Genomic DNA, 144,179 nt, shown 5'->3' with positions numbered 1-144,179 from the left:
AACAGAATTTTATGTGTGCAATAAGAAGGACTAATACCTTTTATGTCTGCTAAAGACCAACCTATAGCCCTCTTAAATTTTTTTAAAACAGTCAGCAACTGTTCTTCCTCTAGCACAGTGAGCAGATTGGACACTATGACAGGCAAGGTATCTTTTTCTCCTAGGTAAGCATACCTAAGATGATTAGGCAGAGGCTTGAGTTCTAGCACAGGGGGCTCTTCAATTGAGGGTTTAGGAATTTTTAACCCTCTCTTGGCCAATTCTAATGACTCAAAATTTTTATTTTTCCAAACCACATCAGTTCTAGAATTCAGCCACTTAACTACTTCCTCAGAATCAGTTTGACTGATTTCAAGATCCTCAAAACCAGAATTTTTCAAAGAGTCTAATGCAGACTCATGCAAAAATTTATCTTTGACCACACAGTCAATGATATCTAGCCTAGAGCACTCTTCCATGTCTCTTGGATATTTCATGGCCTTCAAAATATTAAATTTTACTTGCTCACCATTCACATTTATGGCCAACTCACCCTCCTTAACATCTATGACAGCCCCACCAGTGGCTAAGAAAGCCCTTCCCAATTTAATTGGAACCTCTCGGTCTTCCTCATAGTCTAAGATTATAAAATCAGCTGGTAGAATGAATTTATCTACTTTCACCAAAATATTCTCTACTTTCCCTTCCGGATAAACTAGAGACCTATCAGCCAACTGTAATGTGACAGTGGTGGGATTAGGCTCTCCTACTTTCAACTTTTTGTACACACTCAAAGGCATTAAGTTGATACTAGCACCTAAATCACACAATGCTCTGCCTATGTAGTGGTCTCCTATGGTACAAGAGATTGTAAAACTTCCTGGGTCTCCTAGTTTAGGAGGTATTTTACTAAGAAGATATTGACTGCTCTCTTGTGTAAGAGCAACAGTCTCAAACTCTTCTAGCCTCCTTTTTCTTGAAAGAATTTCTTTCATGAATTTTACATAAGTGGGCATTTGTTCTAATGCATCCACAAATGGAATGTTGACATGCAACTGTTTTAGGAGGTCTAAAAATTTCCTAAACTGATTATCTTGCTTCTGTTTTTGTAACCTTTGAGGAAAGGGTGGTGGAGGTCTTTTTGAGGCATCAGGTGTCTCACTATTTGGCTTAGGGGCCGAACCCTTTTGAGTGGGTTTTTCAATGGAATTATTCCCTAAAGGCTCATCTATAGAGGGCTGATTGTCTGGTTCAACCAGAATAGGTAAGGAGTTACTGTGCACAGCCCCTTGGGGGCTGTCATGAACAACAGAATTCTGAACAGGTTCAAAATTTGCATCCTTTTCTTTCTGCATGTTCTCCTCTTCTCTTTTTTTTAATGTGGAAGGTCTAACCACAGCTTCTGGCTGATTTACAGATCTGCCATTTCTAAGCTCTATCATATTGCATTGCTCTTTATTTCTCCTAGGCTCTTCAGTGTTACTAGGCAAGGTACCAGGAGGTTTGGTATTCATAGTGTTTGCTAAATGGCCTAGTTGGGATTCTATGTTCCTTAAGGATGCTGGAATACTTTGCACAACAGCTTCCAAGCTGTTTTGCTTGGTCTCATTCTTAACCAAATATTCCCTTAACAAAGCTTCTAAAGAAGAGGATGGAGCAATAGGCATCTCACTAGGTTGAACAACAGCTTGCTGCCTTGAAGTTTGTTAGTAATTCTGGGTAGGAAAAGGTATTTTTGTTTGGGCATTAGAAGGGCCAGCTTGCTGCACCTGCCCTTGAAAATATTGAGGCTGTTGGTTCTGCCTCCATCCCTGGTTAAAGTTATTGGGAAAATTATTTTGGTTTCTATTTTGGTTTCCCACATAAAACACAGATTCTGGGTTGGATGGGCAGCTATCATACAAATGGGGCCCACCACAGCAAACACAAGTTACACTTGTGTTTATTGCGTTAACTTGAGGTTGAGTCACAGGTGTTTGAGGTGTAGGTACAGGAACTTGGGGTTGGGACAATCTTGCCTCAATGGTTTGTCCTTGGGTTCTCACTAAATTTGACAATGCATCAAACTTGGCTGAAAGGGCTGTTACAGGGTCTATCTCATGTAAACCAGCCACTCTCCTAGGCTGATTTCTCTCTTCAGGCCATTGGGCATAATTTTGAGTCATTTGTTCTAACAACTCATGGGCTTGGTTAAAGGACATGTCATAAACATGCCATTAGCGGCAGAATCTGCCAAGGCCCTGTTTTGAGTATTCAGGCCATTGTACAAGGTTTGTAACACTGCCCAAGAGGGCAAACCATGGTTGGGGCATTGCTTAAGAAGGTTCTTGTACCTCTCCCACACATCCACTAGTGTCTCTCCATCCCTCTGCATGAAGTTAGCAATATCACCTCTAGTTTGCACTATCTTATTGGAGGGGAAAAATTTCATGATAAATTTCTCAGCAAGGGTGTGCCAATTGGTTATGGAGTTGGATGGAAGGGAGTTCAACCACTCTTTGGCTTTGTCAGCCAGTGAATGAGGGAATAACTTCAATCTTAGCACATCATCCGAGATGTTGGGATTCCTAAAAGTGTTGGCCACTTCTATGAAATTTCTAAGGTGCTTGTGTGGGTCTTCCATCAATAACCCATGGAACTGCCCCATGTTTTGGAGCATGGTGAACATCACCGGTTCTAGCTTAAAGGGCACTCCATTCACAGGTTGAGCTATGCTTGGATCTAACTCATCCAACACAGGTATGATGAAGTCCATCATGGACCTATCATTATCATCAATTACTGGTGGGTTCTGTATCCTTGCAAGTCCTCCTACCCCATCATTCCCATTTACACTTCCTAAATCCTCCATTTCTTCAACTTCTAGAAGTGGAATTTGCATATGTGCTCTCTAAGCTCTTCTTCTAACTCTAAAGGTCCTTTCAGGTTCAGGGTCAATTGAATCTATAAACGGGTGTGGAGTTGCACTCATACACCCTTTTTAACTAAAACAGGTAAACCTGACTTACCTAAAACACCTAGATTACTAACCAATTTTTTATGCAAAACAAGCAAAAATAAACAAACAAGAACCTGCAAACAGAAAAATCCCAAAGCAGTTCACAGCCTGATGGCTTTATAAGGCAGTAACAACTCACCCTCACACAGGGTGAAACTAATAATTAAAATAAAACTGAAACAACAAAAAAAAAATTACGAAACAAAATAACAACTATGAACTATGAGACTAAAAAAAAAATTAAATGACATAAAAGAAACAGAATATGAACAGAACAGATTTTAAACTACCAATATTCAAGATACTACAATAATAATAACTAAAACAAAACTGAAACAGAATTCAAATGAGCTACACTAAAAACAGCAAAAAGAAGCAGATCAAAAATAGTAATCACACAGAAATCTGATCATGTACGCCTCGATCCCCGGCAACGGCGCCAAAAACTTGTTGCCTTGCTAACAGTTGTGCAAGTAAGCGCGCAAGTATACGCGACAACAAGTAATATAGGGCTTTTGTGAGTCCCAGTTATCGTTCCCACAAGGATCGTTGGCGTTTTGAAATGACTAAAATTTGTAATTGCTTAAAACTAAGTTACTATTTGAAAATAAAAGAAATAAAATTGTAAAGTAAAAAATAATCTAAAATGGACCTAAAACACTACTATTCACTTTTCTTTTAAAATTTTCTGAATTACTTTCCTAAGTTATAAAATAAGAAGTAAGAATGAAGCAACTTAAATGACAGATGTGACAAAAATTTTGAAAACAGAATAGAGATTGAAATATGAAATAACAAAGGAAATTGGAAATCTGAGTTGATAAAGAAGTTTAAAAAGGTGGGTTGAGTTCTGGCTTTCCTTCCCCACAGTGCTTGAAAAATAATTTGATTAACAAAAAGCTCATCCTAAGAGTCTCAGTTAACAGAACTGTATTGTTAATTTTAATCTCTTAAAAATTATTTTATCCCAAAGTTGCCCACTTCCATATCTCTATGCCAAGTGAGATTAGGACTCTTGAGACTCAGGTCCAATATTACATGCGGACTCATTCATTTCTGAAATGAGATTCCTTAGATGATTTCTCATCTAAGTCCATGTGTCTAATGCAGAATCCAAAGTTAGTTGTTTCTCAACAACTAAATCCTAACCAAACCTCTGACATTCGGCCAAAATGCAGATAATTTTAAACATTAGAAAAAGCATTAAACAACTGAGATATAAAAATTAAAACCAGAAAACCAAACATTTAACAAGCACTGAGGTTTGGGTATCACCTAAACCCAACCTCTAAAAAGTTAGCCACTATCCATATGGATGAAGCTTACAAACAGTAACAGAGAACTACATAAATCACAAAATAAAAATTCTAAAAACTAAATTACAGCACTGGCCTAACAACCGGCAATCTCAGTGTTGTAAAGACATGCATCAAGTTCATCAAATGAACCAAAATATCATTACAAAACAGAACTTAAAAGAAAAAAAAATAAAATAAAATTGTTCAGAAAACAAAAACTAAAAACAGTAACTCAAAATCAGTGAAGGAAGAACCCCCCGCTTTGACTCACTCCTATTTCCCTTTTTATAGGGCTCCTTTCCTTCCTTTTTACGATTTTCCTCTCCAGCTCAGCAATATAATGCGCTGCAACTAAGTGGTCCCCACAGTGCTCCACTCCTCTGCTCAAACAATCCGGATGGAATTGTCGCTCCTTCAACCCGTACACTGACGTGTGCTCACAATCGCTCCAGCCTCCACTAAGTAACAGATTTTTGTTTGGCTTTTTCTGAACCCAAAAATAGTGGCTAGGGTTTTTGTGTTTTCTTCCTTAATGGACTGTGGGTGTGGGTTATGTTGGACGGATGAACCGCGGACAAAGGGTATTCTGACCTTATGGATCGATTTGAGGCAGGGATTAGAGATGGAGGGTGTGGGTTCGGATTGCACGATGTGAGCGCTAGGGTTTTTTTCTCTCTCCCTTTTTCTTCTTCTTTGCGTTTCTGCTTCAGACTTCTCTTTCTTTCTTTCTTTTTCTTTTGCTTCTTTCTTCCTTTCCTTTATGGGCTTTAGTATTTTAGGTCCGGCCCATCACTTCCTTTCAATTAAGAGACTTATCATCTTTCATAGATTTATGTGTGATTTTGCTTGTTTTGTAGAAGTATTGGCCAAAGGAAGTCCTTGATTTAAATCCAGTTGTCTTTTGTGCATAGCAATGATCTTTAATAATACTACTATACAATTAGAGTATTAATTACAACTATATGGACTTAATTGCTTTTATGAGTAAAACTTGTGAGACGCAGAGATTCATATGTAGAAAAGAATTATGATTAGCAGCACCGGCTGCTTCTTGTAACCTCTTCTTTACTGTTATTACTTTTATGCTGTCATATGCTCTTACTTCTCTCTAACAAACCTAACTACTTTTTCAATCCTCTTTATTTAATCCATGTACCACTAAACATTTTGGACTTTTGATCCTTCGGCAAAACGTTTTACTAAGAGGAAATAACGAGTCATTTCTTACTTGGCTAAGATTGTAAACCATTTTCTTGTTATGATTAGTCTTATTTTTTATTTGATACGGAAATGGATCCTCTCATGTATAATTTAATATGATCATGTCATGTGGGAGGATTTTAACCATTAATAATTAAATCAACGGTGATGATTGTGTAACTTCTTATCCTTATATTTTTTTCCTCTCCTCTCTTATCACCATTAACCTATTCATGTATGGTTATGATTGTCCCACATGACATGGTCATGTTAATTAGCACGTGAGAGGATCCACTCCCATTTGAAACACTGATCCATTGTTTTAACTAAACTAAAACGCCACTTGTCATACTGACTTATACTTGTGTTCTTTATTCCAAGTAGAGTGGCAATTTATATAAGAAAAACACTCGTTTCAACTTTCAACCACTGCTATTAACTGTTCTTCTCTTTTTTGTCCATTATTAAATAGCTATGATTGTGAATATATTAGAAAATTGTGTATTCCGTACTTATGATTGATCAACTGCTACCCTTTTTTTAGTTGTCCAATAAATTAGTAAAAAGAGGATTGAAAACAATATCAGTAATACTACTATAAAAATAAGTAGGTATTGAAGCTTTCAGAGTTCAGACTATGAGACTTCCTTTTTCATTTTACCTGAACAACTCATATATATTTCTTTTCTTTGAAAGACTACGAATGTTTCTACTTTCTAGGACACAAAATTATTGTGTTTTATATGTAATGTAATTGAAGATTTATCTTGTATGATTTCTTCTTGTGTTGGTACGAATACTCTAATAGTTAGTAGTTAATATTTTTTTGTTGAAATAGTAGTTAATATTTAATTATGTATTATACTTAAAAGATAAATAAAGTAAGTTAAAATCTAATTTAACAAAAGATGATATTATTTAACTAAATCTAAATGTTGTATCTTCTCTGTGATTTGACAGCCACATTTTGCCTTCCTCCGATGGATTGTTTTTCACTTCATTTAATTGATTGCTTTCCGTCATCAAATTGCTGACCAATGTTATTTTCTGTCATGTGTGCAAATAGAATAAATTGCTGTAGGTTAAAGTACAAATTAATTAGGTCACTACAGCCTTCTACATATTTAGCTATTAAAAAATAAAACAAGTTCATAAATTATAGAGTAAAGTCTTAAATCATATCAATGTTCATTTCATGTGTATTTATTATAATATTTTAATACATATATAGAAAATGATAGAATGGACAAAAATAAAACATTTAAGAACAAATTTTTTTCTTAATCTCACTTTTAAAAATTTAAATGAAGACAGCAATATATAAGTGATAATAAATTAAACATTTAAACGATCAATTAGGTCAAACTAAACTGGCTAAATATTCTACATAGATACACACAGAAAAATAACTTCAGATTAAGAAATGAAATGATGGTGGCTTAATGTGTACGCTAAGTATGTTAACAAGGGACGAAAATAAATGCTTCAAAGATACAGCACTTTGCTTCAAAGTATCAATGTTTCCAATCCCACTAATTGCTAGTGTCCCAATAGGCAGTAGTACCCAATGATTCATAATTAGATATCTGTATTAAAAATATACATGTTATGTGACCCTACATCATTATTGTTCTACAAATGCCTCCACCTACTACACCTTTTCATTTACTATATACTATGGAGAGATCACCCGTATCATATATATCAGTTACTTGGCAGAAGCATAATGAAGCAAAAAGATGGTTATTTTATGTATTTTTAATTAAATTTTGTAGAACAACAATTCTATGACCCATCAATAATATATACATACCTCGTACTGTGGATGTCACTAGATGCAATGGCGTGGTTATTACTTATTACTCTCTCTCTCTCTCTCTCTCTTGTACAGTTATTACAATCTTTTTAACCATCATTGCTTTGTTGATATATGGTGATATATTTATGACGTCTATGCAACCTAATTTGGAGCCTATATATAATAGAGTTTTTTTTTAATCCTTACTGAACCACCACCACCACCACCACTATTATTATTATTATTATTATTAGTATTATTATTATTATGTACATAAAATATGAGCTTAATATAAAAGTTCATTCACGTGAAATTCAAATTATAAATAATGAAAGGTATTTGTTCAAAATAAAAATTTATAATGTAAATGTGATTTAATAATATTATTAGGAGTTGTTTTTCACGAACTTATTTTAAAATGTAAGGTAATAAATTAATAATTTCTGAAATAAGACAAAAAAATAAGACAAAAAAGTTTCTTAAGTATTTATAATGTTATTGTTTAATAACATTATAATATGTATATTATTTTTTAAGAAAGGATCAAATTATGATTTTGACAGATTTATTTCTTATAAATTTTTTGTAAACTATAATTTTGTGATTAGAAAGCTAAACCAAGCTTGCAAAAATTTACCATACACATAAATTTAAAATTTTTCAAAGTTTATATCGTTTGATGAAATTTATAGTTAATGAATGCTTAAAATTTTAAATCAAATGATAATAAAAAACTTGACTATGCAGTTTAGATGTCCAATTATAGAATACAATTTTATTAGTATTGTAGTATATACTCTCGTAATAAAATTTAAAATATATAGACTCATGATATTAAAAGTAAAGAAATAAATGAAATAAATATAAGCAGATAAATTATAAGTTTTTAATTTTTTTGGAAACATATTTTTAATTTTTATAAATGTCCAAGTGAGTCCTCAATATTACAGTAGTGAAAATCTATGCACATAAGCAATTGAAGTGTCTACATAGCAAAATCCATTACTTTTTAGTCACCTCATCATCATCACTTTTTTTTAAAAAAAAAAATTCATAATTGAAGTGTTAAAAAAAATTATGTTTTTGTTAAAAAAAACAACACTATAAACACAACAAATATTTTATTTAAGTTTATTTCCTAGAAATATGCATTTTATAGCAGTTAAATGTGTTTTTTCCACTTCATCGTATGCATAAATAAATACATATACAGGCAAATAATGTAAAAAAAAGTATTCAAATCAATCAGCATTATTGCATCAAAAAGGTAAATTTTGCGTATGTTATTTTCCTATACTCACAAAAAATAATATTTCATTTCCTCAATTTCTATATAAGTTTAAAAGGGATACTTTTTTTGTAAAATTCTCAATCATAACGGCTTACTTATATAGCATTTCTAAATTTCTAACGATTTTTATAAATATTTTTGTAATAATATATTTGTAAAAAATCACATTTAATTATTATTTAAAATCTTATAAATACTACGGAAACTAATTTAAAATTAATTTCGGGTTTTTATTCCCCTCTATATTACCAAAAACAAAATTAATTTGGAAAATTGTTACCTGTAACAGGAACTAGTGCAAGACTGACTTTATCATAATCCTATTCCAAAATTATATTAAATATAAATATTTAAAAATTAAAATGTAAATCAAGAATCTAAATATATCTCATACACTTATTAAATCCTAAGCCTAGCTTGAAATATCCGAGACATTATTCTTACTGCTAGCCTCATTTTTTGCAACTGCTTCACTAAAAATTCTGCTCTCCTAAAGGATCGTTGCAACACATAAACAATCCGCAAAAGCTGTTAATCCTAATCTAACACTAGAAGAATAATCATAAATTAATCAATGATTATAATCAACTCAAACATCAATTAAGTCATTTTATTTAGAATAATTATAAAACAATCAATCAGCATGATCAACTAAATCAACGATCATATATTTTATGAAGGATAATCATAAATAAATCAATTAACATATCCAGCTCAACATCAATCACAATATTACATAAATAATAATCACAACTCAAATATTCATCGCAATCAAATCAAATATCAAATTCCATTATTAATTACATTTAAGTTCATTTAGTGGAAAAAAAAAACTATGATAGACTGGGAAAATCCTACAAGTCTACTTTGTGACCCAGGAAACCTGTGAGCCACATATAATCAAAATTTACCATAATTAAAATATCTCTTTTTAGTATGCACATCTCTTCTCAAAGTTGCTATTAGTACTCCAGAAAATCCTGCCAAATACCATTTTGAGAAGAACAGAAGGCTTTATGCCTAATGATTGTGTTCATCACTTTAGGAGATACAATCGGCTATCTTTCAACTATTAATTAATTACAATTACACATAATTTCAAATTCAATAACATATTTGGAAAGTTTTCTTAAAGAGACAATTTCAAATTCAATCATAAATCACATATTTGGAAAGTTCTTTAAAAGTATCATAATTTCAAATTCAATCATAAATCACATATTTGGAAAGTTTCCTTAAAAGTATCATAATTTCCACATTTATTCACACATAATTTAATCAAATATAATAAATTATTCATCATCTCTATTTATTCCCAAAATAATAATCCTATTATTTTTCCAATAAAATTTCCAAAAATACTTTAAATATCACATGTAGTAATTTGATTTGAAAATTACCTATTATATCATCAGGATCATGATATAAACTTTTTTCATACAAAACTAACCTAAGATCACAAATGGATTAGAATTATATCCGTGATTAATGACTTTTTTTTGGAAGAAGAACGATTTTTTTTTTTTTTTTTTTGATAACAGAAGAAGAAGAACGATTTAAGAAACACAGTTTGGTATCCAAAAATAATAATTAAAAATAAAATAAAATTTTAATTAAGAAGAAAGAGAAGAAGATGAGAGAAAAAATGGAGAGATAATGGGATTAGAAATGATTCGGTTTGATTAGACTAAACTCCTATTTATAGTTGAAGTTTTAAGCTTTGTTGCAAATGTTTCTTTAAAGAATTTGTTTCCCTTTTCTTCCTATAATTATTTTTTTCCTTTTTATTCTTAGGACTTCTTTCCTTTTCCTAGAATTTTTTGTTTCCTTTTTCTTAGGATTTATTTCCTTTTAGTTTTCTTACGAGCTCATGATAGAATATTGTTGACTCATGATTGACTCATGACTGACTTATAGGATGATGCTACCTCGTAGTCGACTCATTTTCGTTAAATAGGATATTGCTAAGATGATGCTGACTTATCCTAATTCAAAACATTTAATATTATAACACTCATAGGATAAATATAATTTTATTACTATTATTTTTCTTTGGGTTATCACAATTGATATAACTTATCATTACAAAATAATTATTTACAATACCAATTAAATAATAATCAATACTAATGATAATCAATATCTACCACTTTATGCTAGACCAATATATCTAACTTCGTAAAATACACATAAAGATATATATACTTAATTTATTGTACTATTTATTATTACTATTTTTCCTGGAATATTACAATTTATATATAACATAATAACAATATTTAGAAGGGATATGATCAACTTATACGGATATAAAAGTAATAAGTTTTACATCAAATCTTAATCGTTGATTTTTGTGAAACTAATAATTATAATTCATTGTGAAATAATAATTAATTAATATGATTCAAATAATTATAATCATTAGATAAAATAATATAAAATTTATTATTTTTACACTGACATTTTGTACCAAAACAAATGCACTACGAAACTGCGCTACATCTCTTTCTATTGGTTTCCAGTGTCATTGTAAGATTATATAGAATATACAAAAATCATAATAGAATTTAGAAAGAAGAATGAAGAAAATTCTTATAATAATTAATGGCAGAGATTATACTTTCTACCTCTTTTTCTTACTATCTCTTACTACTAAATTTTAATCGTTGATTTGCATCAATCTAACGGTTGTAATTTATGAAGTCATATTTATTAATTAATTATTAATTTCTAATAAATTATAACCGTTAGATTGACGAAAATCAATGATTAAAATTTGACAGTAGGAAGTAGTATAAAAAATAGGTAGTAAGTATAACTATTCCCATAATTAAAAAGATTTTATTAATCTTATGTTAAAGAAGATAAATTATCTCATCATAGAAATAAATTTGTGGGCTCCACCACCTGAAAAATTGAAAAATAAAATAAAAAAGTGATACAGTTATCAAAAAGATGTACAGGACAAAAAATTTATATAATGTAATATAAAAATAATTTTTCGCTAATTAAAATTAAAATGATAATAGCCGCATTTAGACTGATTGTATCTACTATATGTTTACATACAAACAAAAATACCAAGGTACGACTAAAGTAGGTATTAGGACATAGAAGGGAGGACGCAGACGCACGTCGTGTAGAAGTAAAAGCGAAGAAAGAGGCGTCAGAACTAAATAGAAAAGGAAAATGACTTATCTGTCTTTTATATTTAAATAGAAAATTATTTATTTATTACAAAGGAAAAAGCTAACACAACACTAACCATAACATCTGCGCTGAAAATTGCAGTTTCAGCACTTGCAATTTTCATTCACTTATCATTCATTCTTCATAATTCACATTCATATGCATTCAAAGAAGCACGAAGCACCACCTACTCTCAGATCTGAAACCTTCTAATTCAACCCTCCTTCAAACTCAACCTTCTCTCTCTACTGAGACTGTGAGCACTCTCTTTCTCTCTCTTGTTTGTGATTTGGGAGAGTTCCTTTGAATTTGAATTTTGATTTTGAGTCCCTTGCAAAGAAATGCTTCTTCTGCTTTTTGGTTATGCTGTTTTGCTCATAATGTCTGATTCCTTATTTATTTTACACTCGCTGTTTTTGGTAATTCTGCTGTTGATCTTATCACCGTTATTTAGGAAAATTGAAAATAAGGTGCCAAATATGGAATTAGGTTTTAGCTCTCTTTTTTTCTATTATAATAACTTGCTTTGCTTATAAACTACAAAATTCATGCTTACAACTCATTAATGCATTTTTCTGAAGCGTCATGTTCATTTGTATTTGGGAACTGAATGGATGTATAATTTTGAAGATTCTAAGGTTGAAAGTTAAGAATATTTTTTAGAGGCTCTTTTTTATGGTAATTAAATTGGACTTAGATTTGTACTTAAATATAAATATAATGGAATTGAAATTTGTAGAGTGAGAGATGCTTAGGAGATCAGTTGGTGTTGGTTATTATGCTTGAACTTGATTTATGGAAAACTTGATGTGCAGACTGCTTATTAGTTCATGGCAAAGTCAAGGCATAAATTATCTAATCAGGATTCTTCGTTGTCACCTAAAGCTGGGAGAGCAAGGGAGTCGGATGGCCCATCTAGATGGACAGATTACCTTGGTACTGAAACGACATCTCCATTGTCGTCTAGCAGTGCCAGGAATTTCTCTGATGATGGACAATCTCAGGGAAATACGCCATACCAATCCCACAAGGGTCTTAACATGCAGTGGGTCGTCCAACTCACTGAAGTTGCAGATGGTCTTATGGCTAAGATGTATAGGTTGAATCAACTTTTGGATTATCCAGATCCCATCAATCACGTATTTTCAGAAGGGTTTTGGAAAGCCGGTGTATTCCCCAACTGTCCTAGAATCTGTGTGTTGCTCTCTAAGAAATTTCCAGACCATTTCAGCAAATTGCAACTTGAACGTGTAAGAAGTGATGTCTTATATGCTTTACATTTTGAATGTTAATTAAGGCCTCCATGGATTTTATCATTTGTGAAGAAAATTGATGCAGATAGATAAGATTGCTTGGGATTCAATGCAAGGTCATGCAGAACATCATTTACAGAGCCTGGAACCATGGGTGCAGGTGCTGTTTTAACACCTTTTTTATTGGTTTTTCTATATGTTTCCCTTTCGCAACCTGCAAGCAATTAATTGAAGGTTTTCACATGCCAGCTGCATGCCCTCATCTTAGATATGAAACCATTCATGTGCATTCATGTGCAAGCAATTTTATTGGTTTATGACATGATATTAGAACATCTAAGACTATGTGTTCCAGAATTCGATCCTTATGCCCCTATTCTTCTTAATAAAAGTTAAATTTCAGAAAAAGGTAGGGTGTGCTTCTACATTGTCCATGCTTCAAGCTCAAAGGGCTCTTGCATATTAGATATAACATCATTCATGTATCTTCACATTCACATAATGATGGCTTAAGCTTTTGAGTTAGTTTGTTCGTGACACCTCGTTTTACTTGACTAGCTCAGTTAGTTTGAGTTATTAAAACTTGCCAAATTCTTCTTGTTAATATCTTTCTTTACTCAACTTATCTGCATGAGTAGATAGGAATCTGAAAATTTGTAATTCATTTCTATATTTATTTCGTTTTTTTAGGAGGGAAGGTTGGAAAGAGTGAAAGAGATGGCTGAAGCTTGTAAAATCTAAAAATTAATTTAGATTTAAAACTGACACAACACAAGGTACTGTAGTACACACACTGACAACTAGAATGGAGACCCAAGGGAATAATTTTAATCAATTGAAACATTACACTGTTAGGAAAAAAACTTTAAATAGACTACCCATGGATACACCTAAAGACACATTACTACTTATCCTAATCATTTTTTCCCCTATTGGTAGTTGCTTAATTTATAACAGGATGAAAAGGACAAAAAACTACTGCCAAGTGCTAACAACCATCCCTGTTCATTATTTGAATATTGTACAGTAATCCTAACATCCTAATTTCATGTAGCAATGCCACTCTAGTAAGTACCATGGGTTTGGCAGGCGCTATATGTATCCCTCATGCTATGGTTAAGTCTGCTGGTAATGGCAGCTACATATTGATTTTTGATAATAAACTAAAATAATTTGGTGCTTTTGCATGTGCAACCTAGTCTGTGACTAATCTCTTTGACTAGCTTGCTTATTAATACTTGCAATCTCCAAGGTATCAGACAAATTACATTAATTAACTACTGAGCTACAGGCATTTTAATTATTTTGAAGGGGAAATTAAACCTATTTCTTATTGACATTGAAAAAGAAAAATGTGTCATAAAAGGAGAGTTAGTCATGAGAAACTAAAGGTCTCTCTTTCTACTTGTGCCTGTTTTGGAATAAATGCGGAGACAAACCTTGGGTATTTTAGAAAGAATATGCAATTTCCCAGTAGTAACACTTCTATAGTCCAGATTTTTGTTGTCATTCTGCATCATCTTCTGTGTTTGTACTGAAAAGTGAAAACCATGGAAAAATCCCATTTCAAAGTTCGAGCTCTAACTGGACTAGATTTATAGCAGACGTCATTTATGAATGTTCTCTCTCTCTCTTTATTGATATATTCTTAATTCTTTCTTGGGTTTTAGCCCATAGTTGTTTCAAGATCTCTAATATGGAGTGAGATTTTGTCAACCTTGCTGCATTCTGAGTGTTCTTGTTTCTTTGTTTTTTGTATTTTATTAGAGGATACCTGATCCTTCCCCTGCTGTACTTCTCCTCTCTTCTCTCTTATGTTATTTTTATTTTAAAAAAATCCAAAAGAAAGTTCGAGTAGTTTGTTGTGATACATGACATGAACTTATCCCCGTATTTATACCAATGATCTAGATTGAGGTACAAGTATAATACAATTAGTGCAAGCCCAGCCCAGTGACAATCACAACTTACTAATACAATATAAACAACATTAACATACGATACGCTAATATTCTAACTGTTTAGGTTTCAAGAACGCAAGCAAGTTTTGTAATGTATCAAGACAATTTACATTGTCATTCGTAAATAATACAGCAAAAATTGATTGACAAAAGCTCCATTTTACTTTTTTGATTTGCATTTTTTGTTTTATTTGATTATTTTATGGTTTATTTTCTCTCTCATCATTCCCTTTATATGATGCACACACATCATCATGTAATATAAGTTTCATAAAACTGGACCTGTTTCTTCATTCTCCTGCTACCAGTGTTGATTGGCCTTAATGAGATAGCTTATAGGTTCCATTATCTTTGTAATTTATGATTTTGATCAATAAATGATCTCTATTAGTGTCATTTTATCTCAACTAAAACTTGCCTGTTTGTGCCTATCTTTTAGATTTTCAATCCAGCTGCATGTTACCTGAACTCAAATGGTAATGATTCTTTTGTGTGTACCAGCTACTTCTTGACTTGATGGTGTTTCGTGAACAAGCTCTGCGACTTATATTGGATCTAAGTAGTACAGTAATTACTTTGTTGGTGAGTCTCAGTATTGTTGCTCTCCTACAATGTGCGTTGCTTTGATGTAACAAGGATCTTGAAACTGGTTTGTATGTATAACATAATATGAGATGTGCCTAGCCTTCTTTCTCCACTTTAGTCTTTAGTTCAGCAGCTTTCATTAATGAACACCTGTGATAATAAGACAAAGAAGTGGGGTGTCTCATCAAATTTTACTGGAAAACTATCAAATTTTTATGAATTTTTCAGAAATACAAATGTTTGACCTATGAAATAAAGAATAGGAAATGGGGAATCATGAATTATCTCTTTCCCTTTTTAACCTGTTCATCTGGAGTTCTTCACTTAAGTGAAATAGTGTTAAATAGATATCCTAACATTTGAATTGAACTAATAAATACTTGCTTTATCTTTTTTGCGTATATCAAATAACTAGGCAAAGTGTTTTGCAGCCCCATCAGAATTCTCTTATACTACACGCATTTATGGATCTCTTCTGTTCCTTTGTGCGGGTTAACCTTTTCTCTGAGAAGGCAAGTTAACTTTCCTTCTTATTTTCTTCACTTTTTTTTTAATTATTAAAAACAATTCTTTTATGGTTGAAATCATTTTTTATTTTTATTTTTTTTTGTGAACTATATGAGTGTTAAATTTCCAAACCAATGCTTTCATAGCAGATGCCAAGGAAGATGTTACTACAGACCTATAACCTTCTGCATGCAATGTCAAGAAATGAGCGGGATTGTGATTTTTATCATCGGTAGGATATTTTGATAAGTTTGCTTAAATTATCGTCCGTTTCTACTAAACAATAAAAGGTAGATATGTATGTGTACACATACATACTGACATACGTTGTTGTATAATCAATGGTTTTAATAAAAAGTTTATTATTAAGAGAGTTGCATAAAAGATGGCTCAAACAAATGCTAAGGGGTGCATATGCAATTATGCATACATGGCTTATGGCTTATGGCCTATGTTACTGGAGAGGGGAGGGATAGATGGGAGATTCTAATATACTCTTAAGAGTATTCATCCCATACTGGTCACACTGTGACATGGCAGAGCTGTTAAACTTGTGTATCAGAGCATATAAGAACTGCATGGTATAGAGAGCAAGTTAGCTGTTTGAAAAATTTCAAAAACTAGTCTGCTATAAACATGTACTACCTGCAACCAATATTGGGTCAACATAATGTTTTTTAACCTTCTGTACACTGTCCTTGATGGAGAGCTGGTTCAATTGACATTCTTGAATAGACATTTGACTACAGTCTCATATTCGTTTAAGTCCTTGATGGATAGAAAGTAGGTAGACCACAATTTCTTCACAGAATTATGATTAAGAGGAGGAAAATATAGTATTGGAAAGCTCTTAAAGTATCAAAATATAGTATATGACGGATGAATACAAAATCTTAGGGGTTATTTATACTATGTTAATTATATATCCCTAAGCCCATCCCAAAATACAACTCCTATCTATACTAAGGCCATTATAGAATAAAAATTCACATGCTAGTCATATAAGCATTTTCCTTGAACAAAGTTATACCAAAATGGATGGAGCGATGAGATTGTTAGGGAGTTGAAGTTTGAGGGATTAAATTGGCTAAATTAATCCCTAATTGATGAAATTGGTAAAGGATGATGAAAAATGGATTTTATGCTGGCTTTACTATGAATTCTTTTATGGTACATATATTTTTTCTCTAACATGATGTAAATATTTTTTCTCTTTTTTTATTGTTTAGCAAATAGTTGTTCATTACTTTAGTGCTTATATGTTTCTTTCTCTACTTTACAGTTTGGTTCATTCCATTGACTCTTATGATCCACCACTGAAAGGCTTACATGAAGACCTAAATTTCGTGAGCCCTCGTATTGGAGAGGTTAATCTCATCCTTTTATGTATCAATATGATATGTTAGAGAATAATATAAACCATTAAAAAAGTTCTCATCCAACAGCTTAAGCTTTTAAGTTGAATTGGTTCTTTACATGGTATTAGAGCCTTGTGTCCCGGGTTCGATCCTTACCGCCCTCCACTTTCTCATGTGGAGTTTCTTAGCACAGGTAGGTGGGCATGTGCATTATCCACCCTCCAAGCTTAGTAAAATCTCGTGTGAGGGGGCGTGTTAGAGAATAATATAAACCATTAAAAAGGCCCTCATCCAACAACTTAAGCTTTTGGGTTAAGTTAGTTCTTTACATGATGTAAGTAATTGCCTAGTACCAATGATAAAGATGACGAGTATGTTTTCTAGTCTTCTAACTCATTATTTTTCTTCATGATTCTGTTTTATCATGATTAAGTTCAATTTGATTTCATTTGCCTCTCCACATTGTGGGAGTTAGTCTTAAATCTTGTGGAAGTAATTGAAAGGACATACTTTTTATGGAGATGGACTGTGTTTGTGGTACTTTGGTGCATATGCTTGAGGACGATACTATAATGTTGGATAATTAAGTTATATCACTTCATTTGCTTTGGGATAGTTGCTTACTAATAGCCTTCCATGAACTCTACTATTAATGTTATACATTAAAGCAATTCCTGTTCTTCCACCTAATGGTTTCTGCTTCCAGATGCATTACGATTTTTGTCCATGATAAACCAACATAACCTGTTACTCATATTTTTTTCAAATGAACAAAAAAATGTCCTTTTCTGCATCAAAAGAAGATTGAACTTCTTAGATCTGTTTTTAAATTACCCAATACACATGATATCCTTTTATGTAATAAATGTATTTCTTAGTTAATTTCCTTTATGGGTTAATGACTGTATTTGGCAACTTGTTAATATATTGCAATTGAAGGTTTGTTATCCTTTTTCAGGTATTAGAGGCTGTGGGCCCTATTATATTTCTATCAACAGACACAAGAAAACTTAGAAATGAAGGATTTTTAAGTCCATATCATCCTCGGTATCCAGACATACTCACAAACTCTGCTCATCCCCTGGTAATGTTAATTTTTGTTTATAACCATATTGATATATACTTCTTGAATAGGTAACTGTGCACTATAACTGCACTGAATTCCTTTCTTCATTCAACCCTGCAGAGAGCACAAGATCTTGCAAATGTAACTGCATATCGAGAATGGGTGTTATTTGGGTATCTTGTCTGCCCTGATGAGCTGCGTCGTGTCACTAGCATTGATATTGCTTTGGTATAATCCATGCTTGTATTACTGTAGTCATTTACCTATATTTCAAGTTTCTATTTGATTTTACCACATACGTGTACTGGAATTGTCTGGGTTCACTGATGCAAAAACACAAGCATGTTGATATAATTATTGAAACTTGAGACTTCAACTGGTGACCTTTTAAACAAGAAAGCTTTAATACAATTTTGGATGGCCTATTCTCTAAAATGTTTAAACCATAAAAAGATATGGCCAACCATTTATGTTACTCTTAGTAGCAGATAAAGATATGGAAAAGGGACCTATCTTTGGTCCTATTTCTTATGCGGTTATGTTCTCTTTATGCTTGCACTGAGGATACTGAAGGTTGAATAAAACAGTAAGGAGTATTGTTCTTTCTTGTCTCGGGTGTAAGTCAATATAATTAAATGCAAAACAAAAAAAAGAAAATAGTTGCCCAAGACAAGAAAATGGGGGAGAATCTGGAATTGGAAGCTCCACATCAGATGATATATCTTTTTGAGGCAGAAGCATGTTCATAGTTCCAAATGAAAGAATCATTAAAATGTTAATCTAATTCTTTAAAAGAGTGTAAGTTGAGCTTAATACTTCTGAGACAGAACGATGTTTGACTAGAATGCTGAAGAATAGCCGAGCGTGGCTTTATTAGGTAATATAAATGTAGTATTATTTGGTGTTGAGACAAGTGCCTGGGTAAGGCATTCAGGGGGTACGGAGGTTGACGTACACTATCAATTATGAAACAAGGTAAATAGTAGCATAAAGTTTTTGTTCTTGAGGTCTACTATTCTTCTACTAAGTGGTTCAATTGGAGCCTCTGAATTTGCAATTTTCTTTTATTTCAGACAAAAATGATACTCTTTCCTACTAGTCATCCAAGAGTTGTGATAATTAAAATAAGATTTTATACTGAAATTATGTGTGGATTATTAATTATACTAAGTTTACTTCCTAAATTATGTTTGCTCATGGCATTTCAGGTTGTATTGAAGGAGAATTTAATCCTCACGTTATTCAGAGATGAGGTAAATTTTGTCAACTTTGGAATATTGTCTTTTAACTGCAGTAGTTGACAATTTTCTAATCATCAACGTACAGTACATACTTTTGCACGAGGATTACCAGCTGTATGTTCTACCTCGAATATTAGAATCTAAGAAGATGGCCAAGTCAGGACGTACAAAGCAAAAAGATGCAGAGTTGGAGTATAATGTTGCCAAGCAGGTCGAGAAAATGATAAGGTATATTCAAAATTCCTGTTTAAATATTGCTATTGTTATGTATCAGAGAGAACAAATGAGGCCAAGATAGTCAAACTAGTGGTTTGTCCATGATTATTCAGGTTGCTACTTTCAGTGATTTGGTGTCTGATTTCTGAATTGTCTGGGAATAATTCTGAAAGCAGTTTTGCATTATAAACTTAGAAAAACTTAAACAAAATAATGGTATTACTTCTAAATTCCTGTCCAGGTATTGGACATTCCTTGATTATTTAGTGCACCTTCTTAAATTCTAATATGATAGAATTAAAGAAATAGCAAAATGTATAGTATCACTAAAGCCTAAAACCCATTTGGTAACTGGTGTGCATAAGAATTTGATGAAGTGTATCATTTTTCAGTTCTTGGAATGCTTTTTCATCAGGGTTAGGGTCTGAGAGGCTTTGGATTTGACAACATGGAATGTGTTATTGTGTGGCATTCAATGGTTTTCTTAGCCTCTTTATGGAGTTTGGTTATTTTTTATTTTCTTGGGGATGTTGCTAGGGCCTAGGGGTGTGACCGAGTGGTTCGAAAAACTAAGCTGAATTTGAATAAACTAGAAATTAGGTTTAGTTTTTGGTTTGGGATATAGGTATGAACCTTAAACGTTAATGAAAGTGTAAAGAACCTTAGGATACACCACCCCAAAAGCTAGCTCAAAGGGTGGGAGTGCCCAAGACCTTATAAATTCCAAATTAGTTGCTCATACAACCAATGTGGGACCATATATCTCAACACGCCCCCTCACGCAAGAGCCCTTTGGGCTAGAAGAGTGGATGATGCAACAGGCCCAGCCTACCTGTGCTAAGAAATTCCACAACAGAAAGTGGGGGGCGGCGAAGCTCTGATACCATGTAAAAAACCTTGGGATACACCATCCCAAAAGCGCTCAAAGGGTGGGAGTGCCAAGGCTTTATAAACTCCACATTAGTTGCTCATACAACTAATGTGATGCCGAAAGCGCATAGAAAAGTGGCTAAACAGAAAGTTAGGATTTTCTCAAAAAAGTAACCCTCCGGTTCTCAATTTCTAATTATCAAATAACAAAATTCAACTCCTAGAATAAGGGTCATAAGCACCCTTTTATAGACTAATTACAAATTGATTCAAAATTCAAAAATTCTAAAAATAATAAAACTTCCTAAAATAAATAAAAGTAATTAACATCTAAAAAATAAATAAAAAATTACAAATAAATAATTCAAAATACATCCCAAATCTTTAATCTCAAATCATTCCAAGTATGTTGTTTTCCTTTTCTTCCGAAACAAATCACAATCACATCTGCTGCTTTATTGGGACTTGGATTCGATTGTAATTTGTTGTATTTCAAATCACTGCCTCTTTCAACAATTGAGCCATATTTATTAGGCCACAACTCTAGTTGATTACGAGCTTCTTCAATCAATGGTTGGGCCATGTACAATGGGCTAACTGTAAGTGCATCACAATGTGGGATTATATATCTCAACAGAAAGAATAAACTGAACCAAAATACCCTATAATAACACCCAACATAGTAACAAGAAGGAAGGAAACAAAACTTGTTTTACTGATATTCGACACTGGTGTTCATCTGATTACAATCCATAACAATAAAATAAGAAGAGACTGATCCAAACAAAAATGGAAAATTAAGAAAGAAAAGGAAGTCAGGTGAATTTAAGAGCTCCTGATCTCTCCCAGCCAAAGCCCAGTTTCATCCTAATGTCACCAGCACCCTCTCTTGCCATATATCCTCACCTATGCCTTCTAGCAACACCCAGAACTAACCTCAATAGAAGAAGTGAACTTTCCACTCTCTTTGCTGACTCAACATTGGTCAGAATTGAATCCTCTACTCTCGTGCCTAGAAAATACTTGTATGCCTGGGGTTGTAAGATACTCCATTTTTAAGTTCAGTTCACTGGTTAACCGCTTTTGAATCATCCCAAAATTTCTACTTCCTGTGTATGAGTTCCTGTATTTATTGTAACCCAAGACCAAAAGTGGTGCTATAGCTGCACTCATTTCGCACCTCATGGGCCATGGGAACGCTACTTACCTGCACATGAATGTGGCTTCATGGAGAGATCCAAGCTAACCCATCTCCCAACCATCAATTTAGTCCCTTCTCATAAGTGTCTGCCTCCATGTTGGGCGATGGCCTTTCAAATTCAAAGAGGCAACTGTAAAGAATAAAATATTCATCTCTTTTGTTGAAGGAAAACTTGCTGTATTGTTTTAAAGAAATAGAGTAGAATAATTGGAGAGAAGCAAGGTTGAAGCTTGTTCTGTTTTTTCTCATATTTTGGACAGAAAACAAGAGTATACATATGGGGAAGAAGACATCATAATCGGTCATTCAATCCCAAAATTATTGCCTAATCACCGAAAATCAGGAAATGATAGGGATGATGATAAACACAAATTATTCTGATTGATCAATAATATAAACATTATTCTGATTGATCATAGAAATTAAAACTGAATTTAATTCATGAGATAAGGAAACAATCGTAGATCACGAGATTTCGATTTAGCTGGAATCTTGGGCTGAGATGAGATGAGATTCACGCAATATGGGCCTTGACTAACGACATGTTACATGAAAGTACTCTTGCAACTCTTCCACTTATATATATATATATATTCTTCTTTTACTGTGGTTTGTTTTCTTTTCTCATTTATTAAGGATATTTCATCCTCACTTTTTATATCTTGACCTTAGGTCTTCCTTATACTTTTCTTTTTTTGAAATTTTTTTCATGCTGTTATTACAATTGATAGTGCTAATCACAAAAGTGATTGAATTTTTCAGTGAAGTGCATGAGCAAGCAATATTATCTTGTGATGCTATACATCGTGAAAGGAGGATTTTGCTGAAACAAGAGATTGGGAGAATGGTGCTGTTTTTTACTGATCAGCCCAGTCTGTTGGCGCCTAACATTCAGGTGTCTTTCCTTTGGCATTTTTGAAGTGTGAATATATGATGTGTCTGACATTCGATGTTGAAACTTTTGTTGTCTTTTCACTTATAGATATTCTAGCTTCATTTATACACGAGTACATTTGATTACATCCCTTCCGTGGTTTCATATCAATAAGTAAAACTTGAAATATCTGGAAAATTTACAAGAAAAGAACTCTAGAAAAATACTTCTAGTTAAGTACAATAATCACTCAATTGGTTAATAATGTTCAAAGGGTGGTTAGTGAGCAACTGATAATTAACTTAATTAACCAAGTGGTTAATTGTTCCTAAACAAAAATATTTTACAAATAAATCTTTAGTTATGTAATGTTCAAATTTTTATTCGAATATTCTTGCTATAATGCTTAGGTAGTTTCTATTTGCAATTTGCTGCTGAAACTTTTGTTTGTCGTCTGATGATGGTGTCAATTCTCCTTCTGTTCATACCTTATCTCTGTTACTGGTTTTTAGATTTTATGGTTGTAAGGTGAAATTGAGCAAAAGTTATCATTCCTATTTTTTTATGAATAAAATAATAAAGTCCCTCTTTACCAGTGATGAAGAGCATGTATATAACTTACATTTTTTCAGTCAGTAGTTTGTTGAAGTCCCACATTTACTTGTGATGAGAAGCATAAATAAAAAAAAGTTTTTGCCCAAATCAATATAAATTCCATCCTCTCTTATATACATTTCAGTAATGATTGGTGTGAAATACAATATGAACCATAGAGTGCAATTATAATTGCTTATTCAATTTGTAATTGAAAATGACAAATAATCCACATATCTAATGAAAATATATGTATATACTAAATAATATATAAAAATAGATATTCTGTAAAGAATCAATTCAACCCAAAAGCTTAAGCTATTAAGTTGTTGAGATATATAAAACCATTAATGTAGCCTCACCCAATAGCTTAAGCTTTTGGGTTGAATTGGTTCTTTACATGGTATCTGTAAAGAACCTTGGGATACACCACCCCAAAAGCTAGCTCAAAAGGTGGGAGTGCCCAAGGCCTTATAAACTCCACATTAGTTGCACATACAACCAATGTGGGACTATATATCTCAACACGCCCCCTCACACGAGAGCCCTTTGGGCTTGAAGCGTGGACAGTGCAACAGGCCCAGCCTACCTGTGCTAAGAAACTCCACAAGAGAAAGTGGGGGACGGCGAGGCTCTGATACCATATAAAGAACCTTGGGATACACCACTCCAAAAGCTAGCTCAAAGGGTGGGAGTGTCCAAGGCCTTATAAACTCCACATTAGTTGCACATACAACCAATGTGGGACTATATATCTCAACAGTATCAGAGCCTCGTGTCCCGGGTTCGATCCTCGCCGCCCCCCACTTTCTTTCAAGTGGAATTTTTTTGTTCGCACAGGTAGGTAGGCATGTGCATTTTCCACTCTTCAAGCCCAGTAGGCTCTCGTGTGAGGGGGCGTGTTGTGATATATAAAACCATTAATGTAGCCTCACCTAATAGCTTAAGCTTTTGGGTTGAATTGGTTCTTTACATAAGTGAAGGCCCATCAATGGTTTATATATAAACTATTGATGGGCCTTCACTTAATAGCTTAAGCTTTTGGGTTGAATTGGTTATTTACATGGTATCAGAGAGGGCAAGTCTAAGTGGTCACGAGTTCGATCCTCAACGCCCCCTATTCTATTAATAGAAATTAAATATTGTGAAGTTTCTTAGCACGGGTAGGCTAGACCTGATGCATCATCCATCCTTCAAGCCCAATGGGCTCTCATAAGGGAGCGTGTTAGAGAATATAAAATCATTAATATAGCCTCATCCAACAACTTAAGTTTTTGGGTTGAATTGGTTCATTAGGTATTCCTTTATTCTTAACCAAGCTGTTTGAGAGCCAAACAAGCCTAATCTTATAGTCAAGCCCATTCATTTAATAAATGAAATGGAACCAAGCCCAAATAGTTTGTGAACAGTTCTGTTTTCTTACAGTTCAGCTTTTGCTGGTTGGGATGCATATGTAGATGTACATAAAAGGTAGTGTTTGTATTTTAAACTAATAAGCTTCATAAACATTCTTAATTTTTCTTCAGTGGGCTCAATGTGGTAAATAAAATTATTTTTCTATTTCCTGGGAATTTGAGCACAATACTATTCTTGTTTTATAGCTTTGGAATTGGTTGTATAATTTTTTTTTTTATGTTTTCATGTATCTTCAACTTTTTAAAATAACTTGCCTATGAGATGTGTAATCTTTCCTGCAGATGGTGTTTTCTGCCTTGGCTTTAGCACAATGTGAAGTGATCTGGTATTTCCAACATGTGGGATTTGCATCATCAAAATCCAAAACTGCTCGGGTGGTAGCAGTGGACGTAGTAAGCATTTATTTCTTTATTCTTTTATTAGCTTTTTTTCACCTAACGCTCTTTTCAAGCAAATTACCAAATTTGGTCTTTCAAAAACTATTTATGAATATGTTACCTTTTTAATTACATGATTAATTTTTCCATGTCGATTGTGGCATGTGGGCTGGCGCAATCAACATTGAATACATTGATAGCACTCAAGGGTGTAGAAAATGGCCGGGAATGTCCTAAATTGGCCAGAAAAGGAGGACCTGGGGACATAGGGGGTGTCAATGGTGAGAGAGTGAGAGAGAGGGAGGATGGACTACATGTGAGAGAGAAGGAGAAAGGGGGAATAATCAATTTTGTTATGGGAATTGCATCATATTGCAAAAAAATGTCATTTGGCAGTAATGAACGATTGTTGATAAATATTAAATAGCTAGAAAATTGCCTCATTTGGTAACTTGTTAGGTAAAGGGCTGCGTTGGATGAAGAACTCTTTTATAACATGTTTTCTAATTTTCTTTTAGACTATTGTTTGAATCAATTGATCAGGTGGTTAAGTTGACTTCAAATTTCATGATCATGTTTACAGGATCCAAATGACCCAACCATTGGATTTCTATTAGATGGAATGGACCATTTATGTTGTTTGGTGCGCAAATACATTGCAGGTTAGATTGAATTTATGCATACTAATTTCTCCTACGATGAAGAAATACGATATCGAATAAGTGCTTATCATTATTGTCAAAGTTAAAGTACTTCCTTCAATGAGGTATACATCAAGTTTGGGTTAAAGGTGATGTTGATATTGTATGAGGTATACATCGAGAAAAATATAAATTTAAATTTTAGACCGTTATATGTTCTGATATATTCCTTGAAATATGCACTTAAATTTCTTTATTCCGAATTTATTAATTTGAAACAGTGTTGACTGGTTTCTGTTAAGTGGCAGTGGACTCTGTTTAAGATGTGAGCATTCTTTTTACCAAAAAAAAAAGATGTGAGCATTCTGCTATAACCAGGTGCACAAAAGGATTGCATTGCATCTAAACACTGACATAAGGTTTTAGGCTTTTGGCCCCCTTGATTTTACCAAAACCTTTATAATGAACAAATAAAGGTTGTTCTAAAGTGGGGGAACACATCAATTTTCTTTAACCAAAAATACAGAGAACTATCGAGTGCATGCCAACTGCAGTGCATATCATTGCATGTTGCAAAATTATAAAAAAATTATGACTATTCTCTTTTGTGGAGCCTTTTGTTACTGCTCAAGAGTCATTAGTTCTGTATGCTAGAAATTGGGATAAATCTCTGGTATTGGAGCTGTGGAATAGGAAACATATATGGGTTGATGAAAACAATTCCCGGAGAGTCCGGTTGTTATTAATAAATGATCCCTGCATCAAATGAAAATATGATTGTTTTGCTTTCTGAATAGTCGATGCTTTGTGTGCTCTATGTGCAAGAGTTAGGCTTCTTTGGTTCTTTTTTTTTACTGGGAATTATTTCATAGAATCATTTCACAAAATAAAAGTATCAAAAACCAATTTGATGAATTGTCTTGGGAATAAATTTTGAAAGCTTAGGATGCTCGGGCTGTGGTGGCAATGGTGTGGGTGTTGGTTTGAAGTGAGAGTAGTGTATCCATGAATACAAGTTAACAAAACAGAAACGATTAAAGTGTGCTATCAATTTTCTACTCTAAAAACAGATTATGGAGAACAAAATTTTTCAAAACAATAAGATAAAAAATAAGCACTCAAATAGATTTTTTTGTGTTTTATTTTTTGAAAGCAAAAAGCTGTTTTCATTTTTGTTTTCAAACACAGTAATCAAACAGACCCTTCGTTACTACACTTTTGTTTCTTGTCCCTTTTGTTTGTTTTTCTTGTTGATGTTTTGGATGTTAAATGTTGTGTCATTTGATTGCAGCAATTCGGGGTTACTCATTGTCATATCTTTCATCCTGTGCTGGGAGAATCCGGTTTTTACTGGGAAGCCCTGGAATGGTGGCTCTTGACATAGATGCTAGCTTGAAAGGACTTCTTCAGCAGATTGTCCACCACCTTGAAAACTTACCGAAACCACAGGGTGAAAATATATCTGCTATGACTTGTGATCTTTCGGTATGTGAGACATCCATACAGGCCATTTTTTTAAGATCTTAAACATAGGAAATGCATGCTTTTTGGACATATTACAGTTCATCATGAACGTTGATATAAATATACTTGCATTGATCTAAAAACCATAACCAAGTTGCTACTTCTGTGTAGAAGTATTCTCATTCAAAATAACTTATGCTTTGTAATTTTTCTTATAAATAAAGTAATTGGCATGATAAAGAAGACTGAAGTTATGAAGTCTTGCTAGTGTGCTGATGCATGCAAAGATTGTATTGTATGTTCATTATAGTTCTTTTAGTGTTAGAACCTTAGTTTCTAGTTCTACTTTTGTCCTTTTTCTTTGTTTTTCAATCTCATGTTTGAGTGCGCCCAACACTTACTTATCCTGTTTTCAGGATTTTAGGAAGGATTGGCTGTCAATTTTATTGATAGTCACGTCTTCACGTTCTTCTACAACCATTAGGCACTTGGAGAAAGCTACAGCTTCTACTGGTAAAGAAGGCTTACTATCAGAGGGGAATGCTGCATACAACTGGTCCAGGTTTTCATCCCGATTTTAATTTTCTTTGCAGTGCTACTCTGATACTCTTTTGAATAATTCAATAATCAAATGTTTAATCTTTGAGTATCTAAAGGGGCTGAGATTTTTTTTTTTTTGGGAAGAAATATCATGGGATTTTTTTAATCCCATTTTTTCTGGGTATTATTTTTTTTCTTTTATGTTTAGAATAGAAACATAAAAGGAAAGAGAAAAAAGGATTTGCTGGCACACCAGTCTTTTCAATCTGGAGAATTGCAGCCTTCCTGCCGTGCTCAGCGCTTTCCCTTTATCAATCTATTTCCTAGTTTGGGGGTCCATTGATTTATCTTCTGACCTCTTTAGACAGACTACATAAACCAATCAATAAAGAGTAAATTTTATGCTGATGAACTTAATTTCGCAAGGAGCATAGTGCTAGATCATTTGCTGGAGATTTCTTTCTTTCTACCTTATATTTGATTGAGTTGATTTTATAGCCTCCTAGACTGTTAGTTTGTTAGATATTCATGGGGACGGATCCCTGACCTTTTGTTGTGCTAGGAGGATGTCTCGACCTTCTGTTTTGTATTGTCTTCTTTTATGAAATTCTTTTATATATATTTATACTAGTGGGTCTTCATGTAGTGTTGGGTTTTGGCTTATAGCTTGTATTATGCATTACTCACTTGCAATGTGTGTGTAGAAACATTTACCAGAGCTTAACAGTAGGGTCAGTGCTTGATGACAATCTCTCTTTCTCTCTCTAATATAATATATTAATAAAATTAAAAATCTTGGAAGAGATATTTATGGTATCGTGGTTCTCTTTTGATGCAGATGTGTAGATGAATTGGAATCCCTACTTTCAAAGCATGGTAGTCTTAGGAAGCTGTATTTCTACCATCAGAATCTCACAGCCGTGAGTGTCCCTATACCGCTTCCATCTAGTACATTTCCTTGATTTCTCTAGATTGATGGCTAGTTTGGTGCTATGACTTCAAACTTATGGTTTAAATTCTGAATTTTACCTGTCATTTCTTTTCATTTTAAAACCCAAACAATGTTCCTATAATAGGTTTTTAGAAACACAATGTTTGGTCCGGAAGGGCGTCCTCAACATTGCTGTGCATGGCTTGGGGTTGCTAGTAGTTTTCCAGAGTGTGCATCTCCCATTGTTCCAGAAGAGGTATAAACAAATCCTCCCCCGCATTTATTTACTGGGAATTGTCAAGTATTGACCAAATTCTGAAATCATTAACTGTGCGTTGCAATGGAGCTAAACTTTGCTTCTTTTTCTCTTGCTGTAGTTTGTTGCTTTGTTTTGCTTACATGAAGACCTGATCTGCAAAATTTTCTGGATGTTTATTGAAATCTTTCATTTAATTTAATATTTTATACTTAATGAAATTGAAGAATAGTGCTACTACATAAAAAGATAGAGTTAATGGTACATATGGATCTGCTAAAGTGGATGATTCACATCTGTGAGGCTTCATACAATTTTGCATCTAAATGATATGTGCATTGTTTTATCTTCAATTTCAATGAGAAGGAATTCTGAAACGTTCTGTTTTAAAGCTGCATAGTCATTCTGTGTTCCGATGTCATTGCAAATCCAAATTTCTCCTATCACATCATTGGTCAAAAGTAAAGAATGGAACTACCTTGTTGAAAAATGAATTCTCACATGGACTCTGTAAAGAATCAATTCAATCCAAAAGTTTAAGCTATTATTGGGTGAGGCTACTTTAATGGTTTTATACTTATATATCGATCATTAGATGCGTTATGAGCATTATGAAAGTAAGATCTGAGAAATATAGAATATAGGTGGTCACTGTATTTTGTGCTGCAAGCAGGTTACAAAAATTGGCAGGGATGCTGTTCTTTATGTCGAATCTCTGATTGAATCCATCATGGGAGGATTGGAAGGATTAATTAATATTCTTGACTCTGAAGGAGGATTTGGTGCACTAGAGAATCAGGTAAATCCTTTTAGTTAGCAAGTTAGCCCCATTCCTAAAAACTAACCTTCAGATTTCATCAGCTTCTTCCAGAGCAAGCGGCTTCTTATCTGAATTATGCATCGAGAGTTTCTATTCCATCATATAAATCTCCAAAAGGGGCTACTGGCTCTCCTTTACCTGGCCATGAGAGCTTTCCTGAAAATAATAGTTCTATCAAAATGTATGTCATTGTAATACCATGCTAAATGTATATGTATAACCGCATAATTATAGCTGTTAATGTCTCTGCTTTCTCTAATGACAGGTTAGAAGCTGCAATGCAGAGGTTGACCAATTTGTGCTCAGTTTTAAATGATATGGAGCCTATATGTGTTCTAAACCATGTCTTTGTTCTAAGAGAGGTTAGGGATGGATCTTCTTTTTCTGCCTCTTCGTTTTTCTTCTTTCTGAGGTTTACTTATCGATTGAGAACAATCTAAATAATGCTATCAGTTGCATAAAATTTGCCTAGTAAGAATTTGATAGAATGAGTACTGGGCCTTTTGGGGATGTTCTAGCATGGTTTAGTTCCAATATAAATAAACTGAAGCAGTAAGAAATGTCTTGGTTATTTTAATATCCAAATCCTGGAAGAAGGATTGTAAAAGTATGATGAAGATTGTAAAGAACCTAGTTCTATTTTCCATAATTTCAATATGGTTATAGAGAGATATCACCCTCCTTGAGGGATTCCCGTTGCTATTTCTTTTTCGGGTTTTTCTTAGTATGCTCTGTGACTGCAGCTTAGACTGATCTGTCACATCAGAAAAGAATGATCCTTGGGAAGTTGTTGGGTTGACCACCGTTGTCGTTGACTAGCCACCGTTAACCGCGTCGTCCACCGTTGACAACCATCTCCGGCGACTTTTCCGGTGACTTTTTCGATGACTTTCCGGCGACTTTTTCGGCGATTCACCACCGTCTCCGACGACTTTTCCGATTCCGCGAAGCTTTGTTTTTCTTTAATCTTCTTTCTTCCCAAGATGGAGTATTTATACTATTCATCATCCATCTTGAGGGGGAGCACTGTCCAAGTTGCTGATGTTGTCTCTGCTGATGATAATTCTGGCACTGTTTAGAAGTTCCTCTTAAGGGGGAGCACTGTCCATGTTGCTGATGGTCATTCCAGCACAATTGTCTTTGCCGATGATAATTCCGGCACTGTTTAGAAGTTCCTCTTGAGGGGGAGCACTGTCCATGTTGCTGATGGTCATTCCAGCACAATTGTCTTTGCCGATGATCATTCCGGCACTGTTTAGAAGTTCCTCTTGAGGGGGAGCACCGTCCATGTTGCTGATGGTCATTCCAGCACAATTGTCTTTGCCGATGATAATTCCGGCACTGTTTAGAAGTTCCTCTTGAGCGGGAGCACCGTCCATATTGCTGATGGTCATTCCAGCAAAATTGTCTTTGCCGATGATCATTCCGGCATCTTCCATGTTGATGTCCATTTCGACGCCATTTTTAGCACATTGTTGATTTTTGGTTTCTCATTTAGGAGATTTATTTTGATGTTATGTTACTTGGTCTTTCTTGTAATAAGCTTGTAGCATAGTCAAGGGGAAACCACGGCTGCTCACCAACTGTTAAATGAAATGTCTAAGAGGGATCTTGATGCTGATGTCCTGGTCAGCTCAGTTGTCTTGCCGATGATAATTCCGGCACCATCCATGCTCTGATGTCCATTCCAGCACCATCCATGCTCTGATGTCCATTCCAGCACTGTCTCTTTATCAGCTCTTCAGATTGATTGTCATTCCAGTTGATTTGTTGTACTTGGTCATTTCATTTCGTTGATGTAGCATTGTTGTTTTTGGTTTCTAATGGGAGTTTTATTTATGTATCAAGCTTGTAGCATATGATCTATATGCTACAGCTTGAGGGGGAGTGTTAAGAGTGTTAGTGTTAATAGTGTAGAAGTCCCACATTGAGTGTGTTTCTTTGTATTCTTCAATTGGTTTGCTATATAATAGCACCAATGTTGTGTAGTTTAATACAACAAGGATTACTATCATTTCCTCTTGTATCTATGATATTCAACATGGTATCAGAGCCTCGATGTACCGGGTTCGATCCTCGCCGCCCCCCACTTTCTTTCAAGTGAAATTTCTTTGTTCGCACAGGCAGGTGAGCCTGTGCATTGTCCACCCTTCAAGCCCAGTGGGCTCTCGTGTGAGGGGGCGTGTTGAGATATATAAAACCATTAATATAACTTCACCCAATAGCTTAAGCTTTTGGGTTGAATTGGTTCTTTACAAATATATTAGCTTACGGAATATTGATGATAGAATGGGAGAGTAATAGGAACAAGGTGAGGCTTTCATTAAAGGAAATGCGCATTATGTTTTTGGATATTGTGTTTGATCTGGAAGCGTGCAACTAGTAATGGATATTTTAACCTAGTTTGATTGCTGAATGCCAAGGGAAGGTTTCAGAATAATGTAAGCTATATTAGAGAATAGCCATATTTGTTGCAAAAGATGTTTTAAAATAGCGTAAGAAAAAGATATCTGTACTTTGAAAAAAGTCATCTGAACCTAATCTTATCTAATTTTCATTTGGCTCTGATCTTTAAAACCTGGTAATTTCTTTTTTGTGAAATCTCATAACATCAACATGAACATCACCTTTATTCCAAACTACTAGGGTTCGGTGATAGATGAACTCAAATGAAAAGTATGAAAAAATTGAGGGAAACAAAATAAAAATAAAATTAAAAGATATATATATATATATATATCTATATATATAGCACTAGAAATGAAAACATAGACATAAACAATTCAGAAGATGAATAAAATAAAATAGAGTGAAAATAAAGATACATAAGAGAGAAAAAAATAAATAAGAAAGTACAAATAAAAATACATAAAAAAATTAAAGAATTATATAGATAAAAATAAAGAAAAAAGAAGAAAATAAATAAATTACTAAGAGAAGAAAAATAAGAGGGAAAAAGTTAAATAAAAGAAAAGAAGAAATGAGAAAAATGAGAGATTAAGAAAGAAATAAAGGGAGATATAGGGAAAAATGACTAAAAGGACCATTTGGAACATTGGAAGAAAAAAGGGGTCTAACCCTCCATAATGCTAATAGCTTTTCTCCAATCCGTCCTAAGACACAGACAAAAATATTGTGTTAAAAAAAAATAAAAAAATCCTTGCTGATTCACATGGGATTCCACGTGTCCCGTAGCTAACCATTCACCAATCTATATCTTACTCTATTAAGTTTTGACTAGCCTCTTCCTCTCTGTGTCGAGATCTTGGTAACACACTTTTGTTCTTACGAGATTATCTAGGGGTCTTCACATTATGTGCTCAAACCACCTCAATCTATGTTCTCACATCTTTTCAACCATCGGTACTACTCCTATCTTTCTTCGAATATCTTCATTTCTTATCTTATCCATCCTTGTATAACCAAACATCCTTCTCAACATCCTCATTTTCGATACTCTCATTTTATGCTAATATTGTCTATGTGCTGGCCAACATTGAGTTTCATATAACATTGCAGGCCTTGCTGCTGTTCTATAAAAAATTTCTTTTAGCCTAAAGGGAATCTTGAAGTGCACAAAAACTCTGATGCACTAAGCCATTTCATCCACTCTGCTATGATTCTATGATTCATATCCTCATTAATCTTTTCACCTTTTTGCAAAATAGATCCCAAATATCTAAAAGTATCTTTCTTGAGTACCTCTTGTCCAAGCAGATGCGTGGAGTCTTGATCTTCATCTCTTAGCAACACAAACTCACACTTCATATATTTAATCTTGCTTGGGCTTAGCCTAAAACCTGTAGACTCTAACGTGCTTCACCACAATTCTAGTTTTCTGTTAACACCAATTTTGGTCTTATCAATAAGCAGAATATCATATGCAAAAAGCATACACCATGAAACTTCCTTTTGGATATCTTTTGTTAGTTCATCCATAACTAAAGCAAAGAGATAAGGACTCCAAGCAAAGCCTTGGTGTATACCTATGGTGATAGAAATAATGTAATTTTCATTACATGTGGAGTTGTTCATTGTTTATACAGTGATTTTAATAAATAGTTAAGGAAATTCAAATCCCTGGAAAACCTTTTATCTGTTTCTCTCACATTCGTCTCTTTCACACCTTGTACCATTTCTTTGTGAGGGTCTTATGTACTTTTTTACTATTGAAAAGGAAAAAAATTGAAAGCAAATATTTGAAATAAAACCATTCATGAGCCTTAACTAATAGCTTAAACTTTTGGGATAATTAGTTCTTAATCTGGTATCTTTAAAAGAATAATTTCAACCTAAAGTTCAAGCTGTTAAATGAAGGCCACTTTAATGGTTTTATATTAGACTTCTCTAACATGCCCCCTCACACAAAAGCCTAATGAGCTTAAAGGGTGGACAATGCATACGTCTCTTCTATCTATGCTAAGAAATTTCACAATATTTAATTAGTTATTAAATTTTGGAGATGGTGAGGTTCGAATTCACAACCACTTGGTCATGACGGCTCTAATACCATGTAAAGAACCATATCAACCTAAAGATCAAGTTGTTAAGTGAAGGCCACTTTAATGGTTTTATATTAGACTTTTCTAACAATATCAAAGCAGCCTATGGCCAAGTGCTTAGAGTTTGGTTTTTTCCGCCCTAATTTTTCTGAATAATAGTTGAATTTTACCACAAGGTAGCATTAACTTATGCATTGTCCACGCTTTAAGTCTAAGGTTCTTCTATGAGCAGGCATGTTAAATGTAAAATCATTCATTAGTCTTTTGGGTAAGTTTGTTCTTAATAACTACTGGAACATGCTTGGATTAAAATACATACCTTTTCACGTGGAAACCCATTGCACTCGAAATACTTTATGCTTGAGATTACAGCTACTTTTTATTAAACTTTTAATTATAAGATTGAAGATGGCTACTGTGGAAAAACAGAGCATAGGTTTTCTCTGTATATTGTTATTTCCATGAAGGTGCCTACAATTTAAGGTCACTGGCCACACAGATTTTGCCAATCAAATCCCATAATCTCAAGGAAATAAAAAATTTAGGATTATCTAAACAAGGAAACAGTCTAAACCAAGAAACAAATAACAGGAAAAAAATATCTGAAAGGATCACATGAAGAATCACGTGACTGACAACACCTAGGATCAAGCTCTGGAATACTGTCATCCAGTATTAGTATTATGAAGGCAGAACAGTAGGTGAATAGTCTAGAAAGGTGAAGATTGAAGTGGAACAACGGAACTTTAGGCCAAGAACCCCTAGAGAGTGCTTGAGATCTGAAGTATTGTTAAAATGATGGCTAAATTAGCTAAAAGCAGCTTACAAAAAGTTTCCTAGGGTCCCTTTATCGATAGAAGATTGAAGTGGAACAATGGAACTCTAGGCCAAGAGCCCGAGAGAGTGCTTCAGATCTTTAGCATTGAAATGGTTGCTAAAAACTGCTTACAGACTCTTCTAATTTCTTTTTATCAAAGGCTTCTAGTAACCTAGAATTCTAACTGCTGATTACATAGGCCTTGTCAATTCATAGCCATCCTGTTTATGAAAAAGTCACATGAGAAAAAGGCACTTTCTAACGATTCAATTAGGTGAGAAAAAGGCAGTCCGCAGGGATGGAGGCAAGAGGTCTTTCCTCTGGGAGAGAGTCACTTGCAGCTAGTAAAGACAAGTCAAGAAAAGGAACAGGAAGAACCTAATCAACCTATGACAACTGAGATGAGATAGAATGAAAGGGTTATTGATATGGAAAATGACATCAGTGGAAACAATATAATGCTTAATATCAGGAGAATAACAACGATAACCCTTTTGAATACGAGAATAACGACGAAAGATACACGTAAAGGCTTTGGATGTTAACTTATCCTTACCAGGAGTAAAATCATGAAAAAACAGGTACAACCAAAGACATGTGGAGATAGAGGATAAAGAGGAGCATCTGGAAAAAATAGATTATGAGAAATGTCATTGTGGAGCACAGAGGAAGGCATGCGATTGATGAGAAAACAAAAGGTGAGTACGACATCCATCCAGAAGTGAAAAGCAACCTGCATATAAATAAGAAGGGTACAGGCAGTTTCAATAAGATGTTTGTTTTTACATTCGCCACCCCATTTTGTTGTGGAGTGTGAGGACAAGTGATTTGATGTAAAGTATGTAGTGTAGCCAAGAAATTAGAAAAGTCAAGAGAAACATATTCCTTAGCATTATCACAATGTAGAATACGAATAGAAACACCAAATTGAGTATGAATCTCAGCAGAAATTTTTTTATAAATTGAAAATAACTCAAAACGATTTTTCATTAAATAAATTCAGGTACAACTTGAATAATCATCAATAAAGATAACAAAATACCGAAAAAATTTTATAAATCGAAAATAAGTCAGAACGATTTTTCATTAAATAAATTCAGGTACAACATGAATAATCATCAATAAAGATAACAAAATACCGAAAACCTAAATTAGATAAAGTACGACTTGGACCCCAAATATCTGAATGAACAAGAGAGAAACGAGCATCAGCACGTTTATTGACTCGACTGGCAAAGGAGGAGCGTGTATCCTTCCCTTGCTGACACGACACACAATCTAAAGACTGAAGACCAGATAGAAGAGGAACCATCTTCTGCAACTTTGAAAGACTTGGATGACCGAGGTGACTGTGGATAAGTTGTGGACATTCTGTGAGAGAGCATGCCACTGAAGGACGAGGCACAATTAGATAGTAAAGTCCCCGTGACTCACGACCCACTGCAATCTTTTTCCTATACCCGGATCCTGCACAGAAACAGAATGGTTAGAGAAAGTAATGGTGCAAGTGAGGGAGTGGACCAATTTACTAACAAAAATTAAGTTACAAAGGATGCCAAGAATGTAATAGATAGATGTCTAGGTCAAGGTAAAGGTTGGACGAGCTTGTCAATCCCACAAATTGAGGCTTTGGTTCCATCAGCAAGGGTAAAAGAAGATAAATGATTAGAATAAGTAAGAGATGTAATGAGTTCCTTATTACCATAGAGATGATCGGTAGCACTTGAGTCAAATATCCAAGGGCCAAGTGATGTAAAATGAGAAACACAAGCAACGAGATTACCATTATCTGGAGCGGAAGGCTGAGATTGAGGAGAATTCTTCCTGAGAAGAGTTTGGAGTGCAACATAATCCGCAGGTAAGAGAGAAACTGAACCAGATGATTCAGTGTCTGATTGAGTTATATTCGCAACAAGAGAAGGTTGCAGGTGAGGATACTTTGTGTAACAACGGTCTTCAAAATGACCAAGTTGCTGACAATAATTACAACGAAGTCTCTGACCACGTCCGCTTGGGCCCACGACCGCGACTACGTCCATTGTTCTCGCGAGTGTCAATACGGGAAACAAGAGCAGTGGAATCAAAAATAAAAGATGAATCAAGAGCAGGAATTGGTTTCTTGTTGAGATTCAAGAGGCGTTCGTAGGTCAGTAATAGACTAAGATCTCCACTAATCAAGATAATGTCACGGACAACATCATATTCCTCGGGAAGACCAAAAAGAGTGGTAACCATAAAGAGATGTTCCATCTGTTTTCGATATGTAGAAGCATCAGAAGGGTAAGTCAACATGTCCAAGTACGCCTGCATCAAAGATCAACTTTTGCCAATATATGTTTCCATCTAAATATCAAATGATTTGCGCAAATTCATGAGTTGAGACATAATAGAATAGAGCTGCTGGATATCATTAGTGTAGAAGTGTTTGGCTTCCTCCCACACGTCATAGCATGTATGAAAAGAATGTAAAATGTCCAAAACAATTGGATCAATAGACTGCCAAAGAATACTCAGAAGTTGATTATCAATCCTTTCCCGATCAGATTTCTCAGCCTTAGGGATATTAGTAGATTGAATAGTGAGATGACGCCCAGCCCCTATCCAAAGAACCAGACACGAACAGAAGTGGCCCAATTTTTGTAGTTATCAGAACCCTTCAGTTTGGAAGAGGTAATGGGCCTAATATTAGTAGAGATGATTCCCGAGGTAGTTTTGGCAGGAGGAGAAGGAGAGTTAACCTCCGAGTGATCAGGGGACGTTGCTGTCATTAAAAACTAAATATAAATTAAAAACTAAATATAAAAGCCGTAAATGAAGGCAAACGATAGCCAATCAAGAAGAAACACGCGCCGAAAGTGAGACCCACAAAGAACCAAGCACAAATCTGGAAAGAGGAGGAAAAATCGAGTTATTCTATCCCGGACCAGAAAAGGACGCTGGAACAGTGCACACGCGCCGGTGAAGGGTGGCGCGTGAGCACCACACGCAAGGAGAAGGAGCCGCGCGTGAAGGCGTGTGGGGACTCCTCTGGTGATGGGTGAAGCACATACTTGGTCACCGGAGAGAGAGGTCTGATCGCAGGCTTTCCGGTTGAAAATGATGTCGGAACAGTAGTCCAGTGGCTGTGAATAGTGACGAACGGTGGTTCTGGCGGCGATCGGTGGTTCTAACGGTTGAAGAAACAAGCTGGAAGGACGCACGACGTAGAGGATCTGTTGGAGGGACACACGACTGATGAAGACTTGCCGGAAGAACTCACGGCAAAGTAAAAGAGAACACCCAAGTAGTGGGCTTAGGGTTTTAGCGGAAGCGGATCCCGAGAACAAATAGCTCCGGTACTAACTTGAGATTGAATAATAGAATAATTGTATATTGAATAATAGTGTGTTACAATGTACAAGAGCTCTCTATTTAAAGAGACTAAAAGACCTAATGGGCTAAGCCCACAAGATGTGGGACTATTCTATTATATACATTGAACTATTATAACAAGTACTCTAACAATACTTAAAAAAAAGAAATTGCAGCTGAAGCAAATCATGCTCTTTAATGCAGTTAGATGTAATGGTCTTAATCTTTTGTCAGTTTTGCAATGTAATCTGCACTTTTTGTATGAAAGAAAATGTAAATGAAGTTGTTGAAGTTATTGGGAAAAAAGAAGACTGAATAATATTGTATATTGATTTGATATAAACTAAGATGTATTGATCCCTATTTATACTTATAGCAGACTACTAAAATAAGGAAACAAATAAAGAAATATGAAAGCCAATCCTAAGAGATCAGCTAAGATACTCTAAATTTTTTTAAGATATTATACAATATCTTCTAGATATTCTAACAGAAGTTATCATTCCTGTATTTATCTATACATGTGCACGCATGCAAGTTTGTGAAGTGTTACATATAAACAGTATACAGATTGTAGTAATAATAATAAATAATTAAATTGCCTTGATTTATTACACTATAATGATAATGATTGGACAGCGCAGTTAGTTCTGCCAAAGTTAGATCCACTAAAGTGAGGGGTGCAAGTTAGAGCCAAAGTGCACATGGCATTTGCCGATGAGAAAATCAAGGGAGTAGATCCACAGTTATCCATGATCTGTCCAGATGTTTGTATTTTATAAAATTATAATTTATTGATTCTCTCATCAATGCTGCACCTTACTCTTAAAGTGTACCTCTTCCTTTAGAGGATCAAAATCTGACACTGGTTACCTGTTCAAGGTATGGATCAACCAATGAAACCCAAGTCTTCAATCTTCATCCATCCACTGCCACTCTATCAAATTGTACTGTTCTGAACCAAACATTGTTTTTTCTGTTCTGTTATAATTTTAACACCTCAAGCTACTTGTGCAGTACATGAGAGAATGCATTCTTGGCAACTTCAGGAGAAGATTGCTGGGTATTCTAAAAACTGATAATGATCTTCAACGGCCTTCTGTTCTGGAATCACTGATTCAGAGGCATGTTAGCATCGTGCATCTTGCAGAGCAACACATCAGCATGGACATTACTCAGGGTATTCGTGAAGTTTTGCTTTCAGAAGCCTTTTCAGGACCAGTTTCTTCTTTGCACTTGTTTGAGAAGCCCACAGAACAACATACAGGATCAGCCACTGAAGCTGTATGCAATTGGTATATCGAAAACATAATCAAGGATGTATCAAGTGCTGGTATATTGTTTGTTCCGATTCATAAATGCTTCAGGAGTACAAGACCTGTTGGCGGATATTTTGCAGAATCAGTCACTGATCTCAGGGAACTGCAGGCTTTTGTACGTATTTTTGGTGGCTATGGTGTAGACAGGCTAGACAGAATGCTAAAAGAACACACAGCTGCACTTTTAAATTGCATCGACACATCATTGCGATCAAATCATGATGTTCTAGAAGCAGTTGCTACTAGCCTGCATGCTGGTGATAGAATTGAAAGAGAAGCTTGTATGAAGCAAATAGTTGATCTGGAAACTGTGATTGGTTTTTGTGTTCAGGCCGGGCTAGCGCTGGCTTTTGATCGGCTACTGGCTGAGGCTTCTGGTGCCATGCTTGAAGAAGGTGCTCCCCTAATATATTCACTGCTAGCTGGGGTGGTTAAGCATCTACCTGATGGAGTACCAGAGAAGGAAGAGATCAAGAGAATGAGAACAGTGGCAAATACTGTAGGTGTTGTAAGTGATCATGATTCCGTTTGGGTAAGATCAATTTTAGAAGAAGTTGGTGGTGCAAGTGATGGGTCATGGAACTTGTTACCATACTTATTTGCCACATTCATGACATCTAATATTTGGTCCACCACGGCATTTAATGTCGACACAGAGGGTTTCAGTAACAACATCCATTGCTTGGCAAGGTCAGTATGGTTATGCTTTGGCTGAAATTACTTTTATGCTTGGTATCTGTAAACACTATAGAGCTTAATGCTTTTCAGTGATTTGAAGTTTGTATTTGTATGCTGATAATTTGGTCCAATGCCATCGGATTAACTTCTATCCAGTAATTCTACCGGGGTTGGATTTGGAAATTTTCATTTATTTAGTATTTTGATTCCGTTGGGTATAATAATATTTGAGAAACCGAACTACACATTTGTATATTCTAATTTTGGTAACATTTGCCTCACTCTAACCATGTAATACTGGGCAGGTGCATTTCTGCAGTGATTGCCGGAAGTGAGTTTGTTAGATTGGAACGTGAACATCAGCATAGACAGTCTTCAACAAATGGGCGTGGTAGCGAGGGAATGGATCCTGAATTAGCAAGTCACATGTCTGCTGAAGCAAGTATCAAGTCCACGCTGCAGTTATTTGTGAAAAACTCTGCGGAGATCATACTAGACTCTTGGGGCGAAACACACAGGTAAATGTATATGGTTTTGCTTTTAACACAAATGGTCGTTGATTATATATACATGTTTGTGAAAACTACACCTTAATTAGGGACAATGATGTTGCAATATATTAAAACAGAAATTCATCTGCTACTCTGCATCAACGCTCTGTTTTATCTGAAACATTATTCTTTCATTTAGTAGTTTTCTAAGCTATTTTATATTTTGATTCATGGACAGATCTCATCTTGTAGCACAGCTAATCTTCCTAGACCAACTTTGTGAGATTTCACCATACCTTCCACGAAGCTCACTGGAAAGCCATGTTCCTTATGCCATTCTCCGTTCAGTATACAGCCAATACTATGCAGATACTCCATCCACTCCATTGGCAATACTGAACGCATCCCCTCGTCATTCACCTGCTATAATGCTAGCACATTCTTCTCCTGTCTTAAAGCATCGTGGGGACTTCACACCACAGTATTATGGCAATGATTCAGCGTTCTTCAAAGGATCATCGTCACAGAGCCAGGGTCACCTCTATGACGCTGATATTAGCAGCTCAAGGAGCATGGAAAACAAGCAAAGGAACATTCGTCGTTCTGGGCCTTTGGATTACAGTGCAAGCCGTAATAAGGTCAAATCTGTTGAAGGCTCAACTTCTGGGAGTACTGGGCCCAGTCCACTTCCTAGGTTTGCAGTATCTAGATCTGGTCCAATAGCGTACAAGTAGTAAGTTGTTTTAAATACCCAACAAGAGCTGGTAAATTATCCACCTTTTGCTAGTGAGATCAGTTGTCCATAACCATAAATCATCCAGCAGGTTCCCTCAAATGTATATCACACTAAAGCGTCCTTTTGTAGTCTCCTGGATAATTTAAATCAATGCCATGTTAAGCTCCTGCTGTTTTAGTCACAACCAGGTTTGCATGCTTTATTCCTTTGCTCATTTAGTCAAACATTTGCATCTTATTTTATGGAAGTCTTTTGACAGAGGCATTCTGGATCTGTTTGAGCAAACCCTGGCAATATTTACAACCGGTCGACCATTTCTGTATAACCGTCAGATTTGAAGTAAAACAAACTAATGGCCGTGATCGAAGACTAACTACCTACTAAGCAAGTAATTGGTTAAAGTTTGATATTTACAAATCCATCTATTGTAAGACTAGCGACCCCGACCACCCTTGTCCTTCAGATTTCTCTGTCATCTTCCTTAAGCAGGAAACTCAGGAGCAATGGTAAGGCCATTGAAGTGTGGTTCACTGCTCCTGATCTCGAGAGACTTTGACGACGGCCTTCGGACCTGTAAAATCTTATTTTGTGAAATGGGTTTTAACACAATGCTCCCTCCGAAACGATTCCAAGTCCTACAAACTCTCAATCGTGGAAACCCACTTGACAATGGCTCCTTTTCATCATTGCTAATGCTCAATCTCTGATACAACAGGTTCACCAATTTGTGTAACTTCTGAAAAATCTCTCCTTCACAAAACAATAAGAACCTAGTAAAGTAATTTGGCCAACGGGTTATTCTGAATTATTATGAGCTGAGGGATGATCAGTGATAGGTGTCCTGGATCTACGTATATGCTAGTTTTTTTTATGTGGTTGGTGGCCCCGTTAGAATGATGGTGGGTGGATCTGCAGCTGTTTTGCAAAACACATATTCTCTCCCAGATAAAAAATAAAATAAAATCAAAATGCCTTCTCTCAATCTTTATTTTCACGAACAAGTATGAAAATTATGCAGCCAATTTTGAATTGCAAGAACATCATTCTTGTTAAGCAAATGCCGCGCTTGAGTGTCACCCGTGGCCCTAGTAATGACCCCTTAAATCACGTCGTCTTATTTGTACAGTTTTTAGGTGCAACAATTTCATTTTGTTTCTACAATCGTTAGTTTAACTGTAAATTTATGTAATGTTACATCATAATTTTTTGCACAAATTTATATGCGTTCAAAAAATTGACTTCTTCCATAAATTCCAACATTCTAACCACAAATAAAGCATCCATCAGACAGAGTTCAGCAAAGAAGCAGATGATTGAATGGGGGCGCCGAGTCAAGATAAACTGTCTCTTCCCTCCATACAGTAAGTTTATGAAGTATTTCAATATCCAAAAGACGAAAAACTAAAAGGGCAAGAACTTTAAAGCGGATTGGATACTGAAAAGCAAAAAAATCTTAATGAACTATCCTTTTTGACAATTAAAAACAAGTATAGCATAATCTCGGTCCAGATCTTCGAAAGCTTCAACTGAATTGATCTAAGTTCATTGGGAGACTACACTTAATCCATCCCTCTCCCCATGCCAGGTCATAAGAGGCTACATGTGTGTGGGTGCGTATAATAGATTGGAAAATATACACCCCATGCTAGCCACTGTTTCTGGTAAGCCAACATTAGTTTGAAAGATATAATTGTCTACCTTCAAGGGATAATAATAAGAATAACAACTAGCATCTTTGGTTCAATGAGTTAGCACATGCTGCAGCTATTCAATTAAAAACAACATGCAACATAGAAATTGAGGGAAACAAAGCGAAATCCTTGCAATAGACTTGATCATCCTCCTCGCATATGTGCACCTAGCTCACCAAACTGATCATCAGCCTCAACCGTATCTTCAGATAGCCGCACAGCATCCAGCTTCTGCTTGAGAATTTCAATGGCATTCAGTACTAATTGAGAAGCTTTAACTGCTCCAGTAGATTCTACTGTGAATATGAAGCTATCCTGCCTTGCTGTGACTTCTACAAGCCCGGGCTTCCCCATAGCTTCAGCTTTCTTAATCACCTCATCGTCATAAGAGTATGCCTCAGGCTCAAGCACCGTGACCTAATACACGCTAAAACTTAGTACAACAAATTACCACGAGACAAATGCATTTGAAGGAATACAAAATTTCATGTTTTTGTTTAACAATAAATAATACACCAAGGAAGGATCCATAATAACAAATCAAACAGAATCTAAAAATGGGTATTAAGTAATATATATATATATATATATATATATATATATATATATATATATATATCAACAATTCATAGAAGACAAAAGTATGCACAGCACTAAGAGGTTGACAGAGTCAGCCAGATAGACGAGGCAGTATCAATATGTTCTACAGATAATGCTCCTGGACATGCTACAACAATCATCATGAGCTGTGTATAGCAAATCCTGCGTCTAACTTGTTACTTATTGTAAATTGCTTTGCAGCCCAAGGCTCATTAGCATATAATCACAAGTTTGCTAGAAATAATTAAGATACATATGTTGAGATAATTCCAAAAAGGAATATAAGCATAATGAGCAGATAACAGTAATACTACCATTACTGATGAAATCAGGTGTAAATTGCATAACCAAAATCACTAGAAAACATCTGAGAAAAGCCCAACCTGTTGCGTCACTGGATCAATTTGAAACACTTGGGTGGGACTACTATCAATCCATTCTTTTTTCTCCTCAAGTGTCAAGGACTCCATTAAATCCTCATTTATGTGAATTTCTGGTTCATACATGAAAGTGACAGTTGCTGCCGGCGACCATTTTGCATGATCTTTGCCAATCCCCTTCCTAGCTATTGCTCTCAGCTTCAGCTCTTGTCCTCGCCGCAACTTCACAATTATAACCCCCCTGAATTGAACACAACTCAAATTAAAAATATCCTCCTATTAAACCAAAAATTTAAACTGTCACAGCATCTATAACATAGTTGTTAGTATCGCACAATACATATACGATACAGAATCTCTACGATACATATCGGAGCTTGTATTGGAATGGGTCTTGTATCAAACTGTGTATCGTTATATCGTACCATACAATATTGAATCGTGTATATCGTATCAAATTTTATGATACGAAAATAAAACCATTATTTGCAATTTTCATATAAAAAAAATCTAAAGACTAAATAAAGATATGATTTGTGATACAAATTAAAAAAAAAGTCAGAAAATCAGAGAAATAAAATAAAGATTTGATTAGTGCTAATTTGATTTATTTTGAAATTTAAATTTATGTCATATTATATACTTTTAAATTATTTTTTATTATGTTTCTGAACCTTATGCTTCCATATGATTCACGCTACACATGGAAAAACCGGCCGAACCATACACATTACAATTCAACAACCTTGATCTACAAAAACAACAAATACTCAAGAATACCCTGATGAAAACGAACAAGAACCATTAAAATGAGATTAAAAAATGGTTTTACTTTCAAAATTATCTTGCCCAAAAACAAAAAAGTATACACTCACATCATTAAAGAAGACCCATTCTGATGCACCCGAGCTTATTGACTTGCATTGGGCTTTTCTATAATTTATTCCACAGTCTAGGCCTTTTCAATAATTGTTAATTATTTTTCTTTGTTATATTTATTTTTTATTTTTTTTGGTACATGTCTTTTTGTTATTTTTAAATTATATTTGATTGTGCGTTATTTCCTTTGATTGTCCATGATTATAGTTCTTTACTTTTTGGTTATTTTTATTTTGTCTATTTAACACTTGAAGAACCCTATTGTTAGGAGGTTATTTTTTAGGTTAAATAAAATTAAGAAAAGAGAAATAGTATTTTCTTTAGTTCTTCTCTTTGTGTAGCCAATTGGTTACTGCTTCCACATTACATTCAAATGAGATTTTTTTTAAATGTTTTTATTTTTATTCAGGGTTGGTGGATTGAGTGTTTATTTTATGGTCCTTGATGAAGTGATCGTTTGATTGAATTGGATCTCGGAGATATTAGGTCCCAGGTGTTTGAGTCCTAGGGTTTGCCGGAAAAGTAGAGTTTAAAACGAAAAAAAAAAAACTCATGCTCTAGGGTATGAACCATTTGACAAAACTAAATACCCAGTTGAAAACGAAGAAGACCCATTTGAAACTACAGCATACCCAGTCGAAATCAAAAAATAATCGTTCAAAATAGAATAAAAAAAAAATCAAGTTTTTGTTTTCCTTTTTCCTTTGGGTTTAAAAAACAAAACAAATAAACAGGCAGTTTGAAGAAACCAAACCAAACCTGTTGTCAGAGGATTCGAGGCCAGAAGAATCAGAGAAATCGACGGGAACGACGGTGTGGTCGGAGCTGACGAGGTCCTTGCTGGTGACATCAAGGGTCTGGTCAGTCATGCATTTGGCCCTGAGATGGAACTCGACGGAGCAGAACTCGCACTGACCGTCTCCGTCGCAGGCGTCGCAGTCACGTGAGAAGCGCATGGACATTGCTCGCGCACTCGTCAGTGGAATCAACCCTAGCCTGTGAGCGATGAACTCGTCGTTCAGCACCGACGAGTTCACCTCGATCTCCACCAGGTCAATCGCTATGGTCGGCACCTCCGCTATCATCACGCGCCGCAGCGCGTTCGCAATGCTCGCGTCCGTGTCCCTCAGCTCGAACTTCGCGTAATCGTCCTTCAGCTCTCGGATTTTCACTCTGGGCATGCGCGCATAAGATACCCCCTCCATCTCCCTCTCCCTCTCCCTCTCCCTCCAAGAAGAAGCACGTTTTTATAGTCCTTCAGAAACCCCAAATGTTTGTGCGTTTATCATTATATTAGAAAGGGCTTTGCTTATCTAACGAGAAAAGTTATTTTATGTTAGTGATAAATAAAGTTGCATACTTGCATTCACCAATTTTATTTTATTTTTAAAATATAAATATATATATATATATATATATATATATATATATTATGTAAATATAATATGAGCGATGAATTTCATGTAATATAAGAATATAATTTTCTTATTAAAAATTAGGAAAAACTTAAAAAAAAAAACTCGATAAATTTTCTCTAAAATCACTTATCTTTTTCCTAAAATTTTGTATCATTTATATCTTTATTTAAAAAAAAATTATCACTCACTCCTTAACTTAAATTTTTTTTATTACTTAATCTCTAATTTAAAGTATTTTTATCACTTATCCCCCTAAGTTAGGGGGATAAATGATAAAATAAACTATAAATTAGGAAGGTAAATAATTCAAAATTTTTAAAAAAAAAAATTAAATTAGGAAGGTAAATAATTCAAAATTTCATGAGGGGATAAGTGATTATGAGGAACTCACAGAGGGGATAAATGATGATGAGGAACTTAGGGGGCGTTTGGCAGAGGAAAATTTTTTTTATCAAAAAAATACAATTATTAGGAATATGGTGGAAAAATGAGTTTGGTAGAAAAGTTAAAAAAAAAATTGTTTGGTACGCCGAAATATTACCGGAGAAATTGAGTTAAATTTTCTGAGTTTATGTTTGGTTGAAGGTAAAACATTGATGGAAGAATGGGTTAAAAAGACTAAAATAACCCTAATAACCCTTGTATAAAGCATGAGTGACTGCGTCTTCAACATTGGTTAAAGAACAATGTTATTTTCTTGATCTTCTTGTCATTTAGCCCAGTGGCGGACCCACTTGCTGGAAAATGCCCGCAAGTGTGGTCATAAAACTTTTTACTTCAGCTTTTCTCTTTTCTTTTTCTTGATTGTTGGTGCTTATTTCTCTTGGGTCAATATATATATTAAGAATAAATAATCTTTTAAGTCCCAAACAAAAAACATGGTCCACATTTGAGTGATATACTGAATTAACTGATACACTTGAGAGAAAATTGAGAGCATCCTGTGAGGAACCATTTTTGTGTAGTTAGCAGTTGCAGTTGAAATTGACAGGTCTTGTGATTTGAGTTTAGAGAATTTTTGTCCTGGTTAGTTTATATGTTCAAGACTTGTGATTTTTGTTATCTTTTGTATACTTGCTAATTATTAGGAATGATAGATTGATCTTCAATCTTTTCTTATTTCTTTGCTTTCTTTTTCTATTCTAGTTTTTGCCCAGGAGTACAAAAAGATAAGTGGGGGGAATTTGATAACTCATATTTTAGTACACTTATTTGTTAATCTTGATTAGTATTTTTAGGATTTATTTGAATAAAATAATAATTTTTGAGTTAATTTAGATTTTTAGTTTTTGATTGGGTTTAATTTATTTTCGTCAGAATTTTTCAACTTTACGTTACTTCTGTATTTTGGCCATATCTCGGTCCACAGTTGTCGGATTGACTCCGTTCTTGTTGGGTTTTTCAGATAACACAGAGGGATAATATTCTTATGAAGAGCTTGAAGCCCAATTCGAACTGGAAGATGGTCGATTTCTGACGCCAAGTTGGACACATTTTGCTGAAGTTTTATTTGATTATTGGACTTGTAATTTAAATTAAAACCCAATTACTTAAGTGGCCCAAAGCCAACTTTTAGTTTTATTTTATTTTATTTCGTATTATAGACAGATGGGTCGATCAGAACTGAGCCCTAACCCGATTTGGGTAGGGGTATATGACGGCAGAGTAGGAAACTTTTATTCATCTTGGAATTTTCGTATTTTGGATCAAAGCACTTTCTCTGGGCGTTCTTCGTGTTCTTCTTCTTTTTATTTTATTTTAATCATGTTTACCTTAGTCATGCGAGGTTAAGAACCTTTTAATCAACCTAAGGGTAACAGATTCCATGGATTAGTCTTGAGGGTCTACGCTTTATTTTAAATCAGTTCTGTTTCCCTTCCCAACTCAGATTGATATCGTGCGATCGTGGATATTCAATCTGAGGTTCGCGATTGCGATTATGGAAAGGGATTAATCATCAGATTTGATGGTTAGATTGATTGACCCTATGACCTTAAATCAAACGGGCTGATACTCTGCGATTGTATGAGTAGAAGCATCGTATTTGATCAAATGCTAAGTGATCGCTTAGAGAGGGTTGTCAATTGGAAATAAGGATTTTGATTCGATTGACGATCAATCACGATTCTGATATCTTTTTATCCGAGGAAAGACGTCCATGGAACCCTAACTTTAGGTCCCCTTTTAATTTTCTGTCATCATAAGCGATTTTTACCAAAACAATTTTCTTGAGAGACGACTTAGGGTTTCCACTTTACTACAAATTTTTTAAACCCTAATAAAAAAATAATTTTTAATTTGCCCGAGTTCGACAGCTCGTGTCAAAATTGGCGTCGTTGCCGGGGAAATTGCATCGGTCTAAATTATTTTCTGAATTTGATCATCTTCTTCTTCTTTAATTTTCGTTTCTGTTTCTCAAAAAAAAAAAAAAAAAACTCAAAAACAAAATAAAATTACGCATCTGTCTTGTTTCTGCGTTAGCACTCGTTTGTGTTTCTGATTCCGATTTCTGCATCGGAAATTGATTCTGCACACGCGTCTTTTCTCAGTTTTTGCGTTTTCTGCGTTACGGTTTACGTTTTGGGCAGTTTTGAGCAAATTTGGGGAAATCGGTAAAACTTCTGTTTGAGAGATTGGCTTCAAGAGTTCTATTCCCAAAGGAATTCGACCTTATGAGCATAAATCATGCCCTATAAGGGCATGAGGTGGCCCTTATTTTTGCCAAATTCTGTCGTTTACTAACCCGTTTTGGTGTTTCTTTGTCGTTTCAGGACTTGTCGGGTATTTCTGGATTTTTTCAACTTACTTTGATCGATATGATAATTGGTGACCTGAAGAAGACGATCATCCCTGTCAAATATCGTGGGGTTATACCCCACGATACAGGCCCTAGTTTCGCCGAATTCGTTCGTTTACTATTTTATTTTATTTTTGAGTCCGTGAGTAGAGTTTAAGAGAGTTGGTCTCATAGCATTCTGAGGTCATTTGGTATTTTTCGTAGATTTGTTTTGCTTCTGTTTGCTATTTTTGGAAAAATTTTGTGACCTATCGTATGTTTTGTGATTTTACTGCTGTATGCCTTTACCTATTATGCATGACTAGGATACCACCAATGTTGATGATTTATATGCATATGACCCTGAGATAGAGAGATCATTGCGTGCTGCTAGTAGAGCTCATAGGTTGACTTACAGTAGAGTTGTTCTTGAGCATACCTTAGAGTCTGAGTCTGTTGAGTCTGAGTCTATTGAGTCCGAGTCTGTTGAGTCTGTTTGTTCGAGTCCTTTACATAGTGTTTATTCGTTTGGTAGTTTATTTGATTCTGAAATCATAGGTGATAGAACATTTAAGCAATTGGCTGCTCCTAATGTTGATAATGAGCAGCCCCTGTGTATTCGTTATGTTAATCCTGTTGTACCTTTTGAGCTTAAGTCTGGACTGATACACTTGCTTCCCAAGTTTCATGGTCTTGCAGGTGAGGATCCTCACAAACATCTGAAGGAATTTCATATAGTCTACAGCATAATGAAGCCAACAAGGGTAGATGAAGAGCAAATCAAGCTGCATGCTTTTCCTTTCTCTTTGGACAGTGGAGCTAAGGACTGGCTGTACTACTTGCCACCTTCCTCCATTGTAAGCTGGAATGATATGTCAAAATTGTTTCTGGATAAATTTTTCCCTTCATCCAGGGCCACCACAATCAGAAAGGAGATCAGTGGCATAAGGTAGGCTAATGGGGAGAACATGCATGAGTATTGGGAGCGGTTTAAAAAGCTTTGTGCAAGCTGTCCACATCATCAGATTCCAGACAATCTCCTGATTGTTTACTTCTATGAAGGGTTGCTGCCTATGGATAAGAACCTTTTAGATGCAGCTAGTGGAGGAGTCCTGGGAAATAAAACACCTGATGAGGTAAAAGAGTTGATTGCTGAGATAGCGGCTAATGCTCAACAATTTGGCACTAGAGCAAACAGTAGTGCAGTGTTCCAAGTGCAAGCTCCTCCAATGCAAAATCCAATAGTGGCAGCAGCAGGAGCATCAAGCACAAATAACCAGAGAATGGAGAACAGACTTGATGAGTTGACATCAATGGTGAGGCAGTTGGCAGTGACACAAACTGTGCAACCTTCTGCTCAACAGATAAGCAACCTGTGTGGCATCTGCTGTGATCCTTCTCACCCCACGGATGCTTGTCCTTCTCTACAAGACAGTGGTTTCCAAGTTGATCAGTCTGTTGCTGCAGTTTTTCCTGCAAAGCCACAATACCAGCAGATGCAGCAGCAGCAGCAAAACAATCCCTTCCCTAATACATATAATCCTGGCTAGAAAAATCATCTAAATCTCAATTGGAACCAGAACCAGCAAAGTGCACCATTCCAGCAGAGGCAGCATTTTGCACCTTCACAGCAGAGGCAAAATTTTCAATAATTTGCACCTCCACAGCCAATGCAGCAGCAAGCCAATAGCAATGGTCCTTCTTTGGAGGATTTAGTGAAGCAGATGGCAACTAACAATCTGCAGTTCCAGCAGAGGACTGAGTCTTCCATCCAGAATCTGCAAACACAGATTGGCCAACTTGCAACATCAATGAGTCAGAATCAACAAGCAAGTGGCAGCTCCCTTCCATCACAGACAGTTCCAAATCCAAAGGGAACCGGCAATGTTAGTGCCATCTCTCTGCGGTCTGGCAAGCAACTGGAGGAACCAAACCAATATGCTGTTAAGTCATCTCAAAGAGGTGACACTGGTTCAAGGAAGCAGAATACTGATACTTCTGATGTCCACATCCCGTTACCTTTTCCTCAAAGAGCCACTCAGTCTAAAAAGCAAGCAGCAAAAGCTCAAGATAAAGAGATTCTTGACACCTTCAGAAAAGTAGAGGTCAATATCCCACTCTTGGATGCGATTCGGCAAATTCCAAGATATGCTAAGTTTCTGAAGGAGTTGTGCACCAACAAAGGAGGCTGAAAGGAGATGAACGAGTTAGCGTCAGCCAGAATGTGTCAGCACTCATCCAGCCCATGCCCAAGAAGTGCCAAGATCCAGGGACATTTACTAATCCCTTGCATTATTGGAAATTCTATTTTTCATGATTGTATGTTAGACTTAGGAGCATCCATTAATGTTATGCCTGAATCTGTGTATAAGTCTCTTGTTCTTGGTCCCTTGCGTGCTACTGGTATTGTTGTTCAGTTAGCCAACAGGAGTAGTGTCGTCCTTCTGGTGTAGTTGAAGATATATTAATTAGGGTGAACAATCTGATTTTTCCTACTGATTTCTATGTCTTAGGGATGAAGGGTGAGATTCCTAGTAGTACAATTATACTTGATAGACCTTTCATGAAAACTGCTAGGACTAAGATAGATGTGCATGCTGGTACTCTTTCAATGGAATTTGGTGATAACATGGTAAATTTTAATATCTTTGATGCCATGAAATTTCCTAGGGAAGAGCATTCGGTTTTCTGTATGGATATAATTGATGAAATGGTTGATGATATATCTGCTGACTTAACTGCTGAATTTCCAGAATTATCATCTTTCCTTGATTCTGGTCTGTCATGTGGTTGTACCGATAGTAGTAATTGTATTGTTTGTGCTGAGATAACGGTGTGTTGTTCTGATGTTAATCATGCATTGAATGATGATTTGCACAGTGGTTCTGCATTGAAGTTGAATTCTGAATTGCTTGTTGAAATTATTGATGATTCTTTTTCTGAGAATTTGATTGCAGGCATAGATGTTAATGTGTTTTCTGTAGAACCTGCACCCGCTAGACTTCTCACATCCACTGAGCAGCCACCTAAGTTGGAACTAAAGGTTCTGCCTGACTGAAGTATTCATATCTGGAGGAAAATGAGCAGTTACATGTGATAGTGGCCAAGAACCTTCTACCTGAGCAGGAGGAAAAGCTTCTGACATTGCTGAAAGAAAATAAGAAGGAAATTGGATGGACTTTAGCAGATAATGTCGAAATCAGCCCTTCCATGTGCATGCACCGCATTTTGCTTGAAGAAAGTGTTAAACCAGTGAGGAAGAAATCAAGCTACTTGATGCTGTTTATTCTCCTTAGGGAGTTCAGGGAGTTCTTTTCCCTCCTTTTCTTTTCTTTCTGTTATTTTCATTTTCATTTTTATTTTCCTTTCTTCCTTTTAGTTTTTGACTTTCATAGGTAGATTTTTCTCTTCTTTCTGGTAATTATTGAGTGGTACATGAAGTAGACTTGGATCACAGCGTTTGATAGCATAGTCTGTTAGGCTTTGGTTCTTGATTCTTGGATTACATTACTTGTTACTTGATACTGTGCTGCTGATTGCATGATTTGGTATACCTTTGTGAGGTTTTGAGCCTGTAGACATGGTCTTCATCTGTAGGCCAATCTTTCTTTCTTGTGTGATTCGGCTCTTGATTGTTGTCCTCTAGAACTTGCTATTGTTCTTTTTGAAACTGCATTTTTCACTTGCATTCATGAATATGATTGAGGCATTCTTTCTTTTCTTTCCCACTTTAGCCAAATAGCCATCCTTGCATTGTATTCCCTTGGTTAGCCCTTTTGTGCCTTATGTCACCTTTGTTTCTTAGCCACATTACAAGCCTAAGTGAAAAATCAATTAATTCCACATCCTGGAGATTTACTGAGCATTGATTTTACTGTAGAGTTTTGTTTAAGTGTGGGGGTTTGCCCGAGACGTGCAAAGTTTAAGTGTGGGGGGTAACCATCTGGATATTTTGTCTGTATTATTGTTTCTCAAAAAAAAAAAAAAAAGGGAGAAAAAGCAACAAAAAAAATTGTGTTTATTTCTATCTTTTCATTATCTTTGTTTTATGTTCTTAGTTTAGTTCTTAACTTTTGCTCTTTGTAAATTTCTGGTTAGCTTTCTCTTCCATATCCATCCATACCTTTACCTCAGCCCCATTACAACCCTACATAAAGCCCTCTTGATTTGAGCATGCATGTGTTATTAGTAGTGGAGAAGTAGAACTTGAGCAAGCCTATGGTAGGATGATTATCATGAGTTGATTTGAGTGATATACTGAATTAACTGATACACTTGAGAGAAAATTGAGAGCATCCTGTGAGGAACCATTTTTGTGTAGTTAGCAGTTGCAGTTGAAATTGACAGGTCTTGTGATTTGAGTTTAGAGAGTTTTTGTCCTGGTTGGTTTATCTGTTCAAGACTTGTGATTTTTGTTATCTTTTGTATACTTGATAATTATTAGGAAGGATAGATTGATCTTCAATCTTTTCTTATTTCTTTGCTTTCTTTTTTTATTCTAGTTTTTTCCCAGGAGTACAAAAAGATAAGTGTGGGTGAATTTGATAACTCATATTTTATTGCACTTATTTGTTACTCTTGATTAGTATTTTTAGGATTTATTTGAATAAAATAATGATTTTTTGAGTTAATTTAGATTTTTAGTTTTTGATTGGGTTTAATTTATTTTCGTCAGAATTTTTCAGCTTTACGTTACTTCTATATTTTGGCCATATCTCGGTCCACAGTTGTCGGATTGACTCCGTTCTTGTTGGGTTTTTCAGATAACACAGAGGGGTACAATTCTTATGAGGAGCTTGAAGCCCAATTCAGACTGGAAGATGGTTGATTTCTGACGCCAAGTTGGACGCATTTTGCTGAAGTTTTATTTGATTATTGGACTTGTAATTTAAATTAAAACCCAATTACTTAAGTGGCCCAAAGCCAATTTTTTATTTTATTTTATTTTATTTCGTATTATAGACAGATGGGCCGATCAGAACTGAGCCTTAACCCGATTTGGGTAGGGGTATATGACGGCAGAGTAGGAAACTTTTATTCATCTTGGAATTTTCATATTTTGGGATCAAAGCACTTTCTCTGGAGCGTTCTTCATCTTTTTCTTTTTCTTCTTTTTATTTTATTTTAATCATGTTTACCTTAGCCATGCGAGGCTAAGAACCTTTTAATCAACCTAAGGGTAACGGATTCCATGGATTAGTCTTGAGGGTCTGCGCTTTATTTTAAATCAGTTTTGTTTCCCTTCCCAACTCAGATTGATATCGTGCGATCGTGGATATTCAATCTGAGGTTCGCGATTGCGATTATGGAAAGGGATTAATCATCAGATTTGATGGTTAGATTGATTGACCCTATGACCTTAAATCAAACGGGCTGATACTCTGCGATTGTATGAGTAGAAGCACTGTATTTGATCAAATGCTAAGCGATCGCTTAGAGAAGGTTGTCAATTGAAAATAAAGATTCTGATTCGATTGACGATCAATCACGATTCTGATATCTTTTTATCCGAGGAAAGACGTCCATGGAACCCTAACCTTAGGTTGGTTAATTTTTAATTCCGAATTTTTATTCCAATTTTTTATTCTGCCTTTTTAATTATTCAATCAAAATCCAAAACCCCCCTTTTAATTTTCTATCATCATAAGCGATTTTTACCAAAACAATTTCCTTGAGAGACGACTTAGGTTTCCACTTTACTACAAATTTTCTGAACCCTAATAAAAAAATAATTTTTAATTTGCGCGAGTTCGCCAGCTCGTGTCACCCATCCAAATTTTTGCCCCGTTTTACAAGCAATATATCCTTCCACAATGGTTCCCACTCAAAACTAAGTTAGGGTTAAGGAAGAGGAGAAGATTTGAAGTTGTTTTGGCTTTGGAATGAGTTGATTTGGTTGAGAATCAAGAAAGTTAGGATCTTGGAGTTTTTCTCCCATGGTTTCAAACCCTCTCTCCCTCTCTCTCAGTCTTTTCCACGATGAAGAAGGAAGGAAATAAGTGGGGGGTTTGTGTTTTTACACTTAACTTAAGTTAAGTTATCTCAACAGGGTATTAGCTCATCTATCTATTTAACTATGTTCTCTTTCAAACTTTACCCAAAGGTCTGGAATATTTTTCTTGGAACATTTTTACTTTTACTTTTATATTTTGGGTACTTTTGTCTACATCCATTTATACCTCTTAATTCTCACTGACTGCACTTTTTACCCCAAAAGTGACCCTAATTAATTTAATTAGGCCTTTTACTTATTTCAACTCACTAATACATGCTAATTTACTTAATTACATGCAATTTACTATTTAATTAGGCTAGGGCTATTATAGTCACCACACATTTTAGCGATTTTGTCCGCAAAATTAGGAACATGCCTATCCTTGAACTCAAGATACAGTCGGAGAAGCTCGTCCTCCCACTCCCAAGTGGCCCCTTTTTAGGCGCTTTGCCTTTCTTGCGCATCTCAACCATTAAAATGGTTTTATCTTTACACTCATACACACCTTGCCAGGAGGTGTAATCCTTTTAGCTTACAGGTAACACTCGATTTCCTCTAGCCTATATATTTTAAACCTGTCAGGGTCTCTATCCTTCCGTGTAGTACTGAACCACGAACTATCATGGTCTTACATCATCAACCTTTTTTTAGTTATGATGATTTTATTTTCATATTCCTCATCTTTAAGACACTCGTAAGATCATCACCAATCTCCATATTGTGTGCTAACCCTTTCGTTAGACACACAGTCTTTTACAAACTATTTCCTCAATGGTTAATTATCATCCCTTACCTCTTATTTTTCCTGTCTATCAACTCCAAGTTCTTTTCCTTTCAATTTTCTCATGTTTTATCATTACAAGGGTGTTAAAAGTAAATCTCACAAAAATTTTCATTTCGTGAACTAGTCCTTTCACTACGACTTTGAACCCTTTCTAAGTTCTCCATCTAATATTAGTCATTTTTCTAATATTACCATCTACGTGTGCTTTAGTACATCAGTCTTCTCACTGATAATACCCTTCTTATTTAATTGTACATCAGTTTTCTCACTGATGATGCCATTCCACTGAAACATCAGCGCATCAGTCCTTCCACTGATAATACCAATTATACTCACAATGGACCATCAGTCCTTTCACCGATGACCATATCAATCCTTTCACTAAAGCACAATCCTTACACAAACTTTTACTTAGATATTAGTCCTTTCATTAATATCACGCACCAATCCTTTCATTGGCACGCACATCAGTTCTTTCACTGATGATATAATACTTACCTACACTTTTACTTAGATATTAGTCCTTTCATTAATATCACGCACCAATCCTTTCACTGGCACGCACATCAGTCCTTTCACTGATGATTTTATCAGTCCTTTCACTGATTTTATATATATCAGTCCTTTCACTGATTTCATATAACAGTCATTTCACTGACATTACACACCAGTCCTTTCACTGATGATTTATCATTCAATGGTACATTAGCCCCTTTCACTAACCATACCATCTTCCCTCTCACTTCATGAGTTACTCTTAGGGAATCATTCTTTTTAAAACAAATTTTAACCCGGGTGCTTCCAAAAGTCACTACTCTTAGGAATTATTCCATTAAGAAAGCCCCGTATCAACTTATTCTCCTGTTTAGATAATTTCTTCACCAGTACTTCGCATCCATCGTAGATACAAATTCATGCAACATAAGTTGACGTGAATAATCAGTTTCACATCATCATGTGATAGTCTTTTATTCTTTGCCTCAATACATTCACATACAATCAGGCATAACTATGCATGTTATCAGATTACTTTTCTTTGTTATACCTTCACCTCCTAATGGTTTCTAGCCATAAGCTAATACCTAGAGGTTCACAGTTTGGTCCATAATTCTAGCTTTTCATTTCATTAATTCTTTTGTTAAATTTAACTTTTGTGGTTATAGAGCCTACGCTCCACTTGATCAGACTAACATCAAATTTGTCAATTTAACACAATGTTCACTCTTACAGACATTGCATGCATCATCACTAATACCTCTCTCACATGCATGCATTTACACTTTATGCAACAACATGTCTATCATCATTACACTGGGTGAATAATTTACAAGAAAGAGATTTTCAAATCATACCTTCAACTTGCCTGAGAGTTTCCTCCCCATCATGCGGCTATAAGGTATAATCTTGACCTCCTACTCGAGATCCAACAATTGCGTGTACATTTGAAATCCGATCAGTCCTAGTAGGACATACATTAGCAAAGTGACCCAGTTGGCCATATTTGAAGCACAACTTTGTTTCGTACCAACATGTGCCTCTATGTGTCTTCCCGCATGTGTCACATTTAGACAAGGGGAATTCACTCACAACTGTCTCTCCTTGGTTGCCTTTTCTCTTAAATTTATCATCGGATTACTTCGCTTGCAATTTCTTCTTTCCATTCTTGTCATCTATCTTCTTATTCTTTTCTAAAGTATAGTCAGTTGCTCCACTAGCACCTGACGCTTGTGTCTCAGAAGACTTCTTGCTCTTAGTCACACTATAAATTTCTTCTACTTTCCAGCATTGGTTCACAAACTTGCTAAACTCTCGGATATCACAATTAGACATTTTCTCATTCAGACCCCATTGAAACTTGGAAGTCATCTCAGTTGGAGTAGGTAGGGCTCTCCCATAGTTGGCATACTTCACCAATTCATTGAACTTGGCAAAGTATTGGTCAATTGACATTGACCCCTGCTTTACGCCCAGTATTTTAATTTACTTTATTTTAAAGTACATTTTTATAATTATAAATATTTTTTTTGTTTAATTAATAAAAAAGAAGTGGGATATTAATACATATGTCTGCCACTAATTAATGCTGAACTCTTTTCTTTAGGTCTTTTGATTTTTCGATAAATATGAAAAAAAGTATTCAATGTTTTTTAAAATGAGGGTTAACAATTTCCATGTAGAAAATAGTGGAAATTTAATACAGTTATCTCATACTAAAAGATGTTAAATTCTTTTCCCATCTATACCAACTTCAAATTCTTTTCACTTCACACCTACCAAATTATTTCAATTTCAAATTTGAAAAGTTTACTAATTAATATAATAATTAAGCTCAATAGACATAATATATACATTGAAAATTTTACTAATAGGTATAATAATTTCCCACTTAAGCTTCTTTAAACAATAAGTCACCGCTCATCTTGCCAATGAAAATCACGCACCGCCAATTTTTTTGTGAAGAATTAATGTTTAATTATGGAGCTTGGTTTTCGAGATTCTGTAAAGAGTGAGAAGAATCACACCAATTTGAAAATTTATAAAATATTGGAGGGTTTAATTATATTTGCATCGAAGATGGTGCGCTTGTCATGGAAAAACTAAAGGTCACGTCACTTAGATAACAACTAATCACTTCTCAGAAACTATCCATATAGTGATTATTTTAGAAAATGAATATTAAAAAATATGTTTTCAAAACATAATTTAATAAATGCAGAACGTATAGTGATATAGTTGCTGCAATTACCAATGCAGAACGTGTAATGGTATAATTGCTGCATTTTTGTTCTTTTTTAGACCCAAAAAATTAATTAATCCCAATAAACATAATAATAAAATGCCCCCTCTTATTTTTCAAATTAAACATGTTACGTCATTAATTTACGTAATGAGTGTTAATATAGCACTCGCTATGAGTTACATCTCCAAGAAAGTTATGACTGTGCGTGCTTTAAAATCTGTTTGTAGGTAACATATGCCATAAAAATCTGTTTGTAAGTAACATATACCATAAATGGGGTGCTATCTACATTAACGATAATTGATTAACATAAAAAAGTAAACAACTCTAATTGTAGTGTAAGACAAGAGGAACATATTATAAATGACTCTAAAAAAATTAAAAACGTATCATTTTAGTTTTAATCTTATTAAACTTATAAAAAAAATAATGAAAGAGAATAGCAATTATTATTAGTAAAATAAATGTAATGAATCTCGTATAATTTGGGTGTACAATTAGAAACTACAAAAGATTCTATGGTTTGAGAAGGCATGCCTAGGTGGCTTTTCGAATGAACATGCCCAAAACGTGAGAATAAAAATCAAGGCTCACTTTGGGGTCTTTGATTCGAAACATATGCAATTGAAATAACAAATATAAAAATCAAAATTGAAAAACTAAAAGAGAGTAACCCATATCTTCTTCTTCCATCTAATATACTCACAAATTGTTCTTCTTCTTCTTAACCTTAATTTTATTGATGATGTTGGTTTTGTGGTAGATTGTTTGCTTTCACTATTATAAAGTATTGATCTTTTAATTTTCCACCATTATGCATTTTTTGCGTTTTCCTCATTGATAACCCTGAAACATAAGCATAAAATGAGAAAAAATTATAAAAAAATATTCCTGAAATCTTTTTTCAACATTTTGAGGAGATTGTTTATTTGCCAAAAAAGTTTGTACTTGATCTACATACCGCTCCCACAAAGTACACTCAGGCTTGTGATATTCCAAATCCTTTCGTCGGCTTTACTTTACAATAGAGCTGCAAAAAAAATAAAAAAATTACATGTTCATCTAATAGAAGAACAACTTGACAATAGCATGGATTCTTTCACCCTACAAAACGCATACATACAATAGTTAAAAAAAAGCATATCACAATATTGTGTTACGGAAAAAAAATACTTGTAGAAGAAAAAAAGATAGAGAAGAATGTCATACCTTCCTCTGAGGAAGTAAAGAAATACATATTCTAGTGATTCTAAATCATCCCGTCAGCTTTACTCTACAATAGTGCTACAAAAAAAATAAAAAATATTACATGTTCATCTAATAGAAGAACAACTTGATAAGATGAAGAAGATAAATAGACAAAGAATAGAAGAAACATATGCACAAAAGCTAATTACCAAATGAAAAGACGCAGTAACACATATCCTATTTATACACAAAATAATTTCGTTTTTTAATAATTAAGACCAATAGTGGGATATTAATGGGATTAACAATTACCTATGCAAAAAGTAGTGAGATATTAATGATGACAGTTTTTCCCACCTTTAAGTTTAAATATTGAATTTGAATACTTTTCCACCTACCAATGCAAAAAGTAAGGAGATATTAATATTTTTCCACCTACCCATGCAGAAAGTAGTGGATCATTAATACATGTGTCTTTCACTATATATTTTGAATTATTTTTCCCACCCATTTCAAATTTAAATTTCGAAGGTCATTAATACAGTTGCCTGCTACCAAATATTTTATAATTTTAGAGACTCTCTCCTTTTTAGAATTTTTTATATACGAAATAAATTTATTTTTCAAAAGAAGTAACTTTTCAAACTATCATCCAGTGTAAACACAAAGCTGAGAATGAAGGAGAGAGCGACACGTCTGCAAATTTTTCAAAGTTTGGTTTTCCTTTCTGTATAATAAGATAGCATTTTATTATGGTGATATTACATTCTTCTCTACATTAAGAACGAAAAGAAGGGAAATAATCCTGGGCTTATTTTGAGACTGCTGCACTTTTGGACACGTGCCGCTCTAGTAATAATAAAATTGTGAATGATGCAGCCTGCAGGGGTATTCATTCATCAACGAAAAAGAGGATTATTTTTTTCTCTTTTTATATTGTGAACAAAATTTTGTAAGTTATATATTTTTAGAACATTTTGCTTTAGTTTTTGAAAGCAACGGTGAAAAGTTCAGGCATGCTGATTTGCATGAAGATGAAAATATCAATGACCCATTTTCTTTTGGGGGTGTATGGAAAGGAAGATGGAACACCACACTGACTAGAATAGTGCATTCTTACTACGAACTTGAGGAAACTATAACAAGTACAGTATAAATAGCTCAAAAGAGTCAAAGTAACTAAATTATGAATTTTTCAGTAGTAATAGTGCAATGTCCTCATCATTAAGAGGAAAATTTACATCTTCATATATATACATAACTATAGCACATTACAGCCACGATATGTCCATAATATATCTTCAGAAGTAATTGGCATCTACCAACTTTGAATGATAACATGATCAGAAGTTTAGCGCAGATGATGTCTACATGATAAGAAACGAAAATCTATCAGCCCAGATAATGAATCAAACTCACTAAGAGTTAGCAGAACATATTAACTAACCTTAGAGTCTCTTTTGTACCACGGCGTATTTTGCAACGAATGGTGGGAAGTCCAAGGCGTTGGTGAGCCTCATAGCGGTGACAGCCAGAGAAACCTACAAACCAAAGAGAATTTATATGTTTAGTCCTCCATATAGATCTTTCTCGTACTTCAACATTCTGATTTTAATTTTTTTCGCCATGATCATGACCCAACTACATAATAACATTCAACTGGGTTATTATATTCCACCTCTTAGAAAGAAAAGAACTTTAATAAAAATACTTAATTGCACGGCGATACATTTATACAAAACTTTTATCCCGAGCACACGCAATGGAGTCGTAGACAGTCAAGTGAAATTCAATCCATGAAATCATTTGATCTATGGACAGCATCGTTGTGGTAAAAGCCGTAATGCTAAAGGAATCATTATCGTATGACATAGAGGAGGAGGTCATAAGCGTCTATATTGTAAAATCGATTTTTGACGGAATGAAAAAGACATATATGGTAGAATCATAACCATAGAATATGACCCTAATCGAAATACATACATTTGTCTCGTACACTATGGGGATGGTGAGAAAAGATATATTTAACAGAAAATAATAAGATTCCATACACAATACATAATAACAGCACATACCATAATAAGTTCCATCAACGTCCAGGACATCAATCTGTATCACTCAAAAGCAACCTCAATTAGCAGCTGAGCAAGATATTTTGATGAATCAGAAATTAATTTAATAAGGTAAAGGAGGAATTGCAAGTTTTACGACCATAAAATGCAAGCAAATCATGTCAAACTAATATTTCAAAAAACATTTATACCATCAATTACAGAATACAAAAATCATATCCCTCATAAAGACACTGACCCATTATTTTCTGCCCTCTAACCTCTCAGTGGTACTCAACAGTGCTAAGCTGCATGCGCCCATCACAGAGCAATTATATGGAACAAACATAGCCAGTATAGTTGTAATGGTATTGTAATCACCAGAGGCACGTCATCTGTGTTGGAAATCGACAATCACACAAATCGATAAAACAGAAAAGAGAAAAAGGAAGAGAGATTGATACGGTGATTTAACCTGGTCACCCCATGTAGGCTATGTCCAGTTTGTTTGTACTATATTCACCTCTCCTCACTCGTTACAAGTAACTCGGTTTACAAGGAGAATATAAATAAGATTAAAAAACCCTAACAACAGCTATTCATGGGCCCAAGCCTAAACTACTAATAAAAGTAAAATTACAATAAATCAGAGGCCCACAACAGTACTTGGCCTCTATGGGCCTGGGAGCGTTGCCCTCCGAACCCCCACCCGCTGACCTGGGAGCGGGACCTCAGTTGGCTTTTTGCTGACCCCGCCAACAAGAAGGATTGTTATCTGATTGTGAAGGATGAGCCATACCCAACAATCTGTAAGACTGTAACTAGTGACCAATTTTGATTGCATGAACTCACAATATTTTCCCCACTTCCTTCAGAATGATTGCACTAAAAAATTAGTCAAGCTTTGATTTCCTGTTCTATATTGCAAAGTCACAATTAACACAAAACAATCCACAAACTCTTTCCTGAAACATGACACTCTTTCTTTTAATGAGGAAAATGAAAAACTCTTTCCTGATGCATGAGGAAAACTCTTAAGGAAAATTTCTGATAAAAGTAAACAAATGAGAAAAAAGAAAAAGAGAAAACACAAATTACAAGGGTACCTTATTCCTAGTTAAGACTCCATGTCTTTATATGGTTCTTCTGTTCATCACATTTAGGAGTTCGGCAAATATAAATGTTAGCTTATCCCAGTCTCCATATATCAATGTATATTGACAGGGTCTCATGTTTCCTTCCAAATCCACCTATTGATTAAGTTAATTTACAGCTCTGCAAATAATAGATGCTTAGTGTACCGTTGAGAGCTGCAAGCCCAATATATACCCTTGAGAGAGGTAAAGGTCACTATAAGGGTATTGTTACCAACAAAGGTAGAGACCAAGCTAGACAATGACATCCCAAATATGGCATTCAACAGTAAAAGTGGGGTGGGGGGATGATGAGTTGTAGTGGAGGTTCATGAAATCGGGCAAAGTAACGGCACATAGAGATTGGATCCCCTTGCTTGGTGATGGAGGGGGAATTTATAGGGGGAGGGGACGCCTTGCTCGCATGGGAGGGTGAGCCAGGTCAACTCTCCTTCGGAAGTGCCAAGGGCGCCTGACATTGCTGTTGCAGCCCTTTTGCGGTTCCTGTTATGCAGGTGGCAGTTGTTGCTGCTGTAGCTGTGAAGCGGAAACATCTATTTAGGGGGTCTAGGAGGGCTACCAAAGGAAGGTAGCATCCCAACGTAGGACATTTTGGTGTCTTACGTTGGGGAATCTGTCGCATGGGGACAAAAAGGGGGCACGTTCGGTAAATTGTGGTCACTAGAGCTGTCGTGGATTAGTGGAGGGGGATTGGGCTTGCCTTAATGGGCCAACCGATTGGGGTCATCCATAACACTTGGGATTCAGAAAATCTGTCCTTGATCCCTTAAAAGAAATAAAAACATTTATTTACAGGATTTGCAAGCATCGTATATCATGTTTCAATAATGCACAATGAGAATTGCCTCATTTGAAAAAGAATTTCCATATAGAAACATATTGCATATTCAATAATGACCAGATTATGATTACATTTTCCCTTTTATTTAGAATTATATCAGTGCATATGTTTAACCCCGAAAATGCTCAGGATGAGGAAATGAAGTTCCACCAACCATTAGATGCATAATTATGACATGCAAACATATGCTCACCAGTCCCTTTCACAATTCCTTTTATTTAGAAAAGACTAATGTTATACACAATCAATAATCTTTTTCCGGACATTTGCAAACGCGGTACCACTATCATAATTGGCAGTTGGCACAAATAATAGCCATTAATTGTGTGGCTGATGCAACTCAGATATTACTATTCCAACTTCCACTAAAAATTTATTCCAACAAATCCATAAAAATCACTTTAGTTTTTGTATTTTTATATGCTTTTTGTTAGAGAATGTCATACGGATATTAGTTGAGTTTGTTCTACTTGTATCAGTCTGTTGTAAGTTGTAACAGACTTACAACTACCCTAGGATTCAGTTAAGACAGTTGTGTCCAACTGTTCTTTTCTGAGTGTATAAATATGAGAACTCTTTCTTGAGTTCATTTGGTGAATAGAAATGACACAAATTACAGAGATTATAGTCCAATTCAAACCTCATCCAATGAATTTCCATAATACATAAAAGCCAACACCCCCACACCACACATCCAGTTTCACTTCATTTTTCACATTAACCAAACAGGGGGCAAACCCAATATATCAGAAACACATAACCTCCAAAAGCAACGCAGATATTTTGAATATAAATTGGCAAAAGGGAGCAAGTGCTTACAGGCACTTGAAGACCAATTTCACTGATACTATCCATGAGTTCTTGAACTTTGTTTGGATCATTTGCTCTCGTTCTCATCAGAGGCCTTCTTATCTTATCTAAAGGAAGCTCCACTATCACTGGGCCGCCGCCACTGCTTCCAGAACCACCAGGAGGAGCCCCTAAATATTCATATAAATAATTTAAATTAAAAAAAAAAAAGATAAGAGACAAAGAATAATAAAGATACAATTTTTAATTGACAGAAAGAAAAAGAGGGTGTAGTGCAATGCACCGTTAGACGAAGCAGACACAGTGAAGTTCCTCAACGTACTTGGAACCTGCAGAACAAAATTTGCCATTTTTCTTCTTTGCACCGTTTTTTTTTTTTTTTTCCTCTCTTTCGGTTCTATATATAGTCAAAAATATTGAGAACCAGAGAATATGATATGCTATCACAAGCATGGCCCACAAATTTCAATGGCTAAGATTGTTCTTTTACAAGTTATTTAGAAGGACCGTCTTACACAGGATTCGCTCTATAAAAGGGTGAAAGATTTTCCGAGAAAACTAATTGATCTAAATTTTCAACCTCACTGTCGCTCCTCGGAACCATGGCAGCGACTGTTCCTTTCTCTCTTATTATGTACACTGCTCACTTTACATTAATGTGTGTGTAAAATATTGAATTGGGCATTGAATGATTGGCAGGAACTACTCGCCAGTGGTTTCAGAAAGAGCTTTCGTTGTAAAAGCGAACAACCTCAATCTCTCCAAGCTTGTTCTTCCTCTTCAATGTCGCAGGTTTTTTTTTTTTTTTTCCTTTTTCCTTTTTGTTCTGAAAAAGGTTAAAGTTGCTTTCTTGATGAGATTGGCACTACTTGTAACACCCCTAAATTTATAATAATTTTTAACAATAATAAAATATTTCTATTATAGGGATATTATAAAAAACAACTCAGTTAACTTAATTAAACTAATTCACTTTCAATCTTCGACATTTCTCTTCTATTTTTCTCTCTTTTTACTTCAAATTTTTATTTTTATTTATTTATTTATTTTATCTTTCATTGGTTACCAACCGCTTCTCTTCCCCAAATTCTAGAAGGTAGCAAATACGGAGACCAAGTAATCCTAATTTCTAAAGAGTCATATGGTAGCTTGAAATGAATTTTGATTTGATGTAATCCTAATCCATAGAGAGTAGTCATAGGTTATAATTATACGAAATTTGATATATGTAATCTTAATCCGTAGAGAGTCATAAGCCAGCTTTATGAATCTTGTTTGATGTACTCCCGATGCTTAGGAAATCCTAGGATAGTTTTATTCGAAAATTATTTTAAAGATATTATAGGATAATTATATTGTTGAAAATTTTATTGAATTTTATTTATACATATAGAAAATAATTGAATTATTTAAACAATTATAGGTTGTTTTATTTGAAATTTGTTACATGTAAATTCAAATCCTTAGAGTATTAATTTTTTTAAATAATTAATATTATATATATCTTTGTATCTTCTTACAAATTATTTATATACCTTATTCTTTTACATATATGTTATTTGACCTTTTTGCCCCTTATTAATTAATTAATAATCATTTTGCCTTTTACTCATAACTATCTACCAATCTGCCCCTTTTTAATCGATTAACTTAAAGATTTAATCGATTAAATGGTCAAAACTGGAAAAAAATGGTTGACTTGAAGATTTAATCGATTAAATCTTCAAGTTAATCGATTAAATCTCCCTCTTAATTTATTTAATCGATTAAAACTTATATTTAATCGATTAAATATCCCAAATTAGTGTGAAAGCATTGATACCAACTCGTAAAATGGCAACTCTTAATAAAATACAATCAGCTCTTATTAAATACAAAACGCAATCAACTTTTATTATTAAATACAAAACACAATCATCTCCTATTAAATACAAAACGCAATCATCTCCTATCAAATACAAAACGCAATCAGCTCCTATTAATTACAAATCGCAATCAACTCCTATTACATTAAATTCAAAATTCAAATAACATCCAATACATGAAAAACTGATTGAAGATTCTGCTAAGTATTACATTAAATTCAAGATTCGCAATCAACTCTTTTGTTTATGAAGGAGATTTGACCTTTGTTTACCTGTTGTGATTTGATAGGAGCTGATTGCATTTTGTATTTAATTGGAGCTTATTGTGTTTTGTATTTAATAGGAGCTGATTGAGTTTTGTATTTAATAGGAGCTGATTGAGTTTTGTATTTAATAATAGGAGTTGATTGTGTTTTATAATTTAATAAGAGCTGATTGCGTTTTATTAAGAGTTGTCATTTTACGAGTTGGTATCAATGCTTTCACGCTAATTTGGGATATTTAATCGATTAAATATAAGTTTTAATCGATTAAATAAATTAAGAGGGAGATTTAATCGATTAACTTGAAGATTTAATCGATTAAATCTTCAAGCAACCTTTTTTTTTCCAGTTTTGACCATTTAATCGATTAAATCTTCAAGTTAATCGGTTAAAGAGGGGCAGATTGGTAGATAGTTCTGAATAAGGGGCAAAATGGTTATTAATTAATTAATAAGGGACAAAAAGGACAAAAAGCCTTGTTGAATAACATAAAATGCGACTATTACTCTATTAGTGACATAAATTTATCAATATATTAGCATGTTAAATATTTATAATTAATTATAGTTATGTGAAAAATTGACTAATATTTTGATTTATTTGAAGGTACTTTAAAATTTACTAAATTAGTGATACGTTTGTAATGGTACCTAATACATTAATAGTGTGATTTAATAATGGGGTTTATATCTATCATTTAACATGACCACAAAAAATTTTCTACACACACAATATTTTGTGGGACCCGCATGTTTTGAAAAAAAAAAAACTACGGCACGCAAAACGAATCTCTATAACATAACACAATCATCTTTCCTACAACATAACTCTTATAAAACCCTTTAATAATTTAGATCAACCTTAAAATACTTTTGAGGGTAAAGACCCATTAGGTTAATTTCTAAATCTTCTCAATATGAAGAATTATTTTATTTTCATGATCTTCTTTTAAATATGAACATTATTGGGACTTTTGTTGTGTTTAATCTTAATTTATAGGAAATCACAAGATTAATTATATAATTATTTTCTTGGATGTAATCCTAATCCCTAAAGAGTCATAGGTTATATTCATATGAAATTGGTATATGTAATCCTAATTCCTAGAAAATTTTAGGATGGTTTCATTAGAAATATATAATCCTTCGGGTATTTAAATTAAATTTTTTGAAACTTTAGAAATTAATAGGATAAATTATATAATTATTTTGGTATTAGTAATTGAATTAAATATAATTATTTAAATTAAATTTTAACTCTTTAATGATAATAAATAGAAATAATTGGATTATTTGATTGATATGACTGAATTATGAATATCGATATGATTGGATTTGAGTTTTATTTTAATAGATGTTTGAATGATGATATGATTTGGGCCTTACTAGATATTGAATATTTGGATTATGATTTGGAAAATTATGATATGATTGGATAATAGAAATTTTGATATTCTTTTTTTTGGAAATATTCCATCGGTTCATCGCTTCGCGATTAGTCCGATTCGGGGCGGGTCCAGGATTAAGGCTTTAAACTCCTCCCAAAGGTGGTACTGGGGAGGTTCGAACACATGCCTAAATTTTAAATTATACTCTTAATTAAATTGATGAAGAAATTTTTCAAATATAAGAATTTTGACAAGATTAATTTTGATGATTGTGTGTGTGATTGTAATTAATTAATAGTGGGAAGATAGCTTTGGGATGGTACCTCCTAAAGTGATGAACACAATGATGCTTCCGTTCTTCCCAAAGTGGTACTTCCTAAAAGGCATAAAGTTCAAAGGTTGTCTTCATCACTTCAAGAGGTATCATCCCAAAGCTATCCTCCCACTATTAATCAATTACAATTACACACAATCATCAAAATTCAATCTTGTCAAAATTCTTATAATTGGATTAATCAAGAGTATAATTTCAATTGTCCAAGAATATCAAATTTTCCATTATCCAATCATATCATAATTTTTCAAATCATAATTCAAATATTTAATATCTAGTAAGTCTCAAATCATATCATCATTCAAACATCTATTAAAATAAAACTCAAATCCAATCATATCAATATTCATAATTCAATCATATCAGTCAAATAATCCAATTATTTCTATTTATTATCATTAAAGGGTTAAAATTTAATTTAAATAATTATATTTAATTTAATTACTAATACCAAAATAATTATATAATTTATCCTATTAATTTCTAAAGTTTTAAAAAATTTAATTTAAATATCCTAAGGATTATATATTTCAAATGAAACCATCCTAAAATTTTCTAGGGATTAGGATTACATCCAAAAAAATAATTATATAATTAATCTTGTGATTTCCTATAAATTAAGATTAAACACAACAAAATTTTCAATAATGTTCATATATAAAAGAAGATTATGAAAATAAAATAATTAAACATAGTGAGAAGATTTAGAAATTAACCTAATGAGTCTTTACATGAAAAGTATCTTAAGGTCGATCTAAACTTATTAAATCACAGTATTAATATATTAGGTGCCATTACAAACATATCACTAATTTAGTAAATTTTAAAGTATCTTCAAATAAATCAAAACATTAGTCAATTTTTCACAAAACTATAATTAATTATAAAAATATTTAACATGCTAATATATTGATAAATTTATGTCACTAATAGTCGCATTTTATGTTATTCAACAATATAAAAGAATAAAGTATATAATAATTCAATTATTTTCTATAAAATTCAATAAAATTCCCAACAATATAATTATCCTATAATATCTTTAAAATAATTTTCAAATAAAAGTGTCCTAGGATTTCCTAAGGATCGGGAATACATCAAACAAGTTTCATAAAGCTGGCTTATGACTCTTTATGGATTATGATTACATATACCCAATTTCATACAATTATAACCTATGACTCTCAATCAATTAGGATTACATCAAACCAAAATTCATATCCAACTACCATATGACTTTCTATGAATTAGAATTAACTAGTCTCCGTGTTTGCTACCTTCTAGAATTTGGGGAAGAGAAACATTTGGTAACCAAAGGAAGATAAAATAAATAAATAAATAAAAATAAAAATTTGAAGTAAGGAGAGAGAGTAGAGTAGAAGAAGAGTAGAGGAGAAATGTTGAGGATTGAAAGTGAATTTGTTTAGTTAGGTTAGGTCTTTATTTATAGTTGAAGTTTTGAGCTCAGATATGGATTTCGTGCAATTATTTCCTTATTCTTCATTTATGTATCTGGCTCAGATTTGACTTCATATACTATTTTTTTTTATTCTTAATTTCTTATGTATCAGAATATTGCTGACTCATCATATATAATCAAATAACGATTGCTAACTCATCATAATCCAATCATATTTCCAATCAAACATTAATACATAAATGATCAATCAATTAATAATTCAATTAATCACAATTTATCATTAGTCGTAATAATAATATATATATATATATATATATATATAAATATATATACATTATTATTACTACTACTAATTTATAATTTATTATTTTTATAAATTACTATTATTATTTTTTGGGATATTACAACTTAAAACCAGAAAAGGTGGAAACTTCGTTTGTACACAGATTTAAGAAGTGAGATGGGAAATTCTGAGGCTATCAGTGAAATTTTTATTTGAATCAAAGATGGTGATAAGTCTTCAGATAAATTCACATTCCTGTTGTTACATCAAAACTTGAAGGATAAAAAAGCAGCCTAGTAGATCTGTGACATCTGTCAATGCTCTAGGATACCATATTCGTGGGTTTATAAATAGGAATTCAAAAATGACAATTTTTCTGAGGTCACTTTCTCTAATTAATTTTGTCCTTCTCAATTAGAACTGATAAGTTTACTAATGCATACGCATAATACCAACGCCTATTAGTATCAGTGGCATAGAATTTGCTTCCCTCTTTAAGTGAGATGAAGTACGCATGCGTCCTTTGGGTTTGAAAACAAACAATAGCTGAAAGAATTGACTGTGGGAACTGCTATAGTAGCATTCAACTACTTTTCATATTCAGGATTGTACCTTTTTTTTTTTTTTTTCAATTTTATTTCCAATATGAGAAATGGAACTTCTGCAAACAAATCTAAGTTCTGGGGGGAAGAAACTAAAAGTGTAATATGTTTATCTATGTGCTGTTGCATGGGAATATACATGTTAGCTATTTCCAAAATATGTCCCTTGGATACCTTAAAAGGGATATGTTGAGTTTATCTGCATTGTTAGCTATAGCAGAACATATACTAGTCTAATGTCATCTTATACAAATTTTTGATATAACTTGTTGACTACTGGAATCTGTTTTGAAATTTTATGCTATTTGTTTGCCATTCTTTTGTCTTTCTCTTGTTTGGAGTAGCTTTAGTTGTTGGCTTATTGTAGATAGATGTATGTTGACATTTTGCTTACTTATTACAGGTTGTCTTTTAGTGCTAGTGCCGCTAACAATGAACAAGCTGCTGTCAATGCTGATAATGGAGCTCCAACAATATATCGGGTTTAACATTATCTTACTATTGTCATTTTAAAGTCATTGAATGCTTATCATTCTGAAATATATTTTTAAACAATATCACTAACAAACTTGGAGATAGTTCAAAATCAAAGAACATTGAAATATTTTAAATTAGACACAGTCTATTTCTTTAGTATAATGTCATTATTAAAACAGTCACAAAATAAAAGGGAGCACCAATCTGATTGCAAGGTAGAAATTTTCCAAAATACCCCACCAATTCTCTCTAACACACACACATAACGATGTTCAAGATGGAGTTGATCTTAAATGTAAAGAATCACTGGAATTGTATAAGACTAAATAAGGAAATCTCTCTCTCTCTCTCTCTCTCTCTCTCTCTCACACACACACACACACACACAAAACACAATGATATTAATTTTCTTCTTTGCAGATTTGACCAGATCATAAATAAGGAAATCCCTTCAAGCGTTGTATATGAAGATGAAAAGGTCCTAGCATCTCGGGACATCAAGCCAGAGGCTCCAGTTCATGTTCTAGTCATTCCAAAATTTAGAGATGGATTAACAGAACTTGGGAAGGTCACTAATCACCCTTTTCTATATGTACACTTGGGAAGGTCACTAATCACCCTCTTGATACCATGTAAAAAATAAAGAACACATAGATTTATCGTAGTTCAGCCGTTAGGCCTACATCCACACTGATGACATATTTATATATAGCTTCTTAAATGGAAGCACTATGATCTCAAATGCTAAGGAGAACAAGGATCTAAGAAGGGAAAAGGTTAGATTGGCATACAGTCATTGAGATGATCAATCATTATTTAGTTTCTAGGTGATTGTGAGACTTTTGGTTAGCTTTGAGATATTTGGATGTCTCCTTAGATAGTAATCATTAGTCTAGAGATTTGTCCTTGTATCTCTCAATATACCGCCCCTTCTCATGCTGAGAAAAAGAAAAAAAGCCAGGAAGCATTTTGATATGATGTATAAAAATCTCCATTTGCAGGCTGAGGCTAGACACGTGGAGATACTGGGTGACCTTCTCCTTGCTGCCAAAATAGTCGCTGAGAAAGAAGGTATCCTTGATGGATTTCGTGTTGTCATCAACAGTGGTCCAAGTGCCTGTAAGCTTGTTTCTTTTGTCTTGTGGACATTTGCACAAAATCTTTTTCACTTGCTTATAATGGTAGTTTTTTTTACTCAGTTTCACTTATCCCATTTTTCTTATTCTGATTAGATCAAACTGTGTACCATCTGCACTTGCATGTCCTAGGCGGGAGGCAGATGAATTGGCCACCTTGTTGAAGTTTGAAAGTTAATCCTTGTTGAAGTTGATCATTTTCCCATGTCATCATAACATAGCCTAATTTCTTGTGTGTTTCAGATGAATATTTCTTGGTGAGCTGTATGTACTAGGTACATGTAAATAATGAGATATATTTTTATTATGTTGTAGGAAAAAAGTTACCTCGTGTTGTAGAAATAAAAGTATAAGTGAGACCTACAGATAAAAGGAGAAAAAAAAAAGAGCTGTGGGACCCAACCTCTTTTTGTGTGTAGGAAAATTGTTTATCTCATGATAAAATGAAATAAACATAACCCATAAATAATAGAATTGAAAAGGTTAAATGCTTTTGTTGTTAGTAAATCATAAACTTTTCCTTTAAAAGGTACATTGCTCGCAGGCTTATGGTACTAAATAAATAAGCAACCTATCCCGAACTGTGTTAATTTTGAACAGCCCCATTGAAATTTATGGGTCACAATTGCCAAAAATAAATTTCTCGTTCTTACAAAGTCTCTTGTTAATGGGAAACTAATTTTCGTTTCAAACTAGTTTTTCTGTATACTTAAAGGGAACAGTGTGTCATTTTAAAGAATGTAAAGTTGTGTCATTTTAAGAGAGAGAAAGAGATAGATAAAGGAAGAGAGAGAGTTGACAAAAAAAATAAAGGTGTGAGTCCCACCTCTTTGTGAGAGTGAAAAGATATAAATTGTGTCATTTAAAAAGATAAATACTTTTCCCATACTTAAAACCCCTAAGGTAGAAAATATTTTTAGCTTTTAAATTCAAGTTTCGTACAGCGAGCATATCATTCAAGTAAGCACCGTCGTACACCCACTGTTCCAATGAAGGGCTAGCCTATAGGGTCGTATCCCGAGGGCAAGATGACCAGCGGAGGTTAAATAGAAATACCTCCAGGTTATACCAAAAAAAAAAGCACCGTAGTAGGCACACCCCTTCCCCATTTAGAAAATAACAAGGACATAATGGGAAATAAATAAAAAGTACAAGATACATATGGTATTAAAATTTTCTTATTTTGGAAAGAAGGGGTACCAAATTCAGTACCCCATGGTATTCTAAATATTTCCCACACCCACGAGTATATATACAACGAAAGAACAATGAAGAAACCATTTTATGATGTCAAAGAATAAAAAATAATAAAAAATTATATGACTTTATTCTATATCCTGTACAATTCAATCACGGTAGAATTTAATTTCTCCTTCTTAGCGTCGTCTCAATACGTAAACTTGTATGGAGTATACAACAACAGAACGCGCTAGGCATACTCGTACAAAGGCAGTTAACAAGCTATGCCTGGGCTTCAGATATATCAAACTTGAGTCGGCCCCCGCAGTACCAGTAAGAACTAATTAACCGATAATGATAGTTACACAAATGATTTCTCACATATCTCACATTCGTTTGACAATTTATTGGGGAATGAGTTGTTGAGTAAATTGGGATTATCAACAAATTTCTCCAAGTCACCCTTATGTGAAATATGAGAGAAACCATATTTACAACTATCATTGTCCCTAATCAAATGTTCTCATCACCTCATAACATCGTGACAAAACTCAGCCACAGATTTCATGGAATGTAAAACCCGATGGTGAGAAAAGTGCTATAAGGTTCTAATGGTAGTCTGGTTTGTACATATGCAAGAGCAGTCAGCTTCCTTTCCAAATAGCCTTTTCTCACGATTAATCATCACTTTAATCAAGGGTAGTTTCTTTGAAACTTGGCGCCAAATCTCATTAACCGTTCCTTCTGTTGCTTCATATTCAAAGTATCGCTTCACCTGAAACCAGATAAATTAAATTAATTCCCTGATGTAACAAGGATGGGGAATCAAAACAGTACACTAGAATGAACTTCTTTAACCCTATTGTTTTTTGGGTTCGCTTTTTCTGCAGTTACTGCAGATACAGTAAGCCCAATACGACGTCGTTTTGAAGCAGAAATCATGGTGTTTTTGTAATTTTAATTTATTTCAAGGTTATAATAATCTTTATATTTATAATTTTTTAAGATTTCGATACCAAAACAACGTCGTTTTAGGAATAAATGCAGATAACTTATCTGCAGTAACTGCAGAAACATTTTTCCCTTGTCTTTTTATCAAATACAAATCTTTCTTCTTCTTTTTTTCTTTTTTTTTGGTAACAAATCTTATAAGTAAAAGGTTGAAACAGATGCTAATATAAGAAAAGTTCCAAATACAAATCTTTTAAGTACAAAAAGTTGAAAACATAGAAGAAAGGTTAGATTAAGTAAAACAGATGTTAATATTTTAGCTATTCAAGTTGGAGCTACTAGCTTGGACATTGTAAAATTTATACTTAAGCAGGTAGAACAAAGCATTAATCAACGCAAGCCAAGTACAACAGAATCCAAGGATTCAAGGGTGTCCATGATTAAATAACATATAGGAGAGAAGCAATGAGAATCTACCGTGCTAAATTTCCTAATTTGAGTTCACCACTGAGATTTTGTTTAGCAAATCATAAAAATGTCAATCACCATGGGTCTTACATAGCATAAAGTTTATCACATGTACTGATGCTATGCATTTATTCAAGGACTAGAAGCTCAAAGGAGGGGAGTGAGGACAAAGGATTCTAATTTTACACAAAAGGGACACACCAATCAAACTTCAAATATTAAAAGTATAAGTAGCGTAAAAGAAAATCAATGAGAAACTAGCACACTCTTACACATGAAAACAATGATGAATTACTTCAGTTAAAGACTACAATAAAGTAACCCTCTCTTCCCACCAATATAGCACTTAATATGAAGACAAAAAACCATTAAAAAAGAGGGAGAAAAAGGTAAAAGGAACACTATTCATGTCAATCAATTTCCCCAAATCTCTCGCTCTGTATTGATTAGAGCTGTCAAAATGAGTTAGCCCGTCCCATTTGGCCCTAGCCCATGTGGACTAAGGCCAAAAAGCCCACAGGACCAAATGAACCGCAATAATTGAGGTCCACACGGGCCAAAAGCCCTATTGGTTAGGGCCAGTCTGCTGGCCATCTAAAATTATAATTTCACAATTTTTTTATCATATTCAATACATTAAAAAATATTTTAACAAATGAATTTTTAACACTTTCTTAACATATTTTATACAAATTATAAATTTTTTATAATTTAATTTTTTAATAAAATAAGATTTGTACATAAATATACCAGTAAAAATGTAAACAAAATTTTAATATAAGTGAAAATTTAGTTACTCTTTTATTAAATTCATTATTAAATGATGGCATCAAATAAAGATTTTCTTACTGGAAGTCATAATAGAATACAACAATTATAGTGGAAACCTAAAAGTAATGATGAAAAAATTATCTTAATACCAGTATTGAATAACTGCTCTTAGTATGTTATATATTTTTTTTTTTTTTTTTGTAAATAGTATGTTATATATTTGAGGGGAAGGATATTGTGACAACCAAGTTGTGTTACTACCAAGTGACTACCAATCAATCTTACCGTTAGATCGATTATATTGATCCAACGGTTATATTTATTTCCATCTTTGTATGGTCATGATTCCCCAAATTTAATACTTTATATTTATTTTCACCTTTGTATGGTTATGATTTCCCATATTTAATGCTTTCACTTTAAATATGGGGAATCATGACCATACAAAGATGGAAATAAATATAACCGTTGGATCAACATAATTAATCTAACGGTGAGATTGATTGATAGTCACTTAGTAGTAACACAACTTGGTTGTCACAATATCCATCCCCTATATTTGAAAGTAAAATAATTGATTTTCTTTAATTACTACTGTTACAAAAAACTTTTTAGTTATTATTATCCACAAAATTACTAAAGTGCATTGTATACAATGTTTCAATACAAATTTGGATGTATAACATGCTTAGATGTCAATAGAAAATTTTATTTTTATTGATGCGCAGATGAAAATCTCTGTTAAAATATATCACTAATGAAAAATTATTTTTTGTTGTCAAATATTATGGATGAACTTTCACATGGTTCATAACACGTGACTCTTTTGTTTTTCATGACCTTTGATATATTTTATAATCATCACACTAATGGTGTGTTGAATTGTAAAATACATCCAAAGGGGTATCGTAAAATATTATGGATGACCTTTCACATGGATTATAGATGACCTTTCACATGGATTATGGATAATCTTTCACATGCATTATGAATGACCTTTCACATGGTTCATAACATGTGACTCTTTGTTTTTCCATGACTTCCATGTTTAAAATGCATCTAAGATAGGTCCTTATACAGGGCTCTTTGCTCATACTTATTCTTATTTTATTCTTTCTTTTATTTTTTTTCTACACTTCATTTTCCTTTCTTTCATATTTCATTTCTCTTATATTCTCCATCAAATTCACAACAATTTTTACTTATATTTATAAGTATTTAAATTTATATAATTTTTAGTTTTTTAAATAAGAAAATTTTGATTAAAGAAAAAGTTTGGCCAGCAGGTCAAACCTAACCTAGCCCGCTAAATTATAGGGCTTTGAGGGTCAGGGCTAAAACAAGCCCTGCCACAAAAAAGCCAGAATGGGTTAGAGCCAAATATAAAGCTTTGTGGGCTGACTCGCGGGCCCGCGGGCTTTAACTCATTTTGACACCTCTAGTATTGATTCTGTCATACTTTCCAAGAGATTAAAAAATGCAATACGTGGAATGGAAGACAAGAGTAGTAATAACACCCAGAGAGATTTTACTGCAAAAATAAATAATGCCAACACTACTAACCTCTTTTAGTTCTTTCTGATATTCCAAGATTCTATCTGGGGTCACTGCTCTCAATATTGAGACCAAATATCCCGGCTTTATAGAAGCAGAAGTTTCTACAAATAAAGCAATCTTTCTATAGTCTATAGTATCTTCAAAAGGCAACTCAATGTTATCACTGACAATCACTGGAATGCACAAGCTAACTATAGCATCAAACAGTCGGCAGGCTGATGGAGTATCTCCTGCGGGATGTAAACAGAACTTTGATGTATGCATTCCTTGTGAAGCTGCCCGTCGACTCTCTCTGGATTGTGCTCCATGCTTTATTATGACATCGTCTTCCTTTTCTAGAATTTGAAAGAGTGTATCACGAATTTTGCCTCCCTGTAAAACAGATGAGCACATAAAGGAATCAATATAACAAAAAGCGCAGAATCAGAGGCAATAATTTCTGGTTATTTAAGCGTATACAACAATACTATCACAGTATGATGCTCGAATGTTTTAATGAGAATACAACTGGGAAACTGACTATAGTCTTATAATACTGAGCTGTATTACACATACAGCCAGAAAATAGAACATTCCCCAAGTAAAGAATATATATAAGATTAAAGACTGTATTGTTAATACAAAGAAAACTCTTAGGAAGAAGATATATAAGCATAATAATGCTATATTTCAAATTACAAACTAATAACCAATAATGTGTCAGGCAAGCTCTCCTGAAGTAAGAGGGTGAAAAAAACAAAATCTGGTTTTGCCAACAGACAGCAAAGAAGAAATTTTAATGCCTAGGAAAATAAGGAAAGCCAGATACAGAGACTATAAGCTATGTAACGAAGATCTCCAGAAGGGAGGGATCCATGGTAGTTGCCTGAATTATTAAAATTGGCATTGGATGTATTATCCTTCAATTTGCTTCTCACAAATCCATTAATAGTTAATAGACAATTTTCAAACGTTCAGGATGTGGGCTCTCATTCTGATCTGCAGCATTGCACTGAGCTAGATTAAATTTATTTGTCTTTCAGTACCATTCTAATTCCAGTATTGTTTCGAACTATACTCTCTAAATCAATTTTGTATAATCCACGTAGAGCAAGAGCATATCAAATTACACATTAGTTAGAAGATTAAAAATAAAAAGAACAATTCATCATGTCAGGATCCATAAAAACTAGTCTGAAATACAAGTAAGAGACCGAACTTCAATTTGAATCACTTAATATATCCATCGCAGCATAGTAACAAACAGAATAGAATCCATTACCTCTTTGCGATATCGATTGCCCATGAAAAACAACAAGGTGTTGCGATTATCGACTCCGACGTCACCCTCGTAGGATTTGATACGGTGCGAGTACGGCACAACCACGTCCTTCACCAGAGACCCCTGGTCGGGTCGTAACCGCCCAAAATCCGCAACAAGCAGCACGCAATTCTTGACCCGATCGATGACCCGGTACATCGCATTCGGATCGGAGGCCACAATCACGTGGTCCCTTCCATTGCTCCTCTTCCAATACTCCTGCCCCTCCAGCCACTCCACCAGCGCCTCCTGGTTCTCCTCGTCGCTATAAGCCGGTTTATCTGAACCGGGACCTGAACCGGCGGGGCGGACCGGGTTCACGATCAAGCTCAGCGACGAGAAGAACGGCACGAAGAACAAGTCGGCTTCGTCGGGATCCAGAACCCGAACCACGGGCGAACCGACGCGCTCGGAGTCGGGTCGGGCGAGATCCGAGAAGAGGTACCACTCCGCCATGTGCTGATGGCCGGGGTACTTAAGGGATGACGCGTCATCGGAGACGCGTGCGCCACGCGCGAGGGAATGGTGGTGGATGACGCCGTGGGTGAATCTGAGGGGAAGATCGTAGAGGTAGACCTTGACGGCGGGGGATTTTGAAGCGCCGGCGGCGAGGGCGACGGAGGAGGCGGTGGCGGAATTGAAGGAGAAGGTGGAGGCGGCAGATTCGAAGGTGGAAGAATCGGTTGGGTAGAGGAATGCGTTGAAGAGAGCGTAGAGGGCGAAGAAGAGGACGAAGGTTACTAGGGTTTGCTTGAGAACGGGTTTTCTGATCATGGTAGAAAACGGTGATTGAGAGAGGATAATGGGCTTTGGTTTTCTGCTTTTTCCTTTTGCTTTTGCGCCTTCTTCGTCCATTCTTCCTTCTTCTTCTCCTTTGTAATTGACACGACTACGAGCAACAGGATCTATTGTATTATTATACTACGGATGAAATTAATTCAATTTTTCACCATTGATTCGATTCTTCCTTCTTTCACCATTGTATTATTGTATTATTGAAGGTTGTCATCATAAGTAGATAAATAGTTGAGATCAATGGTCATGGCTCGCATTTAAGGCTTTTTATAATATAAGGTCTTAGGGATGTCATTATACTGGACCATACTTCGATTTGATCCAGGTGTTCATGGACCGGTCACCTAATCCACCATGGGTTTTTTTTCCCCTTTTTTTATCCATCTTGTTATTGATGATTTATTTTATTTTATTTTATTTTTGTTGAATTCTAGACTTCACTTAAAAAAACTAGCTTTTTTTTTTTTTGATAAACTAAAAAAAAAAAAAAAAAAACTCTAGCTTCTTACTATTAAAACCAATAGTTTTGGTGTTAATCATGAATATCAATATGCAAATAATTAAATAGGAAGGTTATATTTACAATTTTTTTTTACAATCTCTTACAATCATATCTTAACACCGTTGATTTTCGCCAATCAACGGTTATTATTTATTGTGAATTAAAAATTAATTAATAAATTTAATTTGCGAAAATCATAACCGTTGATTGGCGGAAATCAACGGTGTTAAGATATGGTTGTAAGAGGTTGTAAAAAAAAGTTGTAAGTATAACCTACCTCATAATTAAATTAGAAGATGATCAACTTGGACATATCTAAGTTTTACAATTTTATATTTTATTACTAATCTTTGAACCCATTTTTATTTAATTAAATCAAGTATCTAAAAAAATATGAGCTGTGGAATGTAACAATAACTAAGAGCCTGTTTGGATCCTTTTATTTTTAAGTTACAAGCTACTTACAAGCTAAAAAAAAAGCTAAAAAAAGAAGCTAAAAGCTGTTTGGTAATTATATAAAAATTTTAGCTTAAAAATTAGTTAAAAGTACATTTTTCAAGAAAATTATCTCTCTTTTTATCTTTATAACTATTCATTTAAAAAAAAACACAATTATGTAATTTTCGAATTTTGGAATCAAAACACTTTATCTGAAGCGTTCTTCGCGTTCTTCATCTTTTACTTCTTCTCTTTATTCTTTTTAATTTTTAGTTATGTTTACCTTAGCCATGCGAGGCTAAGAACCTTATAATCAACCTAATGGTAACGGATTCCATGGATTAATCTTGAGGATCTGCGCTTTATTTTAAATCAGTTTCGTTTCCCTTCCAAACTCAGATTGATATCGTGCGATCGTGGATATTCAATCTGAGGTTCGCGATTGCGATTATGGAAAGGGATTAATCATCAGATTTGATGATTAGGTTGATTGACCCTATGACCTTAAATCAAGCGGGCTGATACTCTGCGATTGTATGAGTAGAAGCACCGTATTTGATCAAATGTTAAGCGATCGCTTAGAGAGGGTTGTCAATTGGAAATAAGGATTCTGATTCAATTGACAATCAATCACGATTCTGATATCTTTTTATTCGAGAAAGAAGTCCATGGAACCCTAACCTTAGGTTGGTTAATTTTTAATTACGAATTTTTATTCCAAATTTATATTCTGCCTTTTTAATTATTCAATCAAAATCCAAAACCCCCCTTTCAACTTTTTTTCATTATAAAAAAAAGAGTTTTTCAATATAAGAGTTTTTTCCAAAACTTGTTTGGCCTAGCTTATACTTATAAATAGCTTCTAGCTTAAAAAAGAGAGGATCCAAACAGGCACTAATATTCTTTGTAAATAACTTATGTGAAAAATGTTTATCATTTTAAATGACACAATATTATATCTTTTTTAATGAAATTACATTGTTTTAATGTGGTTTTTTTTTAAAAAAATATTTTGGTGTGTTTTTACATTCTCTTTTATCCACTTTCTTTTTATTTCTAATTTTATAGAAAAAAGAGATAAAATATACCAAAATGATATAATTTCATTAAAAATAATATGAAATTATATCATTTAAAATGAAAAACACTAAACTCATAAAGTAAGGAAATTAATATCAGAGTACAAATTAAATTTTATATTATATATATATATTTAAATGGTTACTTTAAAAACAAAATCTTGTCTTTTCCGAATGATATGATAATGATATTCAATGGTCTAGCGGTCCCAGCAATTATTCTAAACTAGCTAGTAAGTCAAAATCACCGATTCCACAGATAGCACACTTGGGCAGAAGCAAATTGAAAGGCCTCCTATTCCTAAGGTTGATACAAAAGCTCATAAATAAATAAATAAAAAATTGAAGCATAAGGCTAAGAATTTCACAAAATCAAATATACTAAACATGTGGTAGCATATCACTTTTTGTAAATAAAAAGTTGAAGACAAGGCTAAGAATTTCAAAACATGAATTTAATACAAAAATAAAATAAAATATGAAAATAGTACTGAAGAGAATTTTATAAATTTAAGACTTGCTGAATGAAATGGAGTTCCTCATAAGAAACTTGATAAAAAAAATAATTAATTAAGGATAAAGATAACATTTTTTTTTTCAATTTAATAATGTTAACAAAATTAAAAATCTGAATTTAATAAAAAGAAATAAAAATACATAGAGCAAAATACTAATACTATTGATATGATGGTTATAAAATTAACATGCATGGCTGAGATTGTGATACTCATATAAATTGAATAAAATATGAAAAGTGAAAACTCACAATATTTGTCTTTAAATCGAGCTTTTAAAGAAATCTATCAACTAAGTTAATGAATAAACAATATATGACTCCATTCAGTATTTATTTTATTTCTTATGTATCTTCATTTAGCAAGTTTAATCTTCCTTTAACATTGAAAATCACATAATAAATTATTATTTTTTATAATTTTAATTTTATCCAAAATGAGTGATCTATGATTGTATTTATTATATTATTTTACTTTTGAATACCGAATTCACAATTAATTATAATATTATTTTCTAATAAGGGTGGTGTCAAAAAAGGTTATCACAAGCGGATCGACGCGGACACCACACCAAAATTTGTGTTCAAACAGACCTGCAAAAAAAATTATGTCATGTTCATGTTGAGAAAAATGACATGCAAAAAATTTGTTTTCGTGTCAACACAAATTCGATCCATTTTTTTTTAAATTTTGACCCTTTTTTTGTCAATTACCGTTTTAACCCATATTTTGTATGCCAATCGTGTCGTGTAATGTCAATTCGTAAAAAATTTGTGTCATGTTCATGTTGAAGATTTTGACATAAATAAAAATTTGTATCGTGTCCTAATAACCTGTTGATAATTTTTAGGAGATTGTTTCTCTCATCTAATAGAAAGCAAAATCTCTCATACTAAGAGACAAATATGATGGGGTCCAAAAAAGAAAAGGAAAAGAAAAGAGAGGCACGTTTTTTCTATATGAGTGTAACATAAGAGAACAATCTTATCTAATATGAGAATATAATTTCTCTATTTTTTATATTTAATATCAATCATATCAACTTGAATTTAATAAGTATAAATAAAAATAAAAATAGAATTATGATATTAAAAAGATTTTATTGATTTAGAATTTCATTGAGAGTCATTAAAATAAGAGTTTATTATTTTTTTGTCTGTAACATTGGTATCTGAAAGTCACATTATGTCTCAACTAACAGTGATCGGACACATTTAAGGGGATAAAACTCTCCTAGCACAAATTTTACTCTTCACTAGACTCAAAACTGAAATCTTGTTTTTTTTTTTATGAAAAAAAATTTTCTTACTAATAAAATTTGGCAAAAAAAAAAATATTGTTATTTTAATAAATAATTACGAATATATAGATGTTTTGAAACTATTTACGGATCTATTGCATTCATTCACGCCTAAATTGAGCGTAACCATTCACGTCGAAGTTAGGCGTGACTCAGTAGGCATTCACACCTAATTTAAGCGTGACTTGTCTAGTGTTGACAATGACAGAAAAAGTTAATAGCTTAATCGTAAAGCTCCGGAATGCCGTAACTTTTGACTGGGGTAGCCGAATCACATAATTTTTCGAGATCTATGCAATGATACCTCATTTTACATATTTTATCCCTCACAAACATCGTTCGAATTGTAACAATAATATTATAATAGCGTTTAAACCCAAAAGTCTCTGAGTTCTTTTCGAACGAACACCAAACACAATCTTCTTTTAAAAAATATTGAAATTATAAAAAATATTACAAGAAACAAACATCTAACTTTGTTAATGTTTGGAAGTAAAAAATTAAATAACATCATTCACAAAGATAAAAATATGCCAAAAGGGACATCCAATTGCAGGCTTTTCACGGGACTCCTAGATTCTTCTTGTGGACTTTATGCTCTGAAACATGATTTCTGGTGGGGAGTATTAGAAAGGTACTTCGATACATATCATATGATACGAAAATTAAATCAAAATTTTTAATATAAAAAAAGATTTTGTTTATGATTTAAATTAAAAAAAATCTAAAAAATTATTATTAATAAGGAAAAAAATAAAGATTTGATTTGTGATTTAAATTCAAAAATTAATCTATAAAATCTGTATTAATAAAGAAAATAATTAAATAAATATTCTAAATCTATAAGGAAGAAATATTTTATTTTTTATGATTTGATTTGTGATTTGTACCCATTAGTCCATTTTTGTTCATTTTTCTTTTAAATGTATTTATTTTTTCTTTCTCTTAGGCATAAATAATTCAATGGCTTTAAAGAAAAAAGTCATAAAACATAATAATGTAACTTACGATACAATTTGATAAAACTTATAAAAAAGTTATATATTTTTAAATTACTATTTATTATATTTTTTGTATTTTACGATTCACGATACACGATACGAAAAGTTGGTCAAACAATACACAATACGTATTGCGATTCAATAACCTTGTACACTATTTTTTTTTAAACACTTGGAAGAAAGTATATATTTTAATATGACATTAAGTATCCTTATTTATAGATTGACTAATCCACTTTGGTGCCATCTTTAATTTCAGACTACGACTTAAAAGATAAAGTCTCAATTCACAGTGATAAGAATACAACCCATAGGATAAGGATAAGGAGGTTCTAGTAGGGAGAAGACTGTGTTTGGTGTTGATTCGAAAAGAACTCAGAAGCTTCTGGATTTAAATTTTCCTATAGTATAATCGTTGCAAATTCGAATCGTGTTTGTGATAGATAAAATATGTGAAATGAGATGTCATTGCGTAGATGTCGAAAAGTTATATGAAATCAAAAAAAAAATACCTGATTCGGCTACCCGAGTCAAAAGTTATGATCTTCTGAAATTTTACGATTAAGTTTATAACTTTTTGTGCTACGCTCAATTTGAACATGAATGAGTGCAATAGATACGTAAATAATTTCACAATAGCTATATATTCATAATTATTTATTAAAAGAGCAATATTTTAATTATTTTTTTTGCCATGTTTTGAGCCCGCGGATAAAAATTATATCACACATACTAATCATGCCAATATTAAAATGTAGAATATTTATAAACTGCAAATAACTGTTTACCTTTTGAAATTACTGTCAAATTCACCTCCAATAATCATAAAACGTGTCATGCAGATATGTGCAATTCAAAATCGTAATATTTCCCTCAAACTTCATTTCCTTAAATGAGAACTTTATGGAAAGAAAATATAGATCTGTCAAAGGGTACAGATGAGATCAGAGGCGGAATTAGGAGTTAGGGTTGGTCACCGCCCCCCTCCCCTAAAATTAAAAAAAAAAATTAAAAATTTGTTATTTTAAAATGGAAAGTGTGTGTGAATGCAAACGTATATGAGTGTATAACTTTTGACATCTAAATATGATTTACTAACAAAACCCATGAATTGATGCCTTGACGGCATGGAACAGTAACCTTTAAGTAAAATTTGATTTTACCCATTAGTTTTAACTTGATATGGAATGAGTAAAACTTTTCGACACACTTTTATAATATTTAATCAAATCTAGCAAGAACTGGAAAGTTCATCATTTACCCTCTTATTGACAGAGTGGTTAGACTTGTACTCACTCTTCCAGTTTCTATAGCAATTACTGAAAGATCTTTCTCAGCTATGAAGATAATCAAGACCAGGCTCCGAAATAGAATGGAAGACCAATTTCTTGATGATTTTATGATTTCATACATTGAAAAAGAAATTGTTTTGAGTTTTAGTACGGATTCAATTATAGATGAGTTTAACAATATGAAAACACGTAGAGTAAGAGTCAAGTGAATTAATCTTAATTCATGTAATAGATTTCTTTTAATTTTTGTATATTAGATTTGTATTGTATTTCAAATACTTTTATTTATGATATAATATTTTTTATTTTGCCCCCTCTCTTTAAAATTTCTGGCTACGTCACTGGATGGGATCATAGTCTCTTATAATATAACTGTAACTTAAGCTTGAACTACTTTGACACCATGACTGATCAGCACCCTTACCAATTGAGTTCAAACCTAATAAACATATTTGCATTTTGATTCCTAAATTCATAATTGATTACATAAATAACTATAGGGATCAATGTTTTTTTAAAAGACATAAAATTATCTCATTTTAAGTGAGAGAAAGAGATAAACAATAAAAATCATGGGAAAAAGAGTAGGGTTATTTTTTAATTTAAATTTTAAATAAAAATTATTACTTTTAACTAAAAGGAATAAAGAACCATCCTTTAAAAAAATAAATATTTTTCCATAAATATATGAAGTTGCAAAGAATATATTAAGTTATATGTTACCCATCTTATAAAATAAGATACATTGATCAATAAAAGTTTAAACCCTAGAATATTCTAACGAAAGCATGGTAAAGTGATGGATTTCAAAACATCAATAATATCTTTATCCCAAACTAATTAGGGTCAGTGATAGATGAACCCAAATGAAAAAATGAAAGTCTTAAAAGCAACAGCTCAACTTACCAATGCTACACGGAACTGTTAGAATTTGAGTATAAAACTCCATGGGTTATGGACAAGAAGGGGTTTGGAAGAAAAGGAAAAAAGGGAAGGTGTGGCGTGGGTTATAAGCTAATCCCACATTTGACAAGTAGTGGAAGGTGAAAAGGTTGATAAACCTCCACCTCACTCTAAGGTTTGCCGCATAGGGGCACTCCACTTTTGTGGAGGAGAGAAGACGCAGGTGAGTCTTGGTCCACCACACACGCTTGACCGTGGCGTGAGAAAAATAAAATAATTTTTATTTAATTATTTTATTAATTTTTTATCCAAAAATACCCTTGTCCCCTATATGTTCCTTCCTTCCTGATTCTCCAACCAGAACGGTTCTTACCTTTCAGTTTCATTTTGAACCAAATCAGTGTGTTTAGTTAAATTCAAACTGAAATCGGTCACGGGTCGGACTGCCTGGCCGCCGTCGGTCGCGGCGGTTTGCTGGTGGCGATTCATCGTGACTTTTCGGCGTATATAAATAAATGCTCATCCCTTCAGAGAAAATCATCTGATTTTCTGCATCGTCACTCTGTCAGATTTTTCCTTCATCTGCATGCATTCATACATTCCTGGGTTATTCCTCAGACATTCAGTTGCGTTTGTTCGGGCTCTTGGTTGGTAGTTGTCATCATCCTTGACACGCAATCCGTTCTATCCTAGAGATAAGTGTTCATCAACCTTCGAGAATAGTAAGGGAACAAATTATCTTAAGAAGATAAGTGTGTTGGGCTCGGATTCCATTACATACTCTCGTCATTTTTTTCTTCATGCACTTTTTATATTAAATTTCTTTTTTCTTCACTTACGAGTCTTTTTTTTTTTTTCTAATTGCACTTTTTAATATTAAATTTCTGTGTTATATACGGATTCGAGTCTTTTGATGATGATTCACCCTCAGGCTTCGACAACAGTAACTTATGAAAGTAACCACACAATTCTCATGCATTCGTTTACAACTAATGCAATTATATATCTATGCCATATGGAATTATTTTCCAACCTATTACCATCAGATAGTTTAGATAATTAGATCCTTGGAGAAATATGAACCTGCAAAGGATTTTTCATGACCACAGTGAATTCCTGTTTTTCTGTGAAATCAACATGACCTCCTTCCGAAACCTTCCAATCAAAACTCCAAACCAAATTGGCAACAAAGTATTCCAAATGGAGCATTGCCAAAGTATAGGCAGGACAAATCCTCCTTCCTGCTCCAAACGGCATCATCTTGATCTCTCTGCTCCCAGTAATATCAAACGCCTCAACTTGAGCTTTGTTCTGGTTCAAGAATCTCTCTGGCTTAAATTCCATGGGATCTTCCCAAACCTCAGGGTCCCACCCCATCTCTGCCACCATGAAATTCACAGTCCCATTTTTAGGCACCAAATAACCATTCAAAATAACATCCTCAGTCACCGCATGTGGCAACACTAAGTGCCCCGGTGGGTGACGCCTCAACCCTTCTAAAATCACAGCTTTGAGATACCGCATTTTCTCCAAATCTTCCTCTGTCACTTCCTTCACCTCTCTATCACCCACCACCTCCTTAATCTCCTCCACAAGCTTCTGTTGAACATGAGGGTACTTCACCAAATTAGCCATAATCCACTGCAATGCAGTGGAAGTTGTGTCCGTGCCAGCATTCAGAAACTCCGAACACAAGCTAACAATTTCCCCTTCATTCAACTTGCGCTTCTCCTCAGGCAACTTCAAATCCAACAAAGTATCCACATACGAAACGACAGTGTTTGAGTCGTTGCTCACTCTACCCTCCTTAGCTTGCTTCCTCGCTCGTATCAGCGGAACCAACACTTCTTCTTGCTCCTTCCGAAGCCGCAACAACTCCTCCCAACGTTCACGGAACAAAATCGCAGTGAGTTTTGGCCACAAATTTAGTATGTTGAATCTATTAATGCTGAGAAGCGGCTTGCGCTGGACACGCTCAATGTCTTTGACTTTCTCATCGTTAACTCTTTCACCGAAACACATGAACACAAGCAAGCAGAACATGGCATATAGAAAGTGGTCCACGACCCGTATGGAATAGTTTGATTCCGAATCGGATTTTAATCGGGTGAGGAGGGTTTGTAGGACCCACTTGCGGATTGAGGAAAAGGATTTGACCCGGGAGTGGTGGAGCATCTCGGAGGTGAGGTTGCGGCGGAGGACGCGCCATGTTGGGCCGTAAGAGGCGGAGGTGATGTTATGTTGGTTGCTGGAGAAGAGTTTTCGAGTGGGAAGAGGTTTGGGGCGGTCGGAGAAGAGAGAACCGTTTTGTATTAAAGCTTGGTGGGCGAGGGTTCGATCACGGATGAATATGGATGGAAGAGAACCAATGCGGAGAGTGATGATGGGGCCGTATTTGGCGTGGAGGCCTCGAAGAATTTGCACAAATTCTGAGATTTTTCTTAGCCATGCGATGGTTGTAATGATGGGGATGTGAGGAGGGCCAGGAGGGATTTTGATGCTCTTGTTTTTGTTTTTGTTTTTGTTGCTGTTGGTACTGGTGGATGAGTAAAGGGAGAGGATGGCCCTGATAAGCACACAGAAGCAGAAAGAAACTAGGATGACGAACCAGGTTTCCATGTTGTAGTCTTTGCAGAGTGTAGGTCTGAGACTCCTAGGCTAAGCCCTTATGGTTTTCAAATAAGAGCAATTTCAGTTGCCCGTTCTGTGAAATGATCCAGACTTTGGTGTCGTGGACCACAGCCAAATAGGTTGGCCGACAAACATTGATGTGTATCCTTTTTAACAGCTTAAATGTTTCGGAGAATTGATTGCATAGTATTGTATTAAAGCTGAAAGGGTTTTATTTTTCTTATGTTGCAGGAGACAAGTTGTCTCATGCAACACACACAAAAATGAATGGGATCCACTAAAAAAAAAAAGAGAGAAAAAATAAAAAAGTGGGTCTCACCTACTTTTTGTGTGTTGCATGAGACAACTTGTCCCATGCAACATAAGAAAAATAAAACCCATGATTAAATGGCCCGACCACCCCATTTATTTAATAAAAAGTTGGATTTAAACACAAGAAATAAAAAAGAAAAAAGAAAAAAGAGAGTGTCTTTGCATTATGCTTGTTTTGGGGACGTGTTAAGTTTTTTAATTGTTGGTTGCATGAGAGTAATGTTTATCGAATGAATTATGATACAAAAAGATCGATGAAAGGAGAAACAAGGAAATGAAACTAAGTAGTTAAGCTGATGTTAATGGATAACAGAAATACCTACCTCCACCGTGCCTTTCCCCCACTTAAACTACCAGCTACACCAGACTTGCTCATAACTGATCCTCCCGCCAACCACGAGGGAATGAAAATGCATGTTTAGTTAGTGGGGGCCGATCCTCTACGAGGTTGCCTTGAGTACACCCTCACTATAAGTGGGGTCATACCTACTATTCTCGACCAAAGGCAAAGAATGCATCAAAAACTCCTACCGCAATATTTTTTTTTTTTGGATAAAAAAATAGTGTCAAAGTGTGCAACCACTTCGAGTCGAGCAGTCATTAAAGCTCTTCTCAAGTAGGCAATTTCAGCATTCAAACATTTCTCACTCGCAGGGATTCATCTTGAGATCTATTGATCACTGGACCAACTTACTTTGGATATCCGACCGAATCAAATACTCTGACATAAATATTTGATCCTATTTATGTCTAATTGTTGCATGCGAATAAAACCAAAAATAAATAATAGGTGTAAGAATTTTTATATATGGATCGAACATAATATCATGCCACAATAACTTCCTCTTAATGAGTAAAATCATAATTCAACTCAAACGACACCATCTACAGTGGCATACAGCATGTATTTACTTCAAGAGTCCCGAACAAAGATAAACAATTGAACAAATATATTTTTTTATCCGTTTACAATTTCTCAAATACACAAAGAAAATATATCAATTAGACTCAACTAGGAAGAGCAAAAGCGAATAGTTGTATTATAAAAAGTAACATTTTCCAATAATCGGAATTACAGGAAATCATATTATAGTGTACTCAAAATTGGACACAATTTGATAGATTTGGGAGATGTATTCTGTTGTTCTGTTTATTTATATATATGAGAACATCGTTATATAGATCCAACAGTACAAAATATATTCAAGCATTAAAATAATCAATCCTGCATAACCCTACGTTTTTCCAGATAAATATATAAGTATATGATCTTATGTGTATGTCTGTCCTATTATTCAATTTTGAGTCTACAGATGACTAATGGAATTTAAAAAATTCATAAATATTATATAACTTTCATCAGGTCCAAAAAGAAAACAGCTAACTTGTGAGGGGTCTGCGCGTATTTGTACACAGGCTGCTGGGCATCTCTACTGTATCTCGTTCAGTAGACGAGGGAGCACATGACCAGCAGTAACACAGCACAGATGAATTCAATTCCTTGCCTTTTGCTCTTGGCTTTTGTAACGACGTGAATTTATTTGAAAATAATAAAAATAAAAGAGCCGCCACTAATTTTATTTAATTTGAAAAAATTAGAAAGTCTTTTATTTTAGCAAAATTGATCTTTGGATCAAGGTTCGAGAGTCTGATTATACACAAGAAAGAGTGAAAACTTAATCTCACTGCACCCTTACACATCCGATTAAAAAACAGTTACTTTAAATTAATTGTGCAAATTTTTAATAATTTTAGAATATTTGTTTAATCCAAATAAAGTAAGATATGACAATTATTTACAAGAAAAAAAAATTTAAATCTTTTATTTTTAACTTGACGGAGAAATTCTGCTCCGACGTATCCTCTGCTACAATGTGAAACTCAAAGTCACGTCGTTATGTAAAAGTGTTTGGTTTTGTTAAATTTAAAACTTTTGAAAATTAACTCACATTTGCAGAGAATAAGACAACATGGCTTATACGTATATCCTTATGAAACATATGACGCTTGAGGATGGCCAACCACACAATCAACGCCGTATATCGTTGCGTGAATTACCAGAAGTTTAAAACGGATTTGTCAAATCGTATTTTTGGTTATAAAGAAAATGAATAGACTTTTGTTTTGAAATTGTTACGATCTGATAGATCGATATGTCCAATCAAAGATTGGTATGTTAATATAGTATATGTTTGCCCTCCCTTAGGAACCTATAGGAGAGGTACCCTAAAGATAAGCGGATCACTGTGCACAATAATATAACGACATAGTCAAGGCGTGGGGTGTGTGCACAATGACAAGCTAAGAGAAATGGTTTAGAGTGTGTGTACCTTATTGGTTTAACCCCTTATTTATAGATGGTTACCTGGCAGAAGTGGACTTTTGGGCCTCTCAGGAGCATTGGGGGTCCAATTGTTAATCCATTGCTGCCGTAGTAGGATTAGCATGATTAAGGAATGTTTCCTTAATTCCCTCTTAGTTGTTAGCCTTATTTGGGCCTTCTAGAATGTAGGACTTTGTCAGGTCCATAACAGTTGCCCCCCAGCCCGGTAGTTTGGTTGTCCAGGCTGCCGGGGTGAATTGTCTTGCCTTTTGCTTCAGGTTTTCTTCTGAGCTGAGAGCGTTTGAGTTTTTGTAAACTTTTTGCATACATATTCCTTACATCCAGGCTTTTAAACCGAGGTCATCATTGCCCCTTATCTCGGCAGGTTGATCATAAACCATGGAAAACATTTCACGTATTTCTATACCGAGTTTGGGATGAGCTTGAGTTGTTGGGATACAACTGGCGAGTTGCCCCCAAGCATCATTCCATCCGCACACGTCTTGAGCTTGTAGCTTTCTTCTGGAACTGGGAATGATTTTCCCTTGTCAACTATGTGGGCGGGTTATGCATGAACCCGACAAGATACTGCACACGTGTAACCGAGGAACAGACGACCTTGAGTTGTTGGGATCCAACTGGCGAGTTGCCCCCAAGCCTCATCCACGTAACCTGGCTAAAAGTTGCCCCCCCAGCCCGGGAGTTTGGTTGTCCAGGCTGCCGGGATGAAATAGCAGTAATCTCTGCATTTGAATTTCCTTTGCATGTTTTATTCAAGTTATCATTCAAATTCTTGCTTTGACTTGGCATCTTTATTTGGCTGAGGTGGTGCTTTGGTGAGGCAGTGCTTGCCTCCTTTTAACATCGAGCTCGCAGTTGTTCCTTCCGAGGCTTTCGCTTTGAGCCCAACTTCTTGCACTGTGGCTTTATTGATTCAGATTTAGCTTTTCAGTGTTAACTGAACAAAATGATCTAGCCAAGGTTTTTCATATGGATTCTGCTTTTTCCTTTTAACCCAATTTTCTTAATTGGGTTTTCAAATTTGAGGCGTCATGGTGACTTGATCAAGGTCGTACCAATCTGCCCCTTATTTTTCAAGCCTGATTTCGTTTATCACAGCTTGTACACATGTTGTTTATTTTGACAACATTTAGGATTCGAAAGCGTCCTTCCGTTTTCCTATGCCTCGGCTAGAAGTCACAGTCTGACAGTGTGCTTTTTATTTTTAACCCGTTTTCTATCCAGGTTCTTGCACGTTGCTAGACGTAAGTTTACAATACCTTGGCTTTATAACATTTGACGTAGGTGTCATTTTTTGACTTCGTCTTGTTTCGTCATTTTGACTTGTGAGCCATTTCAGATTGGGGTGTGATCCTATTTTCCTGGATCACATCTATCCAAACCCGTCTTCATTTTATCGCGGATTGGGGCGTGATCCGTTTTCCCAGGATCCCATCTCTCCAAATCCGTCTTCATTCCGTCGCGGATTGGGGTTTGATCCTATTTCTAGGATCCTATCTCTCCAAACCTGTCTTCATTTCTTTACCCCATATTTTTATCATGGGTCTTTATCCTGGATTGGGGCGTGATCCTTTTTCTAGGACTACATCTCTCCAAACCCATCTTCATTTTATCGCGGATTGGGGCGTGATCCTTTTTTTCAGGATCACATCTCTCCAAATCCGTCTTCATTTTATCGCGAGTTGGAGTGTGATCCTTTTTCCTAGGACTCCTTCTCTCCAAACCCGTCTTTATTTCGTCACGGGTTGGGGTGTGATCCTTTTTCTAGGATCACATCTCTCCAAACCCGTCTTCATTCTATCGCGGGTTGGGGCGTGATCCTTTCTCTAGCATCACATATCTCCAAACCCGTCTTCATTTCGTCACGGGTTGGGGTGTGATCCTTTTTCTAGGATCACATCTCTCCAAACCCGTCTTCATTCTATCGCGGGTTGGGGCGTGATCCTTTCTCTAGCATCACATCTCTCCAAACCCGTCTTCATTCTTTATCCTGGATTTTTATCCTTGGTTGTTGCCCCTCAGCCCGGCAGTTTGGATGTCCGGGATACAGGGTTGCTGTGCATTACTCTTTATCGCGTTGCGAATATTTTATTCTCAGTGTCTGGAAGTCGGCTATGTTCATGGTCCGAGCCTTCTTAGCCTTTGTTGTATGGCTTCGGTTATCTTGTTATGTTGACTTCTTTGCCGAAGTTTTATTGATTCATTGATCCATGTTCTGAATACATAGATTCTTGTCGATCCGTGTTTCGGATTTATTTTTGTTCTTTCTTTGGTGCTGGGCTTCATGAGTCGGGTACCGTGTATACTATTTCAACATTCCTCCCTCAACTTTTTTGGCCGAGGTACGTAGCTCGGACTAGTTGACCAGTCTTTTTTATTGTCTTATCGAGATCTTGAAGTATAAGGATTGCTGCTTTTAATTTTGGTTGCATTCCTGCACTTGCCCCCCAATTCGATAGTCGGAAATCCGGCTTGTCGGGCTGTAGTACTTTAATTCAAGCATTTTTATGTCGGAATACTGACTTGCCTTAGCAATTTGCCTTTTTTGCTGATCTGAGGATCTTTGAGATCCCTTTTCACTGATGTTGCGGAGTTTTGTTCCCCATTCTCCGCATGTTTCGTTTGCAGAGTTGAATTTAGCCCAATAGTATGTACTGTAGCTTTATTCACTTGAGCTCGGCTTTGCCAGAATCTCGTTGTGATATCGTCTTCTGTTTTAACCCGGCTATGCATACTGCGTGTTTCACAAATTTTGATTTGATCAAAATCATTCACCTTTTTGAGTCTGGCTTGCATTGTCGTGACGTTCAGATAGAACGGGGTGAGACTCCCGCTGAATGATTTTGCCTTTATACTCGCATCTTGAGTTTTATGCCTCCCTGATAACTTAGATATATTTTTCTAAGTATTCGAGGTTCATCAGATTCCAGAGTTGCCTGAAGTATTCGTTAAATACTTCTAAGGACTTAGCATTCTCTTGATTTTGATAAACAAGCTTGTATACTTGTTATCTAGGTTTGTAACTTAGGATATTTTCTAAGAATATCAAACCTTACCCGAGTTATCCCTCATTCGAGACGGGTTATTTTTACAACTCGAATACATTCTTATTTTCGCAACTCGTGCATTTTACGAGTTCCGGTATATTGACCTGGCCGAGGTCAAAGCATTATACGGATTCCGATTTTTGTCACTCTCTATGACGCATGTTTGTTTTTACTTAACGTTTTGTTAAGTCAACATTGATGAAGGTGATCATTGTCGCCTTTAATCATGACCTGGGTTTTATAACCCGGTACTATCCAAGATAAAGGCAGTATTGTCACATGTCCCACTTGGGTCTTTCGACCTTAGTGCGGAGCATTTCGACTTGATCAGAGTCAGCGTGACAAATTGTGCTTGTATCTCAGATTTGTGTTTATGCATCAGAAACACAAGGATCCATATTTACGAAGGTATCTAATTGTTCCCTCGTTTTACTTTAACCCGGATTCGTATACCGTTGTTTCATAATATCCAACTCGGTTTTTTGCCTGAGTTTCAAGGCATCATGATGACTTGATTAGTGTCGCTTCAATCTGCCCTCTTGAATTTTAGTTCAGTTTGGATTACGGAAGCGTCCTCCCGCTTTCCTTGAACCAGGCTTGATGTCGCATGTATGCATTATTCTTATGTTTGAACTCGGATTGGTCCATCTTCCAGTTTATATCCTGGATTTATATCTATCTCGGATTGGATCTCGCCATATCCGTCTTCGTTTTATTTCCTATTTGTATCTCGGATCTTTATTTCTATCCCAGAATGGATCTCGCCATATCCGCCTCCATTTAATCTCCAATTTGTATCTCAGATCTTCATTTCTATCCCAGATTGGATCTCGCCATATCCGCCTTCAACTTGGATTGGATTGGATCTCGCCATATCCATCCCCATTTAATTTTCGATTTGTATCTCAGATCTTTATCTCGGATTGGATCTCACCATATCCGCCTTCAACTTGGATTAGATTGGATCTTGCCATATCCGCCTCCATTTAATCTCCGATTTGTATCTCAGATCTTTATCTTGGATTGGATCTCGCCATATCCGCCTTCAACTTGGATTGTATTGGATCTTGCCATATCCGCCTCCATTTAATCTCCGATTTGTATCTCGGATCTTTATCTCGGATTGGATCTCGCCATATCTGTCTTCGTTTAATCTCCGATTTGTATCTCAATCTTTATTTCGGATTGGATCTCGCCATATCCGCCTCCATTTAATCTTCGATTTGTATCTCGGATCTTCATTTCTATCCCGGATTGGATCTCGCCATATCCGCCTTCAACTTGGATTGGATTGGATCTCGCCATATCCATCCCCATTTAATTTCCGATTTGTATCTCGGATCTTCATTTCTATCCTGGATCGGATCTCGCCAAATGCGTCTTCATTTTATTTCTGATTAGTATTTCGGATCTTCATTTAATTAACCATTTCTATCCCGGAGGGCCGGTAAATCATTTCTATCCCGGAGGGCCGGTCTTCATTTTGACTTGGCTTCTTTTGTCGAAGCCTTATATTTAAGGAGACGCATTTTGCCTCTTTGAATTGCATTGCTTCTTCTTCTTCTTCCATGGCTTTTTAATTTGGGCCCCACTTCTTTTGCGGTGCCATTTTATCTAAACCCGGTTTCATTTGCCGTGGTCTTTTCATTTTCTCGAGCCCAGCTTCTCATGCCTCAGCTCTTTTTTCAGCTTGGCTTCTTTCGCCCAAGTCTTGCATTCATCTAGGTAGATTTCCTTCCTTATTTGAATGGATCTGGATCTCCTTCTCTTTTTTAGAGGGGATCTCCACACCACCTGTTTGAATTATTCTTTGCAACATAATAAAGTACGAAGTAGGCAATTAGCAATTAAATTGATTCGATCAGCAATCAATAATTATCCAAGTGTAATCAGATAATAATTGCAATCAACAATTAATAATAATTGACCAACATCAATCAACAATTAATATTAGTTGACCATATTTCATGCTATCAATTTTGATTGAGCATCCATCATGAAGGCTCCATGCTCCCCAATTTTTTGATCTATGCTCCATGAAACTTAGGGAACGTGGCCTCATTGTTAATCCCGATGCTCCATTTGTCGTAATATTCAAAATATTTGTCGTCCTGCTTTTGCCAACATACATGCATAACAATTTTTGACCAGAATACATCTTGTATATCAATGCTTATGGAAATTTCATAGCATATAAGAATTTGGTCAAGCATGAAGTCATATATAATCACGATAATAATTTCTGGGATATAAAAGTAAGGAAAAGAATGCTTCCTTATTATTCTGTAACCATCTTGCTTGCAATAGAGGACGGTTCCTGCAGTGGGAGTAACATAAACCAGCTCGGGTCTTTTTAATTTGGGCCCATTGGCATGGTTCCAGCGTGTTATTCTTGATCTCGGCTCTAGTTATGATGTCAATTACCCATCTTTTATTTGGGAAAATTGTTAATGGTTTCCCATCAATAAAATTATCTACTTGAGTAGATCGTGCCGGTATAATATCTCGACAATTGAAAATAAATGAGAGAAAATATCTCCTTATCTGACTTAAATTTCCAAAGCCAGTATTCCATGGTTTTGTTGACAACAGTATTACCACTCTTGGTGCTACCATGAAGCACTTTGATTTATTGTATTTGCTACAAGAAGGCAAATTCAATTGCAACCACAAGGACACCAGGTCCCACAAGCAATGGTTCAACAATATATATTGTTTAAATAATGTCTCTCAATTTGAGATGCAACAATAATAATATATATTGTAAACCAATGTTAGAAAATGCCATGTGTATATATATATGCATATACATCTATATACATATATATTAAATGTTGTATTAAATACATTATGCCAATCAAGACAAATCTTCGATTTGTCCACAGATTACCCCCAAAGCATTCAATTTAATCAGGTTTTAATCAAAGACTGTATTAAATACATTATGCCAATTAAGATAAATCTTTGATTTGTCCACAGATTACTCCCAAAGCATTCAATTTAATCAGGTTTTAATCAAAGGCTGTATTAAATACATTATGCCAATCAAGACAAATCTTTGATTAATTTTATCAGATATCGATATAAAATATTAAAAAGGTGAATCCTTTTATCAGATATCGATATGAAATATTAAAAAGGTGGGTCATTTCATCAGATATCGATATGAAATATTAAAAAAATGGATCCTTTTTTTTCCTTTTTCATGTAAATTTAGAATTTAAAAGGAAGGAGACTTAGCTCTTTGCTTGATGTGCCCCTTTTTTTTTTAACCTCGACCTCGGCCACGATCTCGTCTGGATCTCAGCCACGATTCCGATGACAGCGGTGGTTACGACCTTGATCTCGGTTTCATCATGCTCGTTGAGATTGGCTTTCATATCACGGATTACGAACTCGGTCCGCCTTAAGCTGTTGATGAGCTTCATTTTTTCCTTTTGCGTCCATCGTATTAGGATTTGGTTAGTCGACGTCTTTTACGCTTTTACCCAATTTGGGTGGAAATCGAATTTTCTCGTTTCCCACAGACGGCGCCAATGTTACGATCTGATAGATCGATATGTCCAATCAAAGATTGGTATGTTAATATAGGATCTGTTTGCCCTCCCTTAAGTACCTATAGGAGAGGTACCCTAAAGATAAGCAGATCAATGTGCACAATAATATAACGACATAGTCAAGGCGTGGGGTGTGTGCACAGTGACAAGCTAAGAGAGAGGGTTTAGAGTGTGTATACATTATTGGTTTAACCCCTTATTTATAGATGGGTTACCTGGCAGAAGTGGACTTTTGGGCCTCTCAGGAGCATTGGGGGTCCAATTGTTGATCCATTGCTGCCGTAGTAGGATTAGCATGATTAAGGAATGTTTCCTTAATTCCCTCTTAGTTGTTAGCCCTATTTGGGTCTTCTAGAATGTAGGTCTTTGTCAGGTCCATAACAGAAATTAAATTCTCTTTGCACAGAGTCTAAGATAGCGCAACTATAAGAAGGCTCTTACGATACATACAACGCTTGAGGATGGCAAGCCATACAATCAACGATATCGATCGCTGCGTGGAATGAAGAAAATTAAAACATATATTTAAAAAAAGTATTTTGGTCATAAAGAAATTGATACAACAGTTTATTTTTAAAAAAAGGTCTATATTGCACGAAGTCCAAGATAGCTCGGCTATACGAAGACACTCACGATATAGACAACGCTTAAGGATGGCGAACCATACAATCAATGTTGTCGATGGTCGCGTGGAACATGAGAAGATTAAAATAGACTTTGTTAAAACATATTTTAATTATAGAGATATTGATTAAGCAAACTTTATTTCGAAACTAAATCCACATTGCACAGAGTCTAAGATAGCGCAACTATAAGAAGGCTCTTACGATACAGATAACGCTCGAGGATGACAAGCCATACAATCAACGATGTCGATTGCCGCGTGGAACAAAGAAAATTAAAACATATTTAAAAAAAAAAGTATTCTGGTCATAAAGAAATTGATAAAATAGTTTATTTTAAAAAAAAAGTCCACATTGCACGAAGTCCAAGATAGCTCGGCTATACGAAGACTCTTACGATATAGACAACGCTTGAGGATGACAAACCATATAATCAACGTTATCGATCATTGCGCGAATTAATTTCCCATTAATAGTTTAAGTGATGAATACTCATTTTTTTTTTATCTTTTCCAAAATCTTGACATTCCAACAACATAACAATCTAATTTAAGGAAGCCAAACATGTCAAACAATCCTTTTTATTACTATCATACTATTGTAAATATAACACAACACTCAAGACCCAACATTTTCTCTTTTTTTAAATAAAACTGAATAGAAAAGCAAACCAAATTTAATAATTTCACAAGAAAAATATTTTTTTTTGTTACCACAACATACTATTTAAAACTAAACTAAATTTATAAACAAATTGAAAACAGATTAGATCTTAATGAATTTATATCCACGTGTACGCGTACTAGCATCGATACAAAAGCCTCCCAATTATCTTAACAGTAAGCTAAAGACCTTAAAAAGCTAGAAATCATCTAAAAATTAGGCCTAGAATCATCATTATTGCAACAAGAAAATGAATATACCATAGCTACGTAGACACAGATAAATTAGGCAATAAAAACACCATAGGAAAATTTACAAACTTCTTTTTTGTTTTTAAAAGAAATAATAAAAGATAAAACCTATAAAACTAAAGATTGGAGGGCTTTAGTGCAGTGGCCAAAAACTCAAAGTCTAATAGCTAGCGAGATGATGAAAAAGACATGATGGGAAAGTGTGAGACTACAAATTTAAGGGTAAAGCCAACACCACAAAGATGAAAAAAAAAAAAAAAAAATTAAGGTCTGTTTGATTGTGTTCTTGTTTTTTTGTTCTTAAAACTATTTTGTAAAATAGTTATGGAAACAGTTGTTTTCTATATTTTTTTCTTTTTGAAAGTTAAAAACCAAAACAGAAAACAAAAACAACCCAGACATGTTCTCTAAATTTGATTTTAAAAACAAAAAACAATTATAGTTTTCAAAACAATTTTTACAAAACAGATCTTAGCAAACGAGTTTTTTAGTTTTTTTCTTCTGAAAACTAAAAAACTGTTTTGCAAAATAGAAATCAAACAGAGCCTTAATGGCCAGATATGTTCCCCAAAAGCTATTTAGTTTTTTTTATTTTCTTTTACTTTTTCTTATTTATTTTTTTAATATTTATTTGTGGTGTAAAACAACTACTTTACATAACAAAAGAAAGAAGCTCCCTCTGCTGAGATCTCAAAAGCGTGGGACAAAATAAAAGAAAAAAGAAAAAGAAAATATCATGAAGTCAAAATGGTAAAGACTAGCATGTACTATGACCCCAAGCATATATCATTGGAGCCCACGTAGCAACTTAACAAGAATGACAAGCAGTCTTCATCCCACCTCTTCTTATCATGAGATATTGATTAAAAATTATAAATCAATGAAATGGAAGGAAGAGTACTGTGCGTGAAACACCCACTTGCGCACCTGATCTAAAGACGGACATATGGTTTGCAACCTTGTCAAGTATAGTCACATCTGCTGATGGAGATTTGAAGCATCAAGATGTGATCCTAGTAGATGGGTCGGTCAAAGCAATGCAGCCATGGTGGTTGTCTACTGGTGAAGCAAAATGACTCGGAGGATGGTGCCTTTGTGCCTAGAGCCGAACACAATTGTTGAAGACTTGGTGTTCTACACTGAAGTGCTTCATGCCATGAAACTTCGCACAAAATGTTGGAATGACTGGTTACGGGTTTTGTGTTTAGGCAAAAAGACCTCACTCTCAAAGATTCTTATGTATTGTTTTCTTCATCTTTTAATTCTTTCTCATCTCTTCTTCTGATTTTTTTTTTTTTTTGGTTTTTGGTTTTTAGTGGTTGAAATGGTCCGATGATGGAAGAATCAGAGGAGGGTGTTGGGTCTATGAGGGTCAGAAATTCGGTCCCTCTTCTGATTTCTTCTTTATCATTTGTAGTTCAGAAGATATTAGGTAAAGTTATATTTTTGACATACGTCTGAGGCAATTTTTCTTTATGCTCTGTATTCCTTTCACTTTTCCTTGTATATTTTGTTGATCCCCTCTTCTGCTGATTTTTAGCAGCGTTCACACAGGACTGCAATTCTTCCTTTTTTATTTACAGAGGGTTTCTTTTTTATTTACAGAGGGAAAGGCTCAACCAGTGAGAAGTCATTTTCACACTTCCTTTTTTTTTAATTTTTTTCTTTTGTTTTATTTTATTTATTTTATATTTTTTTGGGGATAATAATAAAAAATGGTGTTCATAGCTTTTATAGACACATTTCTATATTTGAGAGCTTTATGAAAAATAACTTTATATATATATATATGAGTAAATATTCATTTTGGTCCCTAACAAAAAACACGGTACCCTTTTCGATCCCTATCAAAAATAAATTAGCATGAAAGTTCTTAACAAAGACAAATAGGTACCACGTAAATCCTTTTGTTAGTCACAAGTAGACGGCGTCACTCACGGAGATGATGTGTAACGTTAATGCCCATGCTCACCTGCCACGTTGGAAGGCAAACGTCGTCGTTTCTCAACCCGCGTCCATGTTGCTTAGAAATATAAGGAGAAACCCAATTGAACGTGAAGTTGTCCTTCCCTTTCAATCTCTCCACATGAATGTCGTCGTATAGTGTAGGGTTTACAAAAATACATCAGGTGGGGATTCAATCGAAGATTGAATGTTGCAATTTGGGGTTTATTGATTTAGGGTTTACTAATTTAGGGATTGCTGAATATTTTGTGCGTTCTTTGAATCTTAGTTTTAGAAGATGAATATTTCTTCTAGGAGAGGAGTTAAGCCCTTGTAGTTATTAAGAGTTTGGTTTCATTTGGTATTAGAAAAAGAAGCCACGCTGCAATTTTTTTAGATGGGTGGATGATGCTACAACTGATACGATGGAGTTGGAAGATTGGAGAATTAATAAGCTGGAGTTCAATGTAGCTGAAATGGAATCCAAGTTGAGCTATGTAGACATGAAGCTCAATGATGAACTGCAAGTGCAGGTGAATAACCAGGAAAAGAAGATTAATGAGCATCATATAAAGATTAATGAACTATCAATGAAAATGCATGCAGAGTTTGATAGGGTTGAGAAGAAAATTAAGCATGCGTGTAGGTGTGCTAGGGTGTTTGCTAGATCCATTATTGTTGTATTTGTAATATGTATATATCTTAGAAGTAGGCTGAAATGAAAAAAAAAGGTGTAGTACTGTTGAGATTTGCTGGTGTATGTACCATTACATGTTGTAATGATTTTGAAATGTAAAGATTTGTAATAGGAGGACCAATGTTGAAATGTAATGAAATGTTGTTTATGCAATGTATATAACATGACTTATGTACTTGAACTTATGTTTATTGGCACAAAGTGCAAGTATAGGCCATGATTAGCAATTGTAATTAGGCCAGTTTTTTTGGAACACTTTGGTATTGGCCCAGTTGATCAATGTAATTAGGCTTTTTTTGTATGCCTCTGGTTAGGGCCATGGAATATTGTGTAATTAGTGCAAGTTTTGGAACACTTTTGTATTGGCGTGATAGAAATATGTCATTAGGCTTTTTTTGTATGACTAAGGCATATTGGCCACGGTTAGTACTTGTAATTAATGCAGATGGAAATTAAAAAAAAATGTCTGGTTATCATTTCATCATCTTCATTCTGTCTACAATGTGCAATTTTTTAATATTGGTCCACACCATCTGTCATTCACACTTCTTCTAATACACTTTCTTGTTTCTGTCAACAGTGGTATATATATTGTCTTTGTTGTGTCATTTTAGGGGCATGTGTATCATCACTGCACTACTGATCCATCAACAATGTATTTCCCTTACAGATCTCCAACAATTTGTGCTTCGGGGACCATTTTAGTCCTTGGTAATTAATACATAGATCTAGTTTGGTCCTTAACATTTTTATCGGGGGTTTTCTTTAGTCCCTACTTGCCTTTCCACACACCAGTGCCACCATAACTTGTTAATGAACCAGTGTAACACCCCGTATATATCCGGTAATGTAATCATATCATCGTATTAAGCTGCGCTTAATTAAAAATGCGAAATATCTTTTTCTTTTCATTTATGACGTCATTATCATTACCAACTTGCTTAATTAATCATTTAAACAAAACCATGCCTGTATGTAAATTGTAAAAGACAGCTAACTGACATACCTCATTAATTAAACAACATAAATATGTCTCTAGTCACGGAACTACAACACGTAGACCGGACAAATCTTGATAGTTTGTGCAACTCAAGCTAAAAAGTGCTAACAACCCAGTGGCATGGACAAACCCCATGCTCACCCAAATAAGGCAACAAAGCCCAACAAGTCTCAACAATAGCAACAATATAATATAAAGGCGGAAAACATAAACAACATCCAAATCCAGTCATGCCAGCATATAAACAGTAATATCATCAACTAAGCTCCGGCCTCCTGCCGTCAGAGGCATCAGCCCCCACACTACCTGAACTTGAAATAAGCGCCTCAAACGTGGGGTGAGACCTCTAACAAGAAATCTCAGTAAGACAAGGGGTCCTCAAGGATCTTCCACCCCAAGTTCACTTACATGTGCAATATAAGTTCCAAAACAGTTTAACAGTATCATTTTCAAAATAGTGCAATGCAGCAGATAATCATGTCATGTGTGTCAATACAATAATCTACTGGCTAGAGAAATGTAGGAATACATCTATTACCCACACAGTACGCGCCCTGCCGTACCTACCCTTAGGATACCATCCCATCAGGTGAACACCACATACATATCATAAGCCATTGCACAATATAAGCTCAAAAGCATTTCAGTATATATCAAAGCATGTAACACAGCATGCATATAACCATACCCCCAAGGGACATGGTGGAACAACAACATGGCTAAACCGAGGACACGAAAGCTTACCTCTTAAGCTAACTATCCAAGCCAAGAGTCCACAGCTCAAAGTCCAAACACAGCAGAATCACAATCTGTTATGGACCAACATATATCAACAATCATACTCTACAAGCACACAACAAAAAGCCAACGCTTCTCTTTTACGTTTTACGTATTAAGGCTTCACACAAGCCACAAGGCCTTAATCACTTGATTCTGACTTAGTTCAATTATTACAGAAGTTCAACTTCCTCAATCTAGGGTCCACAAACCCGCAAACATCAGTTCTGGATGAACATTAAGCTACTGTTCCTCGCAAACCCAGAATATCCAGATATTTGTCGGGGACATATCCAGATATCAATATCCGGATATCATATCCGGATATCAAAAGACCCCATATCCGGATATTCATATCCGGATATTTCATGACAGAATGCAGTTCTGCATTTCGTGAAGATATCCTTCAAAGGTTCCACTTTTAACACTTCCAAACGTTAAAGCATGCATCTTTACTCTGTTTTAAGTTCACATACCAGTGGGTTACTTGTTTAACTCATTAAACATACCAAAACATCAAATTTAACCCATTAAACTCATGATCAAGGTTGGTGACACTTACCAAAGCTAAAAACTCAGCAAGAAAGGCTCTTGGAGCTCACCACACTGCCTCTACAGTTCTGACTAACAAGGCACACGAAAATACCACACAAGATGAGTTCTTTCTCTACAAGGATCACACTTTGAAGTTCAAAATGCCAACCCCAAGCTCCCACAAGCCAACCTCAAAGTCAACACCTCCACACACTCAACCAGAAGCTACAACTCAGCAAGGAAGTCACTCACAACCTCACAAGACCAACCCACACAAGGCAATGGTGTTTAGAGATGAAGAGATGAAGCAAAGGTGACAACTTGGTCACAAAAATGGTGAAGAAAGGCCATGAACCCCAGCACCAGCTGACCAGCCACCAACAACCCACGTAGGATCAGAATCTCTAGGGTTTTGTGCCCAAAGAATGAGTATAAATAGCTCGCTTAAGCCTTTAACACACAATATTAACTTTAATTGCTACACTTATCATTTTAATCCCAAACTCAGGATTCTGAACCTACTCAATTTTACAAGAATTATCATATTTTTATTTCATTTTTCCGAGCACCTTTCTGGTACGCGCTTTTCATAGCCAGTATCAGTTTCTGGCACCAGTTCTCATTATTTTAACTTGAAACTCGTTTTACAAGTCCTATATATTATTCTAGGAATTATCATGCACTTATTATAATTTTCCGGGATACTTTTTTGGTACGCATTTATATCGACTAGCAGAACCGGTATCTGCACTTTTTGTTAGAAAATCGACTTTCAGCATTATTAGCCACTTTCTATATTTATTTAAGCCTCATAATAATTATTAGGGTCAATTATAGAATTATTTTCTAATTTCATATAATTAATTAATTAACTTCTTTAATTAACGGTGCAGGTTCTTACAACCAGCAATGTCAGTACTCATTTAGATGCTGATTTAAATAATGAATTACATACTTGACTTCTGCATAATTCACACCATCACAGTCTTAGATTAATGTTCATGCAGTATTTCCATTTTTTTTATCTACTTGAAGTTTATACACCAGCAATGTCAGTACTTATTTAGATACTGATTTAAATAATGAGTTACATATTTGAGTTCTGCATAATTCACATCATCACAGTCTCAGATTAATGTTCATAAAGTGTTTTCATTTTTTATCTCATAAGGCATCTATACCTGCACTTTGTGTCAATAAACATAAGTTCAAGTACATAAGCCATGTTATATACATTGCATAAACAATATTTCATTATATTTCAACAATGGTCCTTCCATTACAAATCTTTACATTTCAAAATCCTTACAACATGTAATGATACACTTTTTTTTTTCATTCCAGCCTACTTCCAAGATATACATATCACAAACACAACAATAATGGATCCAGCAAACACCCTAGCACACCTACACACATGCTTAATTTCCTTCTCCACCCAATCAAACTCTGCATGCATCTTCATTGATAATTCATTAATCTTTATATGATGCTCATTAATCTTCTTTTTTTGGTCATTCACCTCCAGCTGCGGTTCATCATTAAGTTTCATGTCTACATAGTTCAACTTGAATTCCATTTCAGCTACATTCAACTCCAGCTTATTAATTCTCCAATCTTCCAGCTCCATCGTATCAGTTGTAGCATCATCCACCCATATAAAAAAATTGCAGTGTGGCTTCTTTTCCTAACACTAAATGAAACCAAACTCTTAATAACATTCAATTTAAACAAAGAACGCATGCAACTAATTGAAAGCAAAAAAAAAGCTCACCTTGAAATTGGGACACCTAAAAAATACTCTATTTGAGTTTCTATCTGTTTTGTAGGTGTAAACAACATTGTGCCTCCCACATTTACACCATGGAGCAGCACTCATTCTTTGTCTTCTAGTCCCAATTAAACTACAAGGGCTTGAGCTCCCCCTCCCAGAAGAAATATTCATCTCCTAAACACTAAGATTCAAAGAATGCATAAAATATTCAGCAATCCCTAAATTAGTAAACCCTAAATCAGTAAATCCCAAATTGCAATGTTCAATCTTCGATTGAGTCCCCACCTGATGTATTTCTGTAAAACCCTACACTATACGACGACATTCATGTGGAGGAATTGAGGGGGAAGGACAACTTCATGTTCAATTGGGTTTCTCCTTATGTTTCTGAGCAACGTGGACGCAGGTTGAGAAACGACGACGTTTGCCTTCCAACGTGGCAGGCGAGCTTAGGTATTAATGTTACACATCAGCTCCTTGAGTGACGCCGTCTTTTTGTGACTAACAGAAGGAGTAACGTAGGACCTATTTGTCTTTGTTGGGGACTTCTATGCTAATTTATTTTTGATAGGGACCGAAAAGGATACCGTGTTTTTTGTCAGGAATCAAAATAGATATAACCTATTTTCCTTTACAACCAATATCTTAACCGTTGATTTCCGTCAATCAATGGTTAATATTTTTGCAAATAAAATTTATTAAATAATTATTAATTTACAATAAATCTTAACCGTTGATTGACAGAAATCAACGGTTAAGATATTGGTTGTAAGAGGTTGTAAAGAAAAATAGGTTGTAAGTACTATATATAACTCTAACTTTAGCTTCAACAACTTCACACCATAACCCAGCACAGTTATCAATAAAGTTCAATCTTAAAAACTTTTTTACATCGTGATCCTTAAATTCATGATTGATTACATAATTACGAGAAATATTATACTTACAATCTATTTTTATTTACCACCTTTTACAATCATTACAATCATATCTTAATCGTTAATTGAAGGAAATCAACGGTTAAGATATGATTATAAAATGTTGTAAATAAAATAGGTTATAAGTATAACCTTTCCCCGTAATTATTTGAACTTTACAAAAATATATCAAGTTATACATTCAACCCATTTTATAAAATCAAATACATTAATCCATAGAAGTTTACATTCAAGAGAATTCTAACAAATAAAGCATTTATCTATCCATCTCTGCCAACTTTATGGAATTATTTCCCAACCTATTATCATCAGATAGTTTAGATCCTTGGACAAATATGAACCTGCAAAGGATTTTTCATGACCGTAGTGAATTCCTGTTTTTCTGTGAAATCAACATGACCTCCTTCCGAAACCTTCCAATTAAAACTCAAAACCAAATTGGCCACAAAGTATTCCAAATGGATCATTGCTAAATTATGGGCAGGACAAATCCTCCTCCCTGCTCCAAAAGGCATCATCTTGATCTCTCTGCTCCCAGTAATATCAAAAGCATCAACTTGAGCCTTGTTCTGGTTCAAGAACCTCTCTGGCTTAAACTCCATGGGATCTTCCCAAACCTCAGGGTCCCACCCCATCTCTGCCACCATAAAATTCAATATCCCATTTTTAGGCACCAAATAACCATTCAAAACAACATCCTCAGTCACCGCATGTGGCAACACAAAGTGCCCAGGTGGGTGACGCCTCAACCCTTCCAAAATCACAGCTTTGAGATACCCCATTTTCTCCAAATCTTCCTCTTTCACTTCCTTCGCTTCCCTATCCCCCACCACCTCCCTAATCTCCTCCACAAGCTTCTGTTGAACATGAGGGTATTTCACCAAATTCGCCATAATCCACTGCAACGCAGTGGAAGTTGTGTCTGTGCCAGCATTCATAAACTCGGAACACAAGGTAACCATTTCCCCTTCATTCAGCTTACGTTTCTCCTCAGGCAACTCCAAATCCAACAAAGTATCCACATACGACACGACAGCTTTTGAGTCATCGCTCACTCTACCCTCCTTAGCTTGCTTCCTCGCTCTTATCAGCGGAATCAACACATCTTCTTGCTCCTTCCGAAGCCGAACCAAATCCTCCCAACGTTTGCGGAACAAAATAGCAGTGAGTTTTGGCCAGAAATTTAGGATGTTGAATCTGTTAATGCTGAGAATCACTTTGCGCAGGACACGCTCGATGTCTTTGACTTTCTCATCGTCAACTCTCTCACCGAAACACATGAACACGAGCAAGCAGAACATGGCGTATTGAAAGTGGTCCATGACCAATATGGAATCGTTTGATTCGGAATCGGATTTCAATCGGGTGAGGAGGGTTTCTAGAACCCACTTGCGGATTGAGGAAAATGATTTGATCCGGGAGTGGTGGAACATCTCGGAGGTGAGGTTGCGGCGAAGAACGCGCCACGTTGGGCCGTAAGAGGCGGAGCTGATGTTATGGTCGTTGCTGAAGAAGAGTTTTAGAGTGGGAGGAGATTTGGGTCGGTCGGAGAAGAGAGAACCGTTTTGGATTAAGGCATGGTGGGCGAGGGTTCGATCGCGGATGAATATGGCTGGACGAGAGACAATTCGGATAGTGATGATGGGACCATATTTGGCGTGGAGGCCTCGAAGAATTTGCTCAAGTTCTGAGATTTTTCTTAGCCATGCGATGGTTGTGATGATGGGGATGTGAAGAGGGCCAGGAGGGATTTTAATGCTCTTGTTTTTTATGTCATTGTTTTTGTTGGTGTTGGTGTTGGTGGTGGATGCGTAAAGGGAGAGGATGGCCCTGATAAGCACACAGCAACAGAAAGAAACTAGGATCACAAACCAGGTTTCCATGTTTTAGTCTTAGTAGCAGAGTGTGGGACTGAGACTCCTTAGTCCTTATGGTTTTGATAAGAGCAAATTCAGTTGCTCATACTGTGCAATGATACAGAACTGGGTGTCTCGTACAAATAGACACAGAATCATTGACAAAGGACGAAATAAAAACGCTCATGACAAATTTGACGTCATTGCGTACGAAATCAGGGAAATTGGATTGATTTGCCACGGAAGCGCAACTGCACAACTCACGCTTTGGATTAATCATGCAACATAACTAAATTTTTTTTTCTTACAAAAAAAATAGACTAGTTAAATAATAAAAAAAAAAAATTGAAGAGGTACACTATTCAATAACTTTATGTTGTCTGTAGTAATTGCACAACATTAATTTTGTAACTCTTACGGCGAACAACGAACATGATTCATACTTATCCCTTTAAAATATCACGAGCGCGCGTTGACAATTTTCTACATTAGACATCTTGTCAGCGTTACTTTTCTCATATTAGTAATTTCTTTATTCTGTCACTTCTAAATTCAATTAATTTAATATCTTGCTATCTTAGTAATTTATAATAGGGTTTTACTTTTATCCTTTAACATAACACAACAAATTTTTCTACTCTCACAATATTTTGTGGGACCCACATTTTTTAAAACAAAAAAATAAATAAAAAATTAAGGCACGCAAAACGAATCTCTATAACATTACACAATCATTTTTCCTACAACATAACTCTTATAAAACCCTTTATAATATTAGTACCTCACTTCTAAATTGAATTTATTTAATATGAGGTTGTATTAGAATTTTATGAATAATAATCAGTTTTTATTGAGTCATTTTCAATTGACTTTTAACATTATTTTCAAAATAATGTAATCGCGTTTTATAATGTGATCGTTGATGTTTTATTGTTTAGAAACATTTTCTTTACGTCATTTACCGCGTATTAAAAGCGCAACAACTAAGATCCAGCGTCATCTACCTTGACCTTACGTCCACCTTGCGATTGAGACTTCTTCCATTTGGTCTACAACGCTGCTTCCTTTTTCACGCTACTGATGTTTATGTGCACGCTGCAAAACTTGTCAATTAAGCTTTGCTTTTAAATTTGAGAGCAAAAGTGTTGGATTATGAAACTGTTATTACGATGTTCACATACTACATTAGAACAATGACGCATATTTCCATATTTGCCGAAACAACATAATCTTTATTCTCTGTAATGAGTTTGTATACTTGTTGGGTGTTAGTTATGAATGTGCATAGATTGTAATTTAGGAGCTTTGTATTAATGATGACGAGAGGAACCATGAATGTATATATGGACAACTAAACCTTTATTGTCTCAAGGTTTAATTGCCTAATTTCAACGTTGGCTAATGCATGTGATATTCTCACGAAGATCCTACGTCACTATTCGATGCCTGGCTTGTGAAACCGAAGGAGACTAGAATAGAGGACATCTGTCACACCTTCAAAAAATTTAACTTTGGGCATGATTACCAGAAGACAATATTTATAAATTTTTTGTTTACAAATTCTTATAAACTATATTATGTTTGACTAGTAATATACTCTTTGAGCAGAGTATTATTGGTCAGACATAAGATAATTTGTAAGTTTATATAAAAATTTTTTTGGCAATATAACCTTTTTCCATAATTATTATCGAAACATTGTTCCTCTTACAATTTTTTTTTTCTTGTTTTCTGTTTCTCCACCTCCTTATCTTTTCTCATACCTTGCCTTCACTAATAGCATGCCGATATGCTCGCTGTTTCTCCCCTCTAACTTTGTTAGTCGTCTTCAAATTCTTATTTTCTAATTGAATACTACTAGATCTAGGACACTGTTATAGTGTTATGTACTTTGGGTTCATATCTTATTAAATAAGATATCAATCTTATCATATCAATTTTACAAGGTAATTTATTTATGGGTTCGCTTTTTCAACACTTTTTTCAGATAGATTTCAAGAGCTTACTAGCAAGCTGGGAATGATAAATATCTATTCTTCAGCTTGAGAGGGAGTGTTGTAAATATTAATATTATTTATTTATTTATTATTTGTTGTATTGGGCTTAGCCCATTAGGTCAAGTATTCTAGGTCTTGTATTCTCTATAAATAGAGAACCTTTGTACAAAGTATTTACACAATTCTATAATATATCAGAATACCTTTTTCAAGTTGGTATCAGAGCCGGATTGGGCTCGAGCTAGCCTAGTGATTGGCTAGGAGGCGGGTCGAGTACTTTGCGCTTCAGGTACTTGGTTGAAGGGGAACATACCAATTGTGGGTTTCTCACTTGAGGGGGAGATTGTTGGGATATTCAAGTGTGATGAGTCCCACATTGGTTGGTAATGAGCTAAGTGAAGAGTATATAAGTGAAAAGACCCATGAACCCAATGCCTTAAGCCCAATACGACGTCGTTTTGAGGCGAAAATCATGGTGTTTTGTAATTTTAATTTATTTCAGGGTTATTATAGTCTTTACATTTATAATTTTTTAAGATTTCAATATAAAAAGGACGTCGTTTTGGGAATAAATGCAGATAACTTATCTGCATTAATAGCAGAAATATTTTTCCCTTTATTTATAAATAAGTGGTTAAACTAACTCTTAAGGCTTGTTTGGTGTAACGTATAAGGCCATAGAGTATAAATGTATACTATACGTTATGACAATTTTAGTTATTTAGTGTGATCATCATATAGTATAAGTTTATACAACAGAATTCCTCAATACATCAAAATGTTGTATAACTTAATTCGGCCTAAGGGTGTGGGATTAGGCCTGATAAGGGTTAATGTATTAACATCGCTGACCAATGCAATTCTCAAGTATTTTAATATTAATATATTAAAATATTAATTAATTTTTGAATATATTAATTTTTAAAATATTAGAAATTTTTATTTTTATAAAAATTAATATATATTTTTGGACACACTGGTCAATATATTTTTATAAAAATTAATATTATATCACATATTTGGAAGAATTATATAAATTCTTTATTAAATGATATTTTATCAAAAATATTTTTTTTATTCAATTTAGTATTATACAGTGCATTACCAAAATATTAAATAATATTATATTATTCAATATATTATTTTATACAATACTATCTCAAACGCTGAATTGTATTAAAATTTAATTAGGTCTTATACAATCAGGTCTTATATTATCATGTCTTATACTATTAGGCCTTATTATATACTGTGCACCAAACATGCCCTTAGTTATTATTGTGTATTTTCTCTTAGCTGTTATCGTGCATGCACACATCCCCACGCTTAAGCTACACTGTTTTTCTTTGTGCAATCTACGACCTTTTGCGATATTTCCCTCATAGATATTCGTGAGTTTCCAGATCCCATACTAATTTATCAACCTTTTTTTTTTTGGATAATAAGGAAAGATTACAACACAAGGCAAAAAAAAAAAAAAACAGAAACCTAACTCAGACCATTCTGGGGGAGGCTAACCCCATTTGGTCCCTCAAAATCTCTAACTCCCAAGTCTGATCGTTGAACGAGGATGCTAGCCAATCGGTTACTGCATTACTCTCTCTATACGTATTAAAAATTTGGACTCTCCAGTCTTTTCTAAACAAGGATTTAATCCTCTTTATCAGAGCGCATAAGGGGTGGATATCAGTGCACCCTTCCTTCGACAGATGTAATGCCGTAGAGTCGCTCTCAATGCAAACACTTCTAAAGCCTATCCGAAGCTAGAGTGAGACCATGGAATATACCTTTCAATTATGCTATGGCGTTTGGTAAGCGAGATTCTTCGGGATTCCCGACAAACTGAGTTTTTCTAAATTTTTAATTTTTGGATATTATCATAAACTGAATGCAAAAATTATATTTTTGAAAATCGAGATTCCCGGCCAAATAAAAAATTCTCATGTACCAAACGCCCCAATGATTTCCTTGCCTAGTAAAACACCTGAATCCCACGATCCAGTTACCTCCAAATTTATCAATCTTTGATTGGACATACTTGAATCCCTTAGATCTAGCAAACACCAAATTACATGTTAAGAAAAATCCAGTTTCCTCTTAAAAAAATATCCTTCAATTACAAAAAAAAAAAAACCCTCCTTAGAAGAATCTATTTTTCTTTTGGCCAGAAATACTAAGAATATGACCCCCTGAACCCTGATATCACCATGATAATTGCCAATGCTTACCACCACACAACCTAAGGCTGTTAGACTGTAGTTGCCGTGGCTTAGTTACTCCCCTTGCAAGAAACGCTACGGTGACCTTTTTTTACTTAATTATTTATTAATATTGATACTATTCTCTCACAAAATTCTTGAAAGAAACTATACTGTAACGAAATCAATTTGGAGTAATTCTTAAAGAAATATAATAAAACAGTCACGTGAATCCTTTTAACATCTTAAAATTTTGGAAGAATTTTGATAGAAATGGTTGCACAACACGATGTTCAAGTGGCCTTACCCTCCTAATTATTAAATAAAAAGTTGATTTTAAACACAAATAATCAAAAATAAAAGACGAGTCTTTGCATTATTCATGTTTTAAACAAAAAGAAAAAAACTCCTACACGAGGACATGTTAAGATTCTACGAGGGTTGGTTGCATGACAATAATATTTACTGAATGAATTATGATAAAAATAATAATCCAATTCTGAGTTTGTGAGGCAAAACGACGCGTACTACTAGGAAACGAGGAATGTTTCTCCAAGTGAAAGCTGTTCTGAAATGTTTTACCGGTATAGAGCAATCAAATGCGTTGATTAACATGACGCGAATGGTCCCGTCAGTGTGCATGGCGTGACTAAGTGACATGTTGTCAACCACCTTTACGCGTCTACATTAAATCCATCACCTTGACGCGAGACACTGCAAACCCGTCACTCTTTTTGACCTATCGAGACTCGTCAGCCTTCTGTTGGGCAAGTGGCTTCTTACACAGGACGCTTACGGAACACCTAGGGGGGGTGAATAGGTGTTCTCAACTTTTTCAAAATCTTTTTGAATTCAGTAAATAATTACACAATTTTTCTTCAATCCCTATATGCCCAAAATAGTTTTTCGCAATGCTAAGAACAATGTAGTAATAGAAAGCATACCTTAGCAATTTATAGAGTATAAACGCAGCAGTTATAATAGAACTAGTGTAACTGTCAGTCTCTAAACAAAATATTCAGAAATTAAATCAGAGAGACAATGGACACACGATATATCCTGGTTCACACCCACTAAGCCTAAGTAGGGTGCTACGTCCAGACTGAAGTAGCTGCAGATATTTTATTTATCACAAGTGTACCAGTTTTACAAACACGCGTCACACATGCAATCAAACAAGATATCAAAAATCTTCCTACTGCCTACACTGCTCCAAGCTCTGAGAATACTCTCAAGCCGAACCTACGGAGTTCACCAACTCCTCTCACAAGACCTCCACTCTCCCTAGTGGATTCTTGAGGCTCCAGGCCTTGAGACACACTCTCAGGCCAAGCACAAGGTCGCCAACCCACTTGGTTGCACCCACACACCTAGGACAGATTTACAGCAGGCAACTACTCCACTTTAACAATCAATACAGAATTTTCAGAATTGTAACAAGTGAAATAAACCAAAATTACAGTATCCTATCACACCAAATATATCACAGTAATATCAAACTAAGCTCCACAAATTTATGCCATATGCAGAAAATTAATCCAATGACATATGTATTAAATCTCTAAAATTAACGCACAAAGGAGCTTGGATATTACACAATTATTTTTCTAATCAATGGACACAAAGAAATCTGATTTAAAAAGAATATCACAATTATAACCAGAAAAATCAGATTTGAAATTTATCTCAAAATTTCACATAAAATTCAGAATTAGTTCTAGATAAATCTTTTAATAATAAACTAAAAGAAATCTGAATTTTAATCACAATATACTTCAATTAAAACAGAAAATTCAGATTTAATATTCCAACAATAAAATTTCTAGAACAATTCAAGATTAGGTTTCTAAACAATAAATCCCAAACAAAAATATAAATTAAACACAATATGCTTCAATGAAATCAGAAATTCAGATTTAACATTCTTAACCAAAATTCTTCAAGATTTCAAAATATAGGGTTCAAATAGAAATATTAACCAAGAATATGAGTAGATTAGAGTTTACCAAAATGAAGCCCCAAAAATTTTGTTTAATTTGCTCCCTCAAGAAAACCCCAACATTCAGTATCAATCATAGAAGTGTAGGTCTTATTCTTGATGGATTTTTAGCTTTTGCAGATTTTTCACTCTTGGAGATGCACGCACAAAATCTCAGTTTCTCCGGTTCAAAGGCACGAAGAAGATAACTATGCATAATCGCTTTTCACCGTGTTCAGAGACGCTCTCGGTTTGTGATTTCTGAAACTTGCTTTTTCTTTCTAAATCTTGTTTTTGCGTAGAGAGAGAGAGGAGGAAAATTTGTAAGAATGATAATGATGCTTTTTCTTTTTGTTTTATTACACTCTTTTTATATTGCTTAGTATCTTCTTAAGAGAACCCACGTGACGTGAAGTTTTCGTATATCTTTTCAATTGGTAAAGCTACTTTTTCTTATTATATTATATTTAAGAAAACTGAATTTGAAAAGCTAATCCACGTGAATGCAAAGCCTTACCTGAATACTTTCATTATTACTTTTTCCAAATAGCTTTCCTTGATTGCTTTCCTTATTACTTTTTCGAAAAGCTAACGTCCTTTTTCATTTTAGTTATATTAAATGATTTAGTTTTATTATAGTTTTAAAACATGTTTTTATCAAAATCAAAATCATTATTATTTATTATGAAATTAGCATGATATGCAATAATATGTATTGGCATGCAATGGAGCTTAGTAGATACTATATGATATAATATAGTGTGTAACAAAATATCTAAAAATACCTAACCATATGTATCTTCAAACTCTCTCTTCAATTTGAGACTTCTTGTAAACCCTTTGTAATCATCAAAATATATATTCCATATTCCATAATACATAGGAGGTCTTCAATCTCCCCCTTTTTGATGATGGCAATTTAAACTCAAATTGAAACAAGTAAGGGTTAGTAGCATAAGATATTAAAATCATGTAATCACTTACTCCCCCTAAACATATGCATACTAAGAATTATTATGCTAATTAAAATTAAGGCATACATATGTTCTCAAGACTTCTCAAAAACTCCCCCTCAAAATATGCATAAGCTCATAAGCTCAATTTGATGATATTTATATTTTCTCCCCCTTTGACATCATCAAAATCAATTATAGCATATAATAAGGATTAAAGATGGATAAGGTATATAGCAAGCATATCATGTATCAACAATTACCCATGTCTTGTATCAAGTTTTGATTCTTTGTAACTCTTTGGCTTAGTCTAAGAGGTCTTTCAATTTGCCAATTTCTTCAATGTGATCTTCATCTTTTCATTCATTTCCATTTTCTTTCAAATACCTACAATATCATCTTTCACACTTGCCTTTCTTGGCATATTAGCAAGATCAAGCATTTATCAAATAGTACAAGTATGAATAATAGGCATTATATGAAAGATAACTCATTCATGATTGCTAATAGGCATTATTTGTGAAAGATACATTGAAATAGGCTTTGCTATCCTATTTTGATAGAATTGAATATAAGAGTAAAATGGTGGAGTATTCAAGTACATAGGCATGTAGTGCATGAAGTAAGCTTTCTATCCACATATAGAACATTTATATTGAACATGTACAACATAAGATGTGTTAAAAATAGTCTATGCATGTCATATTAAACACCAAACAACAACTAGACATCATGTGCAAAATGATTTATCAAATAAAATAGTCCATGGCACATGATGCATACATGCTCACTAAGTTTTCTTAGGAACATATATCATGTTCTTAACCTTGGGGCTAAAGAACATGCTAGATGTGTTAGGTTGAGGTCCATAAGATGTTGAAGCAATATTGTTCACATTTATAGTCCTCTTAGGAACCCACTTAAGATTAGTTCCTTTTAGGCCATATTTCTTAATATTGCATTGATATACAAGATGACCACTCATGCAACAATATGTACATTTCTTAAATGGTAGTTTAGACATGAACCTAGGAGGATATTGGTTTGTCTTTCTTGGTTGAACAAAGGGAGGTTTTTGAAAACCAAGTCCATGTTTAGTAGTCTCAACCCTTTGTCTACCAAGGAGAACATTCAAGTTATCTCTCCCACTAGTCATTCTATCAACCATTACCTTCAAACTATCCACTTCATTAGATAATTCAACACATTTAGTACATGAAATAGTGGAAGGGGGTTCACATCATCACATGATCCAACAAGACAATTCATGAAAAGATTTTCATTTTTAAGATCCTCATTGTCTTTCATTAGATCATTTACAATGGTGGTCAAACTATCAACTTTGTCTTGCAAGCAATTTTTCTCATTTTTAATTTTCTTAACCTTTGAGGTTAATTTTTCATTTTCAACTTGCAAACACTTATAAGCATACAACAAATCATCATATGATGGACCTACTATAGAAGATGTATCACAAGAGGTGCTAGAACTACACATTGAATTAGAATCACATACCGAATCAGAATCCCACATAGAACTAGAAGAGTGGCTAGAATATACCTCAATTTTATCTTTTTCAATTTGTGTCATGAAGCAAAGGTTAGCTTGTTCACTTGATGAGGAGCTTGTAGTACTTGAAGTGTCATCCGAAAATGCCTTGTAAGCTTTCTTCTTTTTGCTCTTACCTTTCTTGAACTTGCCATTATCATATTTATTCTCTTTGTTCGGGCAGTCCTTTTGGAAGTGACCTTTTTTTCCACACTCAAAACAAGCATTGTTTGAGTTGCTTTCTTTTCTACTTGGGTTGTTGGCCCTTCTTCTCCTTCTGTTAAATTTCTTGTTGAAGAACTTGGTGAACGACTTGTTAAACTTTTTCACGAACATTGTCATTTCATCATCTTCATCGGTGCTTGATTCACTTGATGAAGTATCGGTACTTTTCCTACTTTCCTTTGAATGAGACGATGATACCTTGAGAGCTAATCCCTTTTGTTTCTTCTTGTTAAGCTCACGGTTAGCCCTTCTGTTTAACTCCAATTCATATTCTTGAAGCTTTCCAAATAAGGTAGCAATGGACATTGTGGAGAGATCTTTAGCTTCATAGATAGCCGAAGTCTTTGCATCCCATTCCTTAGTAAGACATCTCAGAATTTTGTTAACTAACAGTTCATCATCCTGAAAAATATTTAAAGCATTCATTGATGTAACTATATGCATAAAACGTTTTTGCATGTCAAATATAGACTCACCCTCATACATCTCAAATAGCTCAAACTCCCTAGATAATGCATTTTGTTTAGAACGCTTTACTTCACTAGTACCTTCATGAGTTGTTTCTAAAATAAGCCACATCTCACGTGCGGTCTTACATGAAGATACTCGGTAGTATTCATCCTTACCAAGTGCATTAACTATTAAGTTCTTTGCTTTTGAGTTGTATTGGGCACTATCTAATTCTGCTCTCGTAAACTCTGTGTAATTTTTAAGCACACTTTTACCATTGTCATCTAGTCTAGTTGGAGGCTGATATCCTTCCTCTACACTATACCAAATTTTAAGATCTACTGACTCAAGAAAAATCTGCATCCTTGTTTTCCAGTAGGGATAATCAATCCCATTGAAAAATGGAGGGCGATAGGTGGAACCACCCCCAAGAGGAATATCCTGATGGAAAGAAGCCATAGGATCTTTAACTCTTTGGCAGATAGCCAATCACACAGAGCACGAAGCTCTGATACCACTTGTTGGGCAAGTGGCTTCTTACACAGGACGCTTACGGAACACCTAGAGGGGGGGGTGAATAGGTGTTCTCAACTTTTTCAAAATCTTTTTGAATTCAGTAAACAATTACACAATTTTTCTTCAATCCCTATATGCCCAAAATAGTTTTTCGCAATGCTAAGAACAATGTAGTAATAGAAAGCGTACCTTAGCAATTTATAGAGTATAAACGCAGCAGTTATAATAGAACTAGTGTAACTGTCAGTCTCTAAACAAAATATTCAGAAATTAAATCAGAGAGACAATGGACACACGATATATCCTGGTTCACACCCACTAAGCCTAAGTAGGGTGCTACGTCCAGACTGAAGTAGCTGCAGATATTTTATTTATCACAAGTGTACCAGTTTTACAAACACGCGTCACACATGCAATCAAACAAGATATCAAAAATCTTCCTACTGCCTACACTGCTCCAAGCTCTGAGAATACTCTCAAGCCGAACCTACGGAGTTCACCAACTCCTCTCACAAGACCTCCACTCTCCCTAGTGGATTCTTGAGGCTCCAGGCCTTGAGACACACTCTCAGGCCAAGCACAAGGTCGCCAACCCACTTGGTTGCACCCACACACCTAGGACAGATTTACAGCAGGCAACTACTCCACTTTAACAATCAATACAGAATTTTCAGAATTGTAACAAGTGAAATAAACCAAAATTACAGTATCCTATCACACCAAATATATCACAGTAATATCAAACTAAGCTCCACAAATTTATGCCATATGCAGAAAATTAATCCAATGACATATGTATTAAATCTCTAAAATTAACGCACAAAGGAGCTTGGATATTACACAATTATTTTTCTAATCAATGGACACAAAGAAATCTGATTTAAAAAGAATATCACAATTATAACCAGAAAAATCAGATTTGAAATTTATCTCAAAATTTCACATAAAATTCAGAATTAGTTCTAGATAAATCTTTTAATAATAAACTAAAAGAAAAATGAATTTTAACCACAATATACTTCAATTAAAACAGAAAATTCAGATTTAATATTCCAACAATAAAATTTCTAGAACAATTCAAGATTAGGTTTCTAAACAATAAATCCCAAACAAAAATCTGAATTAAACACCATATGCTTCAATGAAATCAGAAATTCAGATTTAACATTCTTAACCAAAATTCTTCAAGATTTCAAAATATAGGGTTCAAATAGAAATATTAACCAAGAATATAAGTAGATTAGAGTTTACCAAAATGAAGCCCCAAAAATTTTGTTTAATTTGCTCCCTCAAGAAAACCCCAACATTCAGTATCAATCATAGAAGTGTAGGTCTTATTCTTGATGGATTTTTAGCTTTTGCAGATTTTTCACTCTTGGAGATGCACGCAGAAAATCTCAGTTTCTCCGGTTCAAAGGCACGAAGAAGATAACTATGCATAATCGCTTTTCACCGTGTTCAGAGACGCTCTCGGTTTGTGATTTCTGAAACTTGCTTTTTCTTTCTAAATCTTGTTTTTGCGCAGAGAGAGAGAGGAGGAAAATTTGTAAGAATGATAATGATACTTTTTCTTTTTGTTTTATTACACTCTTTTTATATTGCTTAGTATCTTCTTAAGAGAACCCACGTGACGTGAAGTTTTCGTATATCTTTTCAATTGGTAAAGCTACTTTTTCTTATTATATTATATTTAAGAAAACTGAATTTGAAAAGCTAATCCACGTGAATGCAAAGCCTTACCTGAATACTTTCATTATTACTTTTTCCAAATAGCTTTCCTTGATTGCTTTCCTTATTACTTTTTCGAAAAGCTAACGTCCTTTTTCATTTTAGTTATATTAAATGATTTAGTTTTATTATAATTTTAAAACATGTTTTTATCAAAATCAAAATCATTATTATTTATTATGAAATTAGCATGATATGCAATAATATGTATTGGCATGCAATGGAGCTTAGTAGATACTATATGATATAATATAGTGTGTAACAAAATATCTAAAAATACCTAACCATATGTATCTTCAAACTCTCTCTTCAATTTAAGACTTCTTGTAAACCCTTTGTCATCATCAAAATATATATTCCATATTCCATAATACATAGGAGGTCTTCACCTTCCACTGACATCCCCTGCTTTATGTAATATATTATAAACAATATAGGTTATATAATATATAATGGAAAAAAGGTGACACACCTTATATTCTTTCACTCTCATAAAGAGGTGAGACTCACAACTTTAAAAAAAAAGTTCACTTATTCTCTCTCCTATGATTTATATCTTTCTTTCACTTAAAACGACACAACTTTATGTCCTTCAAAATGATATATAATAAAAGTTATTATTTGTTTTGTTTATTATAATAAACAAAAGGGTTTGATTTTCTCATGTTGAATGAGAATTCAATTATCATGTTGTAGAGATAAAAAACATGTGGGACTCATGTGTTAGAGAAAATTATATGTAGGATCCATGTCAGCACGAAATCGAAGGGTGTGTAAGAAAATTTGAATTCTCATGTTGAATGAGAATTATAAAACCCATAAACAAAACAAACAACCATGCAGCCTTCCACTGCCATGAAGTCTTTGTAAATTAATAATGGGGTTTGTATTTGTCATTTAGCATGACACAACAAACTTTCTTACACACATAACATTGTGTGGGGCCCACATTTTTTGAAGAAAAAAAAAACTATGGCACGCAAAACGAATCTCTATAACATTACACAAGCACAATCACTTTTCTTATAACATAACTCTTATAAAACTCATTAATAATATAATAAAAGTTACGTATATTATATTTCATGTTATCGTTTGTCTTGTTTATGAAAAATAGTTATCTTATGTCACATAAGACAATTATCTTATGTTGCACACTTATGAAATCTTGTGTCCATTTTTCTTTTTTCTTTTTTTTCTTTTTTAAATTGTGGGTCCCACAACTTTGTTTCATCCACATAAGATACCTATTTTAAGCAACATAAGATTAATACATCCTTTATTTATTAAATATTATGTTATTATTTGTTTTATTTATGGAAAAAGTGTGTGCCATTTTAAAGGATGTAAAGTTGTGTCATTTTAATAGAGAGAAAGACATAGATAAAGGAAGAGAGAGAGAGTTGACAAAAAAATAAAGTTGTGGGTCTCACCTCTTCGTAAGAGTGAAAAGATATAAATTATGTCATTTATAAGATAAACAATTTTCCCATTATTAAATATATACGTTATTGTTTGTAACCCGTCACACTAAATGTTTATCACTAGTGTCAATCCTACAAGTATTTATCCTACGGTTTATCACGATAAAATATAAAAAAAATACTACAACCCTAAAACCATACTACATACCTGTTATTGACCGAAAATGGATATACGAATGTCAAATTTTTCGCCGGCGTTGGGGAAAACAGACACCAAATAGGAGAGGGGAGGAGAAGACAAACGGAGAGACAAAGTAGCATATGAAAAATTAAACCACAAAGAGTGGTGGGTGCTAAGATAGAGCTTCTGAAAACAGAGGGGAGAGGGGATGCGATGAAATGGGGGGAGACAGAAACGAAGACAGAGAGATATGGTGAGAAGGCTGATGAAGGCGTCCATTGTCTTGACGGGATGAGAAGTCATCAGGTTAATGTCCTGTCATTTTGTGTGACGGGTTACAAACAGTAACGTATATATATAAATAAAACAAGGGTTTTATTAGTGTTATGTTACATGATTTAAGTGTTGTTTCCAACTCACACAAAAAAATGGAGAGAGAAAGTGGAATGATGAAAGAGAAAGAAAAACATGCGGACCTCACCTCTTTAATGTGTGTAGGAAAGTGATGTTATATCATGTTACATGATAAACATAAAACCCATAAAACAAACAATAACATAATATATAATAAACAAAACAAACGGTAATAATACGTAACTTTTATTATATTATTAATTTACAAAGATGTCATGGCAGTGGAAGGCTGCAAGGTTGTTTGTTTTGTTTATTATAATAAACAAAACAAATAAACAAAACAAACAATACCTATGGTCTATGGGGAATAATTCTTCAAGTAACAGAAATACCTACCTCCCGATTCCCCTCGCCCTTCCCACTTGAACTACAGCTACATCCACAGTTGACAGTGGCATACTTCAAGAGTCCCGAACTAAAGGTAAAAATTGATAGATTTGGGATAAGTATTCTGTTGTCCTGTCCATTTATAAGAGAACGTCTGCATATAGATGAAACAGTACAAAATTGATTCAAGCATTCTTATCTAAAATAATCAATCCTGAATAACCCTACGTCTTTCTAGATAAATCCAAATCTATTTCCACAGACTGGTTACACTAATTATGGTGCTATTAGTATGTGATAGGGAACGTTTTTTCATCTCCTCCTCTCTCCTATTAATAAAAAACATCCGGAAACGCGACGCAGGTGTTGAGTGTTCGATTCAAATCGGTCTATTCGCCGAACTTTTTTTTAACTTTTTCTTTGGATAAGATAATCAAAAGATATATCTAAAGAAAAAGTGCACTTATCCGTGTCACTCACAAGCATGGGGCTACTCGTCCTTGTGCTTGCACGAGAGTTGTCGATGGCTCAACTCAACATTGACTGTTTTCTCTCTCTTTTGTTTCTATTCGTAGCATCTCATACCTTATATTCTTTCTGATTCAGGTTTGAATGTCACTACCAACGCTTGCTGTGAGTTAGGGACATAGCAGTAATAGGAGTGAGGAGTGCCTCAAAGAGGCTAGCATGGTCTCCTATACAGCCTCCGAGCTAGAGCCTGCAGGATTCCCCGAGAATTCCTCCTTTCACTTTCAGATTCTACATGTACTACGGCTGGAGTGGAGAATGCCTCTACTACCTGTGCCAGCAAACAAACAAATACTATAGTCGAGTATGAATGGTTTAGCTCGCTATAGGGGAGGGAGATAGTTTACGCGTCAGTTGAAAGTGGGAAAGCTCTCAAGCAGCAAGTACTTTTTATCCCTTCACATTCAAGTCAAGTATTGGGAAGGTATCTAGCCAGTGAGGCAAGTTAAGTAAGGAAATAAGGAAAGCAGCTGAAGCATAATCTCTTTGAATCATTTCGAGTTTTTTACTCTTTAATTTTTTAATCAGGTATTTGATTCACCTTATTTATTAATGGTGGTCATCGATTGACGCGAGGAGACCCAGCGGTATTGCAGCCCTCCCATGCGTCATTCACATTCTTTTATTTTTTTCAATTGAGTTACGCCTCCCTTCTCTGGGGCACTCACAGGATTGTATCAAGTGGCACAATCTCGTTAGTTCTGTTACCGTAAAATTTCAGAAAAATCATAATTTTTGATTCGGGTATATAAACCAGAGAATTTTTTTTATTTCACATAACTTTTTAAGATCTACGCAATGACACCTCATTTAACATATTTTATCTTCTATTAACATAGTTCAAATTTGCAACAATAGTCACTATTGTTGTTATTGACTTTTATAGACACACTTCTATATCTTAGACGAATTCAGTTTGTTAGACGAATTCAGTTCCTTGCCTTTTGTTATTGACTTTTATAGATACACTTATGGGAACAATGTGCAGATCTGATAAAGAGTACAGAAGGGATAATAACCTTATATAACTGTAACTTTAGCTCCAACAACTTAACACCATAACGCAGCACACTTACCAAGTGAGTTCAAACTTAATAAACATATTTACATTGTCATCCTTAAATTCATAATTGACTACATAATTATATATATGAACTTCACAAAATTATATCAAGTTATATATTCATCCCATTTTTTAAATTCAAATACATCAATCCGTAGAAGTTTAAATTCAAATACATTAATCCATAGAAGTTTAAATTCAAGAGAATTTTAACAACTAAAGCATCTATCTATCTCTGCCAACTATATGGATTTATTTCCCCACTGATAATTTATTTATTTATGAGTTTTATTAATCTCATGTTAAAAGAGATAAATTATCTCATATAATAGAGATAAACTTGTGGGCTCCAACATGAAGAAAAAAAAAAGGTGACATAATTATCAAAGAAAATATAAGAGAAAAAACTTATCTCATATGTTACGAGAATAATTTTTTCCTTTATTTATATAGACTCAGAGTCTAGATCCTTGGAGAAATATGAACCTGCAAAGGATTTTTCATGACCACAGTGAATTCCTCCTTTTCAGTCAAATCAACATGACCTCCTTCCGAAACCTTCCAATCAAAACTCCAAACCAAATTGGCAACAAAGTATTCCAAATGGAGCATTGCCAAATTATAGGCAGGACAAATCCTCCTTCCTGCTCCAAACGGCATCATCTTGATCTCTTTGGTTCCAGTAATATCAAAAGCCTCAACTTCAGCCTTGTTCTTTTTCAAGAATCTCTCTGGCTTGAACTCCATGGGATCTTCCCAAACCTCAGGGTCCCACCCCATCTCTGCCACCATAAAATTCACAGTCCCATTCTTAGGAACCAAATAACCATTCAAAACAACATCCTCAGTCACCGCATGTGGCAACACAAAGTGCCCCGGTGGGTGACGCCTCAACCCTTCCAAAATCACAGCTTTGAGATACCCCATTTTCTCCAAATCTTCCTCTTTCACTTCCTTATCCTCTCTATCCCCCACCACCTCCCTAATCTCCTCCAAAAGCTTCTGTTGAACCTGAGGGTACTTCACCAAATTGGCCATAATCCACTGCAACGCAGTGGAAGTTGTGTCTGTGCCAGCATTCATAAACTCGGCACACACGGTAACAATTTCCCCTTCATGCAGCTTGCGTTTCTCCTCAGGCAATTCCAAATCCAACAAAGTATCCACATACGAAACGACAGAGTTTGAGTCATCGCTCACTCTACCCTCCTTAGCTTGCTTCCTCGCTCTTATCATCGGAACCAACACATCTTCTAGCTCCTTCCGAACCCGAAACAACTCCTCCCAACGTTTGCGGAACAAAATCGCAGTGAGTTTTGGCCAGAAATCTAGGATGTTGAATCTGTTAAGGCTGAGAATCAGTTGGCGCAGGACACGCTCGATGTCTTTGACTTTCTCATCGTCAACTCTTTCACCGAAACACATGAACACAAGCAAGCAGAACATGGCGTATTGAAAGTGGTCCATGACCCGTATGGAATTGTTTGATTCCGACTCGGATTTTAATCGGGTGAGGAGGGTTTCCAGGACCCACTTGCGGGTACTGGAAAAGGATTTGACCCGAGAGTGGTGAAGTATCTCGGAGGTGAGGTTGCGGCGGAGGATGCGCCAGGTGGGGCCGTAGGAGGTGGAGCTGATGTTATGTTGTTCGCTGGAGAAGACTTTTCCGGTGGGAAGAGGTTTGGGACGGTCAGAGAAGAGAGAACCGTTTTTGATTAAAGCTTGGTGGGCGAGGGTTCGATCACGGATGAATATGGATGGAAGAGAACCAATGCGGAGAGTGAGGATGGGACCGTATTTAGCGTGAAGGCCTCGAAGAATAAGTTCTAGTTCTGTGACTGATTTTAGGAGCAATGTGACGCTTGTGATGATGGGGATGTGACGAGGGCTAGGTGGAATTTTAATGCTCTTTTTTTTGTTAATGTTGTTGTTGTTGGTGGTGGTGGTGGATGAGTAAAGGGAGACAATGGCCCTGATGAGCGCACAGAAACAGAGAGAAACGAGGATGAAGAACCAGGTTTCCATTTGATAATGTTAACAGAGTGCGAGACTGAGTGTGCGATGATACTTAACTCACTGTGCAATGATACAGAACTGGGTGTCTCGTACAAATAGACACAGAATCATTGATAAAGGAGGAAATAAAAATGCTCATGACAAATTTGACGTCATTGCGTACGAACTCAGGGAATTGGGCTTGATTTGCCACGGAAGCATCTTATCATCGTTACTTTTCTCATATTAGTAATTTCTTTATGCTGTCGCTTCTAAATTCAATTAATTTAATATCCTGCTATCTTAGTAATTTATAATATTAGTACGAATTTATTTATGGAAAAAATGTGTTATTCTAGAAGATGTAAAATTATTTTATTTAAGTGAGGAAAAAAATAAATTATGAAGAAGAGAGTAGACAAAAAAAAAATATTGTGAATTTTATTTTTTTATGAGAATAAAATGATACAAATTATGTCATTTAAAATGACAAATATTTTTTCTTTTATTTAATATGAAGTTGTATTAGAATTTTATGAATAATAATCACTTTTTATTGAGTCAATTTCAATTGATTTTTAACATTATTTTTAAAACAATGTAATCGCGGTTTATAATGTGATCATTGATATTTTTTATTTGGGTTAATATTTTCTCATGTTATATGAAAAAATACTTTTTTTCCTACACACAAATCAATCGTGAAGCTCACTCTATACTATTTTCTCTCATTTATTCTCTCTCCTCTCTCCTCTATGTGTAGGAGATTAATCTTTTTTCATGTAACATGTGAAAAGATTAACCCTTCGCATTGATCAGAAACATTTTCTTTGCGTCATTTTTTTCTTCAACTTAACGACCGCGTATTAAAAGAGCAACAATGATACATTGAGGAAATCAACAAGGAATAAAAGTGCCTCTACTTGGGCAAAAGACTTCTATGTTAATGTGTGGTGTTAACGAGCCGATCCGAGCCAAACTTTGGTCGTAAAAGGTTAAGTCTGTGTTTAAATATGTCAGCGTGAGCAAATTTGTTATCTGTTATAAATAGAATTATCGGCAAGTGGCCTGGCTTATTTACAAAAAATAAAAGCCTGATTTAGCTTGTTTAAAAAAAATAAAACAACAAAAATTTATCCAAACGGAATATACAATCAACAACACTAGTAATTTCATAAATATTCATAAATACAATGTATATCCAAAAAGCATAATATAAAACAAAATTATTCAAAAACTCTGTATAATCAATAAAATGGAGTGAAATGGATTGAGGAGAAAGAGAGGACTATTACAGGTAGTATAAAAAAAAAATATACTAGATCAGCCTGAGAGGCTCTAAGACCGAGCTTTTGAATTAGAGCCTGAGGCCTTATTATTAAACGATCTTTTATACAAGTTCAAACCTGGTGCCAACAGCCAATTTCGGACATGTAAGCTTAGGCCTTTACTAGCCGAGCCAAAAGCCCCTGGTTCATTTAGCACCCCTATGTGTTAGTAGTGAGTTGGGTAAAAGCATCGTAGTGCTAATATATAGCAAAAATACTTATGTTCAAAGCAGATATGGAAAGTATTTCCAGATTAAAGCAGTCAGTCCCGTCAGTTTTGTTGACGGGGCTTGTTGTCACATCAGCAATCCGACCTAGTGACATGCCACGTGGCATTGTTTGTTGTGTCGTGTCAATATTGTTGACGGGACTACTCCTGTTGCTGCAATCGCGTTACTGCATGTGACGGCACCACTACATCCACGCCACGTCACTGCATATGACGACACTCATCCTATATTCACACTCATCCAGCTCCTCCCTTTGCATTTTCGTGTCTTGGCTCCTTCTCTCTCTCAATTTTTCCTCTCCTTCTCTCTAAAATTCCCTTCCTCTCTCCCTAAGAAGCCTGCCTCTCTTCTTCCTCCCTGCAGTGGCGTTGGTACTCCCACGCCTTGTTATTTAATGTAGTTATTAGTTATTACATTATTTGATAGGAATAAAAACCCTATTGTAGAATGTAATTAAAACCCTAGGTTAAAGTTTATTTTAATAAATTCTTAGTGTACAATGTGTTTTTAATTAAATAGTAAATATACTGTAAGATAGAAATTATATTATGTAAAGTAATAATTAAATTAGTAAATACTAAATTTTTTAGTTAATATATAATTAATTTTTTAATTAAATGTTAGATATAAATTAGGGTACCTTAGTATAAAATGTACCTAGTTAGGTAATTAATTAGTAATGCAATAGTTAAATAAAAATTTTAATAAGTGTTTTAAGTAAATAAAAATTATAATTGAAGAAAGTCTATGATAGGAAATATATTAACTGAATTAATAATGAAGTAGTAATTAAATATTAATGTGACAATTATAATTAGTATATAATTATTAATTTAATTAAATATTAATCCTAGGATAAAAAACCATTTACTAAAAAAATTAATTAGTAATGAAATTATTACTTAGTAATTATAATTAGTTTTTAGGCTATATAATGAATATAATTTATGATTTTTTTTCTTTTGGTAAACTGAATTAAGAAACTTTGAATTAGTATAGAAATGATTAAATATTAATTATAATTTAGGCCCTATGGTAGAAAATAATGAAGTAGTAATTAAATAATAATGTGACAATTATAATTAGATATATAATTATTATTTTAATTAAATATTAGTAATTATTTTTTGTTTTTTGGTAAACTGAATTATGAAATAAGGAATTAGTATAGAAATGATTAGATATTAATATTTTACGTGCATTATAATATTAACTAAAGAGAGGCTACGATAGAAGATGTTTAAAAAAAATTAGTTTATTCATTACTGTTTTAATTATTGTTTTAATATTAATTAACTATTCATTTATTTTTATTTATTAGTTACATGGCTGATCAACACCCTCGCATTGTCCCTGGTCCTAAAGAGTGGGGTGACTCAATCAAGTTGTGCAGTAGTCATACAGATCCCAAGTAGTGTGGAAAGAGGGACATTTGAAGTCCCTGAGGGTGAGGCGAGCCTCAGAGGGTAGGGGCAACAAAGATGCAGACAACCCAAATAATATCTCTCTGGATTTACAGCAGCAGCTGATGCGTGCACGTTTTTTGCACGCGGCTCGCATGAGACGATTACCGTTATGTTTTACATTCCCTTTAATTGTAGTCATTTATTTTGTAATAATACCAATAAAATAGGACTCGTATATTTAGCTTAATAATACATTTATTTGGAAGATTGACCATCGATTTATTACTGCATTGGTGGAGAGGTGGAGGCCGGAGACTCGCACCTTCCACATGCCTGTTGGAGAGATGACTATTACTTTACAGGATATAGAGGCCATTTTGGGTTTGCCCACTGAGGGCCGAGTAGTTACGGGCTATACGCATGGCAACTGGCGGGATGTAATCCAGCAGTACATGGGTTTGATGCCACGTGAAGATGATTTGTAGGGCGAGAATCTTAAGATGAGTTGGTTGACCGGTCATTGGGATCATTAGGTTGAGCACTCAGCTACTCCAGAGGGGCAGATTATTTACACTCGTGCTTATCTTATTTGTCTATTCGGAGGATCTTTGATGTGTGACAAATCCAGTTTAGTAGTCCCTTGTCGATTAATACAATTATTGGGATGGGACTTTGAGGATTGTCGTACTTACAGCTAGGGGTCTGTTGTACTCGCCACATTGTTTCGCTATTTATGTCATGTGACATCATTTTCGGCCAAACATATTGGCGGTTGTACTTTGTTGTAACAGATATGGGCATGGGTCAGATTTCCTGTGATAGCACATCCCATTCCGCAGTCGATTGATCCAGCGGATCATTACAGACGCAGGTGGGGAATATTCATTAATTTTCTTATGATTGTTTAACAATTGTGTTTGGTATATGATTTGACTAATGGATTACATGATGTGCATATACTAATTTTGTTTGTTCTTGTGTTACATATTGTAGGTTTAATAATGTTGACTTACGAGGTTCGAGACGTGACTTGAGGCATTGTCGTATCGAGCTTAACGAAAGTATCAGTGTTTGTGTTATCGATTGCTATAAAACATGTCCGCGTGCTAATCATTTTTTTGCTTGACACAGGTTGTGTTGCAGCCATACATTGGCTACCATTTCCTCGGTGCAGATGCTCACATGCAGAGTGTGTGGAGGGCGTGACACCTATTATTGCTTTCCACATTGTCGAGATGAACCAGCCTTATCGCTGCATGTAGCAATTTGGCATGCAACAACACATTCCCATACTTACAGGACAGCTGCGAGGTGCACATGATCTTACTCTACGTGGTAAGATGACCGAGAATTGGGCGTCAAGATGGACCCGCACATTCAGTTGTGGAATACCAGGCATCTGCGTATTGAGACTACAGATCTCTGTGAGGTCATGATCTTAACGACTGCTTTCTGTTTTGCCTTCCACGCCTTCCTATACGAAACGTGAAAACCAAAGAGATCAGTAACTCGTTCATGATCACGATCACGGGTACCAAAGGTGATGCCTTGACCATGTCTACTGCCATAACCGGTACATGTGTACATTAGGAATAATATTTACATTCACTTATAAACACAGATAATTATGAAAAATAATTGTTAAAGAATACATAGTACCTATTATGACTTGAGAAATAAATTCAGAATCAAGCTGTCTGTGATCTTGGGATAGGATTTTGCTCACACAACTATGTTTACCAACCCATTTGCTAACCACCCAGGTGCTGCTATTCTTCGGTTTTAATTTCTCTTACTCGCCAAGTGCAACCTTGTTCATGATTCAGACATTTAATAGATAACTTGGTTGTAGTACTTTCAACTACTATAGCTTCTTGATGTTCCTTCATACAATAATGTTTTATGGCATCTTGGACATCGTCTTTGGACTCGAACTCTTGTTTAACATACATCTCCTATCCTTTTGTCCATGGACCACGACCTAATCCTTCCACATCCAGTATGTCTTCGTTCGGATAATTACAATTAACAGTCTCAGAGTGTGGAATGGCGTTCCAAAATGGTGTCACATCTGCATATAGAAACATAATAGGGTAAACGCAATAATGTGGTAACTAATAAAAAATTAAAAATTATTAACACAACTCACTAACTAACCTGATAGTGGTGGAACAACTGCGATATTGGTCATAGGAATGCTAGATTCGCATACCATGGGATTATAATGATGTTCATCACCTGCATCGCTATCATTCTGATCATGGTCATTTGCCAACAAAGTATCTTCATCTTTGCCTACTTCTTCCATGTCAGGTTCAACATCTGTCATATAGTCATTTTCTTCTCCATGTGCAACAGTTGATTGTGTCGGTTGTAGAACAGACGACAATACATGTTGTGATTGACTATTAAGATCCAGCTCATGAATCAGTATTGATAGATCCTCTGATGTCTCAATATGGACGTATAACTCAAGAAATTGAGACGTATTGTTTTCGACCAATGTTGTAAGGAAAACATCTACATCCTCATCATCAGATATTTCAATACCTGCATATTTGAGGTTTTCGTGCGTGACTCTACCCCTAACTAAAGATATTACCTGATTTTGTTGCAGCATCAACTTCTGAGGGATCTTCCCTTACAGATGCACAACCGACATGCCTCGGATAATATACATTGCTTTTTTTTTTCCTTCGAAGCTTAAACCACCTGCACCTATACTTTCACTACCATTATATTATACGAACGCATGAAATTGAGCCATTGCAATAGTATTTTTATGCAAATAAAATACAAATTAAGATGTGAACTCAGAATAAGAAAATATTGACTACCAACACAGAGTAAAAAAATACATATGAACACAAGTTGTTCTGAAGAATGCAATGGACGACTAAGGGGGTATATATATACAAATTGTGGGTTTCGTATGTTTCGAAGAAAAATTCACATGTGTGTTTACTGTTTTACCACCACGCTTGTTAGTATAATTGTTCTCCTTTTTATTCACGGGTTGCTATCCTTTTTATTCACGGGTGAAACTGTTTAGGATCCCATGTGATACTTTACTTTACTTTTTCTTCGCGTGGGAACCTATTTCAGATTCGCTGCATATTTTACTTTCACTTTTATTTGTTCTCTTGTCTGTGTACCATCACTTTATATGACATGGCTTTGGGTCCCGTCAACGTGGTTGCCAAGAATAGCTTACAAGTACCGTCACATGCAGTGACGCGTCGGACGTGGCAGCAAGGGGAGTAGTCCTGTCAACAATTGTGAGACGACTCAACAAAAAATTCCACGTGGCATGTCACTGGGCCGAATTGCTGATGTGGCAACAAATCCCGTCAACAAAACTGACGGAACTGAATGAGGCAAAACATATGACGGGACTGAATGCTCTAGTCTGGAAATACTTTCTACATCTGCTTTGAATAGAAGAAAATTTACCTATATATTAGCACTACGATGCTTTTTCCAGTGAGATGTATTGCCATGTGTTTTGTATTAGTAGTGACTTCTATATTACCTTGTGTTGTAGATATCACGTGTAGTTAATTGGTAGTGTCATGTGTTGTAAATAAAGGTCACATATAGTTAGGAACTAGTAGTTAGTGAAGCGGTGTTAAGCCAATTTAGTGTTTGTTAGAATGTGTATAAGAGATACACTGTAACCATTCTTTGGGTATCCAGAAAAATAAAGAATTAATTCTCTTATTGTATTTTCCTTTTTCTCTGTTCTGATAAGATATGCAATCTTATCACTTTGGTGCTTTCATCATGCGTGTGCAAGAAGTTGCTAAAGAACTATCTTCCTTTCAACAATGGGTTGAACAAGATCGGGAAGAGAATCATGCCTTTCAGGTTCGTGTGGATCAACGTCTTGCTGAAAATCAAATTCAATTTGCGAATTTAATCGCACAAATGCAACAAATCCATGAGGCGATCTTGGGAAGGGAAGATCGTAACAGACGTGAGGTTCCTATCCCAAATCAGCGTTCATCACAAGATCCAAAATGTGCATCCTTTGTTCAACAGCGAACAATGACGCATGAATCTCCCTTGCCGTTGAAAGCTGTTCATATAGAGCTTCCGGTGTTGAACGAAATCGACCCCAATGGTTAGATTTTTAAAACTGAATTGTTTTTTGCATTGCAGCAGATTTCGGAAGTGTATAAGGTGAGATTAGCTGGCATGAAAACGGATAGACCAGCTTCTCCTTGGTACCAATGGTTGTTTCATGGGGGGTTCAATCGGTACTTGGACAAATCTCAAGAATGCGGTTCGCCAACGCTTTGGTGGTTCTGCATATACTGACCTTCGTGGAGTGCTTTCCAAACTTAACAAATAGGTACCTTCACCAATTATATCCAAATCTTTGAATCTTTGATTAACCAACTCTCTGATTTTTCTGATGAAGGATTGGCGTGCTTCTTTGTTTCGGGTTTATCTCCGGAACTTTGACATGCCATTCAACTTCATAACCCTGTTAGCCTTCACCAAGCAATGCAATTAGCATTGGTTTATGAAATCCATTTCACAGAATTGCATTCCACCTTTACATCCAATGCAACTTATTAAAAATGCTCTTTTCAGAAACCAAATATAACTTCTGACCCTATTCCAGCCAACCCCATTTTAGCTTTACCTTCTACGACCAACCAAACCACTTCATTACTAGCATTACCTTCAAATATACCGGTCAAGAAGTTCACTAATGAGGAGTTGCGGAAACATCATAAGCTAGGTCTCTGTTACACTTGTGATGAGAAATGAACTTCTCGCCACAGAAGTAAGGCTAAGCTTTTATTCATGGTGGGGGATACTGATGAATCTGAGCCTGAACAAGAAGAAAATATTGTTTTGCAACCTGACTCAACGATTGTTGCCTCCTGAGAAGCAGCATTACATTCTTTATCAGGTAGCCACAGTCCTCGTGCAATTAAATTCTCAATTTGTTTCAATAGGAATCTGATACATATATTAGTTGATTCAGGTAGTTCCAATAATTTTGTGAAGCGAGAATTGGTCGATGCCTTAAGGTTACCGATGACAAAAACTCAGAGGATGAAAGTATATTTGGGAAATGGAGAGTTTATGACTTGTGACAAGAAATGCCCTAATGTACCCTTAAACATTCAAGGCCATTATTTTACCTTGGATTTATGGATGATTGCTTGTTGGGCCGAGAGGTTCTCTAGGATATTTCAAGAGCAAATACTGGTAAAGAGTAAATTTAACATGAAGAGGAATTGATTGAATGAGGAGCAATTTTACCCAAGATGCGGAAGCGCACGCGTCAAGCAATATAGGATTTTCAACTAGCCCTTGATTATCATCCTCAGGGAACAAATGTAAAAGTTTCGTTTAAAAGGAAACAATTAAAATTAAACAAGACGAAGAGCAATAACAACACACGTTCTCAGTTGGAATTCTCTAAAGAGCATTTTCTATTAGCTAGTTAAACAGAGTTAACCAATCTAAGTGTCTAAATGTCACGAGTGATTCTTAACCTTCATTGAACAATATTAACACTAAAAAATCATTGAACAATAAAAATCATCAAGACGAGAGCAATGATGTAAAGGTCTTTGTAACTAAATTTTGAAAATTAGCCACAGTTTCAATGTGGCTAAAAAATTATGGCTCGTTTGCAAGCTTATTTTCAAAACATTAGCCAAATTTAAGCGTTGTTAAATAACTGTTGCCCAGACTAATTTTTTTTGACCAGGGATGAGTTGCTAAGTTGGCTCCGCTATTGGCTTAACTCCTTATTTATAGATGAATTACCTTATAAGAATAGGGTACTCATCAACTTAAAAATATTAGAGGCCCAATATTCCATCCACTTGTGATATGATAAGATTAATATCTTATTTAATTAGATATGGACCCATAAAATAAGTACATGTCCTAGTAGTATTCAATTAGAAAATAAGAATTTGAAGATGAATAACAAAGTTAGAGGGGAGAAACAGCGAGCATATCGACATGCTATTAATGAAGGCAAGGTATGAGAAAAGATAAGGAGGTGGAGAAACAGAAAACTTGAAAAAAAAATTGTAAGATGAACAATGTTTCGATAATAATCATTCTCCAAAGTTAAATTTTCTGAAGGTGTGACAGATGTCCTCTATTTTATATATAGTCTCCTTAGGTTTCACAAGCCAGACATCGAATAGTGAAGTAGGATTAAGAGTAGAATGAATATTCATGAGAATATCACATGCATTAGTCAACATTGAAATTAGGCAAACCTTGAGACAATAAATCAAGGTTTAGTTGTCCATCCATTCATGGTTCCTCTCGTCATCATTAATACAAAGCTCCTAAATTACAATCTATGCACATCCATAACTAACACCCAACAACTATACTATTCAGATATATAAAACCATTAATTTAGCCGGAGCCAAGCCCTCCTCTGCCCCAACGTGGCTCCGCCACTAGGTTAAGCTAATCAGATACACACTTTATGCTCTATTTTCTCAGTTGTTACTGTGTATTCTCTCTTAGTTGTTATTGTGCGTGCACACATCCTCACACTTTAGCTACATTGTTCTTCTTTGTACAATCTGCTACTTTTGGCGATATCTTTCTCATAGATATTCGTGAATCTACTAATCCCATGCAAACTTACCAATTTCTGATTGAACATACTTGATCCTTTTCTTGGATCGAACAGACACCAAATCACATGTCAACTCAATTTTTTTCTATTCCGAATATTTCTCCTTCTAAGAAAAATCCAGTTTCCTTTAAAAAAATAAATTCTTCAATTACAAAAAAAAAAAAAAAAAACCCTCCTTAGAAGAATCTATTTTTCTTTTGGCCAGAAACACACTAAGAATATGACCCCTGATATCACCATGATAGTTGCCAACCCTTACCATCACACAACCTAAGGCTGTTAGACTGTAGTTGCCGTGGCGGTTTAGTTACTCCCCTTGCAAGAAACGCTACGGTGACCTTTTTCACTTAATTATTTATTAATACTGATACTATTCTCTCACAAAATTCTTGAAAGAAACTATACTGTAACGAAATCAATTTGGAGTAATTCTTAAAGAAATATAATAAAAACAGTCACGTGGATCCTTTTAACATCTTAAACTTTTGGGAGAATTTTGAGAGAAATGGTTGCACAACACGATGTTCAAGTGGCCTTACCATCCTAATTATTAAATAAAAAGTTGATTTTAAACACAAATAATCAAAAATAAAAGACGAGTCTTTGCATTATTCATGTTTTGAACAAAAAGAAAAAAAATCTTGCACGAGGCGACATGTTAAGATTTTATGAGGGTTGGTTGCATGACAATAATATTTACTGAATGAATTATGATAAAAATAATAATCCAATTTTGAGTTTGTGACTATCGAAATTTCGGATTTAACTGAGTCACTACTAAACCAATAACTATGGTCTATGGGGAATAATTCTTCAAGTAACAGAAATACCTACCTCCCTATTCACCCCGCCCTTCCCACTTGAACTACAGCTACTCCAGACTTGTTCATAACTGATCCTCCTGCTAATCCTCTGCGGGTTTTCCTAGAGTACACCCTCACTATAAGAGGGGTCATAGCAAGTATTCTCGAACAAAGGCAAAGAGTGCATCAAAACCTCCAACTGGAACATTTGATCAAATCCAACTTATGTCTAAGCAAAGTTTGATTCTATTAAAGTCTGTTACGTGCGAATAAAACCAAAAATAAATAATAGGTGTGAGAAGTTTCATACATAGATCAAGCAATATCATGCCACAATAGCTTCCTCTTAACGAGTAAAATCATACTTCAACTCAAATAACAACATCCACAGTGGCATACAGCATGTATTTACTTCAAGAGTCCCGAACAAAGATAACAATTGATGGATTTAGGATAAGTATTCTGTGGTTCTGTTCATTTATAAGAGACGTCTTCATATAGATGAAACAGTACAAAATTGATTCAAGCATTCTTATCTAAAATAACCAATCCTGAATAACCCTACGTCTTTCTAGATAAATATATATGATCTTATCATGTGTCTGTCACTCTGTCGGTCTGTCCCACTATTAATTTGAAACTATAGATCGCTAATAGAATTTAAAAAATTCATAAATATTATATAACGTTCATGAGGTCCATAAAGAAAACAGCTAACTTGTGAGAGGTCATGATGCGCTAACGCGCGTATTTGTACACATGCTGCTGGGCATCTATAGTATCTCGTTCTGCAGACAAGTGAGGATAACCAGCAGTAACACAGCATAGACGAATTCAGTTCCTTGCCTTTTGTTATTGGCTTTTATAGACACATTTCTATATATTAGAACATTATGGGAACAATATACAGATCTGATAAAGAGTGCAGAAGGGATAATAACCTTAACCTTATATAACTGTAACTTTAGCTTCAACTACTTAACACCATAACCCAGCACACTTACCAAGTGAGTTCAAACTTAATAAACATATTTACATTGTGATCCTTAAATTGATAATTGACTACATAATTGTGTATATGAACTTCACAAAATTATATCAAGTTATATCTTCATCCCATTTTTTAAATTCAAATACATCAATCCATAGAAGTTTAAATTCAAGAGAATTTTAACAACTAAAGCATTTATCTATCTCTGCCAACTGTATGGATTTATTTTCCAACCTATTATCAACAGATAGTTTAGATAATCAGATCCTTGGAGAAATATGAACCTGCAAAGGATTTTTCATGACCGTAGTGAATTCCTGTTTTTCTGTGAAATCAACATGACCTCCTTCCGAAACCTTCCAATCAAAACTCAAAACCAAATTGGCCACAAAGTATTCCAAATGGATCATTGCTAAATTATAGGCAGGACAAATCCTCCTCCCGGCTCCAAAAGGCATCATCTTGATCTCTTTGCTCCCAGTAATATCAAAAGCCTCAACTTCAGCCTTGTTCTGGTTCAAGAACCTCTCTGGCTTGAACTCCATGGGATCTTCCCAAACCTCAGGGTCCCACCCCATCTCTGCCACCATAAAATTCACAGTCCCATTTTTAGGCACCAAATAACCATTCAAAACAACATCCTCAGTCACCGCATGTGGCAACACAAAGTGCCCCGGTGGGTGACGCCTCAACCCTTCCAAAATCACAGCTTTGAGATACCCCATTTTCTCCAAATCTTCCTCTTTCACTTCCTTCACTTCCCTATCACCCACCACCTCCCTAATCTCCTCCACAAGCTTCTGTTGAACATGAGGGTACTTCACCAAATTCGCCATAATCCACTGCAATGCAGTGGAAGTTGTGTCCGTGCCAGCATTCAGAAACTCCGAACACAAGCTAACAATTTCCCCTTCATTCAGCTTGCGCTTCTCCTCAGGCAACTTCAAATCCAACAAAGTATCCACATACGAAACGACAGTATTTGAGTCGTTGCTCACTCTACCCTCCTTAGCTTGCTTCCTCGCTCGTATCAGCGGAACCAACACATCTTCTTGCTCCTTCCGAAGCCGCAACAACTCCTCCCAACGTTCGCGGAACAAAATAGCAGTGAGTTTTGGCCAGAAATTTAGGATGTTGAATCTGTTAATGCTGAGAAGCAGTTTGCGCTGGACACGCTCGATGTCTTTGACTTTCTCATCGTCAACTCTCTCACCGAAACACATGAACACGAGCAAGCAGAACATGGCGTATTGAAAGTGGTCCATGACCAATATGGAATCGTTTGATTCGGAATCAGATTTCAATAGGGTGAGGAGGGTTTCTAGAACCCACTTGCGGATTGAGGAAAATGATTTGATCCGGGAGTGGTGGAGCATCTCGGAGATGAGGTTGCGGCGGAGAACGCGCCACGTTGGGCCGTAAGAGGCGGAGCTGATGTTATGTTGGTTGCTGGACAAGAATTTTCGAGTGGGAAGAGGTTTGGGTCGGTCGGAGAAGAGAGAACCGTTTTGGATTAAGGCATGGTGGGCGAGGGTTCGATCGCGGATGAATATGGATGGGCGAGAGACAATTCGGATAGTGATGATGGGACCATATTTGGCGTGGAGGCCTCGAAGAATTTGCTCAAGTTCTGAGATTTTTCTTAGCCATGCGATGGTTGTGATGATGGGGATGTGAAGAGGGCCAGGAGGGATTTTAATGCTCTTGTTTTTTATGTCATTGTTTTTGTTGGTGTTGGTGTTGGTGTTGGATGAGTAAAGGGAGAGGATGGCCCTGATAAGCACACAGCAACAGAAAGAAACTAGGATCACAAACCAGGTTTCCATGTTTTAGTCTTAGTAGCAGAGTGTGGGACTGAGACTCCTTAGTCCTTATGGTTTTGATAAGAGCAAATTCAGTTGCTCATACTGTGCAATGATACAGAACTGGGTGTCTTGTACAGAAGGACACAGAATCATTTATAATGGAGGAAATAAAAACGCTCATGACAAATTTGACGTCATTGCGTACGCAATCAGGGAAATTAAATTGATTTGCCACGGAAGCACAACTGCACAAGTCATGCAACATAACTAAATTTTGTTTTAACTTTATTCGAAGCAGATAATTTATCTATAATAAATTTAATATGATGTTATTTTAAGATAAAGATTATGATATTTTTATAATTTTAATTTATTCAAATTATTATAGTCTTTTTAGTTATAATTTTTAAATATCATAACAATATCGTTTTAAAAATAAATATAGATAATTTATCTTCTACAAAAATATTTTTAATTTTTTTTCCTACAAATAAAAGACAAGTTAAACAATAATAATAAAATTCAAACTTATCCCATTAAAATATCATGATGCGTTGACAATTTTCTACATTAGACATCTTGTCAGCGTTACTTTTCTCATATTAGTAATTTCTTTATGCTGTCACTTCTAAATTCAATTAATTTAATATCTTGCTATCTTAGTAATTTATAATATTAGTACCTCACTTCTAAATTGAATTTATTTAATATGAGGTTGTATTAGAATTTTATGAATAATAATCAGTTTTTATTGAGTCATTTTCAATTGACTTTTAACATTATTTTCAAAATAATGTAATCGCGTTTTATAATGTGATCGTTGATGTTTTATTGTTTAGAAACATTTTCCTTACGTCATTTTTTCCTTTAACTTAACAACCGCGTATTAAAAGCGCAACAACTAACATCTAGTACCTTGACCTTACGTCCACCTTGCGATTGACACTTCTTCCATTAGGTCTACAACGCTGCTTCCTTTTTCACGCTACCAATGTTTACCTGAAGTACTGACACTTCAAAAATTTTGACGTGTTGTGTCTGATACTTCTCAATATTCTGACATTTTAACACGTATTGTAAAGACTCAAAAAAGATTAAAATGTTATGTTGTGTTAGGTTTTTAGTATCAACTATTAAATTCATTTGATTATGATTATCAATTTATTGCGTTTAATATAAATTTTTAGGATATCTAATATTTTTTTGTAAAATTGATTGGTATTATAAGTCTACCTTCCATTTTTTATTAAATTATTGAATATTAAATATAATATACACTACATAAATTAAAAATATTATTTAATATCAAAACGTATCCTAACGTGTCGAAATCTAACATTTTTTAAAATTAACATATCGGAGTGTCGTGTCGTGTTGTATCTCATGTCCCGTGTCGATGTCGGTGTAACATTGTTTATGTGCACGCTACAAAACTTGCCAATTAAGCATTGGTTTTAAATTTGAGAGCAAAAGTGTTGGATTATGAAACTGCTATTACAATGTTCACATACCACATTAGAACAATGACACATATTTCCATATTTTCCGAAACAACATAATCTTTATTCTCTGTAATGAGTTTGTATACTTGTTTTTTTTTTTTTTTTTTTGGAGAATAGTACGTTGTATATATACATGTTGGGTGTTAGTTATGTATGTGCATAGATTGTAATTTAGGAGCTTTGAGAGGAACCATGAATGGATGGACAACTAAACCTTTATTGTCTCAAGGTTTGCCTAGTTTCAACGTTGGATCCTCTCATGTGAAAAAATAATCATGTGATTATGTTATTTTATTTGATCACAACCACTCATTTAAAAATTTTACATTTTTTTTTTCTTATCTCATCATCAATGAGTGATTGTGAACAAATAACATGATAATATAACTACGTTTTCACATGAAAAGATTCAAATATGATATTCGATGTCGGGCTTGTCAAAATGATAGAGACTAAAATAGAGGACATATGTCACACCTAAAAAAAAAAATTAACTTTGGAGCATGATTATTATTGAAACACTGTTCGTCTTACAATTTTTTTTTTCAAGTTTTCTGTTTCTCCACCTCCTTATCTTTTCTCATACCTTGCCTTCATTAATCAACAACATGCCGATATTCTCGCTGTTTCTCCCCTCTACCTTTGTTATTCATCTCCAAATTCTTATTTTCTAATTGAATACTAATACGACACTGTTATCTACTTATTTTATGGGTCTATATCTTAATCGCCCACAACACACACGGATAAGATAACAATCTTATTAAATAAGATATCAATCTTATGATATTACAAGTGAATCGAATATTGGGTCCCCAATATTTCTAAATTGATCAGAATCTTATTATTACAAGGTAATTCATATATAAATAATAGTTTAAGCTAATCAAGTACATACTTTATATTCTATTCTCTTAGTTATTATTGTGTATTCTCTCTTAGCTATTATTATGCGTGCACACATCCCCACGCTTTAGATATATTGTTCTTCTTGGTGCAATCTGCTACCTTTGGGGATGTTTGGCAGGAGTTTTTAATATAGATACCCATGCAACTTTTATTGCATTTCTCTTTGACCATGTTTGGTGTAAGAGTTTAACAAATTTCACTATCAAAATCGTTTTCCCAGTCATTGTAATTCATTTGCAAAAATAGATGAAAACAATTGTTTTGAAAAACCACATGAAAGGTGGTATTTGAGATTTAGCTGAGCAAGGAAAAAGAGCTTCATTTGTGACGACAAAAACGACCCTACAATTGGAGTCTCTTTCCTCTTTCTTTTGTCTAAAAAGGACAGCATAACCTTATTTTTTTTGCTATAGATTAATGAGGGACTCAATGACAATCAAGAAAACCAAATAACCAAAGGGGCGTTGTGGTAATTAAATTCTATTTTTCTACCAATATTTTACCTTCAAACAAACATAGACTTTGAAATTTTAAATCAATTTTTTCGATAATTTTTCGCTCTACCAAACAACTTTTTTTCTCATTTTCTTACCAAACTCGTTTTTCTATTATTTTCCTAGTAATTATATTTTCCTGATCAAAAAATATATCTCCTCTACCAAACATCTCCTCGGCGATATGTGCCTCATAGATATTCATGAGTTTACCGACCCATACAAATTTACTTGATCCCCTTGGATCGAACACACACCAAATCACATGTGAACTCAATTTTTTTCTATTCCGAATATTTCTCCTTTAAGAAAAATCCAGTTGCCTTTAAAAGAATATATCCTTCAATTACAAAAAGCCCCTACTTAGAAGAATCTATTTTTCTTTTGGCCAGAAACACACTCAGAATATGACCCCTGAAATCACCATGATAGTTGCCAATCCTTACCACCACACAACCTAAGGCTGTTAGACTGTAGCTGCCGTGGCTTAGTTACTCCCCTTGCAAGGTACGCTCCGGCGACCTTTTTTACTTAATTATTTATTAATACTTTCTCTCACAAAATTCTTGAAAGAAACTATCCTGTAACGAAATCAATTTGGAGTAATTCTTAATTAAAGAAATATAATAAAAGCAGTCACGTGGATCCTTTTAACATATTA

The 144,179-nt window shown here is 34.6% G+C and overlaps 9 protein-coding genes and 1 non-coding gene across 10 annotated transcripts; 3 read left to right on the top strand and 7 right to left on the bottom strand.

The window, feature by feature from the left end:
* The first annotated feature begins 2,273 nt into the window (after positions 1-2,273).
* Positions 2,274-2,379, top strand: LOC133300079 (small nucleolar RNA R71). The gene has a single exon (XR_009750018.1). It is a non-coding gene; the product is annotated as a small nucleolar RNA R71 (small nucleolar RNA).
* A 9,450-nt stretch (positions 2,380-11,829) lies between these two features.
* On the top strand, positions 11,830-41,967 carry LOC133300062 (protein NAP1). The gene is made up of 24 exons (XM_061499549.1): positions 11,830-12,009; positions 12,569-13,003; positions 13,092-13,166; positions 15,469-15,549; positions 15,984-16,064; positions 16,209-16,291; positions 17,342-17,426; positions 18,376-18,501; positions 18,604-18,711; positions 19,692-19,736; positions 19,810-19,952; positions 22,774-22,906; positions 25,177-25,287; positions 25,856-25,934; positions 27,205-27,398; positions 27,794-27,939; positions 28,756-28,837; positions 28,994-29,104; positions 29,778-29,903; positions 29,966-30,105; positions 30,190-30,286; positions 39,612-40,603; positions 40,897-41,109; positions 41,321-41,967. The coding sequence occupies exons 2-24, from the start codon at positions 12,584-12,586 to the stop codon at positions 41,814-41,816; spliced, it is 4,167 nt and encodes a 1,388-aa protein (XP_061355533.1). The 5' UTR covers positions 11,830-12,009; positions 12,569-12,583; the 3' UTR covers positions 41,817-41,967.
* A 1,291-nt stretch (positions 41,968-43,258) lies between these two features.
* LOC133300073 (DNA-directed RNA polymerases II, IV and V subunit 3-like) lies at positions 43,259-46,622 on the bottom strand. Its single transcript, XM_061499562.1, has 3 exons — positions 46,128-46,622; positions 44,493-44,730; positions 43,259-43,926 (listed from the first exon to the last, which is right to left on the bottom strand). Exons 1-3 carry the CDS (start codon positions 46,571-46,573, stop codon positions 43,654-43,656), a joined length of 957 nt encoding a protein of 318 aa, XP_061355546.1. The 5' UTR covers positions 46,574-46,622; the 3' UTR covers positions 43,259-43,653.
* A 14,814-nt stretch (positions 46,623-61,436) lies between these two features.
* Positions 61,437-65,554, bottom strand: LOC133300068 (sulfiredoxin, chloroplastic/mitochondrial). Its single transcript, XM_061499557.1, has 5 exons — positions 65,409-65,554; positions 65,135-65,295; positions 62,345-62,378; positions 61,717-61,810; positions 61,437-61,636 (listed from the first exon to the last, which is right to left on the bottom strand). Exons 1-5 carry the CDS (start codon positions 65,473-65,475, stop codon positions 61,621-61,623), a joined length of 372 nt encoding a protein of 123 aa, XP_061355541.1. The 5' UTR covers positions 65,476-65,554; the 3' UTR covers positions 61,437-61,620.
* A 173-nt stretch (positions 65,555-65,727) lies between these two features.
* LOC133300065 (14 kDa zinc-binding protein-like) lies at positions 65,728-73,306 on the top strand. Its single transcript, XM_061499553.1, has 6 exons — positions 65,728-65,759; positions 65,825-65,917; positions 71,683-71,754; positions 72,177-72,324; positions 72,758-72,875; positions 72,989-73,306. The coding sequence occupies exons 1-6, from the start codon at positions 65,728-65,730 to the stop codon at positions 73,054-73,056; spliced, it is 531 nt and encodes a 176-aa protein (XP_061355537.1). The 3' UTR covers positions 73,057-73,306.
* Positions 73,307-74,233: 927 nt separating this feature from the next.
* LOC133300075 (probable arabinosyltransferase ARAD1) lies at positions 74,234-80,119 on the bottom strand. Its single transcript, XM_061499565.1, has 3 exons — positions 79,080-80,119; positions 77,825-78,190; positions 74,234-74,846 (listed from the first exon to the last, which is right to left on the bottom strand). The coding sequence occupies exons 1-3, from the start codon at positions 79,971-79,973 to the stop codon at positions 74,670-74,672; spliced, it is 1,437 nt and encodes a 478-aa protein (XP_061355549.1). The 5' UTR covers positions 79,974-80,119; the 3' UTR covers positions 74,234-74,669.
* A 7,883-nt stretch (positions 80,120-88,002) lies between these two features.
* Positions 88,003-89,562, bottom strand: LOC133300076 (cytochrome P450 89A2-like). The gene has a single exon (XM_061499566.1). The coding sequence runs from the start codon at positions 89,560-89,562 to the stop codon at positions 88,003-88,005; it is 1,560 nt and encodes a 519-aa protein (XP_061355550.1).
* An 18,616-nt stretch (positions 89,563-108,178) lies between these two features.
* On the bottom strand, positions 108,179-109,984 carry LOC133300072 (cytochrome P450 89A2-like). Its single transcript, XM_061499561.1, has one exon. The coding sequence runs from the start codon at positions 109,916-109,918 to the stop codon at positions 108,353-108,355; it is 1,566 nt and encodes a 521-aa protein (XP_061355545.1). The 5' UTR covers positions 109,919-109,984; the 3' UTR covers positions 108,179-108,352.
* A 15,899-nt stretch (positions 109,985-125,883) lies between these two features.
* LOC133300074 (cytochrome P450 89A2-like) lies at positions 125,884-127,446 on the bottom strand. Its single transcript, XM_061499563.1, has one exon. The coding sequence runs from the start codon at positions 127,444-127,446 to the stop codon at positions 125,884-125,886; it is 1,563 nt and encodes a 520-aa protein (XP_061355547.1).
* Positions 127,447-138,775: 11,329 nt separating this feature from the next.
* On the bottom strand, positions 138,776-140,714 carry LOC133300067 (cytochrome P450 89A2-like). Its single transcript, XM_061499556.1, has one exon. It carries the CDS (start codon positions 140,632-140,634, stop codon positions 139,069-139,071), a length of 1,566 nt encoding a protein of 521 aa, XP_061355540.1. The 5' UTR covers positions 140,635-140,714; the 3' UTR covers positions 138,776-139,068.
* Between the last annotated feature and the right edge of the window lie 3,465 nt (positions 140,715-144,179).

This window comes from Gastrolobium bilobum, unplaced genomic scaffold, assembly GCF_033153095.1.
Source record: "Gastrolobium bilobum isolate Gb01-03AN ecotype WA unplaced genomic scaffold, APGP_CSIRO_Gbil_v1 utg14654, whole genome shotgun sequence".
NCBI classification, from domain to species: domain Eukaryota; kingdom Viridiplantae; phylum Streptophyta; class Magnoliopsida; order Fabales; family Fabaceae; genus Gastrolobium; species Gastrolobium bilobum.
The sequence above is the reverse complement of the archived record's forward strand: the minus strand, read 5'-3'. Positions and strand labels throughout refer to the sequence as shown.

Excerpts from the sequence above, each read along its gene's own strand:
- LOC133300062 (XM_061499549.1), top strand. The coding sequence starts at position 12,584 with ATGGCAAAGTCAAGGCATAAATTATCTAATCAGGATTCTTCGTTGTCA. Across the intron at positions 22,907-25,176 it reads TGTTGGCGCCTAACATTCAG|ATGGTGTTTTCTGCCTTGGC; the intron begins GTGTCTTTCCTT and ends TCTTTCCTGCAG. Across the intron at positions 27,940-28,755 it reads GCTGCATACAACTGGTCCAG|ATGTGTAGATGAATTGGAAT; the intron begins GTTTTCATCCCG and ends CTTTTGATGCAG.
- LOC133300073 (XM_061499562.1), bottom strand. The coding sequence starts at position 46,573 with ATGGAGGGGGTATCTTATGCGCGCATGCCCAGAGTGAAAATCCGAGAG. Across the intron at positions 44,731-46,127 it reads CTCGAATCCTCTGACAACAG|GGGGGTTATAATTGTGAAGT; the intron begins GTTTGGTTTGGT and ends TGTTCAATTCAG. Across the intron at positions 43,927-44,492 it reads TTGATCCAGTGACGCAACAG|GTCACGGTGCTTGAGCCTGA; the intron begins GTTGGGCTTTTC and ends AGCGTGTATTAG.
- LOC133300068 (XM_061499557.1), bottom strand. The coding sequence starts at position 65,475 with ATGGCAAATTTTGTTCTGCAGGTTCCAAGTACGTTGAGGAACTTCACT. Across the intron at positions 65,296-65,408 it reads TGTGTCTGCTTCGTCTAACG|GGGCTCCTCCTGGTGGTTCT; the intron begins GTGCATTGCACT and ends ATGAATATTTAG. Across the intron at positions 61,811-62,344 it reads CGTTGATGGAACTTATTATG|GTTTCTCTGGCTGTCACCGC; the intron begins GTATGTGCTGTT and ends TTTGGTTTGTAG.
- LOC133300065 (XM_061499553.1), top strand. The coding sequence starts at position 65,728 with ATGGCAGCGACTGTTCCTTTCTCTCTTATTAT. Across the intron at positions 71,755-72,176 it reads GATAATGGAGCTCCAACAAT|ATTTGACCAGATCATAAATA; the intron begins ATATCGGGTTTA and ends TCTTCTTTGCAG. Across the intron at positions 72,876-72,988 it reads CAACAGTGGTCCAAGTGCCT|ATCAAACTGTGTACCATCTG; the intron begins GTAAGCTTGTTT and ends TATTCTGATTAG.
- LOC133300075 (XM_061499565.1), bottom strand. The coding sequence starts at position 79,973 with ATGGACGAAGAAGGCGCAAAAGCAAAAGGAAAAAGCAGAAAACCAAAG. Across the intron at positions 78,191-79,079 it reads GCAATCGATATCGCAAAGAG|GGAGGCAAAATTCGTGATAC; the intron begins GTAATGGATTCT and ends TCTGTTTTACAG. Across the intron at positions 74,847-77,824 it reads ATCAGAAAGAACTAAAAGAG|GTGAAGCGATACTTTGAATA; the intron begins GTTAGTAGTGTT and ends ATCTGGTTTCAG.
- LOC133300076 (XM_061499566.1), bottom strand. The coding sequence starts at position 89,562 with ATGGAAACCTGGTTCGTCATCCTAGTTTCTTTCTGCTTCTGTGTGCTT.
- LOC133300072 (XM_061499561.1), bottom strand. The coding sequence starts at position 109,918 with ATGGAAACCTGGTTTGTGATCCTAGTTTCTTTCTGTTGCTGTGTGCTT.
- LOC133300074 (XM_061499563.1), bottom strand. The coding sequence starts at position 127,446 with ATGGAAACCTGGTTCTTCATCCTCGTTTCTCTCTGTTTCTGTGCGCTC.
- LOC133300067 (XM_061499556.1), bottom strand. The coding sequence starts at position 140,634 with ATGGAAACCTGGTTTGTGATCCTAGTTTCTTTCTGTTGCTGTGTGCTT.